Source organism: Schistocerca americana, chromosome X, assembly GCF_021461395.2.
Source record: "Schistocerca americana isolate TAMUIC-IGC-003095 chromosome X, iqSchAmer2.1, whole genome shotgun sequence".
Lineage (NCBI taxonomy): Eukaryota > Metazoa > Arthropoda > Insecta > Orthoptera > Acrididae > Schistocerca > Schistocerca americana.
In genome coordinates this window covers 177,901,291-178,045,469 of record NC_060130.1, presented here as the reverse complement: position 1 = coordinate 178,045,469, position 144,179 = coordinate 177,901,291, and the positions used below count along the sequence as shown (strand labels likewise).

General features: G+C 41.9%; 1 protein-coding gene across 1 annotated transcript; it reads right to left on the bottom strand.

Annotated features, from left to right (window-relative positions):
* Window positions 1–43,619: 43,619 nt before the first annotated feature.
* LOC124555894 (glutamate receptor U1-like) lies at window positions 43,620–123,881 on the bottom strand. Its single transcript, XM_047129953.1, has 6 exons — window positions 123,694–123,881; window positions 114,696–114,872; window positions 106,614–106,849; window positions 85,489–85,706; window positions 74,067–74,332; window positions 43,620–43,839 (listed from the first exon to the last, which is right to left on the bottom strand). Exons 1-6 carry the CDS (start codon window positions 123,879–123,881, stop codon window positions 43,620–43,622), a joined length of 1,305 nt encoding a protein of 434 aa, XP_046985909.1.
* Between the last annotated feature and the right edge of the window lie 20,298 nt (window positions 123,882–144,179).

The following is a 144,179-nucleotide window of genomic DNA, read 5'->3' as shown; positions in this document are numbered from 1 at the left end:
GGGAATCGAACCCGGGACCCCGTGCTCGGAAAGCGAGAACGCTACCGCAAGAGCACGAGCTGCGGACTTTCATGCCATAATGAGGCAATTTAAATTTGCTCATTATACTTTACACTTTTGTGCGATCATAAGTACAATGTATCCGCTTCTATATTTATTCATACCACATTGAGGCAGTTTTACTTTAGGCGCTATACTTTATGTTTATTACATTAATGATCTCAGTGTGTCCACTGCCACATATATTCATGCCAAATGGGGGCAGTATTAACTTAGTAATTATGTTTCATACTTACAGTAGGTTATAAATCAATAATGTACTTAATTTTGTAGATAGGAGCTCAGACGATTATTTTGGATGCCTTCTGCTAGTCAACCTGCAAAAAAAATTCTAAATCTATTTTAAAATGAAGGGTTCACGGGAAAAAAGGGGGTAAGTCAGTTATTCTTAATTTTTCAGGAAATAAGATTTTAACACCAAACCTTGTGTGCCAAATGCAATTTTTAGCTAATCCTCTTGAAATTTATGTTTAGTGTAGCTTTACTTATAGTCGTTCGATATCTCTACAAGGTTTTTGTGTAAACGTACTGTAACAACCTAAAGAAAATATTATATCGAATAACTTCAATTTTTTGTAGGGAAAAGGGGGGTAAGTCGTTATAAAAGGGGGAATGTCAGTAAATCTCGCTAATTCGTTAACTTTGTTAAACCTAGTACAATTAGAACTAACTACCAGTATTATTTAAGATGTTATTAAAAAGTAGCAAATGAATGTGCAAAACTTTATTAGTTACGAAAAAACCATAAAAGTCATAAGATAGAAAATTATAGACTAGAATTGATTCTTTATAAACAGAACGAAACTCTGTAGGCCCAAACAATTTCTTTGTAAACTATGTTCATTCATTGTTTATTCATTTCCGCTCTAGGTCTGCTTCTTAGCACTTGCAGTTATTGGTTTTGGAAAAACAGTGTCATCTTGATGACACAGTTTCTTGTTACGCTTTTGTCCTCTTTCCAGTTTTGTCAGCTGCCTACACTCTTCTCCACAAAACGTCTGTAACTGTTTTAGGTCTGCATACTTGTCGTAAGTAATAGGTTGTGCACCTACAACAAAAACACCTTCTTGTAGGTTTTTTAAAAAAGTAAATGTAGGTGTAGTTGTATACAAAATTTACAATAAAAACTGTTTTAAGTAATTAACGCAGTAAAAATGACGATAAAAATAAGGATGAAACAAAAAACACTCACCTTTATATGCATAGTCAGGTAGAAAGAACTCTACTTGAGGCTGAGGTTGTTCTGTTGGAACTGTAAGTGGCTTGTTGATAACATGGCGATCCCAATGGCCATGAAATGTACTTCTGTGTTTCAAGAATCAGGGATGCTCTTTTGCAGCCACTAATTCCCATATTGGTCTAGAAGGAAGTGGGCATTTCTTGAAATATAACTGATCGAGGTGTATAGACCAATCTCTTACACATTTCCTGTCTACTTCGACAACATGAAAAGGTGAGGGTTTTGCTCTTGCACTATCTTATTTCCTCTGTCTAATCTTTGGGCATTACAACCCCCCCCCCCCTTTTTTTTTAGTTGATACTGGCCATGTTACGATCACATTCGAGATACGAGTGGCCACGGATTGAAAAAGTCATTTTCGCGTGCTCAAGTCTCCTGACGTGATGAACGATGTAATGCACCAGGCGGAAAATAACTCAATTCTTGTTCTGCCACCCCCCCCCCCTCCCCCCGCAAGAGTCTGAAAATACATCTACATTTCTAACAGAGTGATTAAGAGTTGTCGTCACAAAATAAAACAAAAAGGAAGACACCCCGTTAGGTCCTTTGTAGGCTACTGTTTTATCATACACGAAGAAATATGATTCATCGGTTGACTATATACGAATATTAAACATGCACAACGTTAACTGTCTCTTTTAGTACATGTTGTTAGTTGTGATATTAGGGATAGGTAAGTTCTTCTGGAAATGTATAGTAATACTTTCACATTCTTTTGATGCCCTGTTAGCCCGCATCTCGTGGTCGTGCGGTAGCGTTCTCGGTTCCCACGCCCGGGTTCCCGGGTTCGATTCCCGGCGGGGTCAGGGATTTTCTCTGCCTCGTGATGGCTGGGTGTTGTGTGCTGTCCTTAGGTTAGTTAGGTTTAAGTAGTTCTAAGTTCTAGGGGACTGATGACCATAGATGTTAAGTCCCATAGTGCTCAGAGCCATTTTTTGATGCCCTGTTGTTTGCTTTAGAACTTCTTTTACGAATATAAAACATGTCAGATTTTAATAAGTGAAGTTTTTTCACCGTTGACAGGTGGTTGATTTTTTTCTGCACTCGCCCTTTCTGAGCTATTTTCTGGGTACGATTTCAAAGCATGTTTAACAAATCGAATTTCGGCAGCATGCCTATCGCAGTAACTACAAGTGTCCATTCTAGGGTACCCGAAACCGACATTAAATTCTGTATTGAAAACAAGTCTATATTTTTCATACCACACAGATTGAGTAGGGTATGATTTCTTAAATAACTCTTACATCTACATTTATACTCCGCAAGCCACCCAACGGTTCTATTCTCTTTTGTCGACGTTTCATTTCCCTACAAGGCTACACTCCGAACAAAAACCTTCAGAAGAGACTTCTTAACACAAATTTGTAACGATATTAACAAATTTTCTTGCCATTGCCAGTCTAAAATTTATAGGCCCACTCTCTCTACTTCGCTCATCATCTTACTGATGTTTAGATCTGGTGGGATATACACTTTCTTAGAGGTTTTCGAGCTGTAATGGTTTCGTTCACCTTTAAATGAACTAACGTGTTGGTGAAGTGCATCAAGTGCCTCTGATGTTGCACGATGTTTCTGATTAGAGTGTTGGCCTTGACCATCCTTAGGACTTACACCTTTTTTCAGATAACGTTGTATTACTTCTAATTTTTTTTAGATATTCCATGAAAAGACGTAAAGACTTTAGAACAAACTCTTACTTCAGTGACACAGTTCTCCCTCTCCACTCTTACACATTGTGAAAAACTGTTGTCACGAAATTTAGCTTCATTCTCTGGTTGCCTAGGTCGTCTTTGCGATATACTATTTACATTAATTAGGCCTGACAAATAAGCATTCTGCTCATTCACAGTCATTTTGTTATAATTATATATAATATACATACGTTCTGCGGCAGTGGTACTCTGCAAACAGTTCAGTCTGGAACATTTACAATCTGGCCCTAATACATGGGTTGACGATAAAAGTTTCTTTCTCTCGCCGGAAAGTCGACCTGTTCTCTTCCTTTTCTTCGTTGGATATGACAGTTGGCTAAAGGTGATACTTTCCTCATCTTCATTTCCCATGTCCACTTCCACGGTTCAGTTAAAATGTAAAACAAACTAAACAATTCACACTACACACAAAGCACTAACTTAACCTCTCCAACAGCACATACTGAACGCCTGATAATCATAGACAATGGAACAGTAACAATAGCTGCGATCACTGCTGCCAACTGGCTAACTCCCTTTTTTCCTAGTTGCACAATGACTTACCTCTTTTTCCCTGTGGACGCTATATTTTTAAACCGCTGTAACTTTGAGACTATCCCTCTTCTTTCCATGAAATAAAAACTGATGAAAGCAGCTTGTTGAAAGCTTTCTGAAACTATAATAACCTAAAATTTCGTTTTTTGACTTAATACCTTTTTCCCGTGGACCCTTCAAATGTAAGAGAAGTGTGGTGAAAGTTGCCTGTCACAGTGCCCACTTTCAAAACCGTCCTTTCTCCTGCATATTCTTGATCGCAAGCATATCGCAAAGATGTCCTGTACCAAGTGATCGATTACTGAAAGTACCACTTTCTTTGACTAGTCGAGAAGGTTTGTCTACCGAGGGTTATTCTGGCCAGTCAATGCGGGAATCAGAGGAAAGGAAACACGGCAGCATGTAATTGGTGTGTGTGCCCATTTAAACCATGCAAATACAATACTGTCTAGTCTAGAGGTTTCTTATTTGTATTTTTGGGTGGTCTTGTCGTTGCTTCATCCTTTTGAACCTGCTTACAGCAGTCATCTCTCGGTCTCCCTCTACGGTTTTTCCCTTCAATACTGAATTGGCGAATCCTTCATTCCTTAGAGTGTGGCCAACCAACTTATTCCTTCCTATAGTCAAGTTGTGCCACAAATTTGTTTCCTCCTCAGTTCTACTCATTACAACCTCATTAGTTACATGATCTACCCATCCAAACTTCAGCATTATTGTGTAGCTCCACATTTCAAAGGCTACTATTCTCTTTTGTCGACGTTTCATTTCCCTACAAGGCTACACTCCGAACAAATACCTTCAGAAGAGACTTCTCAACACAAATCTGTAACGATATTAACAAATTTTCGTGCCATTGCCACTCTAAAATTTATACTCTCTCTACTTCGCCCATCACCAGTTATTTTTCTGCCCGAATAGCAAAATTCATTTACAACTTTTAGTGTCTCGTTTCATAATCTAATTCTCACAACATTGCCTGATTATAATTCGATAATATTCCATTGCCTTTATTTGGCTTTAGTTGAAGTGCATCTTATATCTTCGTTTGAAGACAGCCTCCATTCCATTCAACTTCTCTTCCAAGACCTTTGCTATGTGTGACAGAATTACGTCATGTGCGAACCTCAAAGTTTTTATTTCTTCTCCCTGAACTTTAATTCCTTCTCCAAATTTTTTCTTTGGTTTCCTATACTGCTTGCTTCAATATACAGGTTTAATAACATCGGGGACAGGCTACAACTCTGTCTCACCCCCTTCTCAATCACTGTTTCCCTTTCATGCTCCACGACTCTTATAAGTGCTGTCTGCTTTCTGTACAAGTTGAATATAACCTTTAGCTCTCTGTATTTTACCTCTACTACCTTCAGAATATCAAAGAGTGTATTCCAGTTGACATTGTAAAAATCTTTCTCCAAATCCAGAAAATTAGGAAACATAGGTTTGCGTTTCCTTATCCTTTAAGGTATGTTGTATGGTAGTGTGTTCCTGCATTTCTTTGGAATCCAAACTGATCTTCCCCAATACCGCCTTCTACCAGTTTTTTCATTCATCTGGTAAGAATTCGTCTTAGTATTATGGAACTATGTGTTATTAAACTGACAAGTCGGTAATATTCAAATCTGTCAGAACCTGCTTTCTTAGGAACAGGAATTGTTACATTATTCTTGAATTCTGAGGGTATTTTGCCTTTTCCATACATCTTGCATACCAGGTAAAAGTTTTGTCACAGCTGGCTTTTCCAAGGATATCAGTGGTGGTGGTAGGTTGCTATGGGACCAAACTGCTGAGGTCATCGGTCCCTAGGCTTACACACTACTTAATGGGAGCCGGAACGATCTATCTCCTCTATGTTAATTTTAGCAAATAGAAACAACATTTTTTTCTAATACCGTTAAACATGTTGCTCTGAAATTTGGACTACATGTTCAGTGAATATTTCTCTACAATGTTATAATGCCATGTTAAGAAATATTTATTGGTTTTTGTTTTACAATTTTTTAAAACAGATGCTTATTTTTTTCTCTAAAATTTCGCACTTTTTCTTCTATAACTCTTGAATTATACAATATTTTTACAATTTGTTATAAAAATAAAGGAAAAGAAGTGAAAAATATTGTGTATAAATTTCATTGATATACTGTTGGCAGTTTTTGAAAAAATGCTCCTCAAAGATGAAAATTTTAAAGTTACGGGAAATGGCTTCCAAAGCTTTTTAATACATTCCTGCCCCATATGATGAATTATCAGCATCCTCTTCTTTTTCCACTGTTAGTTTGCTTTTCACTTGTCTTTTCTTCCCTTTTGTTGCATGATGTAGGCTTTTGACTCTTCTTCCTGCACCTCTTAGCCTTTCTTCATCAATTAGGCGCATTGTGGAAATGGTGTTGTGTCCTGGTTGGAAACCTAAACGTTTCAGCACATCACATTTGATAATGTTTCCTTCAATGTATGTTGCCACTGCATCATACACTTCAAAATGCAATGTTTTTACATGTACAAACACTCTTTTGGGAATCATATTCCAAATTAAATTATTTACACTGTCATTTGGATTTTGTGTTTTCCCATGTAAACACTTTTCCAATAAACTTGGCTGTGATAAATCTCTGAATATGGGCTTAATTACATCAATTGCAGCACTTCGCAAACTGTTTTTATGGGCATATAATCCTTTCCTGATTGGTACTTACACCATGCGTCATCACGTGTGGGGCACAGTGCATGTTGTGGGTGGCCATTTGTTTATGCAGTATGAAAAAATAATACCCATACTGCTCTTCTCATATGCTATATGCTTCTTGCATTTTGCCTAACTGCACACCCAGAATACCTCTGCAATCTATGAATTGCTTCATCTGTCAATCTTCCTCTTCCTCCAAGGGTCTTACCATCACTAAACTTCTGGGATCCTAATGTTTGCTTTAGTTTGCGCAAGCGAGCCCCCATGCGCTTCTGCACATGTCCAATGCACTCCTGTTTTTTAATGTGAATTTCATTGTCGTAAGGTTTGAGTTCCTCTACAGCTTTATATCCCTTGGAATCACCATCTCCTAGATAGTTAGTGTATTGTACATTACACCACTCATGTGATCTGGAAAAAATTGCTTTCACTCCCTCTACTTCCATCCCTCCACTCGTGCCGTGAAAATTTGCTTCACAACTTTCACCATGCTCGTCCTTGGTATTGCCCTTACATCTGCAGTGTTTTGAGAGAATAGCAACATCAATTACGTTGCAACTGTCTCCACTGGTAGCTGTCACAACTCCATTTAGAGATTTATGACCTCTACGTTGCTATGATCCATCTAAAGTAACAGTTTCAATCTCTACAATTCTCATTATCTGTCACAGCTTCTTCAACTGCTTTCTTCATTGTTGCTTGAGCAACATCTTCAGCAGAATATCCTACCAATTCATTACAAAATCCAAACTTGGTTGGTAGTTTTGGCAAGTTCATAATTTCACATAACATTGTTCCTGCAACACTGTGCTTGCCAATGCAACGCAAGCCATACACTAGCCTAACATTTATATCATACACCTTCTTTCCACTATTACCACTATGAGGAATACTGTTAGAATTAGAAAAGGAAACTTCTGCAGCACATTTGTTACACTTTAATAACATTTTACATGACAAATCAATGTGTGAAGTTATGTTCAATTCCAGTCCACTTTCTTTGCGAACTTGGCATAATACGTTATGTTTCAAAATATTAGAGATCAAGGAAATGTTATTTATTTCACTCACATCATTACTGTCACTTTCACAGTTTTCAAATTTTTCTTTGCTGTCACAGAGTTTCTTGCTGGAAGAAGTTCTATCACATTCGTCTGGAGTAGTCGATGAAGCAGTCTGAGCAGCATCTCCCTTCGAAACAACAAAAGATATCTTCTTCCATTCATTGTGCGTTTTCTGAAACACTCGATTGCTGGAACGGGGCATATTGATATCCACAAACCAAATACGTAAAACAGGTACGAGCAAAATTCGTCAAATACGCAAAATTGAACATCTAGACAACATAAAGGAAACTCCAAAAGCCAACACACACGGTATAGCGTTTATGTTTACCGATATGAACAGGCACTAGTTACAGAGATAAGCCATACAACGTTGGAAACAAAACAACGTCTAATTCCACAAAGATACCCTGCTTGCAGCCAGCGAGCGGCTCCGTCAGAGGTGACACACCAAGTCGCTACAACCGTTTACGCGGAGCGTCAACTTTGCAGCGATAAAAAACACACTTAGAATTCACTTATAAGGGTGAAACTTGATTTGTTTTATTCAGAAAACTCCAAATAATTTTATAGTAAAAAAACAAAAAACTTTAATTTTGTCATTTTCATCGTTGCTGCTCCCCTTAATCTAACTTAAAGTTTGCAAAAACAGACATAATGTCTTATGAGATAACAGCAATCAGTGATTTTATAATGTTACTTAAAATCCGCCTTGATTGCAATTTTTTTTTGTTCATATGACCGGTTTCGGTTCATTCAGAACCATCTTCAGATCTGTAAAAATAATGATACTAATCTACTATTTCACGGAAGCAAATCTTTTTCATCCTATCTAATCAACATCAAATGTACCAGAACGTACCTGATATTTCAGTTACAGGAGTAACCCGTCCAAATCCAGCAACTTTCACATGCAACGTCACATAAAATTGGTTGGCACAGTGCACGTCATTTATATTAATTATAACACTATTACCGACAGGTGGCGTCTCGTACATTTGTTGCATTCCATTTGCACATACTGTGTTCAGTAGATCTTTTTTTATATTAAAAATACTTAATTAAAATATGTAGATGTCAAGGTTAAAATCTGTACTTGTCAGAATTAAAAAACAGTAAAATTATCATTTTTATACGATCTAAAAAACGCAGGGCGATTTATATATCTATGGTGCTGGTGTGAACTTGTTTTCCTCTACGGTCTGCTTCCGTGGTTCCCGCCATTTCGGTGTTGTGCCGCGGTCTGCTCAGTCGTCTGATGTCCATCGCCGCGGGCAAGAGGGCCGCGCAGGAGGGCCCCGTCAACGACGCCAGGCGCTGCACGCGTCTTCCGGCTTCTCCACCGCGCACCATCTCTCATCCCTCGCCCTGGATCTCCACACGCAACAGTTTTCATCTTAGTAGGTCGTCATAAATGCTAAAATAGGCGTTATGATTGAATTCGCTTTGCTCGTTGAGGATTAAATCCGGATCTTTATTTTTGTAGGTGTATATTTCAATTTCTTCCAAAATGTTAAGAAACCGTCCCTTATGAGCTCTATGCAGGATGTCTAAATTATGTTCAATGTTCGTGACTGAGTGCTTTGTCGCAGCCATATGCGCCCCAAAAGTTGTTTTGTTTTGAGAGTAGGTGTGCTCCCTGAATCTGGTTTCAAAGTTCCTACCAGTCTGCCCTATATATTGTTTACAGCAGTCATTACATTTGATCTTATATACACCTGAATCCTGAAATTTATTCCTACTATTACATATTCTATGCCGGAGCTTCAATTTTAACGTGTTATTTGTTCGGAACCCTATTTTAACGTCGGATTTACGAAAGCATCTTTCAACTTTATCTGTAATTCTTCCATTGTAAGTGAGAGCTACATATTTTTTCTTGTTGTTCCTCTTAACTGCTACTTGACTTCCTTCTATTTGTTCCATTTGCCTCTTCTTTATCTTCCTATAAATATTCATCACCTGCTTACACGTATATCCGTTCGCTACGGCCACTTGTTTTAAAATACTTAACTCCTTTTCTACTTCCTGTTGGCTTAGTGGCAATCTTAGTAGCCTGTATACCATCGAAGTAAAATATGCCCATTTGTATCGCGGTGGGTGACAAGAGCGCTCATTGATAACTAGATCTGTACACGTAGGTTTTCTGAATATGCTAAATTCATGCTTCCCATCTTTCTTTATTAGTGTTAAATCTAAGTAATCTATACGGTTGTTTTCTTCAAACTCCATGGTGAATCTAATTTTCGGGTGTTGAGAGCACCGAAATGGCGGGAACCACGGAAGCAGACCGTAGAGGAAAAAAAGTTCACACCAGCACCATAGATACATAAATCTCCTTATGTTTTTTAGATCGTATAAAAATGATAATTTTACTGTTTTTTAATTCTGACAAGTACAGATTTTAACCTTGACATCTACATATTTTAATTAGGTATATTTAATATAAAAAAAAGATCTACTGAATACAGTATGTGCAAATGGAATGTAACAAATGTACCAGACGCCACCTGTCGGTAATAGTGTTATAATTAATATAAACGTGCACTCTGGCAACCAATTTTATGTGACGTAGCATGTGAAAGTTGTTGGATTTGGACGGGTTACTCCTGTAACTGAAATATCAGGCACGTTCTGGTACATTTGATGTTGATTAGATAGGATGAAAAAGATTTGCTTCCGTGAAATAGTAAATTAGTATCATTATTTTTACAGATCTGAAGATGGTTCTGAATGAACCGAAACCGGTCATATGAACAAACAAAAAAAATTGCAATCAAGACGGATTTTAAGTAACATTCTAACTTAAAGTAACTTACGCTAACGATAACACGGACACCCATGGCCGAGGGAGGACTCGAACCTCTTATGGGCAGGGGGGGGGGGGGGGGAGCCGCGTGTACAGTGGCAAGGCGCGCCATAGACCAGACCACACGGCTACTCCGCGCGGCTAAGGATATCAGTAGTTCTGACCGAATTTCGTGTACTCCAGAGTCTTGTTTCGATTTAAATCTTTCAGTACCCTAACAAATAGTTCTCGCAGTATAATATCTCCTAGCTCATCTTCATTTACGTCCTCTTCCCTTTTTATAATATTGACTTGAAGTTCATTTACCTCATATAGCCCCTCTATATACTCCTTCCAGGTTTCAGCTTTCCCTTCGGTGTTTGCTAATTGTTTCCCATTTTAGCTTTTGATGTTCATACAGTTGCTTCTCATTTCTCCAAAGATGTCTTTAATTCTTCTATAGGCGGTCTCTATCTTTCTCCTAGTATATATTCTCCTATATCTTTATGTTGTGGATTGGCAGGAGAGCCAACACCTTAATAATAGAGGAAGCCGAAATGCCCGCGTTTTAGCTCACGCAGGGTGGCGTGAGGTCTGGAACAGGACAAGGAAGTTAGAATTTAGAAAAACGGACGTAACTGGTGGAATACTTAACTTTAATCCATTAATGGTGAACGTCGGTCTGACGGTACATGAATCACAAGATCAATAGCAACTGATACTGGCGCCTTGCTAGGTCGTAGCAAATGACGTAGCTGAAGGCTATGCTAACTGTGGTGTCACCGCCAGACACCACACTTGCTAGGTGGTAGCTTTAAATCGGCCGCGGTCCATTAGTACATGTCGGACCCGCGTGTCGCCACTGTGTGATCGCAGACCGAGCGCCACCACAAGGCAGGTCTCGAGATACGGGATAGCACTCGCCCCAGTTGTACGGACGACTTTGCTAGCGACCACACTGACGAAGCCTCGCTCATTTGCAGAGCAGATAGTTAGAATAGCCTTCAGCTAAGTCAATGGCTACGACCTAGCAAGGCGCCATTAGTAACATTGCATGTATCTATGGAGTCTCACTTATATCGTCAATAGCGATGTATACAACAAGGATGGATTAAAGTTAAGTATTCCAGAAGCTACGTACTTTTCTTTATACCATTCATTACGTATCCTGTTTCAGACCTCACGCCCATCTGCTTTAGCTTAGCGCGTGCCTTTCGGCTTCCTCTCATTGTGTCTAGGCTGTCTTGTCTAGACACAACACTAACTATCGTCTCGGCAAATGAGAGCGTATTTTGTCAGTGAACCATCGCTAGCAAAGTCGGTTGTACAACTGGGGCGAGTGCTAGGAAGTCTCTCTAGACCTGCCGTGTGGCGGCGGTCGGTCTGCAATCACTGATAGTAGCGACACGCGGGTCCGACGTATACTAACGGACCGCGGCCGATTTAAAGGCTACCACCTAGCAAGTGTGGTGTCTGGCGGTGACACCACACTTTACATTTGTCCTTTAGTCATTCCTCCTTAACTGTTTTGGACTTCCTGTCACTCTCATTTTTTAGACTTGTGGATTCCCTGTCAACTGCTTCATTTGCTGCATGTTTACATTTTCTCCTTTTATCAATTAAATTCAGTATCACTGGTGATATCCATGAATTTCTGTTAGGCCTCACCTTTTTATCTAATTGATCCTCTGCTGCCTTCACTATTTCATCTCTCAAAGCTACCCATTCGTCTTCTTTAGTATTCATTTAATTAGTCAATCGTTGCCTAATACTTCCTTTGAAGCTCTCAAGAACCTCTGATTCCTTCAACTTATCCAGGTCCCATATCCTCAACTTCATATCTTTTTGCAATTTCGTCAGTTCCTAAATCTTATTCTTACCTTTATACATTACAATCAGTCTGAAATCTTACGTGTCTCTAGGTCTCTTCCACACAAATAATCTTGTTTCACGATTCTTAAACCAAGTGATAGCGATGATTAAATTACACTCTTTGCAAAGTCTACAAGGTGGCTTCCTCTTTCATTCCTTTCCCCCAGTCCATGTTGTTGTGGTCTTCAGTCCTGAGACTGGTTTGATGCAGCTCTCCATGCTACTCTATCCTGTGCAAGCTTCTTCATCTCCCAGTACCTACTGCAACCTACATCCTTCTGAATCTGCTTAGCGTATTGATCTCTTGGTCTCCCTCTACGATTTTTACCCTCCACGCTGCCCTCCAATGCTAAATTTGTGATCCCTTGATGTCTCAAAACATGTCCTACCAACCGATCCCTTCTTCTAGTCAAGTTGTGCCACAAACTTCTCTTCTCCCCAATCCTATTCAATACCACCTCATTAGTTGCGTGATCTACCCACCTTATCTTCAGCATTCTTCTGTAGCACCACATTTCGAAAGCTTCTATTCTCTTCTTGTCCAAACTATTTATCGTCCATGTTTCACTTCCATACATGGCTACACTCCATACAAATACTTTCAGAAACGACTTCCTGACACTTAAATCTATACTCGATGTTAACAAATTTCTCTTCTTCAGAAATGATTTCCTTGCCATTGCCAGTCTACATTTTATATCCTCTCTACTTCGACCATCATCAGTTATTTTACTCCCTAAATAGCAAAACTCCTTTACTACTTTAAGTGTCTCATTTCCTAATCTAATCCCCTCAGCATCACCCGATTTAATTTGACTACATTCCATTATCCTCGTTTTGCTTTTGTTGATGTTCATCTTATATCCTCCTTTCAAGACACTGTCCATTCCGTTCAACTGCTCTTCCAAGTCCTTTGCTGTCTCTGACAGAATTACAATGTCATCGGCGAACCTCAAAGTTTTTATTTCTTCTCCATGGATTTTAATACCTACTCCAAGTTTTTCTTTTGTTTCCTTTACTGCTTGCTCAATATACAGATTGAATAACATCGGGGAGAGGCTACAACCCTGTCTCACTCCTTTCCCAACCACTGCTTCCCTTTCATGCCTCTCGACTCTTATAACTGCCATCTGGTTTCTGTACAAATTGTAAATAGCCTTTCGCTCCCTGTATTTTACCCCTGCCACCTTCAGAATTTGAAAGAGAGTATTCCAGTTAACGTTGTCAAAAGCTTTCTCTAAGTCTACAAATGCTAGAAACGTAGGTTTGCCTTTTCTTAATCTTTCTTCTAAGATAAGTCGTAAGGTTAGTATTGGCTCACGTGTTCCAACATTTCTACGGAATCGAAACTGATCTTCCCCGAGGTCCGCTTCTACCAGTTTTTCCACTCGTCTGTAAAGAATTCGCGTTAGTATTTTGCAGCTGTGACTTATTAAACTGATAGTTCGGTAATTTTCACATCTGTCAACACCTGCTTTCTTTGGGATTGGTATTATTATATTCTTCTTGAAGTCTGAGGGTATTTCGCCTGTCTCATACATCTTACTCACCAGATGGTAGAGTTTTGTCAGGACTGGCTCTCCCAAGGCCATCAGTAGTTCTAATGGAATGTTGTCTATTCCCGGGGCCTTGTTTCGACTCAGGTCTTTCAGTGCTCTGTCAAACTCTTCACGCAGTATCTTATCTCCCATTTCGTCTTCATCTACATCGTCTTCCATTTCCATAATACTGTCCTCAAGTACATCGCCCTTGTATAAACCCTCTATATACTCCTTCCACCTTTCTGCTTTCCCTTCTTTGCTTAGAACTGGGTTGCCATCTGAGCTCTTGATATTCATACAAGTGGTTCTCTTCTCTCCAAAGGTCTCTTTAATTTTCCTGTAGGCAGTATCTATCTTACCCCTAGTGAGACAAGCCTCTACATCCTTACATTTGTCCTCTAGCCATCCCTGCTTAGCCATTTTGCACTTCCTGTCGATCTCATTTTTGAGACGTTTGTATTCCTTTTTGCCTGCTTCATTTACTGCATTTTTATATTTTCTCCTTTCATCAATTAAATTCAATATTTCTTCTGTTACCCAAGGATTTCTATTAGCCCTCGTCTTTTTACCTACTTGATCCTCTGCTGCCTTCACTACTTCATCCCTCAGAGCTACCCATTCTTCTTCTACTGTATTTCTTTCCCCCATTCCTGTCAATTGTTCCCTTATGCTCTCCCTGAAACTCTGTACAACCTGTGGTTCTTTCAGTTTATCCAGGTCCCATCTCCTTAAATTCCCGCCTTTTTGCAGTTTCTTCAGTTTCAATCTGCAGTTCATAACCAATAGATTGTGGTCAGAATCCACATCTGCCCCTGGAAATGTTTTACAATTTAAAACCTGGTTCCTAAATCTCTGTCTTACCATTGTGTAATCTATCTGATACCTTTTAGTATCTCCAAGATTCTTCCAGGTATACAACCTTCTTTCATGATTCTTGAACCAAGTGTTAGCTATGATTAAGTTATGCTCTGTGCAAAATTCTACAAGGCGGCTTCCTCTTTCATTCCCCCCCCCCCCCCAATCCATATTCACCTACTATGTTTCCTTCTCTCCCTTTTCCTACTGACGAATTCCAGTCACCCATGACTATTAAATTTTCGTCTCCCTTCACTACCTGAATAATTTCTTTTATCTCGTCATACATTTCATCAATTTCTTCATCATCTGCAGAGCTAATTGGCATATAAACTTGTACTACTGTAGTAGGCATGGGCTTTGTGTCTATCTTGGCCACAATAATGCGTTCACTATGCTGTTTGTAGAAGCTAACCCGCACTCCTTTTTTTTATTCATTATTAAACCTACTCCTGCATTACCCCTACTTGTTTTTGTATTTATAACCCTGTAATCACCTGACCAAAAGTCTTGTTCCTCCTGCCACCGAACTTCACTAATTCCCAGTCCATATTCACCTACTATTTTTCCTTCTCTTCCTCTTCCTACTACAGAATTCCAGTTCCCCATCACAATTAAATTTTCGTCTCCTTTAACTATCTGAATAACTTCTTTATTTCATTATACCTTTCTTCAATTTCTTAGCATTTGCGAAGCAGTTGGCATAAAAACCTGTACTACTGTGATGGGTTTTAGGTCTGTTTTTATCTTGGCTGTGGTAATGCATTCACTATGCTGTTCATAGTAGCTTATATGCATTTATATTTTTTAATTCAGTGCTAGACTTACTCCTGTATTACCCCTGTTCCATTTTATATTTATAACCTTTTAGTCACCTGCCACCGAACTTGGCTAATTCCCACTGTACCTAAATTCAACCTATCCATTTCCCTTTTTATATTTCCTTAACTACCTGCCCAATTAAGGGACCTAACACGCCACTCATCGACCCGTAGAACATCAGTTTTGTTTTTCCTGATGATGACATACTCTTGAGTAGTCCCTGCCCAGAAATCCGTGCTGTCGACTATTTTCACTCAGGAATATTTTATCCAAGAGGATGCCATCTTCATTTAACCATACAGTAGAGCTTCATGCCCTCGAGAAAAATTAAGGCTATAGTTTTACCTACCTTTCAGTCGTTTGCAGTACCAGCACAGCAAGGCCATGTTGCCTGATGTTACACGTCGAGATCAGTCAATCATCCAGAGTTTCGCCTCTGCAACTACCTAAAAGGCAGCTGTCCTTCTTTAGAAATTACACTTTTGTCTGGCCCTCAACTGATTAAGCCCCCCGCAGTTGTGGTTGCACCAATGGTGTGGCTATATGTGTCTTTGGGCACGCAAACCACTCCACCATGGTGAAGACCATGGCTATAAGGTATGGTATATTCTCATACCGCTTATAAATTCACATTTAATGATTCTGTTTACTTTCGTGGTGTTGGGTGCTCTCTACAACTTGCATTTAATTTAAATCATGGACCATTATGCGGTCTCTGCCTTCAGTAGGAATTCTATAGTCGAGAAGGGGTAAGATGATTCCCGTCAGTTCGTAGCGCTGTAGCCAGCTTGCAACTGCGAAGGGCGAACGGCTGCAGGTGTAAACAGTAGCCATCTACAGAGCTGTGACAACACTGAGGCGTTGCCATAGAGGCGATTACGAAATCGTGTTACGTTATTGGTTGAGGTAGCCCCATGAAGCTACTGCGACCAGCCCTCCCAGGGATCAGCTTAGGCTAACTCAACCATAGTGAAGGCCAGGCGCTATTATAGTCAGTACAAACATTTTAAGGGCTGCAGTCACCAGAATGCTTTTTCCATTATTTGCATGCCTTACAGATTTGGAGGTAAGTCATGGCGTGGATATTCGTGGAGTACTGGCTGCTAATCGTGTCATGTTCGACGTGACTACTGTGGATCTGTATGTTTCACGTTTTTAGATGGGAAGGTATTAGGATTCCAGACTGAGAAATGTCTGCTCGTTTCACATGACTAAACTACAAGATAAACGTATACACGTTTTCGGAATCTGATTCGAACTGGCAGAAGTATGTATAAATAAAAAATTTAAGTAAATATTCGTTTATACCCTAATTTCTTTCCTTTTAACAAAGTGTGCAGTGACTACTCTTTAACATATCCTTTTTGAAACATAGTCAAATTGCGTTGTAAATCATTTCTTTGGTCTAAACTTTATGCAGAACGGAGTACTTCTTCAGGGCATGTTTCTGAATACATATTTTCGTGTGCCCAGACCCAGAGACAAAAAGCAGTCACATTACACAGTTTATAGACATTTGTAGAAATAATGGGGCACAACACATGTTTTCTACTCCTTTTCATACCACTGCTACCGATGAAGCTGACGTAATTGAAGAAAGCCATGATTACTGCCAATAAGGAAGACGTGTTTTTTTTTAAGAAAAAGCCTTCAGGAACACCCTAGTCCAGTGCCGACCACCAATTGAAATTCTGCATGGCCATCGACAGCGCACGCTGCTGGACCTTGAAACACGTTCATCTTCGAAATTATTCATTTTACGTGAGTTCTGAGTCGCTAAGCTGTTGCAAAGACATTCCATACCCAGGTTAACGATTGCTAAGCGCACTGCAGTCTTTGGCTGGTGAGGTGGAGGTAGGCCTCTAAGCGGTACTGTGGAGATAGTGAGCTGGCCAATAGGAGGCCTGCATAGACAGAGTCGTGTGCTAGCGTGTCCCGTTCAATGGAAGACAAAGCTTTCGTCATTGTTTCTTAACTTGTGTTTCCTGCCTCTCGGACTTGTTGGACCTGAATTATGGCCGGTGAGTTGATGTCGTGTTCCGATTGATATTCTCATGCTACAACCCACGAGGATTACGGTGAGACCATGGCATGCTCGATCTGATTGGCGTAATACTTTGTTTGCAATGATTTCTCTGGTGGCCATGTTAAGGTATGCTTCTATCGCCAAAAAACAGCGGAGTTTGCACAGTCTCACCTCACTAACGTGTTGTGCAAACGCAGCTGCAAAAGAAATCTGAAAAAGCGGTTTATTAAGAGAGGAACTAAGGAAAAGTAAGGTCAGTAGCTAGTGGAAAACACATTCTCGGTACAAAATAAACGTGTAACGTCTTCACTTATGTTGCTCCAAAACCCATAGCATTTCTCGTTTCACCTGCTATCGATGACCCTTAAAAATTGCATTGTTTCATCGAAAAAGTCTGTTGTTAGTGGTATAACATGGTAGATAATGAAGTTTTGCATAATAGTCATAAGGCAAAATATTCTCCTCTCTGCATGCTGTTATTTGCCAAAATCTCATTTCGATATCTCAAACCGTTTATGAAATATGAGGAATGTTGTGGATGTTTCACTCTGGCCTTATCGCTGGCGCGGCGCTATCGCAAATCAGTGTGCTACGTCAATCAATTTTTTCGAGATTGGTGACAGATAGAGATCCCAGCCAAGACTAAAGAAAAATTCAATATGTTAGCTAAATTTCATACGCTGCAACATATTATGTATTAGGCACCAAACGCAAAATCATAGCGACCTCTATTTTTCATTACAAACTTTTTCGAATTTCGCGTAGTGTGTTACCCCCACGTAAATATCACAATAACTATGACGATTAACGAAATGATGGCCATGGCATTATGAATCTGACTTATAAAGCTGTAAGTAAAACAAAAAAGATCTTTTCCTTTACCAAATAGTTTCTGTAAAATCGTTTGAGAAAGACTGCATGGCGTGCGCCATGATTCTGTGATCACCGACCGGCCGAAATGGCTCTAAGCACTATGGGCCTTAACATCTGAGGTCTTCAGTCCCCTAGACTTAGAACTACTTAAACCTAACTAACCTAAGGACATCACACACATCCATGCCCGAGGCAGGATTCGAACCTGCGACCGCAGCAGCAGCGCGGTTCCAGACTGAAGTGCCCAGAACCGCTTGGCCAGAGCGGCCGAAAGGTTTCAGACACTGTCGCCCTCGCCTTCCGAACAAACGAATGAACTCGCTCAGCGCTTTGGACGAAAATTGGTCACTGCGCATCGCGCACCGTATCCTGTGGAGGGTATGCCTTCAGTCCTGTTCATACTCCCGCGGTTAGAAGAGACTGATATTGTGCCATGCTCTTGTTACATGATTGTATTTCACTTGTCCATCTGTGAGGTCAGTGTTCTGATTTTCTGCTTAGAGTTTTCTTTTCTCTGATTTTCCTATATCGTAGACTTGCATACCACGTGCTCCATCATGGGACAAGGGTAATTTAATTGTTTGCCAATGGTCACTGATTTTTGCATTAATAATCAGCTATTTCACAAAAGCATCTTTGGTTTATTTTCCTTCCCCACTCATTTATAAAATCAGCACAATATTTCAGTTGCACACGTGCTCGTATATTCATTCTTGCGACTGCACTTGATTTAGGCAAGAATTTTACGGTGAATTTTGCCTTTAGCGGAGTTACTCGTGAAAGTGAAAGCAGCTGCTATCAGCAGGAATATTTCGAATTCTTTGCATACGTTTACAGCTTGTAAGGTAACTCAGCACTACCGAGGCTACGAGACTTCATACTGTTGAGGATTGTTATGTTTGTTGTGACTGTTATCTTTTATGTTTTTGTGGATAGTCGTTGGGCTTACAGTGGGTGGTTGTACATCCTCATTCCACATGATATGCCTGTTAGGGAAATGTAGACGTGACCTTTCTAAAGCTGGACCAACAGATGGTCATAACGTTTTGGCTCATCAATGTACTAGTATGGCATCCAGCATGAACAGAAAACAGCATTTGGTTCCAATTCAACGGAAAGTATTATATAAATCGCAATATTATGTGCTCAGTCAGTAGAAAGAATTCAGATTAGTGTGTTGCAATGCAGTTCAAGTTAATTTTTCGGATGACCTCTAATGTAGTCTACAGATCCGATTAGTTGTGGAATTATTAAACATACAGCTCGAGTATTTTTTGAATTAATTTTGCGTCAGTCATCATGTGTTTTTGACTTAGTCTCATCAGTGATAAGCAAAGTGGAAATCTATACCGGATTCTCTCAAACAGATGACAGACGTTCAGTGACATTCATGTCGGGTGATAGCTAAGGGTAGTGATTGGGCTGAAGTTCTTGTGTGTGTTTGTCAAATCTCACCTGAACAAAGCTATCGCTACGTATTGGGGCGTTGCCATTCTAGAAGGGATGACGTTGTAAGGTAACAAGATTTGTACCATAGGAAGTACGTTGTTACCTAAAATGGCCACATTATCGTTGACTGGAATTTGATCTTGCACTGTAACAAAAGAACCAACGAAGTACCATGAAGCTAAGAAAGGAAGGATTGAAGCAATCAACTACTAATAGTGGAATTCGTCTGAAGTGATCTAAGGAAACCATGGAAACCAAAATGAGGCTGATCGGACAGATATTTGAATACTGATTCCAACTCCTACTTGGAATACGAGATCTGTGTCTTAAGCGCTGTGAAGTCTTGATCGATTCTACGAAATGATGCCTTCAAAATATCATCTACTTTTTTATTGGTAGAAGCTAATCAGTGTCATGAATAAGTTTCTTTTGGCATAGCTGTACGTAATCATGACCTGTAGTTGGGAACAATGAAAGGTGAGTGGTGGGACAATATTATAGTCATCAAATCCTCTTTGTCTCTAGTTTTATGATGACGACACCACTTATGTCACGGTAAAGTGTACTTGGGGGTGGGGAACGGTTTGAAACTTGTCATCCATTCAGAGATGATCAGTTTGTGCAACTTGTACAGGGCAGTAAACACGGCCTTTGGGATGGTGGTTAAGTAATTAGATCAGATGAGTGGCATGATCTCTGTATTTATTTGTTTCAATGACCGCCCAAGTTTTATGATAATGATGACTGAAGTGCATCTTTCGTCTAGTATTGGTCATTGCTAATGATATTTTGGCACCAGGTATCTATGCTCTCTTCGCCTGTGGTACTCTTGTTCTTAATTTGTTTAACACACTTTCAGTTATAAACTTGAACCCGATTGCTACATCTCTGGCATCTAACAGAGCGATTTATGATAATGATGACTGAAGTGCATCTTTCGTCTAGTATTGGTCATTGCTAATGATATTTTGGCACCAGGTATCTATGCTCTCTTCGCCTGTGGTACTCTTGTTCTTAATTTGTTTAACACACTTTCAGTTATAAACTTGAACCCGATTGCTACATCTCTGGCATCTAACAGAGCGATCGATAGCGTATAATGTCAACTAAAGGACTCCTCCGGAGACAGGACTTTCTCAACAGGATACTAGCATGTTTAGGGAAGAAAACTGAGGCTGTTGGGAAAGAACAAAATGAGGAACTAGATGGTAGCGTAAAGAAACAACAGACTAGTGCCAGAGAACGAAAGACTCTTATTTAGCAACAGAAGGTTAGTACACAGAGATCAAATGAACAAGCGGAGGCAACTTAGAGAAAACAGCAAGCTAATGTTAGTGCATTAAAAGCCCTAATACAATATCTGGAGCAGAAATTTGAGTCCACTGAGGCAGATAATTCCGCTAGATTTCATGTAATCACCACTCAGATGAAAGGACAGGTGCAGTCACAATATGATGAAGGGATCTCTACTGTAGAGCACAGGTTTGTTGCGATATAGAAGAACCAGGTTAGATTAAAAGAGGTTATGCATGAACAGAATAAATCATTACAAGGGTATTTACATGGTTTAAGAGAGGAATGTGTGAACGATAAGGCAAATTTGTCAGAGAGGTTGGATATTATCCCAAGTCAAGAAGTTGTGAGTCAAATACAGGAGCAGGTGTCAAATCATACTATAATGTTACAAAGCCCTGAGCAACTGTAGTTCAGGAAAGGAGATTTCAGAGAACGAGAGGAGGCGCTCAAGGCTGTTTAGAAAGTTAGTGAACTTGGTACTGCTGTAGCCCAGTTAGCTGTTAATGCTTAACGAAGTTCAAATGGCGCAGTACCAGTAGATGTTGATGATTTAGGATACGTGAGTTCACAGCTACGGAAATTAAAAGGAGAAGGAGAGATGTGTGTCAGGAACAGGTGGAGAATACGTCTAAAATGGAAGAGAAAATACGTGAAGGTGTGTCTGTTAGTCAGTGCTATGGTAGAAGTCATGTGCCTTATGAAGAAGTTGATTCGGTTCATGAAGATGAGCCAGATCCGAAACCTCATTATGAGAGGAGACAGACTCATCAGAGTGTTGTTCAATATGAAGACATGTGCGGAAAAACGGGCTAACCCTCAAATGTAAAAACTTAGAGATAAGTGTTCAAAAATGATTCAAATGGCTCTGAGCACTATGGGACTTGACATCTGAGGCCATCAGTCCCCTAGAACTTAGAACTACTTAAACCTAATTAACCTAAGGGCATCACACACATCTATGCCCGAGTCAGGATTCGAACCTGAGACCGTAGCGTTCGCGCGGTTCCAGACTGAAGCGCCTAGAACCGCTCAGCCACACAAGCCGGCAGAGATAAGTGTTGTCATCTGTTTCTGGATATAGGGACTATCAACATAAAACATTGGTCTCACCCCTAAATATCACTGAGGGGTTCATCCTCGAGCTTGGTTAGAGCAACTTGATTTTTCACTTCCTCCTGCTTGGCCAGTTACAAGACTGAATTTATATGCGGTTACTTGGAAACCGAATCTGAAATGAGTGTGCATATATTGACTCCGAATTGTGAGTCATACAAAGGCTTTTGCCATCTGTTCTTACCTGATCTGAGGCGACTCAAGATAGAAGAAATCATGGAAAGTCAATGACGCAAAATTTTAAAAATTTTAATCAATCTGTGTTCACAAATCCTGCTTGTTTCTTTGAAAGAATGTTGTTGAAAAATCATTTTAGCGCAGTCTGCACAGTCCTGTGAGTTAATTCGTATTTTATTAATGAAACTTCCTGCTCTTTAAAGGGAAATTATTCTTGCTAGACATTGTAAAGATCTCGAAATTATATTTGATGGGTGTTGTAAAGCTCTTAAAAGTTCTCAAAGTGTACTTCAAGAATTGGAGTATGACAGTAGGAAGAGAATAATCGTAGTAGAGGGAATAATCAATTTCTGTATTCTGGTCTCAGGCAATGGAAAAACAAAAACTGTGATCATGGGCGGCATGATTTGCGTGTTGATATTTATGGAAATGACACATGGAATGACCAGAAATGAAGTGAAAGTAGTAATTTCAGGAGAGGAAGAAGTAATTGGAACAATTCTAGTAGCTGAAGAAATGGAGATAATGGTAGATAGGAAGGTAGAGATTCAGGCCTGTGACTCGTTGAGGTGTGATCAGCTGATCCACAGGACAATGTGTGTGGGTGTGTGGAGAGCCCACCGCTAATAGAATGTCGACTGCTGTGAGCCGTCTGTAGTAGGGTAGATGAGAGCACTGAACAATTGAGTTTGTTGGATTTTGATGCTATGGAGGTGTTGCTACTTAAAAAGGGTAGTGTAAAGCCGTTAGTGAGTCCAGTACCGAGGATGTATGTAAGTGGAGTTGTTCTGTATGCAGAAAGTTAGGTGTCTGTATTGGATGAGTCGACACTTCAGAAGTGTGAAGGGGTAGGTTGATTTTTCCTTTACTATGGACCAAAGTAAAAGAGGCAATTATTGGAAAAATTGTTGAGGTAGAGAGAGAATAGGCTATTCAGTTTCTATGTCAAGAATATAAATTTTAAATGAATTTTGTCATTGTGCGGAGGTTGACTGTTGTTGAAGTTTTGGTGGCATATTTTTCGCTGCTGCACGAAGCAGCGATGGACTTGTGTTGCAGCCAAGTGAGTTTGAGGAAAACTGAGTCTATAGTGAAGTTGATATTTCATGAATGTGCAGTTAGGAAGAAGGGTTCAAGCCCTTGTCTTAAATTCCTCACCAGGCTTGAGTTGTCTTTTGAGCCAAAGCTTGTTATGAGTAAGAGTAGTTTTCATGCAGTGCTATCGTTAGATTATCAGAAGGTATTTGTGTTTTACGAGAGATACAGAATCGGATTAACTGTGTTGAGGAGGCAGGTGAAGCAATGAAAGGAGATTTGTTCCAGGTACTGTGACTTCATTAGTTAGTATTTTCAGAGCATCCAGTGGCGACCAGAGGTCTTTCTTATCACTTTAATGTCAAGGGACATGGGAAGTTTTTTGTCAAGTGCAATCCTATGTAACTGATTTACATAGATTCATGATAGATTAATATAATTATTCCACCTGAGACTGACAGGCCATTGACATTGTATTTACAAGAAATTTCATGGAGTCAGACTTCTGTTGCCCCTTGAATTAACACCGAGTTATTGGCAGCTTGTGTTGTGTCCCTCATGTAAGAAATATACAGCAATTTTGTGTTACGGTCCTTGTTATCAATTCTGAGAGATGCTTTTCGGACTTAATGTAAGTTTTGCTGCTTTAATGAAAGGTTTTGAAAATATATTCGCAGCTGACTCGAAAAGAGGTTAACTGTTTACGTTGGTGATGTTTTGATTGGTTAAAATAGTTGGAAGGAGCATAATGAGACAGATTAGCGCGTGTGTTTCAAGATTTTGGCGTAATAATTAACTTAGAGAAGTCAGATTTCAGTAAGAGACAAGTGAAATTTCTTGGACATATTGTGACTGCATCATTAATCCAGATAAGACTGAAGCGATTCGTGACTTTCGTGTTCTCTCAACAAGGAAACAAATTTGTTCGTTTCTTTTCTATGAATTTTTTGTAGATGTCTCGCTGACAAATTCGACGTTGCCCTGTATTCATTTTGCCAGTTTTCTGTTAGAAACAAAAACAGACAAAAATGTGTTTGTAGCGCAGTATTTAAAAATTACATTCCCATGTATTCATGACAACATCTTTGAAATTACAAAACAGTCGTCTAAAGAAATATGCATAACGCAAAAATATATGAGTGTAGTATTCAAATTAAGAAACATATTATTTCTGTGCGCAGGGCGCAGCGGATCGCGTGTCTACAACGTAAAACTCGATTTGTAAACGGCTCTATGGCAACGTCTCTTCATATCTCCATAGACGGCTATTGTTTTCGCCCACAGCCGTTTGAGCTTCACCGTTGAAAGCCGTCAAATGAACCGTCACTTGTTGGTTGATTTGGGGGGAAGGTACCAAACAGCGAGGGCATCGGTCCCATCGGATTAGGGGAAGGATGGGGAAGGACGTCGGCCGTGCCCTTTCAAAGGAACCATCCCGGAATTCGCCTGAAACGATTTAGGGAAATCACGGAAAACCTAAATCATGGTGGCCGGACGGGGATTTGAACCGTCGTCGTCCCGAATACGAGTTCAGCGCGCTAACCGCTGCTCCATCTCGCTCGGTCCGCCAGGTGTCAAGGATTTCCTTAATTCGACTCGACTGTAGAAGTGTCTTACCGGTAACGAATAAATGTATTAAAACTTCATGCTTGATGTGATAGTTTCTCTCACATCTCACTGTTTATGACGCCATATCTAGTGAACTGTGTGTTGTACAACATTATACACTCCTGGAAATGGAAAAAAGAACACATTGACACCGGTGTGTCAGACCCACCATACTTGGTCCGGACACTGCGAGAGAGCTGTACAAGCAATGATCACACGCACGGCACAGTGGACACACCAGGAACCGCGGTGTTGGCCGTCGAATGGCGCTAGCTGCGCAGCATTTGTGCACCGCCGCCGTCAGTGTCAGCCAGTTTGCCGTGGCATACGGAGCTCCATCGCAGTCTTTAACACTGGTAGCATGCCGCGACAGCGTGGACGTGAACCGTATGTGCAGTTGACGGACTTTGAGCGAGGGCATATAGTGGGCATGCGGGAGGCCGGGTGGACGTACCGCCGAATTGCTCAACGTGTGGGGCGTGAGGTCTCCACAGTACATCGATGTTGTCGCCAGTGGTCGGCGGAAGGTGCACGTGCCCGTCGACCTGGGACCGGACCGCAGCGACGCACGGATGCACGCCAAGACCGTAGGATCCTACGCAGTGCCGTAGGGAACCGCACCGCCACTTCCCAGCAAATTAGGGACACTGTTGCTCCTGGGGTATCGGCGAGGACCATTCGCAACCGTCTCCATGAAGCTGGGCTACGGTCCCGCACACCGTTAGGCCGTCTTCCGCTCATGCCCCAACATCGTGCAGCCCGCCTCCAGTGGTGTCGCGACAGGCGTGAATGGAGGGACGAATGGAGACGTGTCGTCTTCAGCGATGAGAGTCGCTTCTGCCTTGGTGCCAATGATGGTGGTATTCGTGTTTGGCGCCGTGCAGGTGAGCGCCACAATCAGGACTGCATACGACCGAGGCACACATGGCCAACACCCGGCATCATGGTGTGGGGAGCGATCTCCTACACTGGCCGTACACCACTGGTGATCGTCGAGGGGACACTGAATAGTGCACGGTACATCCAAACCGTCATCGAACCCATCGTTCTACCATTCGTAGACCGGCAAGGGAACTTGCTGTTCCAACAGGACAATGCATGTCCGCATGTATCCCGTGCCACCCAACGTGCTCTAGAAGGTGTAAGTCAACTACCCTGGCCAGCAAGATCTCCGGATCTGTCCCCCATTGAGCATGTTTGGGACTGGATGAAGCATCGTCTCACGCGGTCTGCACGTCCAGCATGAACGCTGGTCCAGCTGAGGCGCCAGGTGGAAATGGCATGGCAAGCCGTCCCACAGGACTACATCCAGCATCTCTACGATCGTCTCCATGGGAGAATAGCAGCCTGCATTGCTGCGAAAGGTGGATATACACTGTACTAGTGCCGACATTGTGCATTCTCTGTTGCCTGTGTCTATGTGCCTGTGGTTCTGTCAGTGTGATCATGTGATGTATCTGACCCTAGGAATGTGTCAATAAAGTTTCCCCTTCCTGGGACAATGAATTCACGGTGTTCTTATTTCAATTTCCAGGAGTGTATTTATGTAGGTACATTCAGCGGCATATGTGGATACTGTCTGAAAATGTGTTGCGAATAGAGTTAGTACCAGAGAAGTAATACACTACTGGCCATTAAAATTGCTACACCACGAAGATGACGTGCTACAGACGCGAAATTTAACCGGCAGGAAGAAGATGCTGTGATATGCAAATGATTAGCTTTTCAGAGCACTCACACAAGGTTGGCGCCGGTGGCGACGCCTACAACGTGCTGATATGAGGAAAGTTTCCAACCGATTTCTCATACACAAACAGCAGTTTACTAGCGTTGCCTGGTGAAACGTTGTTGTGATGCCTCGTGTAAGGAGGAGAAATGCGTACCGCCACGTTTCCAACTCTGATGAAGGTCAGATTGTAGCCTGTCGCGATTGCGGTTTATCGTATCGCGACATTGCTGATCGCGTTGGTCGAGATCCAATGACTGCTAGCAGAATATGGAATCGGTGGTTTCAGGAGGGTAATACGGAACGCCGTGCTGGATCCCAACGGCCTCGTATCACTAGCAGTCGAGATGACAGGCATGTTATCAGCATGGCTGTAACGGATCGTGCAGCCACGTCTCGATCCCTGTGTCAACAGATGGGGACGTTTGCAAGACAGCAACCATCTGCACGAACAGTTCGACGACGTTTGCAGCAGCATGGAATGTCAGCTCGGAAACCATGGCTGCGGTTACCTTTGACGCTGCATCACAGACATGAGCGCCTGCGATGGTGTACTCAACGACGAACCTGGGTGCACGAATGGCAAAACGTCATTTTTTCGGATGAATCCAGGTTCTGTTTACAGCATCTTGATGGTCGCATCCGTGTTTGGTGACATCGCGATGAACGCACATTGGATGCGTGTATTCGTCGCCATACTGTCGTATCACCCGACGTAATGGTATGGGGTGCCATTGGTTACACGTCTCTGTCACCTCTTGTTCGCATTGACAGCACTTTGAACAGTGGACGTCACATTTCAGACGTTTTACGAGCCGTGGCTCTACCCTTCATTCGATCCCTGCGAAACCCTACGTTTCAGCAGGATAATGCACGACCGCATGTTGTATGTCCTGTACGGGCCTTTCTGGATACAGAAAATGTTCGACTGCTGCCCTGGAAAGCACATTCTCCAGATCTCTCACCAACTGAAAACGTCTGGTTAATGGTGGTCGAGCAACTGGCTCGTCACAATACGCCAGTCACTACTCTTGAAGAACTGTGGTATCGTGTTGAAGCTGCATGGGCAGCTGTACCTGCACACGCCATCCAAGCTCTGTTTGACTCAATGCCCAGGCGTATCAAGGCCGTTATTACGGCCAGAGGTGGTTGCTCTGGGTACTGATTTCTCAGGATCTATGCACCCAAATTGCGTGAAAATGTAATCACATGTCGGTTCTAGTATAATATATTTGTCCAATGAATACCCGTTTATCATCTGCATTCTTCTTGGTGTAGCAATTTGAATGGCCAGTAGTCTAAATTCAAACGTCACCCATGATGCGGCTGTTTTACAAACGTTTCATTGTTTACAACGGCGTATCTCCTGAACTGTGGTAGGTAGGTGGTTCTTACCCCAACAGCGATTGTTGCCTGACAGTAAGGGATATGTGTACCAAGTTTGGTTCAATTTGGTCCAGTGGTTTAGGAGGAGATGTGGAACATACACATGCCCATACCCGCCCCCATACACACAAACAGGTATGTATGGATTTATAAGGTTGAATAAATTAGCTATGACATGCTTTTGTGCATGAATGGGAGAGAATATTTCATGGAACTGGGATGCCCAGACACAAGCTGAGTTTATCTGAAGGTGTGAAGCAGGCACTCCTGCTCCACTCCTGTCACATTTTGATTTAACATTTTACCTTAGAACGTACAGTTATACTAACTGATCTTGGAGCAGAGTTTTTTCAGGAGTCTGAAGCAGATGGTGGTATGAGTCGTCTAACCACTGTTTTAGCACGCCTGGTGCTCGCAATGTGTGGACGTCACTATTTTGTTACTACGATTTGACTGTTGTTATAGGATCTGTAAAATTTCATTGTTATTTGTGTGGTCAGGCGGCCTAGATGTACACAGACCGCCGAACTTCAGAATTTTTGATGAGTGCAGACTTAACTCGTGGACATTTAGTAAGATGGGAGCTGTATTTACAAAAATTTCATTGCTGTTTATATTTCTGGTCGTGGTCGTGCGGTAGCGTTCTCGCTTCCCACGCCCCGGTTCCCGGGTTCGATTCCCGGCGGGGTCAGGGATTTTCTTTGAGTCGTGATGACTGGGTGTTGTGTGATGTCCTTAGGTTAGTTAGGTTTAAGTAGTTCTAAGTTCTAGGGGACTGATGACCATAGATGTTAAGTCCCATAGTGCTCAGAGCCACTTGAACCATTTTTTTTTATATTTCTGGTAAAGACAATGTTATTGCTGATGCTGTTTCAAAATCAATTCTAAGGTTGAATAATGGGCCTGAGGTGGATCATAAAGAGAATAATTTCAGTAACTTGTATTTGAAATGCTTGCCTTTGAGAATTTCATATATTCACAGGGCTCAGGATAAAGATACTGCATGGAAGAGAGTGTAGTTGAAGTGGAAAGCCCATTCCAATGTTGCAGTTTTTTTCATCACACGTAGTTAAAAACTGTGCTTTGTTTGAGGGAGGGATGCTGATAGTTCGGATTGGTTTACATCCATGCCAAAGGAGTTGGTGAGAAAAGTGATCTGGCATACTCATTCGAGTTACGCAAATTTCGGACCAGAGAAATGTTATTACAAGCTTTGCGGTATGTGTTAATTCGTTAAAATGGAGATAAGAATCCATAAAATATTAGTTTCATGCAAAGTTTGTCAGAAGGCGAAGCTGCTGTCTGTGTCTCGTCATGCTTCATGGTTGTCTATTATTCCTTCAAAGTGTTGCATTGTCACTAATTTCCGGAGTTAATGTGAGAAATGCAGCTCGATTGCAGCAGTGTGTGAGGAAAGCAAGCAGTTCATAAACGAGCCTCTTTGCCTACCACAAGTTGGCAAGATCAAGCCACGCCATTTTGGCAACGTTGCAGAAAAGCATTAGAACAAGGTACAGCCTTGGTGGGAGTTTCCATACCACTGGGCCATGAAGGTGTTGATCCACATGTGCCTGGAAGCAACGTGCCAGCACAACGAATGTGGCAGTAACCACTTTGATTATACACTACTAGCCATTAAAATTGCTACACCAAGAAGAAATGCAGATGATGAACGGGTATTCATTGGACAAATATATTATACTAGAACTGACATGTGATTACATTTTCACGCAATTTGGGTGCATAGATCCTGAGAAATCAGTACCCAGAACAACCACCTCTATCCGTAATAACGGCCTTGATACGCCTGGGCATTGAGTCAAACAGAGCTTGGATGGCGTGTACAGGTACAGCTGCCCATGCAGCTTCAACACGATACCAAAGTTCATCAAGAGTAGTGACTGGCGTATTGTGACGAGCCAGTTGCTCGGCCACCATTGACAAGATGTTTTCAATTGGTGAGAGATCTGGAGAATGTGCTGACCAGGACAGCAGTGGAACATTTTATGTATCCAGAAAGGCCCGTACAGGACCTGCAACATGCGGTCGTGCATTATGCTGCTGAAATGTAGGGTTTCGCGGGGATCGAATGAAGGGTAGAGCCACGGGTCGGAACACATCTGAAATGTAACGTTCACTGTTGAAAGTGTCGCCAATGCGAACAAGAGGTGACCGAGACGTGTAACCAATGGCACCCCATACGATGACGCCGGGTGATACGCCAGTATGGCGGACGAATACACGCTTCCAATGTGCGTTCACCGCGATGTCGCCAAACACGGATGCGACCATCATGATTCTGTAAACAGAACCTGGATTTATCCGAAAAAATGACGTTTTACCATTCGTGCACCCAGGTTCGTCGTTGAGTACACCATCACAGGCGCTTCCGTCTGTGATGCAGCGTCAAGGGTAACCGTAACCATAGTCTCCGAGCTGATAGTCCATGCTGCTGCAAACGTCGTCGAACTGTTCGTGCAGGTGTTTGTTGTCTTGCAAACGTCCCTATCTGCTGACTCAGGGATCGAGGTGGCTGCACATTCCGTTACAGCCATGCGGATAAGATGCCTGTCATCTCGACTGCTAGTGATACGATGCCATTGGGATCCAGCATGGCGCTCCGTATTACCCTCCTGAACCGACAGATTCCATATTCTGCTCACAGTCATTGGATTTCGACCAACGGGATCAGCAATGTCGCGATACGATGAACCGCAATCGCGACAGGCTACAATCCGACCTGTATCAAAGTCGGAAACGTGATGGTACGCATTTCTCCTCCTTACACGAGGCATCACAACAACGTTTCACCAGGCAACGCCGGTCAATTGCTGTTTGTGTATGAGAAATCGGTTGGAAACTTTCCTCATGTCAGCACGTTGTTGGTGTCGCCACCGGCGCCAACCTTGTGTGAATGCTCTGAAAAGCTAATCATTTGCATATCACAGCATCTTCTTCCTGTCGGTTAAATTTCGCGTCTGTAGCACGTCATCTTCGTGGTGTAGCAATTTTAATGGCCAATAGTGTAGTATAGTTATGTGCAGTTTGACAGCACAGGGCCGTGCAAGTCAACCACATTGTGAGCCATCGAGCACCTGACGCTGGTCTGGGCAATCATCTGCACCTGATCAGCTCGCAGGGTTACGTCTGCACCTGTGGACATGCAGGATTGCAACAGATAAGCCGTCTTCAGGCTCTACAGCAGCAGCCGAATTTTTGCCTTGGAGGGCAGCAGTTCGCTTTGAGGTTAGAACGACTGCTGTCCACCCATACTGAAGCGATCTTCTCTTCTGGTAGCAGCGGACCTCTGTGGGAATCTGGACAGTCGTTCGCATCACTGGCATTTCTCGTTTACAGCCACAAAGTCCTAACTCAGGCATGCACTGCTCCGTGAAGCTAATAGTGCCACCAAAGAGGATGCTGGTGACTTAAGTCCAGCACCCTGCCATGGGCTTCCAAAGCAGACGGCACAGCCGGCAGTCCACATGCCTGCAGGGGACGTGTCCATGCCATGACGGCACATCGACTGTTATAGCGCGAGACTGAATAAAGATGTTTCCCCTTGCATCTGAGCGTTCGTACTCACCCCTGTCCAGCACCAACCCCTCAACAACCTGCCACTCTACCACTTCTACACCATAGTAAGCCCCACTCACCCCAGATCGCTACAGACTGGTGTTGGAGGCATTTTGGTATCGGTAGACCGCGTATGGCAGCTGGTGGCAGCACAATCGATCTCTATACAGCGCAAGTTTGCAACCATAGCTAGCAGTTTCGTTACACAGTGAGGTAAGTAAGCAGACTACTGATTTTTGTGGTTGTTTTGATTGTTTTGTTCAAAAATGGTTCAAATGGCTCTGAGTACTATGGGACTTAACATCTGGGGTCATCAGTCCCCTAGAACTTAGAACTACTTTAACCTAACTAACCTAAGGACACCACGCACATCCATTCCCGAGGCAGGATTCGAACCTGCGACCGTAGCGGTGGCGCGGTTCTATACTGAAGCGCCTAGAACCGTTCGACCACTCCGGCCGGCCATTGTTTTGTGAGTAGAGATTCACAGAAATTTGAGGGTATACTTATACAGCCAGTGGAAGTGGATGAAGTTCCACAGGTTGTCAACCGAAAGACAGTCACTGACTCGCAAGTTTTTGTGAGCTCTTCTTCTCTGTATGAGACCATTCTGGGTAAAGTGGTGGTGAATCAGAATGCTATAGAAGTGGAAACATTCAGAGCCGAGATGCCTGGAGGCATGCATCTCATTACAAAGTTAGGGCTTTTTGTAAGTGGAAAAAGTAAACTGCATCATAAGATAATTTGAGATGTGGTTGATCGAAATTTGGAAACTCGTGTAATTCTCATGTTGTACTATGTAATACGATATAAAGTTACTTATGGCTCCAGGTGCATTGCTTGAATGGATCTATTTTTTTTGAATTTTTGAATGATTATGGAATGCAATGGGAAAATTTTGTTATCAAGAGGATTTAGTGAAAAGTTTGGAATGGATGGATGCCAGAAAGAAAATGGTAGCAGTTATCAAAGTAGTGGGATCATGGTAAGTTGTCGGTCATTAAGGCAGTTTGAGACAAAGAGTAAATGAAATGTGGTCTTGTGCATGATAGACTTAACCATATAATATGTATTTTTGTGTCACTTTTTTCTTTGATTTAAGTGTTGTATAACAGTGGAATGTATAATGTTTTGAGTGAAATAATCTCATTTTCCTTATCTGGGTGGTATGAAGGATGACGATGATGATGATGATATTTGTTTTGTAGGGCATTCAGCGACGCAGTTATCAGCGCGCGTACAAATTTCCAATCTTGTCACAGTCCAGTTTCGCAATTATCCCGAATGATGATCAAATCATGAGGACAACACAAACACGCAGTCCCGGGGCAGTGGAAATCCCTGACCTGGCCGGGAATCGAACTTGGGACCCCGTGATCCAGAGGCAGCAACAGCAGCTACTAGACCACGAGTTGCGGACTAGTATGAAGGGAATAATGGTTGGGAGAGATATGCATAAAATAATGTCACAGTATTTTTCATCTTTTTCCTGATAATATACAGGAGAATTTGGCGTGGCAAAGGTTATGAGGTAATATGATGTTTTTTAGATTAGATTTCTCTGCTAACTGAAGCGCATTTATTCCTGATGTTACTACAGTGATATGTGTATGTATATTTGTACTTTTTGTGTGTTGTGTCTTATGAAGTAAAATTTACATGATCTAAAACGTTAGGAGTTGTGTCTACGAGAAACTGACTTTGAAGTGAGGTGTGTGTAATTTGTAGGTTTGAGTTCGCCATACTGTAGTGTTGTAAGTAGTGAAGTGTAATATTTTGGACTAATCAGTAGCTAGTAGGTTAGTGTTGTATTGTAGTGTTTTGAGAGAAAAGAGATCTTGTGACACGAAATTAAGTCAGTTTCATGGAATGTTCATGGAGGATTACGTGGAATTAAGTGCAGTTAGACTTGTATTTTATGAAAGATTGGAACCTATTTTCTTGTTATTGTAAATGTTAGGTAAATATGTTACTTAATTAATTATTATAAGGTGGACCACTTGAAGTGGATTCACATTTCTGAGCCACTGTAAAAAAACGATATTAGAATAATGATTATGTTCTTCAAGAGGTGGTTGTGAATCACTCTCTTTATACATGAGGAAAAAATTTATCCTTTAAGACGTTATGGTTGGACACGGTCCATGTGTGATCATTATATGAAGGGCTTATTTCAATAGTGGTACAAGTCCATTTTTGTTCATTTTGAGGTACAGAGTCCTAAAGTTAAAGGAGGGCTGAAAAATCTGCAGTTGAGATACTAGAAATATTCAAGCATATGGCTCCTTGCTAGAGAGGAGCCTTTCTTTCCGTTTGTTTGGATCATTAATTTCAGAAGCATTATAGGCAGAAAAGTGGAGGTAATGGACTTGCACCACTATTGAAATAAGCCCTTCATATTCACCCGTCGCTTGCATATGTTGTCATATCAAAATGAGAGGTGAAGTAGGTCGCGAGAAAGCTGCCGTGAGGATGCATGACAGAATGGGCATTACTATCAGCTGATTATGATGTCCACACTGGACGATGGGCATCCCTACTGGAGGAGCACTTGGCACATATCACAGCAGAGTAGAATGAGACTCACTAGGAGCAGACTGTTGAGTGAAGTGCCAGGGTGAAGTGCTAACTACAAGTAAGGCTGAATGATCTGCACAAAGGGGGGTAGCACCTATGGGTCCATCCACCACAGCCAAAATTCTATCGTCTGGAGGGGGATTGTACTGAACTATCATCACAGCCAAGACTTAGACTACTCACGGTACCAACAAGACTTTTCTGTAAAGTGCCAGGATGGCTCTGCCATGAGGGTAACAAAACAGGGCGTAGAATATCGTCGACGGATCACTGTGCTGTAAGGTGCCACGGATGACACCCAACGGGATCCCCTTGTAAAATGAAATGACGCCCCAGAACGTCACTTGTCGTTGTGTGGCCGTACGGCAGGCGACAGACAGGTTGGTATCTCATTACGTCCGGAGTGTATCCAGATACGTCTTTGCTGGTCATCACGACTCAGTCCGAAGCGAAACTCAACACTGAAGGTAACTCTACTCCACTCTTTGAGATTCCAGGCTGAAGGCGAATCAGGAGATGCCCCAGACAGAGGTCGGATACCAACCAGACTGTGGCCCGCCATATGGCCGGACAAGCAAGGGTGCCATATCATTTCATAGCAGGATGCCATTGTTTGTAATACTCAGAACCAGTACAGCACAGCGATACGTCGACGCTATTCTACTCCCAGTTTTGTTGCCTTCATGGAAATCCATCTTGGGCTTATACACTACTGGCCATTCAAATCGCTATACCAAGAAGAAATGCAGATAATAAACGAGTATTCATTGGACAAATATATTATACTAGAACTGACATGTGATTACATTTTCACACAATTTGGGTGCATAGATCCTGAGAAATCAGTACCCAGAACAACCACCTCTGGCCGTAATAACGGCCTTGATACGCCTGGGCATTGAGTCAAACAGAGCTTGGATGGCGTGTACAGGTACAGCTGCCCATCCAGCTTCAACACGATACCACAATTCATCAAGAGTAGTGACTGGCGTATTGTGACGAGCCAGTTGCTCGCCCACCATTGACCAGACGTTTTCAGTTGGTGAGAGATCTGGAGAATGTGCTGGCCAGGCAGCAGTCGAACATTTTCTGTATCTAGAAAGGCCCATACAGGACCTGCAATATTCGGTCGTGCATTATCCTGCTGAAATGTAGGGTTTCGCAGGGATCGAGTGAAGAGTAGAGCCACAGGTCGTAACACATCTGAAATGTAACGTCCACTGTTCCAAGTGCCGTCAGTGCGAACAAGAGGTGACCGAGACGTGTAACCAATGGCACCCCATACCATCACGCAGGGTGATACGCCAGTATGGCGATGACGAATACACACTTCCAATGTGCGTTCACCGCGATGTCGCCAAACACGGATGCGACCATCATGATTCTGTAAACAGAACCTGGATTCATCCGAAAAAATGACGTTACCATTCGTGCACCCAGATTCGTCGTTGAGTACACCATCGCAGGCGCTCATGTCTGTGATGCAGCGTCAAGGGTAACCGCAGCCATGGTCTCCGAGCTGATAGTCCATGCTGCTGCAAACGTCGTCGAACTGTTCGTGCAGATGGTTGTTGTCTTGCAAACGTCACCATCTGTTGACTCAGGGATCGAGACATGGCCCCACGATCCGTTACAGCCTTGCGGATAAGATGCCTGTCATCTCGACTGCTAGTGATACGAGGCCGTTGGGATCCAGCACGACGTTCCGTATTACCCTCCTGAACCCACCGATTCGATACTCTCCTAACAGTCATTGGATCTCGACCAACGGAAGCAGCAATGTCGCGATACGATAAACCGCAATCGCGATAGGCTACAATCCGACCCTCATCTAAGTCGGAAACGTGATGGTACGCATTTCTCCTCCTTACACGAGGCATCACAGCAACGTTTCACCAGGCAACTCCGGTCAACTGCTGTTCGTGTATGAGAACTCGGTTGGACACTTTCCTCATGTCAGCACATTGTAGGTTTCACCACCGGCGCCAACCTTGTGTGAATGCTCTGAAAAGCTAATCATTTGCATATCACAGCATCTTCTTCCTGTCGGTTAAATTTCGCGTCTGTAGCACGTCATCTTCGTGGTGTAGTAATTTTATTGGCCAGTAGTGTATTTCAGCAAGATAATGCTCACCTGCATATGACAAGCGTTTCTACTGCTTGTCTCTGTGCTCGCTAAATCCTACCTTTGGCGGCAAGCTCACCGGATCTGTCCCCAACGTTTAGAGCATTGTGGGCAGAGTCCCAGAAGCACCTCGGGATTTTGACCATCTAACGCGCCAAAAGGACAGAACTTGGCACGATATACGTCAGGAGGAGATCCGTCAAACCTATCAATCAATGCCAAGACGAATAACTGCTTGCATATGAATCAGAGGTGGGCCAACGCGTTACTCACTTCCTTAATTTGTGAAGCACTTTCTCTTGAATGGAAATGGAGACCCGCATCGCCGTACTAGGCAAGGTCCTAATGGAGGTGGTTTGCCGTTGCCTTCCGCCTACCGTAATGGGGATGAATGATGATGATGAAGACGACACAACAACACCCAGTCATCTCGGGGCAGATGAAAATCCCTGACTTCTCTCGAATAAATCATCTTTTTTTCTGAGATTGTAATCATTTGTTTGTCTGTACGTACGTATCACATCAACCATTTTCCATCTCATTCGGATAATTTCTACGGGGGGGGCGACCTTTTTTTGTCTTACGGAGAACCCATTGAGTGCGAGATCGCAAGTTCAGTCTTTACTAAGGTTCATTTCAAAGTGTTGTGCTAACAATAATGACAGGGTAAATATTAGTACGAATGTCTCACCATGCGCATTAGGAGGGCGACAGAAAATTAGCGTCCGCGAATTGCAGAGATCAACCTTCTATTGGACGCATGTCTTACACTTCACAAAATGAACATCGTCGACGTTCGAGAAATGTTACGAGGCGTGTTTTTTTAAGTAAGTACCGCTTTGAAATTAAAAAAATACGTGCTAAGATATCTTAATAATTTTATTTTTATATGAAAGCCTGTACCTTAATCTACTTTTCTACATAATTGCCGTCAATATTGAGGCACTTGTGATAACGTTGTACCAGTTTTTGAATACCCTCCTCATAGAAGTCTGCCACCTGACTTGTTAACCAATGCATCACCACTGTTCAGACTTTCTCATGAAGATGCTGACCGCCCAGGTGTTTCCTCAAGTGCAGGAACAGATGGTAGTCACTGGCCGCAAGATTGGGACTGTGCGGAGAATGATCTAGAGTTTCCTATCGAAAAGATGTGATGAGATCTTTGGTCTGATTCACCACATGCGGACGGGCATTGTCTTGCAGCAAAACGATGCCCTTGCTCAACTTGCCACGTCTTTTGTTCTTTGTTCTGAATTGAACGGCGCAGATTGTGCAATGTCTTACAGTAAGCTGCTGCAGTGATTGTCTCATTACGAGGCAGAAATTCCACAAGCAATACTCCTTTTCTGTCCCAGAAAACTGTGCACATGATTTTTCGGGCAGAAATTGTTTGCTTAAACTGCACTTTTCTGGGTGAATCTGAATGCCGCCATTCCATGGACTGTTGCTTTGATTCTGGTGTGACGTACGCCACCCATGTTTCATCTTGAAGAAACACCTGGGAGGTCAGCGCCTTCAAGACGATGACGAAGTCAAAACGGTGGTGATGCAGTGGTTAACAAGTCAGGCGGCAGACTTGTATGAGGAGGGTATTCAAACACTGGTACAACGTTATCACAAGTGCCTCAATATTGACGGAAATTATGTAGAAAAGTAGATTAAGGTACAGGCTTTCATGTAAAAATAAAATTATTGAGATATCTTAGCACGTCTTTTTTTAATTTCAAAGCGGTACTTACTTAAAAAACGTGCCTCGTAGAAACAAACCACTAATTTGCACATGAACATGGAATAAGAAATGGCACGTCACAGCGATCACAAGGGTTCACACCATCAAGATCGAAGACGAACTCCTTGGAAGTTACAAAGCGTTCAGGACGTTCAACTAGGTATCCACTCCTAAAGAATGCATATAGAATCATGTTGGTGTAACTGAGTGATGAGAACTGATGGAATGTGATGGCATGCAGCCGAATGTGAAACAGTCTGTCATAGAGCTTATCGTGAAACTGGCTATCCCTTAAGGTGTAGCTGCAGACAGTGCGATAGTTATGTTTTATAGGCACGGGAAGAACAAACATCCAGAGGCTGAATTTGCCCTGTGGTTCCTGGTGGCATGAATTACAGTCACACACATCTCAACACGGATTGGTGTATGATTTTTTATGCACAGACCAGGAATCAAGCAAAAGAAAGTTATTTTGAGCAGCTATTGGCCAAAATCAATGCTCATACCGTAGTTGTAGTTCTCTTACACCCCTTTTCCCGATCGTGCTTGCTGTGACTTAAATATTCCCTACTGCCCTTCCTAGATCACGCACACGAGAAAGAATCGTAGAGGACAGAGCACCTCCAATTTCTTGCAGCACAATAAATAATTTTCCAGTCAATTTTCCATCCAGATAGAAGTTACCTCTAATTCCCAGGGTTCCTTTCGTAAGTATTTCATCTTCAAATCCCGATTTTCCGGAGCTGAAAACAAATTCCTTACTGAACGATGGGATGAATTTGTTTGTCTCGTCTACAAATTTTCGGGCCGACTCTGCAGTTTGTTGTGCATCGTCAAGTTGACGCTTTGTTTGAAATATTCGTTTCTTACGAATTTCAATTCTGTAACACTGTTTGAAGTCATGCAGCCATCCGCTGCTTCCCTCGAAATAACTGTAATCTATGTCGCGTGCAGTCTGATGTGCATAACGCAGTAGCTCACTATCATGCACATCCTGTAAATTGTATCGGCCACCCTTGAAACGCGCAGAACCCAGTTTTTGTAACAAGTGTGCCTTGTCCTCTCTTGAATATCCGTAGTTTTTCTTATGCACTATGCAGTCATATCGCTGCGGACTTACTCGAGATCAGTTCATAAGTCTTTTGTTACTACTTTGCGGATGATCTTCCATGTATGTAATTATGTTTAGCACCTGCTCCTTGGACGACGATTGTCCTTGACCACGTTTCACTGTAGTCAGGATTTGTAGCTCTTTGTCCGACAAGGGTAATTAACTACATGGTTCGTCGCCTGTTTACGTATCATTTTCACTTGTTAAACACGTACCGTCGTCATTGTACTCCTCACCTATATTGTCCACACTGTCGAACGTATACGACACCACACATTCCACTGAGTCATCTAGCAGAAACGCTGTTTCACATGCCACTTCGTTCTCACTCTGCTCAATTCTTAGGGTCCTTTCTGACGGAATGTCAACGTCGGCAACTGTTATTGTCAATATAATACAATGTTTGCTTTGTTTATCGTTGCCATTGCCCTGCTTTGTATCAACACCACTAGCATTCTAGCACTGTTGTGAGTTACTTGTCGACTAAGCAGTTCAGATACGCTCCATAGCCTCATGGCGTGCTCAACACTGGCTACCTCCTGTTGCCATTACCATTAAATATTGTGGTTGCATGGTAGCCAATATGTGGGGCATCGAATGCCGTAAACATCATTGGTGTTTTTCGATCTCGCAGTCAATGGGATTCCTTCTTAGAGCGTATATTCTAAGAATCTGGCTCTTAATTTTTGTGGTTCGTGTTATATCATTACAGTAAAGGTAATAGAAGCCATAGAATTAATTAACACTCTTCCTTGATAATAAGAACGGCAATCACTTTTATGTCACTTTCCTTCGATGTACCAGACCGGTTTACACCTTATATCTCTACAAGAAAACTGGTTGTTTTCTCTTAGTGATTCGTATACATAAAATTAGCAGATATACAAAAGTTCATTTTAGTCATCAATGTAAAGAAGCAATGTATCTTCATGAAATAAATGAAAAATAAAAAATGAGTAATGCAATAAAGTACCCCATGGAATTGTGAGAACATTACTCTAATTGTGCTATATGAGCTACCTCTGAGGAAAATGATTTTAGCTGCTGGACTGCACAGCCTAAAGAGAAATAGGCCAAGTAAATGTGCAGGCATGAAACAAAGGCGATATTTAGAATTGGACGCGTGCATATGCTCAGCAGAAGTTCAGCTTCCAATCTTTTGTACGTTTTAAGAAAGAAAAACAGACAAACATGTAAATTTGTCTATTCTTTATGCAGGCTATGGTAGGTACATTTATCAACAGCATATCTTATTATGGGGAAATTTTTGGTGCCAGACATTGTAGATATTGTTTTCTGTCTCCTGCACTTAAATTCTTGATGGTCTCAAGACATGTCAAATCATTAGGAGTAGAACTGATTGAACATCAAAGTAAAACGGTAAACAAATCAAATTCCTTGCAGTATAAAATGTAAAAAATTTGTAAAAAAATTTCTTTAGCATCAGGCTCTGTAACTTAAATGCAATGCTGTTGTATGTATGTTTAGGAAAGGCTATTCTGTGCTATGCAGGTCAATAGCTGGCGAATTTTAGCTTTCAATAATGAAGCGCAACATTTTGGATAGTTTTAGCTATGTACTGTGTTCTGTATCCAGAAAATAATTTAACAATTTGTGGCTAAAGTGTGTAAATTATATAGTAGAAACTACAATTTATATTTGTCATTCTCAAATATGAACTGCTTCTGCCATGCAACGCTGTAATAAACAATTATCCTCTTATTACCTTCAACATCTTTCTATTATATATTCGGATTTATTATGCGATATTTTGTATGTTCAACATGTGAGTATTCGCTGTCAATCAGTTCTTTACTTTTTAGATCAGTTTAGAAATTTTACAACAAATACTTTCGTTACACACTACTGACCAAGCGAGTTCATAAAAACTAATAGTATTAACTTATAAGGGAATTCACGTTAAATTAACTTATTAGACACTTACTGGCCACATCTCGTTCAAAAAAACAATAGTATTTGATTGTAATGCTTAAAACTGAAATGATCACTTGCACATATTAACAGGAAACAAGCTATTCTAAGAGAAACCGTGTTCTGCATTATAATGTGGTTATATTAAAGCCAATAAGCAGCTCCAAACGAATTTACTGTTAAGTAAACAAGTATGGCTAAATACAGTTGATACTAACTCATAAATCTGAAAGTAACATTTCATAAAGCATACTGTATTATCGTCCCAAAGGTGGTGCTGCAATGCCCACTTTACAATCAGATGTATATGTACGCCACTGAGAAGAGTGATGAAAAGTTACATTTGATTACCATGAGCAAGTAGCTGCTTATAAATTACGAGTCTTATGGACATTTTCAAGGTAACGTCACAGGATTATCTAATAGAGGACCACTTCTTTTGCTATGGGGAGCTGCAATATGACATGTGGCATTTCAATGAAGACATGATGGTTTGCAGTGTGTCTTGTAAATGATAGTGTCCTTAATGAAATTTATTAGTGGATGAGACAGAGTACTGTCATATTTTGGGCGAATAGATATAGACAGAAGGCTAGGAAAAATATGCTGATCAATGCTCGTTTTAAATTGTTAAAGAACGTGAGAAAACACTCAGTCATACAGATAGGACCTTCTATTACTTGGGACTTTGTGAGATGCACTCTTCAGAAAACGTCAGCTGGATGACCAAACACTATCTGTCAGATAGCATAGATGTCAGTTAACTCTAGACTGGGGAGCATCTGTTCCATGTTTGTGCAATAGATTGGATAGCACTGCGTTTTCCCCATCACAACTGCCTGTGTGGGGTACTTATACATCTGACTCATAGTCAATAACTAAATGGGACACCAAACCAGCTATATCGTTGTTGAGAATAGTAGCGGGGGCAATGTAGCAGTTGTCCCAATGCAACACATGAGGCAGGATAGCACTGAATCTACACCTTAATGGCATGCTACATGGGCAGTGATGCATCTGTCCAAAGGCAATGCAATTAAATTTCTTATGTTGAGCAAGCAGTAAAGGAAACAAAAGAAACATTTGGAGTAGGAATTAAAATCCATGGAGAAGAAATAAAAACTTTGACGTTCGCCAATGACATTGTAATTCTGTCAGAGACAGCAAAGGACCTGGAAGAGCAACTGAACAGAATGGACAGTGTGTTGAAAGGTGGATATAAGATGAACACCAACAAAAGCAAACCGAAGATAATGGAATGTAGTCGATTTAAATCGGGTGATGCTGCGGGAGTTAGATGAGGAAATAAGACGCTTAGAGCAGTAAATGAGTTTTGCTATTTGGGGAGCAAAATAACTGATGATGGTCGGAGTAGAGAGGATATAAAATGTAGGCTGGCAATGGCGAGGAAAGCGTTTCTGAAGAAGAGAAATTTGTTAACATCGAGTATAGATTTAAGTGTCAGGAAGTCGTTTCTGAAAGTATTTGTATGGAGTGTAGCCATGTATGGAAGTGAATCGTGGGCGATAAATAGTTTAGACAAGAAGAGAATAGAAGCTTTCGAAATGTGGTGCTACAGAAGAATGCTGAAGATTAGATGGGTAGATCACACAACTAATAAGGAGGTATTGAATAGAATTGGAGAGAAGAGAAATTTGTGGCACAACTTGACTAGAAGAAGGGATCGGTTGGTAGGGCGTATTCTGAGGCATCAAGGGATCACCAATTTAGTATTGGAGGGCAACGTGGAGGGTAAAAGTCGTAGAGGGAGACCAAGAGATGAATACACTAAACAGATTCAGAAGGATGTAGGTTGCAGTAGGTACTGGGAGATGAAGAATCTTACACAGGATAGAGTAGCATGGAGAGCTGCATTAAACCAGTCTCTGGACTGAAGACCACAACAACAACAACAGAAACATGTTGACACACTACATGTTGCGATGCTGCACCTGTCGATGACGAATCAATGGGTGGAGCAGTGTGGTGTCGTCTCACGGTGACATATTCGGTAGGACAGTATGCCAGGTCTCCCACAGGAATACACTCGACGGGGCAGCACGCTAGCTGTCCCACTGCGACACACTAGACAGAACAGCGAGGCAGGTGTCCTATGATGACACATTAGATTTGACAACGAGTCAGCTGTTTCACTGTGACACATTAGACAGCACAGCTTAGCAACTGTCCCATCGTGACACTCGAGACAGTACAGCATTGCAGCTGTCCTGCAGCAACAATCTACATTTGACAGCGTGGCAGCTGTCCCACAGCGACACACTAGACAAGAGAGAGCGGCAGTTGATCCGTAGTGACACACCAGATGCGACAGCGTGGCAGCTGTCCTGTAGCTACACACTAGAGGGGGTAGAGTGTGAGCTGCCCCGCGGTGACACTCTAGGTGGGACAGCGTGGCAGCTGTCCCACAGCGACACACTAGACAGGAGAGTGCGGCAGTTGATCCGTAGTGACACTGCAGATGCGACAGCGTGGCAGCTGTCCTGTGGCTACACACTAGAGGGGGTAGCGTGTGAGCTGCCCCGCGGTGACACACTAGGTGGGACAGCGTGGCAGCTGTCCCACAGCGACACACTAGACAGGAGAGTGCGGCAGTTGATCCGTAGTGACACTGCAGATGCGACAGCGTGGCAGCTGTCCTGTGGGTACACACTAGAGGGGGTAGCGTGTGAGCTGTCCCGCGGTGACACTCTAGATGGGACAGCGTGGCAGCTGTCGCGCAGCGACACAGCGCTCGACCAGCAGCGTCCCTACGGCGACGACGGCGCTGGAGGCGAGCAGCAGGAGCACCGGCGTAACGCTGCGCAGTGACACGCTCGTCAGCGAGCTCTTCACGGTGCTCGTGTCTTCCTTGGGCCATTCGTACATGCGCAGTCGCTGCAGCACGCCAGCGTCTCGAAGAAGGCCCAGGCTGTAAAACCACAACACTCGAGCTAATTATTCACACAGCGCGAAATGAAAATCTCAAGGAGACTATTGGCTCTTAGTGCAGTGCCTGTTCGCGCTGGAAAAAAAAAGCAAAAGATGGAAAAAACCTTAAAATATTTTGTGAAATTATTTGTATAAAACTAAGCAACAGATTAGGGAAACATTTGACCTGCCTTTAAATGATGCTCGGAATAATATACAGAATATGTGGCGTGTCAAATGTGTCTATGATATGTTTTATTGCTTACTTTTAGACAAATCATTTCACAAAACATTGGACCAGTTTTTGTGATTTTTTTTTAAGTTTTGTTGAGAGAGTATAAAATATAATATATTTAAATATCGATCGGTATTCTATTATTATTAAGAGTATACAAATCAAGAGAAAACAGAGAAGTTTCTATTTATGCTGTAACTTGATACGTACTTTGTTTATTCTTCGTGAAAGAATTTGACACTTAAATTACGTAGCTAGCTACAGCAGTTCGTGATATATTTCAGTTGTCCCTCAAATCAGTAACTATGTTCTTATTAAATATGCTGATTAGCAATTACATATTTTTTGCAAAACTAGACCTCACGTTTGTCAACTTGACACCCCATTTGTCCATTTCCCACTCTTCGTATGGCTACGTAAGTTCGGACAAAAATTCATTGTGTAAATTCTAGGGAGTCTTGTTTTTCGCTTCGCTCAAAAATTTGAACAGAAAGGGAAAAAGTGCACATGGTATAATTCAATGCTAGATTGTGGAACTAATCGGCCAAGTTGTTAAGGGTATCTGTCTAATGTGCATGACTTGGGCAGTACATACTTTTGGAGAAAGGAGGGTGTTAAACGAAGTGGCAGAACAAAGACAGCCTTTCCAATGTGTGACCTATGAGCCTATCGATCTCAAAAAGTCCACATCTAAAGATTAGTCACCAACAAGTCTCTCACGCTCTCACTCCATGAACGATTATGGTCGGTTTCTTGAATCTTTCCTGGTGAACATGTGATTCCAACATCATTCAGGAGAGCGACTGGGACATCATTATTTCTTTTGGAGAAGGGATGGGCTTATACGAAAAGGCAGCACAAAGAGTGCCTTTCCCATGTGTCACCCATGAGCCTATCGATCTCAAAATCCACATCTAAAGATTACCCACCACCAAGTCTCTCATGCTCTCACTCCATGAACGACTGTTTTAGGTTTCTTGAACCTTTCCTGACGAACATGTGATTCCAACATCTTTCATGAGAGCGACTGGGACATTATTGTTTATTTTTCCGTTATTTCGGCTACAATCCGTGTTGTCAAGGAATATCACTAACTAATTTTTGAGTGCGATGCTGTTGCTGCTTACTCCTTGAGAAGCGAATGTGCTTAAACAAAGGAGTCATAATTAACGTGTAGTAATCATCATTTACAAACAAAACCACTAAGTGAGAGATGCAAATCCAGAATGATTATAGGTCATATACCTGCTGATTTCAACCGGCAGTCGATGCGGAAAGAATACGCCACTGAGAGCGTATTACACACTATGTGATCAAAAGTATGCGGACACCTCCAAAACATACGTGTTTCATATTAGGTGCATTGTCCTTCCACCTACTGCCAGGTACTCCATATCAGCGACTTCAGTAGTCATTAGACATCGTGAGAGAGCAGAATGGGGCACTCCGCGGAACTCATGGACTTCGAATGTCGTCAAATGACTGGGTGTCACTTGTGTCATACGTCTATACGCGAGATTTCCACACTCCTAAACATCCCTAAGTCCACTGTTACCGATGTGATAATGAAGTGGAAACGTGAAGGGGCACGTACAGCACAAAAGCGTACAGGCCGAAGTCATCTGTTGACTGACAGAGACCGCCGATAGTTGAAGAACGTCGTAATGTGTAATAGGCAGACATCTATCCGAACCATCACACAGGAATTCCAAACTCATCAGGATCCAATGCAAGTACTATGAAAGTTAGGGGGGGGGGGGGAGAGAAAACGTGGATTTCATGGTCCAGTGCCGGCCGGGGTGGCCGAGCGGTTCTAGGCGCTACAGTCTGGAACCGCGCGACCGCTACGGTCGCAGGTTCGAATCCTGCCTCGGACATGGGTGTGTGTGATGTCCTTAGGTTAGTTAGGTTTAAGTAGTTCTAAGTTCTAGGGGACTGATGACATCAGAAGTTAAGTCCCATAGTGCTCAGAGCCATTTGAACCATCTGAACCATGGTCCAGCGGCTGCTCATCAGCCATGGGAAATGCCAAACGACGCCTCGCTTGTTGTAAGGAGCGTAAACATTGGACGATTGAACGGTGGAGAAACGTTGTGTGGCGTGACAAATCACAGTATACAATGTGGTTATCCGATGGCAGGGTGTGGGTATGGCGAATGCCCGGTGAACGTCATCTGCCTGTGTTTGTAGTGCCAACAGTAAAATTCGGAGGCGGTGGTGTTATGGTGTGGTCATGTTTTTCATGGAGGGGGCTTGCACCCCTTGTTGTTTTGCGTGGCTCTATCACAGCACAGGCCTACATTGATCTTGCAACACGACCGAGCACCTGTTTATAATGTAGCACTGTCGAAAATAACGTACAAGTGGTTGAAATCCAGACTTCGCGATTGGTAATATGCGTGTAGAGCCCCTATGTGTATGTGTGTTGAGCTGTCAGTGGTGGATGCTTGCGGTTTGGATGCGTAACTTGCTAACTCGTCGTCTATAATTTTTGATTTTGTGTAGTGAAGATGCGTATTTATGGAATACAATTTTTATCTGCGCAGTCTGTCTCGGTGGCTCCAAGAGTCACACACTAAATCAATTCCGTGAACAAAACCTGTATGGACACAAATCCTCTTTGAGGGTTGGTGGCAGCTACAGAAATAAATAGCAAACAGTCATCCTTGCACCGAATAAACACGTCCTAACATGGGAGACAGCAGTTTCTATGATGGCAGGTATTGGCTCAAACCAACTTCAGAATTGTAATGTTACATACAGGGTGAGCACGTAGTACCGTAAACTGGCCTATGTGTCATCTTCTACCTAAGTAGTCATTGAACTGTAGTGTAGCAGGGAGATGTTGCTAACAAACTCTGTTCTAGTTATTGATGTCATCTGCCGAAACTGGAACTGATATTTCACCTTTAGGGATATCATCAGCTGTCCTCATGAGATTGACCAGATCAGCTGCAAGTCCTTCTACCAAGGAAAAAAAACCTTGATAATTTCGAGGATTCAATCCAGGTCATCCTTATCGCTCAACTACGGAAGCTGCCAGACTTATAATGAAGCCCTTGTCATATTAATAGTCTACGGAAGACTAAGGTACATGAATTCATATCAGATGCAGGTAGAATAATGGTAAATACCAGAAGCATGTAATAATGATAACAAAAATTTACTTGGGCTATACTGTAAGTGATTTTTCCAGTTTTTCTACCGAGTAGAAGATATTTTATTTCTCTGTAACATGTTACGTCTGTTTGCTGTATGGCACATCATTCATGTTAGGAACTGCCATATATATTGTCAGACACTGGGGATGCCTCTATTCCTGGATTTTGTAAGCGTCAACGTCGAGAATAAACTTTGGAAAATTAATATGGGGTTCATATGCTGAGAAAACTTTAGTGGCCTTGTGTTGTGGTATCTGGTACTCTTGTTAAATGGTTGGTTATATAACTCTGTAAGGTACCTCTGCAATTCTTCTTCATCTATCCGTAGGCAGTTCCATTACAATACTCCATCATCTTTCAGGCGTGCATCCGGGGCAATAATGATTCTTCTTCCGATATTTCAGTTGATAATTTTACAGCCCCCTTCAAGGTGAGCCGCTGACAGAATTTAAATCACTTGCACAATACCGCGGAGTAAACGCGCGTGCGTCAGAGATAACACTGTCGGCAACATGAGTGGCAGTCATAGAAAAACTTTATGCATCCAAGAGTTAAACAAGGCAAGTGTACAGTCAGCAAATCCACAATATTATCTCTGACACACGCGTGTTTGCTCTACAGTACTGATAACTCTCACAAAAATATACGAGAAAGGAGCTAAAATTGAAAGGGAAAGTGACAGGATTTGACTATTGCGGTGTAAACACTGCCAAGTGAAGCTCTTGTGCGAGGCTCCTACGTTGTATCAAGCCTTTCATTGTTTAGTTGCTTCCACAAAAAATGTTCATTTAAGAAAGAGTACATTGAAACATTTGAAATACTTTCTCGAAGCCAGTTCTGGTGTGCTTGAAGTTAGCGTATATTGGCAAAAAAGGAAGTAGTGCATCTGGAATGGCGACGTCGATTTCGATCTGATGACGGCATATGCCATCTGAGAAGCAGAGTGAAGGGGGCTCTGGCGCAATTTTGGTACCAAATTGATATCAAATTAATTATGAAACTTAATTAACTGATCAAGTAACTACCCCCAACCGCTGATGACACCATGGGTTTTCCCCAGCCAGCACGTGGGTTCCACACAGGGAATTCCCTGCCGATGCCCCTACCCCTCCCAGCCCCCGACGTAATCGAAAATGGCGACCCGGAAAATATGACGGGAAATTCAAATTTATTGCGTTTTGCTTCTTGGTTGCCTTGTCATGTTGGTGGAAGTAAGTAACTTCTGGATATAATGCATGGCGGATCCACACTCATACTAACTCGGATCTACTCTGGGTCATGGGAGCCATACACAACACCGACACACAGAAAACAGAGCAGATGGAATGAATCAGTAAAACACTATGTGACTAAAAGTATCTGGACACCCCCAAAAACATATGTTTTTCGTATTAGGTGCATTGTGCTGCCATCTACTGCCAGGTACTCCATATCAGCGTCTTCAGTAGTCATTTGACATCGTGAGAGAGCAGAATGGGGCGCTCCGCGTAACTCACAGACTTCTTTACATTGTCAGGGGATTGGGTGTCACTGGTGTTATACGCCTATACGAGAGATTTCCACACTCCTAAACATCCCTAGTTCCACTGTTTCCGATATGATGGTGAAGTGGAAACGTGAGGGGACACTTATAGAAAAAAAAGCATGAAGGCCGATATCAGCTGCTGACTGACAGAGACTGCCGACAGTTGAAGAGGGTCGTAATGTGTAATACGCAGACATATATCCAAACCATCACACAGGAATTCTCTCGCTTCCCACGCCCGGGTTCCCGGGTTCGATTCCCGGCGGGGTCAGGGATTTTCTCTGCCTCGTGATGACTGGGTGTTGTGTGCTGTCCTTAGGTTAGTTAGGTTTAAAAGTGGTTCTAAGTTCTAGGGGACTGATGACCATAGATGTTAAGTCCCATAGTGCTCAGAACCATTTGAACCACACAGGAATTCTAAACTGGATCAGGGTCCAATGCAAGTACTTCGACAGTTAGGCGGGAGGTGAGAAAACTTTGATTTCATGGTCGAGCGGCTGCTCATAAGCCACACATCATGCCAGTAAATGCCAAACGACGGTTCGTTTGGTGTAAGGAGCGTAAAAATTGGACGATTGAACAATGGAAAAACGTTGTGAGGAGTGACGAATCACAGTACCCAATGTGACGATCCGATAGCAGGCTGTCGGTATGGCGAATGCCCGGTGAACATCATATACCAGCGTTTGTAGTGCCAACAGTAAAATTCAGAGGCGGTGGTGTTATGGTGTGGTCATGTTTTTCACGGAGGGCGCTTGCACCTCTTGTTGTTTTGTGTGACACTATCACAGCACAGGGCTACATTGATATTTTAAGTGCCTTCTTGCTTCCCACTGTTGAAGAGCAATTCGGGTACGGCAATTGCATCTTTCATCACGATCGAGCACATGTTTATAATGTTGCACTGTTGAAAATAACGTACAAGTGGTTGAAATCGAGAGTTCGCGATTGGTAATGTGCATGCAGAGTCCCTATGTGTATGTGTGCAGAGCTGTCAGTGGTGGATGGTTGCAATTTGGATGGGTAACTTGCTAACTCGTCGTCTATAGATGACACTTCCGGGGGAGACGCACTCTGTACGTAGAGAAAGGAAACTCTTATGGGCAAGATGTTACTCGCAGTCGACAAACTGTCAAACACAAATAACATATTACTGGAGTAATAAAAACAAATACTAAAAAGTTATAGTTTGTAGATGGCCTGACAGTTGTGGGTACATTTCAGAGTTGGAAGGTATAGACTGAAACAACGAAGCATGTCTGATAAGCAATAAGAGCATATACTTATGGAAAAAGAAAGTGCGTAGCAACAGAAATCAACTCTGTACACATGTCAAATCCCTGTTGCAGACCCCTACATGTTGGAGTGGAAATCAAATGACAATGTAGTACTGTTTCCAGGCTTTAAGTTTCCATCTAGGGCAGTGCTATGGGTCTGCAGACAGGCTCTCTGATGGTTTGCAACAGTACATGTAATTGCTTCCAGACTTACAATTCTCAACACACCCATCATCTGCACCACTCGTTGAGTCTCATATAGGTACAAAAAGACTTTTACTATGCATTTCATGATCGTCCTGTCCAAAATGAATGCTTGTGGATCATTGGGTAAAGAGGAAGTCTCAGGATTTTTTAATAGGTTGGAGTATAAGATGCACAAATATTCTCGCAGAAAATCGAACAAAACATGGGTATGTCAGCAATATGACCATCCTCTTGCTAGTGTTTATTTCTTCGTAAAATATCACTGTTTTTTCGTATGCATTTTCAGCTGCCGACGATCATTTTATGGGACTGTTGTGAAAATATCGTAATTTCCGAATTGTAATTGGGTGTGAACTTCGTAAACAGCCGGCGTCATACACCTCCAGAAACCTAAGTTGTGTTTTTGTTACAAAGAATCGATGTTTTCTTTGGTGTATAAGGTAATTGTTTTATTACCTTACAGTTTGTCACCATATTTTATCGGAGAGACAGTTGTAGGAAGGTTGTGTGTCATGCATTGGAAAATATATTTCTTACATTGAAATATTAACAGAGTTGCGTTGCGAGTAATAGGTCGGAAACCGCACAGCTCAAGCATTATTGCGTCTGTAAGTGCAGAATCATGTAGCCCTTGGAATATGTTTATATTCCATGATCATTTATCTCTTTCCAATATCTTCTTGGTATGGACACCAAACACCGGAACAATACTTCAGAATTGTTGGCACAAGTGATTTACGTAAAATGTTTCAAACTCATTTCCGAAGTCATTGACAGAGGTTTGTGAGGTACTGCGAACCTTGTGTGTGTGTACATTGCTTAACAGTTCTCCTGTTTATGGAGTTAGTACAGCATGGTGTGTAATTTCACATGTCAAACACGCTGCTATGCATTTGCCTGTCTCCTCATAAGGTGCATTTTCCTCTGCTGGCGATCGTTTTATACTTCTTTAAATTAAAATACAGAACGTAGGTACGTTTCAACTTTCCCCACAGAAAGAAACCCGGGGACGTCAGATCCGGTGAACGTTGGCCATGGTATGGTGCTTCGACGACCAATCTACCTGTCATGAAATATGCTATTTAATACCGCTTCAACCGCACGCGAGCTATGTGCCGGACATCCATCATGTTGGAAGTACATCGCCATTCTGTCATGCAGTGAAACATGTTGTAGTAACATCGGTAGAACATTACGTACGAAATCAGCATACATTGCACCATTTAGATTGCCATCGTTAAAATGTGGGCCAATTATCCATCCTCCCATAATGCCGCACCATACATTAACCCGCCAATGTCGCTGATGTTCTACGTGTCGCAGCCATTGTGGATTTTCCGTTGCCCAATAGTGCATATTATTGCCGGTTTACGTAACCGCTGTTGGTGAATGACGCTTCGCCGCTAAATAGAACACGTGCAAAAAATCTGTTATCGTCCCATAATTTCTCTTGTGCCCAGTGGCAGAACTGTACACAACGTTCAAAGTCGTCGCCATGCAATTCCTGGTGCGTAGAAATATGGTACGTGTGCAATCGGTGTTGATGTAGCATTCTCAACACCGGCGTTTTTGAGATTCCCGATTCTCGCTCAGTTTGTCTGCTACTGATGTGCGGATTAGCTGCGACAGCATCTAAAACACCTACTTGGGCATCATCATTTGTTGCAGGTCGTGGTTGACGTTTCACATGTGGCTGAACGCTTCCTGTTTCCTTAAATAACGTAACTATCCGGCGAACAGTCCGGACACTTGGATGATGTCGTCCAAGATACCGAGCAACATACATATCACATGCCCGTTGCGCATTTTGATCACAATAGTCATACATCATCACGTTGAAATGGTTCAAATGGTTCTGAGCACTATGGGGCTTAACATCTGAGGTCATCAGTCCCCTAGAACTTAGAACTACTTAAACCTAACTAACCTAAGAACATCACACACATCAGTGCCCGAAGCAGGACTCGAACCTGCGACCGTAGCGGTCGCGCGGTTCCAGACTGAAGCGCCTAGAACCGCAATTGGTAAATGGTCCATTTTAACACGGGTAATGAATCACGAAGCAAATACCGTCCGCACTGGCGGAATGTTACGTGATACCACGTAATTATATGTTTGTGACTATTACAGCGTCATCTGTCACAAAGCGAAAAAAGTGGTCCAACTAAAACATTCATATTTCTTTACGTAATATACGAATATGTAATAAAAATGGGGGTCACTATTAAAAAAAAGACGCAGTTGATCTCCGTGTGACATATGGAAGCGCCATCTAGCAGGGCCGACCACGGCGCCATCTGGTTTCCCCCTTCAAGCTAGACGAGTTCCGTTCTTTGTAGTTTTTTCGTTTGATGCTTATTTCGTGAGATATTTGGCCCGGTCACTATCAATGGACCACCCTGTATAGTTTAGAGTAATAAGGATAAGTAGTTAATTTAGTGATGTTAATTGCTGTAGATAGCTTTGCGTTAGTCATTATTGTGAGGTTATCTCTGTAACCAGAGATGTGTGGCAATTAAAAAAAAAGTGGGTGCTCAATTCATCTGTCTACGTGCCAGAGCACGACAGAGGATAATGGGAATATTGACGACTAAGTACGAAGAGGAGCTGTCGTCTGGCTGTACTGGCTGTCGTCTGTTACCTTTACTGTGGCAGTTTAGCAGTTGTAAAATATGTAACATTGGGTTGGCTGTGATGGAGGGGTGAACCACCTGGTCCTGGGACAATACTGAAGAAGCGTTTGTGTCCATTTCTGTTAGCATGTTTCATTATCTGAAGTTTTTCTTTGTTTGTTTGTTGTTTCCTGTTGTTATTTGTTGTGGTTGCCTGCGCCGGTTGAGCGTTCTCAGGATGCCACTTTGATTTGGGACAAATCCACACCGCCGTTACACGGACCCATAACTGGAGAGTAGAGATTTTGTTTTGTTCTCTGTACTGTGATGCCGGGGAGGTTGGTTGGTTCAAATGGCTCTGAGCACTATGGGACTTAACATCTGTGGTCATCAGTCCCCTAGAACTTAGAACTACTTAAACCTAACTAACCTAAGGACATCACACACATCCATGCCCGAGGCACCGGTCGGCGATGCCAGGGAGAACTGTCATTTATCACATATAATGTGTGTGTGTGTGTGTGTGTGTGTGTGTGTGTGTGTGTGTGTGTGTGTGTGTTCTTAGCCGGCCGCGGTGGCCGAGCGGTTCTAGGCGCTACAGTCTGGAACCGCGCGACCGCTATGGTTGCAGGTTCGAATCCTGCCTCGGACATGGATGTGTGTGATGTCCTTAGGTTAGTTAGGTTTAAGTAGTTCTAAGTTCTAGGGGGCTGATGACCTCAGAAGTTCAGTCCCATAGTGCTCAGAGACATTTTTTTTTTTTTTTTTTTTTTTTTTGTGAGTTCTTAAAGGACCAAACTGCAGAGGTCATCGGTCCCTAAACTTACACACTACTTAAACTAACCTATGCTAAGAACAACACACACACCCATGCCCAAGGTAGGATTCGAAGCTCCGGCGGGAGGCACATATAATGGAAATGACTTTTATTTCTCTCGTAGGTGGACAGAGTATGCAGGATTATAAGTGAAGAGCCGGGGTCTACTAGAAGAAACGATGCATCAATGTTTACATCTGCTTTAATTCCAGGAACGTATACCCTTTTGCACAATAGCTTAGGTTAAGACATTTACTAATGAAATTTTAACACATTTTCTATTTACATTCCTCCGCAGTAAGTACGAACTAATGACAAGGCGCCAACAAGGTAGAAGAAGACGTGCATTTTTTTCTGTCTTTTACCACATAACTTTCATTTACAGGGCCAAGTTACAATTTTAATTTCACTGGTAAACAGACAGACAGACAGACTTAAATTTGCTAATGATGTGATTGTGCTGAATATGTGGACATGTACATAGTAGTCCTCTATACAATCTCTTCCTGAGGCAAATCAGACTGGACTGTAGAACCTAGTCATTCACATCACTCTGCGTTTTATCTGTGTATGTCTCCGACTACACTTTGGATTTCCGGTAAATGTAATTTGTAAGTAGGCTGTTTAGGTTTTTTTATTGGTAACGCCACGTAGTGCTCTGTATGAAAATCACTGGCTGTGCTGTGTGCAGTCTGTGGCTAGTTTCCATTGTTGTCTGCCATTGTAGTGTTGGGCAGCTGGATGTGAACAGCACGTAGCGTTGCGCAGTTGGAGGTGAGCCGCCAGCTGTGGTGGATGTGGGGAAGTGAGATGGCGGATTTTTGAGAGCGGATGATCTGGACGCGTGTCCATCAGAAATAGTACATTTGTAAGAATGGATGTCATGAACTGCTATATATATTATGACTCTTGAACACTATTAAGGTAAATACATTGTTGGTTCTCTATCAAAATCTTTCATTTGCTAACTATGCCTACCAGTAGTTAGTGCCTTCAGTAGTTTGAATCTTTTATTTAGCTGGCAGTAGTGGCGCTCGCTGTATTGCAGTAGCTTGAGTAACGAAGATTTTTGTGAGGTAAGTGATTTGTGAAAGGTATAGGTTAATGTTAGTCAGGGCCATTCTTTTGTAGGGCTTATTGAAAGTCAGATTCCGTTGCGCTAAAAATATTGTGTGTCAGTTTAGTGTTGATCAGAATAGGTAAAGAGAGAAGTGTCTGAGTACGTTCAGTTTTGCTCGGCTGTTTGAAAATCAAATAATGTAAGATGTTTATCAGCACAGTAATTCATTAATTTTTCTAAGGGGACGTTTCAAATTTTACTCGTATTATTCCAATTAAATCGTGGAGTTTCATCTTTGAAAGAGACATTCATCATTCAACAGCCACCTTATACATCCGTACGACTGCAGGGATATTGGGAAAAAATGTACAACGCTCATGAAACGGTCTTGCTATCCAGGTTTGAGGATTTGTAAAGTATGTATGGTTCAACACCTTGTCGGTCTCAGGATGCAGATGGAACGCATCGAGAAATTTGTACCGTCTATGGGGTGCTCAGTTTCGCTTAAGTGGAAGACTATCCGAGAGACAATATTTTTGTCATGACTAATTGATTTTAAGTTCTTGAGGACTAGTGCTCAACCACGTTTCCATATAGATTCTCCAACAGTGTAGAACTGCGTCACAAAAACAAATTAACATGTATTAAGCAATATATCACCATCGTTATTCGTCACTGTAAGCAGAACACTACAAAGACTAAATAACGTTAGTATAAAATAACTCACATCGCTTATTCGATACACGCTTTTGCAATAAGACGTGGTAGGCGGAAGAATGAGTGAATGCAAACATAAACATAAGTCGTGAGCACGACCGGCCCCGTCATGTTATTGATCTGGTTAATGGTGCCAGATTCAGAGGCGTTGATACGTGTCAGCACGTGAGTCGCTAGCGAACACATTATTTGCAAGCAGCAGTAGCAACCAAGTTTCGCTGAAATTACTACGTGTTAATATGAAGGGAAATAGTATAATTTACTCTTTAGAATGAAAGCTAAAATTCAGAAGGAAAAATAAATATACGCAAGAGCACAAAATATTGACTGTGCCTTCTTCTATCGTTCCTTGTTATAGTAATAGGAAATAAAACACAAATTTACTCCTTGCGTCGTTGAATTTTGTGACGCGTTATTCCCTGCAAAAGACACAAACTTAAAAAAACAGCATTATCTACTTTGTAACAAACAAATATTAGAGTAACAATATCTTTAAAAAATAGATACAGCACTTCTGATGAATCATTTTCGTGCTATAAGGTGTACCTTGGCCTATGCTGAAGCAGCTATTCGCCAGTGGGCTGACCTTCAAAAGGTTTTTGGCAAATCAACTGAATGGGCGAAAGTCAGGAATGTACACTCCTGGAAATTGAAATAAGAACACCGTGAATTCATTGTCCCAGGAAGGGGAAACTTTATTGACACATTCCTGGGGTCAGATACATCACATGATCACACTGACAGAACCACAGGCACATAGACACAGGCAACAGAGCATGCACAATGTCGGCACTAGTACAGTGTATATCCACCTTTCGCAGCAAGGCAAGCTGCTATTCTCCCATGGAGACGATCGTAGAGATGCTGGATGTAGTCCTGTGGAACGGCTTGCCATGCCATTTCCACCTGGCGCCTCAGTTGGACCAGCGTTCGTGCTGGACGTGCAGACCGCGTGAGACGACGCTTCATCCAGTCCCAAACATGCTCAATGGGGGACAGATCCTGAGATCTTGCTGGCCAGGGTAGTTGACTTACACCTTCTAGAGCACGTTGGGTGGCATGGGATACATGCGGACGTGCATTGTCCTGTTGGAACAGCAAGTTCCCTTGCCGGTCTAGGAATGGTAGAACGATGGGTTCGATGACGGTTTGGATGTACCGTGCACTATTCAGTGTCCCCTCGACGATCACCAGTGGTGTACGGCCAGTGTAGGAGATCGCTCCCCACACCATGATGCCGGGTGTTGGCCCTGTGTGCCTCGGTCGTATGCAGTCCTGATTGTGGCGCTCACCTGCACGGCGCCAAACACGCATACGACCATCATTGGCACCAAGGCAGAAGCGACTCTCATCGCTGAAGACGACACGTCTCCATTCGTCCCTCCATTCACGCCTGTCGCGACACCACTGGAGGCGGGCTGCACGATGTTGGGGCGTGAGCGGAAGACGGCCTAACGGTGTGCGGGACCGTAGCCCAGCTTCATGGAGACGGTTGCGAATGGTCCTCGCCGATACCCCAGGAGCAACAGTGTCCCTAATTTGCTGGGAAGTGGCGGTGCGGTCCCCTACGGCACTGCGTAGGATCCTACGGTCTTGGCGTGCATCCGTGCGTCGCTGCGGTCCGGTCCCAGGTCGACGGGCACGTGCACCTTCCGCCGACCACTGGCGACAACATCGATGTACTGTGGAGACCTCACGCCCCACGTGTTGAGCAATTCGGCGGTACGTCCACCCGGCCTCCCGCATGCCCACTATACGCCCTCGCTCAAAGTCCGTCAACTGCACATACGGTTCACGTCCACGCTGTCGCGGCATGCTACCAGTGTTAAAGACTGCGATGGAGCTCCGTAAGCCACGGCAAACTGGCTGACACTGACGGCGGCGGTGCACAAATGCTGCGCAGCTAGCGCCATTCGACGGCCAACACCGCGGTTCCTGGTGTGTCCGCTGTGCCGTGCGTGTGATCATTGCTTGTACAGCCCTCTCGCAGTGTCCGGAGCAAGTATGGTGGGTCTGACAAATCGGTGTCAATGTGTTCTTTTTTTCCATTTCCAGGAGTGTATTTTGAGTTACATGCAAGACAAACGGCAACAAAATTTTCTGCGATACTTAAGTCCGAAAACAAACAATCTTCAAGATATTTCAGAGATTAGTACTCGATTATGCAGTCAAATTATGTAGTACAATATAAAAACCTTAAATCAGGTAAGTGCGTCCGATAACTGACGGTTTTAATTACATCCTGAGGACGAACATAGTTTTATCGACTTAGAGAGAATGCTTCCTACAGCGCCGGATAATGGGAGCTATATGGTATGAGACACACTTACATGGAATGAAATCGGACTTCTCGTGGCCGCAGAAGCACGTATGACTGAATTCCGCCGGCCGGTGTGGACGAGCGGTTCTAGGCGCTTCTGTCTGGAACCGCGTGACCGCTACGGTCGCAGGTTCGAATCCTGCCTCGGGCATGGATGTGTGTGACGTCCTTAGATTAGTTAGGTTTAAGTAGTTCTAAGTTCTAGGGGACTGATGACCACAGATGTTAAGTCCCATAGTGCTCAGAGCCATTTGAACCATTTTTTTCTTTGTACTTTGAGACAGCCTTTGATACATGGGCGGATAAGAAGCGTACATATTTTTCAAATTTGTGTATACGGTTGCTGAAAACGTCAGCCATGTTCAAAGTTGTACGCTTCTTACCGGTCCATGTATCAAAGGCTGTCTCAAAGTACAAAGACATCAGAAAGAAGATCCTAAACACAGGTAATTACCTTACCTTCTGATGAAGTCACCCTTAGAGGTGACGAAACCTGGTCACGGTACATAGAAAACATATGCAACCGGTTGGCAGATTTTTACATATTTTTCTAATTTGTGTATACGGTTGCGGCAAACGTCAGCCATGTTCAAAGTTGTAAACTATGTTATCAATATACAAACATTAAAACACCTTTAATTAAAATGTTAAGCAAAACTTTTGTTCTGTGAGTTATTTATTTAAATGTCGACTATATCAATGATCACTATCAATAATGTTATTTATTTCACATTTAAATCTGAAACAGTGATATGAAAAGTAGAATTCAAGGTATACTTTGAGAAGTTTTGTAAATGTAACTTCGTTAACCGTATTCCCGTCTTTGGACTTGCGTGTATTGCAGCTCTTTGTGTATCTGGGTGAAGAGTCACATAGCCCATTCTGTTGTGTGTTAGGATGAAAGGTGGATGTACCGAGTTCTTTGTTAAAGTGTTTTGTTGTTAACGAATGTGAATATAGCAACTAGCTGATAGTAACAGAAGAATAAAATGAAGTTTAAAAACACAATTTACATGTGAAACTATTTTTTGTGTGATTAGCATCGTACAAGAACGTAAACCCATCAGCTGTTTGCAGCCAAGCAAGAATTAACATGCTCTTAGAAAAAACGAAGACAATATACCACATGGAGATGATCTGCAAGATTCGACCAGAAACCAGTTAAATGAACTGATTACTTAAGGTGCAAATACAGTTACCGTGGTCAACATTCGTGTACTACTAGGTTTCGTATGAATGTGTTTAATCAACAAACTCACTGTAGTGGTGAATGTTGAACTATCGTGAACATGACTAGATTTCATCCATCATTACCAAACCAAATAAAGACATCGGGGAAAGAAGAATGTGTACGGGGCAAGGGGTGCTGCTGCTTCATGATAACGCAAATCTCGTAACGCAGAAGTTACACCAACTGAAGTGGGAGACACTCGAGCACCCACCCTCATAATGATGATGATGATGATGTTTGGTTTGTGGGGCGCTCAACTGCACGGCCATCAGCGCCCGTACAAAGTCTCAATTTTTACAGAGTCCAATGTTTTTTTACCCAACCCAATCTAGCCACTGCCACGACTGATTATGATGATGGTGAGGACAACACAAACACCCAGTCAGCGGGCAGAGAAAATACCCCACCTGGCCGCGAATCGAACCTGGGACCCCGTGATCCAGAGGCAGCAACGCTCGCCACTACAACTAGCACTCACGGACTTCTTCAAGCAGCAGAACGCGGTGTTTTGCGAAACGGGTATCTTCAACTTGGTGTGGCGGTAGGGTGACTACCACAATGCTCACGGCGATTTTGCCTGATTGCCATACCGATTCTGGACTGTACGGCCTTAGAAAGGAAAATTTTTGATCGCTTCTTGTAAGCATGCTGGACAAAAAAATTACACTACTGGCCATTAAAATTGCTACACCACGAAGATGACGTGCTACAGACGCGAAATTTAACCGACAGGAAGAAGATGCCGTGATATGCAAATGATTAGCTTTTCAGAGCATTCACACGAGGTTGGCGCCGGTGGCGACACCTACAACGTGCTGAAATGAGGACAGTTTCCAACCGATTTCTAATACACAAACATAAGTTGACCGGCTTTGCCTGGTGAAACGTTGTTGTGATGCCTCGTGTAAGAAGGAGAAATGCGTACCATCACGTTTCCGACTTTGATAAAGGTCGGATTGTAACCTATTGCGATTGGGGTTTACCGTATCGCGTCATTGCTGCTCGCGTTGGTCGAGATCCAACGTCTGTTAGCAGAATATGGAATCGGTGGTTTCAGGAGGGTAATACGGAACGTCGTGCTGGATCCCAACGGCCTCGTATCACTAGCAGTCGAGATGACAGGCATCTTATCCGCATGGCAGTAACGGATCGTGCAGCCTCGTCTCAATTCCTGAGTCAACAGATGGGGATGTTTGCAAGACAACAACCATCTACACGAACAGTTCGACGACGTTTGCAACAGCATAGACTACCAGCTCGGAGACCATGGCTGCGGTTACCCTTGACGCTGCATTACAGACAGGAGCGCCTGCGATGGTGTACTCAACGACGAACCTGGGTGCACGAATGGCAAAACGTCATTTTTTCGGATGAATCCATGTTCTGTTTACAGCATCATGATGGTCGCATCCGTGTTTGGCGACATCGCGGTGAACGCACATTGGAAGTGTGTATTCGTCATCGCCATACTGGCGTATCACCCGGCGTGATGGTATGGGGTGCCATTGGTTATACGTCTCGGCCACCTCTTGTTCGCACTGACGGCACTTTGAACAGTGGACGTTACATTTGAGATGTGTTACGACCCGTGGCTCTACCCTTCATTCGATCCCTATGAAACCCTATGTTTCAGCAGGATAATACACGACCGCATGTTGCAGGTACTGTACGGGCCTTTCTGGATATTGAAAATGTTCGACTGCTGCCCTGGCCAGCACATTCTCCAGATCTCTGACCACTTGGAAACGTCTGGTCAATGGTGGCCGAGCAACTGGCTCGTCACAGTATGCCAGTCACTACTCATGATGAACTGTGGTATCGTGTTGAAGCTGCATGGACAGCTGTACCTGTACACACCATCCGAGCTCTGTTTGACTCAATGCCCAGGCGTATCAAGGCCGTTATTACAGCCAGAGGTGGTTGTTCTGGGTACTGATTTCTCAGGCTCTATGCACCCAAATTGCGTGAAAATGTAATCACATGTTAGTTCTAGTATAACATTTTTGTCCAATGAATACCCGTTTATGATCTGCATTTCTTCTTCGTGTAGCAATTTTAATGGCCAGTAGTGGAGTAGTCAGTCTCGAGAGGCATCACGCTAATAATGATAATGGCCTCAGTTCTGCGAAGAAGAAAATCCACAAATTTCATCAGGTACGCCACATCCAGCTGAAGTCATGCATCGATAACCAGATCCCGTTGAGGTGCAATATAGCAGGGATATTTCAACAGTATTTTACAAATAGTCCCAGACATATTCTAAGGGATTGTGATCGTATAATTTACCGGGACAATCGAGGTTCGATAGATGGTGGGTGTTCGTCAAAACAAGAAACTATACAGGCAGGACTGTGACGTGGCTGTTGTCATCCTGGAAGACGGGACCATCTGCAGTACAGTAAAATACAACACTTGGTCACCGAGAATTTTGAAATAAACATCACAATGCTTCTTCACGGTGACATGAATGAGTGGGCGTAAGTAGTGGTACACCCCCGAAACATGACAGAACCACCTCCGGCTTTAGATACACCTTCCTCAAACTACAGGTTAAGGGTCTCGTTGGGCAGTCAGTACAATCGACGCCTTTCGTCGTTTGAAACGAGGTAAAATCAAGGCTTGTCGGGCTACACCTCCCCTCCTGGTAGCTACTGCTACACTCCAGTTTCTGTGTCGTTTGGACCATTTGAGATGTGCAGCTTCATGGGCAGCTCTGAGCAAAGGACTTTAGCGAGGTACCCAACTCCACATGTCCGTTGGATGCAGTTAACCTCCACAATGTTCGCTCGGAAAACTGGTTGGCAGCATTTTCTGTCGGATTTGAGACCAATTATCACTGACGAAGAATGACGCTCGTCTCCTGTCCCATTCGGTTAGTTAGCTTTACTAACGATGTGGTCACGGGCATTCCAAACACGGTAGCTCCTGTCTGCAATTCTGTCACGTCTCCAGGACGACGTATCTTACTGCTCTGATTTCATACTGCTGACTGGTACGGACACACTACTTCACTGCTATGACTTGCGTATCCGGTGGAGGGTCATATGGCCACCTGGCACCAACTTGCTGTCATCTTCAGCGTTCCAAAGTGACCAACGTACACTTTTAAAGGGGAGACGAATATTTTCTCCAATGAGCATATTATCGCTGGGACAAATTAATGATCTGTGTAAAAGCAGATCCCGTCAGGGGCTTACACCTTTGAGGTTGAGTAAGATTCAAACTGATGACAGTAATAATGTTAAATAGGTTCCATAACATTCTGTAGAACACTTTGGGAAGGTATATTTCCAATTTACTAATGATATACAAGCTATTCAATCCATGTTGGAAATAAATTACGTTTATAGCAGTTTCGGCTCAACTACTGATTGTAGGGTAACCGGATATACACTGTCTGAAAAAAAGGTTCAAATGGTTCAAATGGCTCTGAGCACTATGGGACTTAACATCTATGGTCATCAGTCCCCTAGAACTTAGAACTACTTAAACCTAACTAACCTAAGGACATCACACAACACCCAGTCATCACGAGGCAGAGAAAATCCCCGACCCTGCCGGGAATCGAACCCTGGAACCCGGGCTTGAGAAGCGAGAACGCTACCGCACGACCACGTCTGAAAAAAAATGAAGCACACAAAAGAGAAGGAGGAAACAAAATGAAACTTAGCGGTTTCAGAGGGTATGTGATTTTATTTCAGTGATTGTAAGGCCAAATAAAACTCACAAATAGCCGGCCGCGGTGGCCGAGCGGTTCTAGGCGCTACAGTCTGGAACGGCGCGACCGCTAAGGTCGCAGGTTCGAATCCTGCCTCGGGCATGGATGTATGTGATGTCCTTAGGTTAGTTAGGTTTAAGTAGTTCTAAGTTCTAGGGGACTTATGACCTCAGCAGTTAAGTCCCATTGTGCTCAGAGCAATTTGAACCATTTTTTGAAAACTTACAAATAACTTTGCAGTATGCGCCTACTTACCAGTATGGCGTTGCAGCCTGTCTGGCCTGGATTTATGCACTGATTTCGTGGGGAAGGGTGTCATAAAATCACTGTATCCTCCCCTGATGCAAGCTGACCAACATCTATTGTAACTGGTCCTTGACTTTCTGTATATTGTGTAAATTCACCGTGTGTTTTAGCCCCTTGCCTAACGTGTGGGTGGAATAGTTTAATTAGAGTAAAAGATAAAAGAATTCAGTTGGCTACGAAATTAAATAATGATCTCAGTGAACTCAATTTATTATACAGGCTGATTTTTTCCACAGTGTATAAACTCTACAGTTTGATCGATGAGAGGATACGGAACAAAAAAGCTCTAATGAACTTAAGTCCGGAAAGGCATGGTTTCTGTAGTGACTTGGCAAGACAGCCAAGCCACTCGGAGGTAGCCGAAAGGCACGCGTTTAAGCTCACGCAAACTGGCGTGAGGTCTGGAACAGTTAAGGGAATTAATAGTAGCAAATAAAGTACGTAGTTGATGTAATATTTAACTTTAATCCATACTTGGAGAACATCGCTCTTGTTGATACATGAATGATAATCTCAATATAAACTGGTAATGGCGCCTTGCTAGGTCGTAGCAAATGACGTAGCTGAATGCTATGCTAACTATCGTCTCGGCAAATGAGAGCGTATTTGTCAGTGAACCCTCTCTGGCAAAGTCTGCTGTACAACTGGTGTGAGTGCTAGGACGTCTCTCTAGACCTGCCGTGTGGTGGCGCTCGGTCTGCAATCACTGACAGTGGCGACACGCGGGTCCGGCGTATACTAATGGACCGCGGCCGATTTAAAGGCTACCACCTAGCAAGTGTGGTCTCTAGCGGTGACACCACAGTTTCCATGCTAGAGACCATTTATTCAATCACACTTTGTTACAGAGACTGCTGTCTAACATGCGCTGTACCATGCAGCCACTACACTGGACGACGGTTCAATCCCGCGTCCGGCCATCCTCATTTAGGTTTTCCGTGATTTCTCTAAATAGCTCCAGGCAAATGCCGGGATGGTTCCTTTGAAAGGGCACGGCCTACTTCCTTCATCGTCCTTCTCTAATCCGATGAGACTGATGACTTCGCAGTTTGGTCTCTTCCCTCAAATAACCCAAACTATGTAGCCACTGTTACAAAATGCGTGGTTTCCTCCTAGAGGGTGGTACTGTTCCTCATAAGTTCTGCCCTAGCGCCCTCTCCTGCCACAGTAATGGGTAATGTTGTGTCCGATTCACTTCTCTTGCTGACTCACCTTGTAGTGGATGTGATGTACCGTTGTACTCAATGGTTCCGTATTCGAATCGAGAGCTTGCCGACACTCTGTTTACTTACCGAAAGGCAAATGGCAACGAGCACCGGGCAGGAAGGTTCTATGAGGAGACCTATCCCCGTCGACAACAACCACAGTATTCAGTATGAAACTTCCTGGCAGATTAAAACTGTGTGCCGGACCGAGACTCGAGCTCGGGACCTTTGCCTTTCGTGGGCAAGTGCTCTACCATCTGAACTACCCAAGCACGACTCACGCCCCGTGCTCACAGCTGTACTTCTGCCAGTACCTCGTCTGCAAAGGTCCCGAGTTCGAGTTTCGGTCCGGCACACAGTTTTAATCTTCCAGGAAGTTTCATATCAGCGCACACTCCGCTGTAGAGTGAAAATCTCATTCTGGCACAGTATTCAGTGTTTACAACAGTGTTTCGCCGTTTGTATGTTACAGAGTCGTTTCAGGAGGCAGAAAATCATAAAGGGCGTACCCGAAATGTTCGGACACCAGACTTGGAGGCAAATGTGATTAACACTGTGGAAGGCGACCGTCGTGTCAGTACCAGGCAGTTGGCCCGCCCATACAGGATGAGCCAGACGCCCGCGTGGAACATTCTCCATGACAATTGTACTGTCGTTATCACTTGCAACGTGTGCAGGTCTTACTAGCGACTGACTTTCCACATCGCGAGAACATTTGTCACTGGTTTATCCACCAGGCAACCACAATTCCGGGATTTGTGCCATCCATCCTATTCAGAAAAGAGGCCGCCTTTCAACGGCGTGGTATCTTCAACCTACATAACAGTCATCTGTGGGATAGTATGCAGAATCCGCGTGGTATGGTGACAGCGAATAATGAGCGTCGGTGCAGCCTGAATGTGTGGGCTGGGATAATTGGCGACCGTATTTTGGGATCAGTCTTCCTTCCACGTCGCCTAGCAGGCTGGAATTATTGGCGTTTCTTGCTGCTAACTTTGCCTCACCTGCTGGAAGAGGTGCCATTGATGATTCGAAGGATTATGTGCTTGTTACATGACGGTGCTCCAGCCCACTTCGTCGTTAACGTCCGGACGCGTGTCAATCTTGTCTTCCTTGGTATGGATCGGCCGAGGGGATCCAGTTGAGTAGCCTGCTCGTTCACCGGATCTCAATCCGGGCAATTTTTGGTTATGGCGCTATCTTAAATGTATCGTGTCTGCAGACCAAATTCCAGACAATGGAGCAGGGTATTCATGCTGCCTTTGACACTGTTCGGATGCAGCGTGGCCGAGGTGAACTTGCGAGACAGAACATACTACGGTATGTACACGCATGCGTTGAGGCTCATGGAAATCATTTTGAACACATACTGTAACTGTGGCTGCATGGTACAGTCTCTGTAAAAATGTATGGTTGAATAAATAATCTCTAGCACGGAAACCATGCACTTCTGAACATAAGATCATTAGAACTTTTTTGTTCCATATCCTCTCATCGATCAATCCCTAGAGTTTTTACATGGTGGAAAAAATAACCGCGTACATACGTAATTAAATTCGCAGTAAACAAATTGAACGCTCATTGAAGAGAGTTACTAATGCCTTGCAAACTTGCCTAGGAGATCTGAAATATGATTCAAGTGGACGTGTAGCTGGACAAAACACATACACTCGCGGGAGTCGTACCGTCACTGCCAGTGGTTAGCGCATAGAGATAGAAAATACTACAGAAGGATGGGTGTGTGCCAGCCGCGGTGGCTTAGCGGTTCTAGGTGCTTAAGTCCGGAACCGCCCGACTGTTACGGTCGCAGGTTCGAATCCTGCCTCGGGCATGGATGTGTGTGTGATGTATTTAGGTTAGTTAGGTCCAAATGGCTCTGAGCACTATGGGACTGAACTGCTGAGGTCATTAGTCCCCTAGAACTTTGAACTAGTTAAACCTAACTAACCTAAGGACATCACAAACATCCATGCCCGAGGCAGGATTCGAACCTGCGACCGTAGCGGTCTTGCGGTTCCAGACTACAGAGCCTTTAACCGCACGGCCACTTCGGCCGGCGGTTAGTTAGGTTTAAGTAGTTCTAAGTTCTAGGGGACTGATGACCTCAGATGTTAAGTCCCATAGTGCTCAGAGCCATTTGAACCATTTGATGGGTGTGTGCATCTATTTCCGTACATGAAAGCACCTTCAGTCTCTAACTGCAAACAAGTCTTCGAAATGAAGATTGAAATTACTAAACACCATTGATAATGATTCGCATTTCCCAACAGTTCGCCTCGCTGTGGCGGCTGGACCTCACCATTCTCATAATTTGCAAATAGTGTCTGTAGCGGCTGCAAAATCAGTTACTGGATCTGAACCACAAATTTCTGTCTGTCTGTGTCTAAGTTCAACCCAGCTGGATGACAGCATTTCATTCCAGACGAGCCTGGAAGTAGAGAAGTCGTCTAGAAGAGAAGTCTACCTGTGGAGAATCCTACCCGTCAAATAATTATCTACAGGATATTTCCCACAAGGGAAACTGTGTGCTCTGCATTTTTCGGCATCGTGTAATTTTGACTGGCTGAATACTAATCCTTGTGAATGCCGACCTGTAAGACGTCTTACAAAATGACGGTCTCTCTTCGTTACTCGTATTTAAGGTTGTTAACCAGCTAAAGTATTTGTTAGTTCAAAAATGGTTCAAGTGGCTCTGAGAACTATGAGACTTATCTTCCGAGGTCATCAGTACCCTAGAAAGTACAACTACTTAAACCTAACTAATCTAAGCCGGCCGGTGTGGCCGAGCGGTTCTAGGCGCTTCAGCCTGGAACCGCGCGACCGCTACGGTCGCAGGTTCGAATCCTGCCTCGGGCATGAATGTGAGTGATGTCCTTAGGTTAGTTAGGTTTAAGTAGTTCTAAGTTCTAGGGGACTGATGACCTCAGATGTTAAGTCCCATAGTGCTCAGAGCCACTTGAACTAACGTAAAGACATCACACACATCCATGCCCGAGGCAGGATTCGAACCTGCGACCGCAGCGGTCGCGCGGTTCCAGACTATAGACGCCTAGAACCGCGCGGCCACCCCGGCCGGCGTATTTGTTAATATTGGCAGCTCAAAATGTGCTAGACTTACTTCCTCTCCCTGCCTACTTTCACGCACTGGCCAAAAAATCCCTCAATCTGCAAAGAAACCCCAAACTTTCTGTTACCATTCCGCTTCATAAGATATTACAGCTCGTGTTTTTCGGCGAAGTTCGACCGCCCACTGTTTCCCTTGACAACGAAAGTCATTCTAGAACTCTGCCATCAAGTTACACACAACCTACAGCCGCACAGCTCGTGAAGAACAAGCTGGAGATGCAATCTGCATTTTCTGATTTCGAGCTGTCGGTGCCGGAGCGGATTTCTTTCTAGCTCTCGGCCCACAAAACACAAAATGGTTCAAATGGCTCTGAGCACTATGGGACTTAACTTCTAAGGTCATCAGTCCCCTAGAACTTAGAACTACTTAAACCTAACTAACCTGAGGACATCACACAAAACTCAGCCCAGCCCGACATTATACCTGCTTGGCGTTTCCTGTTGCACAGGGAGCGAGCAGAGATTCTATGAATAAGGCTGGGGAATAACTCCCTTTCATTTTATGGCCCTACAGAGCATCCCCTCGTCCATAGTGGAGTCCAAGCTGCTTTCACAGTGGCTTGTCATTTAGCTATGCATGCAGTTTAACATAGAAAATTATAATCTAAGTAGTTAAGTACTGGAAATAACAAGTACTATTAACATTTCGTTATCTACTGGAGATTAATTTATTCCAATGCGATCTGACTCTTTCTTCTGGGTTTTACATAATTGATGGGACAGGATGGAAAAATGGTCACGTAACAACAGGCAGTGGGGCAGAGTTGACGTCTGAGGTGATCCCACAAGTGTTCTACCGGGGAAAGATCTAGGGTCTTGCTAGCCACTGCAGTACCTCAACATCAAGGAGACACTTCATAGAGACATGTGCCACGTGTGGACGATCACTGTCCTATCGAAAAATGATACCACGAGACTGTCATGATGCCATGAGGATTCAGGAGGGGCATGATGTACTGTTGTGCAACGAGAGTTCCTGCAGTCACACAATTACACCATCTGGTAAGTCACAATGTGGGCGAAAGTGCGTACCGCGTGATCTTGACAAACGGTCACTGAAGAGGATTGTAACGAAAAGTAAGAGGATGACAGCTATGACAGTCGTTGCAGAATTCAATGTCGCACTGGTGAATTCTGACAGTACTAAAACAAGACGAGGGGAGCTCCAAAGCTGGAGCTGGAATTCCAAAACCACTCATCAGGGGTGCAACTTCCTGTAACATGAAAGCGTGGCACCGAGGCCAGAAAACCTGGACTATGGAGAAATGGAAGAATGTCATTTGGTCGGATCAGTCTTGTTTCACATTGTTTCTAACTTCAGGCCGAGATTACGTCCAAAGAGTGAAACGTGATGGGAGTTCGGTGATCCTTTGGGCAGCCATATCGTGTTATTCCATGAACCCCATGCTTAATCTTCAAGGGTGCATTACTGCCAAGGATTATGCGACCACTTTGGCTGATCAGGTCCATTTTTGGCGCAATGTTCCTTTCTCAACAATGATGCTGTGTTGCAAGAGGACATCGCCACTTTTCACACAGCTCGCGTAGTCCATGACTGATTTTGTGAGCAAGGGGATGAATTGTTACATTTCCTCTGGTCACCACAGTCAGCATATCTCAATATTATTGAGCCTTTGTGGTCCCGTTTGGAGAGAGATGCGCGTGATCGCTGTCCACCTCAATCATAGTTACCGGAACTTGCCATTATTTCCCGGGAAGGATGGTACAAGATGCCCTCAGAAACCATACAGGACCTGAATAAATAGTTCTCGGGTTTCGAACCAGGTCAATTGCTTGAAACTACACGAGCTTTCGGCCAAGCACTCCTTGGCCGTTGTCAAGTGTTAAGACTGCCAGTGGGCTGTTGGTGCGTCCTTATATACGCTAGCTGCCGGCTGTGACGTCACTGGTGCCCTTGACATTGCCATATATTGGCATGTTTTGAGCCGTTCGATGTGCCCTCTTCAACCGCGCGATCGCTGGATCCCATGCAGCGCTGAGATGCAAGCCACCGTCTCTATTCAGGGTGTTTGCCGTAATTTTTATTTCAATAGCTTCCTTTATTAAACTGACCCAGAGACCGTTAGTGCGAGCTACGACAGAGGTATCGTCAAATTTTATGTGGTGACCGTTTTCTAACGCATGCTCAGCTAACGCTGATTTCTCTGTATATCGTAGGCGAAATACCTCTCATGTTCTTTCCTGCGTTGTTCCACAGTGCGCAGTTTGTCCAATGTACTTCTGGCCACACTCACAAGGTATTTCGTAGACTCCAGGTGTTCTGAGACATACTGCGTCTTTAACTGGTCTCAGTAATTGACGGATTTTCGTTGGAGGCCTGAAGATTGATTTGATCTCGTGTCTTTTCAACAGGCGGCTTATCTTGCCCGACACAGAACCACAGAATGGCAGCAAAGCAAGTTTCGTTTCCTGCTCTTCGTCGGTGGTCTTATTCTGATATTTCCCAGAAATCACTTCTTTCACTTGATGGGCGTTGTAGCCGTTATTCCCGAAAACCTTGTGTAGGTGGCTCAGTTCATGGGGCAGGTTATCGTCGTCTGATATTACTCTTGCACGATGCACCAATGCTTGTAAAACTGTGCGCTTCTGTGCTGGATGATGATGGCTGGTGGCGTGCAGGTACAGGTCTGTGTGGGTGGGTTTTCTGTAGACGCTGTGGCCAAGGCACCCATTTCGTTTACGGTGGACAAGGACGTCGAGGAAGTGCAATGCATTATGTTTTTCCACCTCCATGGTGAACTGGATATTACTGTTGATGCCACTGAGGTGTTCCGAAAACTCGTCTAGTTTTTCGCGTCCGTGTGGCGTAATGACGAACGTGTCGTCAACGTATCGAAAGAAACACTTCGGCTGCAATGGCGCAGTATCTATGGCAATATCCTCAAAATTCTCCATGAAGAGCTTTGCAACAGCTGGAGCCAACGGGCTACCCATTGCTACGCCGTCTGTCTGATCGTAATACTGGCCGTTGTACACGAAATAGGAGGACGTACGAGTGTGTCTAAATAGCTCGACCACTCTTGACGCGGTTGGAAACCCGAGAACATTTTATTCAATGTTATCGCCGCGAGACTCTGCATTCATACATACAGGACCTGTATTTATCCATTCCGAGACGCCTAGAAGGTGTTTTGAACCAGTGGGTTTCCTACACCGGCTTGGTAATGTGTTGTGTTTTTTATGTTTCCCTATTTTGTCCACCCCCTGTTTGTTAGGTAACGTTCAATGGAACGTTTGAACGATTCTTTTATCGAAATGATGTGGAAGAAGTCAGTTTGTAGGATACGAGTATGTATACGTGATTAGTGTTAACATTAAGGAGCCCGTTATTATCTTAGTCCTACATATGCAACTACACTTATAAACAAGACTTTTTTTTAGAGGCTACCAGTTTTCAAATAGCAATCGGCCACTGGAAGAGAAGAAGTTGACCAGGAGAAACGATTTTAAGTTGGATTTGCATTGCTACTTCTCAGACATTCTATGTTATTGGACAAATAATCAAACATTTTTATTGCTGCACTTTGAACTCCTCTCTGAGCCGCTGACGGATTTAACAAGGGGTGATAAAGGTCATCTAGCTCCTTGTAAAGGTACCTACATGACGTCCGTCAGTGAACACTACATATCGTTCTTACAACTCGCTTTTTTACAGTCAGTGCTTTCCTTCTAAGCGATGAGCTACCCCATAAAATTATTCCATACTATATTATTGAGTGGAAATGAGTGTAATATGTCAGGATGCTAACCATTTGTCTCGAAGATTAGCAATTATACGAAGAACAAAGTTAGTAGAACTTAATTGTTTGAGAGTTTTAGTAATACGCTTCTTCCAGTTCAAGTTTTCATCAATATGTACACCCAAAAATTTTGAGCATTCCACCTGACTTACTCACTCCTGACCATGTACTACGTCAGTTGTTGGTATGACTCTAATTGTTGCAGAGAACTGAATGTACTGTTTTTTTTTTTTTTTTCAAAACTTAGGGAGAGTTTATTTTCGGAGAACCACTTAATAATTCTTTGGAAAATATCATTTATTAACTCTTCTGTTGCTTTCTCTCTGAGGGATTTATTATACCGTCTGCAAAAAGTACCAATTTTGCTTGCTGAACATTATGTGGAAGGTCATTCATATACATAAGAATTAGGAGTGGGCCGAAAGTTGAGCCCTGTGGGACTCCCTTAGTGATTTTTTTTTTTTTTTTTTTTTTTTTTTTTTTTTTTTTTTTTTTTTTTTACGCCAGTCAAGTATGATTCAAAAAAGCTATGTGAAAAGCCACCAATTCTATAAAACTTTTGTTTTTCTAAGAGAGTATCAAAGGTCTTGGAGAGATTACAAAAAATACCATATAGCGATACATTATCATTTAAGACTTGTAAAATTTGGTAAGTGAATGTATAAACAGCATTCTCAGTCGACCAACCTTTCTGGAATCCGAACTGTGACATGCTAAGTAAATTGTTTCCACCTAAGTGTGCGACTGTTCTTGAGTAAATTACTTTTTTGAATATTTTGTGAAACAGAGTATAGGGAAGGGTTGGTGAGAGAAGATGTCTGCTGAAGGTTGTAAGAGAAAGGAAAAAGAACTGGTTGGGGCATCCATTGAGAAGGGAGTGCTTGCTAGTAGATGCTTTGGAAGGATTGGTTTGTGAGAGAAGACTGAGAGGAAGAAGAAGATACAAGGTGATAGACGACATAAAGGGAAGAGGAAAATATGCAGACCTGAAGAGGATGGCAGAAGACCGGACAGCCTGGAGAACTACCATGTGAAAACCTGCCTTTAGGCAGAACACTGATGATGATGATGATATCAGTAAGGAAATTATGCAGTAACTGTTTAAGTCTGTCTTGTCACCTTTCTTATGAAATGGTTTAATAATTGGATGTTTTAATTTGTCAGGAAAAAATCCCTGTGCCAATGATGCATTGCGTATTTATTAAGTTAGAACAACTTTTCACAGTTCTGCTTGAAATTCCATGAACTCAACAAGAGCTTTTGTTTTTTAGAATTCTTACTTCTAATACGTCGCACATTGAAATCGACCGCCCGTAAAATACTAAGTGACTGAAAAATTCAGTGTGTGTCCTTTAAGATAATCCTCTCGCGATGAAATGTGCTCAAATGTTGCGATTTCCCCATGAGTCACTAGGACGACCGGTACAAGTAAGGTTTGTCACATTCACGGTAATATACCCCAACGAACATTTTACTCTGGCGCCAGGAGCACTTGTCTGATAAAGCTACTTGTCAGTGTATTAACGCATACAGAAATACACTACTGGCCATTAAAATTGCTACATCACGAAGATGACGTGCTACAGGCTCGAAATTAAACCGACAGGAAGAAGATGCTGTGATGTGCATATGATTAGCTTTTCAGAGCATTCACACAAGGTTGGCGCCGGTTGCAACACCTACAACGTGCTGACATGAGGAAAGTTTCCAACCGATTTCTCATATACAAACAGCAGTTGACCGGCGTTCCCTGGTGAAACGTTGTTGTGATGCCTCGTGTAACGAGGAGAAATGCGTATCATCACGTTCCCGACTTTGATAAAGGTCGGATTGTAGCCTATCGCGATTGCGGTTTATCGTATCCCGACATTGGTGCTCGCGTTGGTCGAGATCCAATGACTGTTAGCAGAATATGGAATCGGTGGGTTCAGGAGGGTAATACGGAACGCCGTGCTGGATCCCAACGGCATCGTATCACTAGCAGTCGAGGTGACAGGCATCTTATCCGCATGGCTGTAAAGGATCGTGCAGCCACGTCTCGATCCCTGAGTCAACAGATGGGGACGTTTGCAAGACAACAACCATCTACACGAACAGTTCGACGACGTTTGCAGCAGCATGGACTATCAGCTCGGAGACCATGGCTGCGGTTACCCTTGACGCTGCATCAGAGACAGGAGTGCCTGCGACGGTGTACTCAACGACGAACCTGGGTGCACGAATGGCAAGACGTCATTTTTTCGGATGAATCCAGGTTCTGTATACAGCATCGTGATGGTTGCATCCGTGTTTGGCGACATCGCGGTGAACGCACATTGGAAGCGTGTATTCGTCATCGCTATACTGGCGTATCACCCGATGGTATGGGGTGCTACTGGTTACACGTCTCGGTCACCTCTTGTTCGCATTGACGGCACTTTGAGCAGTGGACGTTTCATTTCAGATGTGTTACGACCCGTGGATCTACCCTTCATTCGATCCCTGCGAAACCCTACATTCCAGCAGGATAATGCACGACCGCATGTTGAAGGTCCTGTACGGGCCTTTTTGGATACAGAAAATGTTCGACTGCTGCCCTGGCCAGCACATTCTCCAGATCTCTCACCAATTGAAAACGTCTGGCCGAGCAACTGGCTCGTCACAATACGCCAGTCACTACTCTTGATGAACTGTGGTATCGTGTTGAAGCTGCATGGGCAGCTGTACCTGTACAAGCCATCCAAGCTCTGTTTGACTCATTGCCCAGGCGTATCAAGGCCGTTATTACGGCCAGAGGTGGTTGTTCTGGGTACTGACTTCTCAGGATCTATGCATCCAAATTGCGTGAAAATGTAATCACATGTCAGTTCTAGTATAATATATTTGTCCAATGAATACCCGTTTATTATCTGCAATTCTTCTTGGTGTAGCAATCTTAATGGCCAGTAGTGTAAATTGAATGTGGACTTACTTGTAGTTAATAATGCCCTGGTAAGGACTTCGCTGTGAGAAGGCGAAGACGACGCTGTGCGGGTAGGTAGAGTAGGGCAGCGCGGCGACGGAGCAGTTGGCGTGGCGCAGCAGCGCCTTGACGGCGTCTTCCAGCCCGTAGAACGCGTAGCGCTGCTGTCCGCACACACGCCGCAGCGCCACGTCTATCGTCCGCGGGAAGCTGTCCTCGAACGGCGCCATCTGCCGCTCGAACAGCAGCCGGTTCAAGCTGCCAGGCTCTGCCTTCTGCCGACCCACACGTTCTGCGCTATCATACTTGTCAATGTCGAGACTAAAATTTTACAATCTACATCTACATCTACATCATTACTCTGCAATTCACATTTAAGTGCTTGGCAGAGGGTTCATCGAACCACAATCATACTGTCTCTCTACCATTCCACTCCCGAATAGCGCGCGGGAAAAACGAACACCTAAACCTTTCTGTTCGAGCTCTGATTTCTCTCATTTTATTTTGATGATCATTCCTACCTATGTAGGTTGGGCTCAACAAAAATACTTTTTCGTTCGGAAGAGAAAGTTAGTGACTGAAATTTCTTAAATAGATCCCGCCGCAACGAAAAACGTCTTTGCTTTAATGACTTGCATCTCAACTCGCCTATCATATCTGCCACACTCTCTCCCCTATTACGTGATAATATAAAACGAGCTGCCCTTTTTTGCACCCTTTCGATGTCCTCCGTCAATTCCACCTGGTAAGGATCCCACATCGCGCAGCAATATTCTAACAGAGGACGAACGAGTGTAGTGTAAGCCGTCTCTTTAGTGGACTTGTTGCATCTAATGAAGCTTTTGCGCAGATGGGTTGGGCACTGACTTTAGTACGCCCGTCGACTGCGTCACGTGGCAGTTTCACTTCCCTTTAGTTCAAATGGTTCAAATGGCTCTGAGTACTATAGGATTTAACATCTGAGGTCATCAGTCCCCTAGAACTTAGAACTACTTAAACCTAACCTAAGTACATCACACACATCCATGCCCGATGCCGGATTCGAACCTGCGACCGTAGCAGCGCGCGGTTCCGGACAGAAGCGCCTAGAACCGCTCGGCCACCGCGGCCGGCATCCCTTTAGTGCGGGATCTCAAAAGGACAATGATGTTTACAGCATCTGATATTATCTACCATGAAACCACAATATTGGCTGCTAATGGCAACAGGGAGCGGAACTGGAAATATCCCAGCACAGGCAGGGCGCCGGCCGGTGTGGCCGGCGGCTCTAGGTGCTTCAGTCTGGAGCCGAGTGACCGCTACGGTCGCAAGTTCGAATCCTGCCTCGGGCATGGTTGTGTGTGGTGTTCTTAGGTTAGTTAGGTTTATGTAGTTCTAAGTTCTAGGGGACTGATGACCACAGATGTTAAGTCCCATAGTGCTCAGAGCCTTTTTTTTTTGAGCAGGCAGGGCCGGCGCAAGCCCAAGTGCCGCCCCGTGCGAGCTGCTAAACAGCCGCCCCCCCCCCCCCCCCCCCCCCGGTTCTTTTTAATAAAACGTTTGTGGAATTTTATTTAACCCTGTGGTGCATAGCGTCAAGCGAAACCTAGTAGTACACGAATGTTGACCACTATAATTGTATTTGTACAGTAAGTAATAAAAAAAAATGTTCAAATGTGTGTGAAATCTTATGGGACTTAACTGCTAAGGTCATCAGTCCCTAAGCTTACACACTACTTAACCTAAATTATCCTAAGGGCAAACACACCCACCCATGCCCGAGGGAGGACTCGAACTTCCGCCGGGACCAGCAGCACAGTCCAAGACTGCAGCGGCTAATACCGCGCGGCTTCAATCAGTCCTGAGGCTGCAAATGCACACAGTTTACTGCAGCGGGCACTCCCTACTGGTGTTGTATCCTGCATGCATTTGCAGCCTCATGACTGATTGAAACAGCCAGAGAATTAACCATTAAAAGTTGTCCACTGCAGTGATACTCATGCACCACAGGGTTAAACAAATCTGTAGGAAATGTCAGCAATCAACCACAATTTTTCTTACGAAACGCAGTGAAAGTTCTTCTGATCAATCTTGACTCCCTCGGCCAACTACCGAAACGAATTCTGTAGTTTTCGTTGTAGAGAGCGCAACAATGCTTATTGCCTGGAAAGGCGAAGTGATGACGCGGCAGTGCCAGGAACTACGTCACGTGACGAGGTACAGCGAGGCTACGGTTAAACAAGCACCCAAGAAGAAGCAAATAAATAAATAAATAAATAAATAAAACAAAAATAATGGCTCTGAGCACTATGGGACTTAACTTCTGAGGTCATCAGTCCCCTAGAACTTAGAACTACTTAAACCTAACTAATCTAAGGACATCACACACATCCATGCCCGAGGCAGGATTCGAACTCCCTGGTACAGTCATGCGTATGCAAATACAGAGATATGTGAACAGGCAGAATACAGCGCTGCGGTCGGAAAAGCCTATGTAAGACAACAAGAGTCTGGCGCAGTTGTTAGATCGGCTACTGCTGATACAATGATAGGTTATCAACATTTAAGTGAGTTAGAACGTGGTGTTATAGTCGACGCACGAGCGACACAGCACCTCCGAGGTAGCGATGAAGTGGGGATTTCCCCGTACGACCATTTCACTAGAGTACAGTGAACATTAGGAATCCGGAGAAAAATCAAATCTCCGACATCGCTACGCCTGGAAAAAGTTCCTGCAAGAACAGGACCAACGACGACTGAAGAGAATCGTTCAGTGTGGCAGAAGTGCAACCCTTCCGCAAACTGCTGCAGATTTCAATGCTGGGCCGTCAACAAGTGTCAGCGTGCGAGCCACTCAATGAAACATCATCGATATGGGCTTTCGGTGACGAAGGCCCACTCGCGTACTCTTGATGACTGCACGACACAAAGCTTTACGCCTCGCCTGGGCCCGTCAACACCGACATTGGACTGTTGTTGGCTGGAAACATGTTGCCTCGTCGAACGAGTTTCGTTTCAAATGGTATCGAGCAGACGGACGTGTACGGGTATGAAACCACCTCATGAATCCATGGACCCTGCATGTCAGCAGGGGACTGTTCAAGCTGCTGAGGGCTCTGTAATGGTGTGGGGCGTGTGCAGCTGGAGTGATATGGGACCCCTGATTCGTCTAGATACGACTTTGACAATTGACACGTACGTAAGCATCCTGTCTGATCACTTGCTCCCATTCATGTTCACTGTGCATTCCGACAGACTTGGGCAATTCCAGTGCGACAATGCGACATCAAATACGACCAGAATTGCTACACAGCGGCTCCAGGAACACTGTTCTGATAGCCGGCCGAAGTGGCCGTGCGGTTAACGGCGCTGCAGTCTGGAACCGCAAGACTGCTACGGTCGCAGGTTCGAATCCTGCCTCCAGCATGGATGTTTGTGATGTCCTTAGGTTAGTTAGGTTTAACTAGTTCTAAGTTCTAGGGGACTAATGACCTCAGCAGTTGAGTCCCATAGTGCTTAGAGCCACTGTTCTGATTTTAAACACTTCCGCTGGTCACCAAAGTCCCCAGACATAAACATTATTGAACATATCTGGGATGCCTACAAACTCGCTGTTCAGAAGAGATATCCTCCCCCTCGTACTCTTACGGATTTACAGAGAGCCCTGCAGGATTCGTGGTGTCAGTTCCTACCAGCACTACTTCAGACATTATTCGAGTCCATGCCAAGTCGTGTTGCGGCACTTCTACGTGCTGGTAGGGGCCCTATATGATATTAGGCAAGTGTAACAGTTTCTTTGGCTCTTCAGTGTGTCATGAACGTCAGTACTCCCTGGCCGGCCGTTGTAGCCGAGCGGTTCTAGTCGCTTCAGTCTGGAAACGCGCGTCCTTAGGTTAATTCGGTTTAAGCAGTTCTAAGTTCTAGGGGACTGATGATCTCAGATGCTAAGTCTCAAGCATGTTGCCTGATCGGACGAGTCTCGTTTTAAATTGTATCGAGCAGATAGACGTGTACGGGTAGGGAACAGCCTCATGAATCCATGGAACCTGGATGTCAGCAGGCGACTTTTCAAGAGCGGGGCGTGTGCAGTTGGAGTGATACGGAACCGCTGATACCTCTACACTCCTGGAAATGGAAAAAAGAACACATTGACACCGGTGTGTCAGACCCACTATACTTGCTCCGGACACTGCGAGAGGGCTGTACAAGCAATGATCACACGCACGGCACAGCGGACACACCAGGAACCGCGGTGTTGGCCGTCTAATGGCGCTAGCTGCGCAGCATTTGTGCACCGCCGCCGTCAGTGTCAGCCAGTTTGCCGTGGCATACGGAGCTCCATCGCTGTCTTTAACACTGGTAGCATGCCGCGACAGCGTGGACGTGAACCGTATGTGCAGTTGACGGACTTTGAGCGAGGGCTTATAGTGGGCATGCGGGAGGCCGGTGGACGTACCGCCGAATTGCTCAACACGTGGGGCGTGAGGTCTCCACAGTACATCGATGTTGTCGCCAGTGGTCGGCAGAAGGTGCACGTGCCCGTCGACCTGGAACCGGACCGCAGCGACGCACGGATGCACGCCAAGACCGTAGGATCCTACGCAGTGCCGTAGGGGACCGCACCGCCACTTCCCAGCAAATTAGGGACACTGTTGCTCCTGGGGTATCGGCGAGGACCATTCGCAACCGTCTCCAGGAAGCTGGGCTACGGTCCCGCACACCGTTAGGCCGTCTTCCGCTCACGCCCCAACATCGTGCAGCCCGCCTCCAGTGGTGTCGCGACAGGCGTGAATGGAGGGACGAATGGAGACGTGTCGTCTTCAGCGATGAGAGTCGCTTCTGCCTTGGTGCCAATGATGGTCGTATGCGTGTTTGGCGCCGTGCAGGTGAGCGCCACAATCAGGACTGCATACGACCGAGGCACACAGGGCCAACACCCAGCATCATGGTGTGGGGAGCGATCTCCTACACTGGCCGTACACCACTGGTGATCGTCGAGGGGACACTGAATAGTGCACGGTACATCCAAACCGTCATCGAACCCATCGTTCTACCATTCCTAGACCGGCAAGGGAACTTGCTGTTCCAACAGGACAATGCACGTCCGCATGTATCCCGTGCCACCCAACGTGCTCTAGAAGGTGTAAGTCAACTACCCTGGCCAGCAAGATCTCCGGATCTGTCCCCCATTGAGCATGTTTGGGACTGGATGAAGCGTCGTCTCACGCGGTCTGCACGTCCAGCACGAACGCTGGTCCAACTGAGGCGCCAGGTGGAAATGGCATGGCAAGCCGTTCCACAGGACTACATCCAGCATCTCTACGATCGTCTCCATGGGAGAATAGCAGCCTGCATTGCTGCGAAAGGTGGATATACACTGTACTAGTGCCGACATTGTGCATGCTCTGTTGCCTGTGTCTATGTGCCTGTGGTTCTGTCAGTGTGATCATGAGATGTATCTGACTCCAGGAATGTGTCAATAAAGTTTCCCCTTCCTGGGACAATGAATTCACGGTGTTCTTATTTCAATTTCCAGGAGTGTAGAAAATAATTTGGTATTCGCAACGCATTCTGTCTCGAGACCATATCAGAGGTTCCACCATATATCCGTCGAGGTATAGGCGATGAGTGATTGAGAAGGAGCACAAACAGTAGTAGTAGCAGTAGTAGAAGATGATGTGCCGATTGAGAGAAAATGTACACTAGCAATCAGCCCAACATGCTATCATCGTTATTCTCTACCCTCCCAACATAGAAAAATTACGCATTATAAAAGCTCATACGATTTACAAGTCATCTAGGCATCGATGACACATAACTGCGGCGGACCTCCAGCGCAGAGAAACAGATTTCACAATACTTCCCCAGAATAACGCAGAGTGCAGCTTTCCAAGCATTCCTATCGGCGCTCCCAGTCCCTCACCTCAAACTGCTACTGCTACTGCCGGTGCCTATGTGGACACGATCCTATTAAATATATACAGGCAATGCAGAGGCCACTTTAAAGTCTAATCACATATACTGCAAGCGAATGATTGTACGAGACGCTCCCTCTTGTCCTGTTTAGCTGTTTCAAACACTGTTTTCTAACACGCTTTTGTACAACGCCAAACATTTCCTATTTTTTCTGCCACGACTTCCAAGTCTGTGTCAGGTTCTAAACTGACATTAAGACGCTCTGATCCTCGGCCTCTCACAGAAAACTAGACATCGTACGGTGTAAATTATATTCTTACGGCGGGTAGCATAACACTCAATAATTTTAAATAAAAGATAGTTACAAGATAAGGGAACTAGAAGAGTTTGGCTGCGTTGTGGTGAGTTTCCAAACTACCGTCCAAAAGGGATTCACGACTTCTACATTTAAACTCATGTGTCACAGTGACGGAATAGATGATGGTTCTGCGTTCCATTTCGAGTGATTCCTCATTTTGCACTCATGTACGCGATCACTGTTTCACTGCTAGCGACTCCTTGTCATCCGTCCACAAAGCTTTTTCCCCAACTCAAACAACCGTTGTCAGTCAGTCATTATGTCGTAACCAACAGCGCACCAATGCAGGGATGGGATGGAAAAGACACCGCCGATGTACTGTAATATTAAGCAACACACTTGATAGCGCGAAGAATTTTACAGTGACTCAAACACCGGTCAGTCATGTGACAGCATGTTTCCCCAAGTTCAGTATCATAGCTAAACCATTCCTTCTCTACTTTGCGAGTATCATTACGAACATGGATAGATGACTACTCAGTACGACCGTTCACAGTTAATTCTCGAACACATAAATAATCAAAGTATACCAGAGAGTGCTCTACATATTCCTAAGACCTCGAGCATAGTACTTAATTTACAATCCATCTCTCTGCGTATGGGAGTTACAGAGCATTCTCCCTGTCTTAGGGTAAAAGACTATCTTCACACAGTCATTGACAAACCCGCCCTGCAGCACCATTAGAGAATTAATCTCCATCCAATCAGAAGAAGACCACTACACTCCTCGTCTTGTTAATGAATAGAGCTTTCCTAGTCCTAACCCGTCCAAGAGCGCGAGATTTCTCGAGATGTGACAATGTCGAGGAGCTTAGCACTCCTTATCGATTTATATTAACAGATTTCAAAATGCTGTAATGTAATAGCATACAGTTAAGAAGAACAAGAAAAGGCTTATTTTTATACACGATGGAGTTCGAGACGAATTGAAAAAATGGTTCAAATGGCTCTGAGCACTATGGGACTTAACATCTATGGTCATCAGTCCCCTAGAACTTAGAACTACTTAAACCTAACTAACCTAAGGACAGCACACAATACCCAGCCATCACGAGGCAGAGAAAATCCCTGACCCCGCCGGGAATCGAACCCGGGAACCGGGGCGTGGGAAGCGAGAACGCTACCGCACGACCACGAGATGCGGGCGAGACGAATTGAGTTCGACACATTTTTACCTAAACCAACGAAGCTATCAACTCTAAATTATTGTTCTAGGCTCTAAGTTCTGTACCTGGGAGGTATTGGTAAGAGAGAGGACATAAACACACGCACTCCTAAGACTACAACGTTCTGCACTTAAAAACGGGCTATAATGTTAGATCGAATACGTTTCCGGCCTATCAGACATTCATCTTTCTTCACAGTTTCTCCCGTAAAATATTTACTTTGCATCATACGAGCACAATACAGCTTTGCGGAGATGTATACTGTCCACTGTTCACATCTGATCATAGTTCAGAAATTATACGATGCCTGCATCAGGCCTACATAAAATGATAGTAGCGAGGGATACATCCTACAAGGAAACAGATAAACGCATAGCAGCAGCGTCCGACATGTGAAAATTACAAGTCATTCCGCCACTAACTGTATAAACAGCGCATCAGTCGGACAAATGTGTACACAGCAATTGCAGCGCATCACAAGCTCTTACCACTAAGTTAGTTATGACACCGAAGTCTCGATTTTACACCCAAGATGCGACAGGGGCGATCGCATAATTCAAAGCTCGTTTGGATGAGTGTGTCAAATTTCTTCACACACGAGATGGAAGTCCTCTGATGACCGACAGGTTTACCGTTAACGATCAGAAGTAGACAGTGCTTTAAAGCACATACAGAACACATAGCTGTATATGAGTGGAACACAGGCTATGTCACGTGACTGATGCATGCGGACAGAACACTGGAAATAAAAATTGACCTCCATTAGCTTTGGCGTGAGGCTGAACGTCGGCTTCGCTCCAGATACCATCCTCCAATATCACTACTTTCTCTGGTTTCGGCTCATGAAGAAGAATGGGCTGCCATTTCTCCACAGATATTCAGACACCTAATTGAAAGTATCTCCATCAGATTTCAAGCCACCATAAAGGTGAAGGGTGCACACACCCCATATTGATGTCCACTATTAAGTGTCTGAATAGTTTCGATCAGATAGTGTATATTAACTCTGTGCATACGCCAGTGATCGAAAGTGCACATTCATAATATTTATCGAACATTAGTACAAGAAAATTCCGACCGGTCCACTCGTCTGTTGTAATTTAGATATTAATATTCAGTTCAAAACACAGGGCGGAAATTTTCATTTTGCAAAGACACCTGCCGAATTCAAATCCAAATCAACCAAACTACTAGATATATGTAAGAGAGTTGAGACAACCATTATTTTTAAAATTATACCTCGAGAATTCAAAATACAGCGGCAAAACTAAGATAAATGTGTAAGTGCGTCAAGTCGATTGAAGGTGCATGATGTTCGAAAACGAGTGCTAGCATAGTTAAAGTTTAAAAACTGACGGTTTTATTCGTTTTATCAACTGACGTACGAGGGTTGCCCAGAAAGTAAGGCACCGCATTTTTTTTTCTCAGCCGAAAACAATGTAATGAATGCGAATCGTTACGTATGTAGACCTATTATTTGAAGTTTTCTGAGTGAGCGTGCCAAGTCTCCGTCATTTGCGACGGATAGCGTAGTTGCAGGACAGTTTCAAAATGGCGTCTGTAGGTGATGTACATTACAAGCAACGTGCCGACATTGAATTTCCCACTGCAGAGAAAGAAACTGTGGGGAATATTCACAAACGCTTGTACAAAGACTATGGAGGATCTGCTGTCGATAGAAGTACAGTTAGTCGCTGGGCACGGAGGGTGAGGTCATCATAAGGCGGTTCGGCGGAGCTCCACGATTTGCAGCGGTCGAGGAGACTGTCCAAGGCTGTCACACCTGACACACCTGACCTAGCCGGCCGGTGTGGTTGAGCGGTTCTAGGCGCTACAGTCTGGAACTGCTCGACCGCTACGGTCGCAGGTTCGAGTCCTGCCTCGGACATGGATGTGTGTGATATCCTTAGGTTAGTTAGGTTTAAGTAGTTCTAAGTTCTAGGCGACTGATGACCTTAGAAGTTAAGTCCCATAGTGCTCAGAGCCATTTGAACCATTTTTGAACACCTGACCTAGCCCCATCGGACTTACATTTGTTTGGGCGATTAAAGGATGCCATTCGTGGAAGACATTTTGAGGACGATGAGGAGGTGATTCACACAATGAAACACTGGCTCCGCCACCAGGACAAAGATTGGTACCGACAGGGCATACACGCCATTGTTTTGGGCTGGAGGAAGGCCGTAGAACGGGATGGAGATTACGTGGAAAAATAGGGTGTGTAAATAAAACACCATTCTTTCGTGTGTGTAATTCTCATTAAGTCCAATAAAGAATTGTTGAAGAAAAAAAAAATGCGGTGCATTACTTTCTGGTCAACCCTCGTATGTCGCAGTCAGCTTTATTATTTGTTTATAAGTCCTGATGGACAGACAAACCGAAGAACACTTCGATTTCACGTCCTGTCGATGACAGGGTCATTAGAGTCTGACTTCAGGATTGGATTGTATAATGATGGGGAGGGAGAAGGAAATGCGTCGTCGCCTATAAAAAAGAAACATTCTGTCATTTGCATTAAGTAATTTTTGGAAATCTACGTAAAATAAAATCTGTGTGGCCGAACGGGGATTTGAATCCTCAGTCCAACTGCGAGTCCAGTGGATTAACGACGGCACCACCTCTATCGGTTTGAAAGACGAAACAAATTAAGTTTCTATGATATTCGTCAGATTTGCGCTCCATTTCAAGTGGTCAGACAGGAAAGGTACGAGGTGCATTCAAGTTCTAAGGCCTCCGATTTTTTTTCTCCGGACTGGAAAGAGATAGAAACATGCGCATTGTTTTAAAACGAGGCCGCGTTCATTGTCAATACGTCCCAGAGATGGCAGCACCATACGGCAGATGAGAACTGTTTTAAATACTTAAAATGGCGACGTTTTCCTTACTTGAAAAGCGTGTAATCATTCGTTTTCTGAATTTCCGTGGTGTGAAACCAATTGAGATTCATCGACAGTTGAAGGAGACATGTGGTGATGGAGTTACGGATGTGTCGAAAGTGCGTTCGTGGGTGCGACAGTTTAATGAAGGTAGAACATCGTGTGACAACAAACCGAAACAACCTCGGGCTCGCACAAGCCGATCTGACGACACGATCGAGAAAGTGGAGAGAATTGTTTTAGGGGATCGCCGAATGACTGTTGAACAGATCGCCTCCAGAGTTGGCATTTCTGTGGGTTCTGTGCACACAATCCTGCATGACGACCTGAAAATGCGAAAAGTGTCATCCAGGTGGGTGCCACGAATGCTGACGGACGACCACACGGCTGCCTGTGTGACATGTTGCCAAGCAATGTTGACGCGCAATGACAGCACGAATGGGACTTTCTTTTCGTCGGTTGTGACAATGGATGAGACGTGGATGCCATTTTTCAATCCAGAAACAAAGCGCCAGTCAGTTCAATGGAAGCACACAGATTCACCGCCACCAAAAAAATTTCGGGTAACCGCCAGTGGTGAAAAAATGATGGTGTCCATGTTCTGGGACAGTGAGGGCGTAATCCTTACCCATTGCGTTCCAAAGGGCACTACGGTAACAGGTGCATCCTACGAAAATGTTTTGAAGAACAAATTTCTTCCTGCACTGCAACAAAAACGGCCGGGAAGGGCTGCGCGTGTGCTGTTTCACCAAGACAACGCACCCGCACATCTAGCTAACATTACGCAACAGTTTCTTCGTGATAACAACTTTGAAGTGATTCCTCATGCTCCCTACTCGCCTGACCTGGCTCCTAGTGACTTTTGGCTTTTTCCAACAATGAAAGACACTCTCCGTGGCCGCACATTCACCAGCCGCGCTGCTATTGCCTCAGCGATTTTCCAGTGGTCAAAACAGACTCCTAAAGAAGCCTTCGCCGCTGCCATGGAATCATGGCGTCAGCGTTGTGAAAAATGTGTACGTTTGCAGGGCGATTACGTCGAGAAGTAACGCCAGTTTCATCGATTTCGGGTGAGTAGTTAATTAGAAAAAACATCGGAGGGCTTAGAACTTGAATGCACTTCGTAGATAACTAACCGTGAGTCCTTGGTAGGTCTCGGTGCGATTGAGGACCCCAACAGTGTAGGTGCCGTCCCTGAGCAGGCCCTCGATGTCGCTGAAGGGCAGGTCATCCGACACGACCGTCAGCGAAGATATGAGCGCCGCAGAGTAGGCGGCGAACGTGATTATGGCTGTGATGTACGCCGTGATGTACACGATGCGGCAGGCGTTCGACTGTGGGGTGATGTCGTGTCCTACGTGGGCGTTAGAGATAATCATAACAACAATTATAATGTCGCATAAACATAACAACATCATTAATAACAGTCGAGCATTACAGTATTTCGTACGTCCATCAGGTACCTAATCATCGGACTGTAGCAGCTAACAAGCATCACATTGTAATACGGTAGGCAGGGAAAAAGCTCGCACCTATAAACTACTATGTAATTTACATGTGATTCCATCGTCAATCATAAACTGGCTCAAAGAAACTGAAGCGCCCGAACCTGAGCTTCGAGATCAGTCATATGTCGCAAGTGGTAAATGAGGCCAGTCTGTTGTAAGTGATTCAATGGAATCAGTCCCTCTAACTGTCAACAGATCTCTCTCTCCAGTTTCAATACGTAGCAAAGACAGCGAAATATAGGATATTTTTTTAATACTATCATGAAGTCAGCAGCTCGAATTCAAAAAAATGGTTCAAATGGCTCTGAGCACTATGGGACTTGACATCTGAGGTCATCAGTCCCCTAGAACTTAGAACTACTTAAACCTAACTAACCTAAGGACATCTCACACATCCATGCCCAAGGCAGGATTCGAACCTGCGACCGTAGCGGTCGCGCGGTTCCAGACTGATGCCCCTAGAACCGCTCGGCCACACCGTCCGGCTGAACGAATTCGTTCGACAGCTGCAGCACACGGTAATATTACAGTGCAAATGACCAGTTTCCTCATCGATCGACTACTGCCCAAATAATGGACATTTTTAACCATTCTTTGTTTTCTAGTATCCTCACGAAAAAAAAGGTTCAAATGGCTCTGAGCACTATGGGACTTAACATCTGAGGTCATCAGTCCCCTAGAACTTAGAACTAGCTAAACCTAACTAACCTAAGGACATCACACACATCCATGCCCGAGGCAGGATTCGAACCTGCAACCGTAGCGGTCGCGCGGTTTCAGACTGAAGCGCCTAGAACCGCTCGGCCACACGGGCCGGCCATCCTCACGAGAACCTGGAAATTGGGACTCATAAAACCATTACCCAGAAAGTTATCTGTCGAAGAACACTCCAAGTACAGGTACATTTGCATTCTGTCAGCATCATCTAAGGCTTTAGAATACATAGTTCACGTTCAGCTCACTAATTACATAACGTTTAGGTTGAATACCGGTCGACCGTTTTTATAAAACTGAGTGGCAAACCGAAATAAGATACGGAAAAACAAAAGGTGACTACTATGTGCTTTTTCGCTTAAAGCAAAGGTTTCGACACTATCGTCTTTGACGTTCTGCTTGCTAAACCCACAAGCCAATATTTTTCTTCGAGATCTGTGCAATGGTTCCATTCGTATCTTACATCCCACTAAACGAATGTAGTGATCCGAACAAAAAGTCACAATGGAGGAATGTGGTACCAAGGGTCCTACAATGATCAGTATTCAGTCCGTTACTTTTCTCTTTATGTGTTCATGATGTGTTGACTATCCTCTCCCACAGAAAATGTCTTTTATACAGTGACGACATTCAGTTATACCTAAGTGCAAGTCCAATAAACTTGTGCACTGCCATCAGATGCGTAAATGCTCACTTACTTGCCTTACCTGAGTGGTTGCAGAACACGAGATTGAAACTTAATCCTTCTAAAACACAAGCAATCTTAGCCGCTCACGAAAGAATTATTACTACTCAGTTCAGACAATCTCTTTCAAGTTTCATCCCAAAGTGCATAGAAATGACCTTTTCTTTTTCTGCAAAGATCTTGGGGATAGTTCTGGATCATCGTTGAGACTGGACTGAACACACAACTGCAGTGTGTAAGAAGTTTCAGCATCACATCGTCCACTATATAAATATTAAAAAAGTGTTTCCTCTCCATCTTAAAAAGAAACTCGTAGAATCACTAATAGTCCCTGCACTTGATTATGGTGATGTTATTGTCTAAGGACTTTCTAATGACAGCTCGCACCGGCTGGAATTGACGATGAATGCTTGTGAGCAATATATTGGAGATGTAAGCTGTTTCGACCATATCAATCCTGCCTACGAAAAATTCTGATAGCTACGGGTCGATAAGAGTAAATACTATCATACCCTGTGTTTTTTCTATCGTCTTCTCTATCATTGAATTCCCTCTAATTTCACTCCAACTTTTACACGCTGTCTGGACAGCACGATAGAAATATCCGCCCGTGCGGCTGGTCCCGGCGGAGGTTCGAGTCCTCCCTCGGGCATGGGTGTGTGTTTTTGTTCTTAGGATAATTTAGTTTAAGTAGTGTGTAAGCTTAGGGACTGATGACATTAGCAGTTAAGTCCCATAAGATTTCACACACATTTGAACATTTTGCGAAATATTCGTTCTCAACAAAGTAAAATCCTCTATGTGCCGTTACATAATATCTTCTCATCTTCTTCAGGATGAGGTTAAAACAAAAATGAACAATTTAGTGGACATTGGGGTCACAGGGACCATCCTTGCTACCGCTTGGACGACGCCGTTAGCAGTTATACGTAAAAGTAATGAAAAATTACGCCTGCTGGATGTTTTCAAAACTACTAAAAATCATAGTCACTAATGAATGCCTACCCGTTTTGACGGTGAAGGAATAATTTATGTGAGTAAAAGGGGGTGGGAGTTTTTCATGTTGCGAATTTGCAGACGCCTATTTGCAACTGACACATGACGCCGAATCGTAGGAAGTGCCAGTAATTAACATGGACTTAAATCGATCAAGTATTGAACTTTGGGGCCCCTTATTGACCTCATCCAGTGCTTATTGGAGTAGTTACACTACTGGCCATTAAAATTGCTACACCAGGAAAATGACGTGCTACAGACGCGAAATTTAACCGACGGGAAGAAGATGCTGTGAGATGCAAATGATTAGCTTTTCAGAGCATTCAAACAAGGTTGGCCCCGATGGCGACATCTACAACATGCTGACGAGGAAAGTTTCCAACCGATTTCTCATACACAAGCAGCAGTTGACGACGTTACCCGGTGAAACGTTGTTGTGATGCCTCGTGTAAGGAGGAGAAATGCGTACCATCACGTTCCCGACTTTGATAAAGGTCAGATTGTAGCCTATCGCGATTATGGCTGCTCGTGTTGGTCGAGATCCAATTACTGTTAGCTGAATATGAAATCGGTGGGTTCAGGAGGGTAATACGGAACGCCGTGCTGGATCCCAACGGCTTCGTATAACTAGCAGTCGAGATGACAGGCATCTTACCCACATGGCTGTAACGGATGGTGCAGCCACGTCTCGATCCCTGAGTCAACAGATGGGGACGTTTGCAAGGCAACAACCACCTGCACGAACAGTTCGACGACGTTTGCAGCAGCATGGACTATCAGCTGCGGTTACCCTCGACGCTGCACCACAGACAGGAGCGCCTGCGATGGTGTACTCAATGACGAACCTAGGTGCACGAATGGCAAAACATTTTTTCGAATGAATCCATGTTCTGTTTACAGCATCATGATGGTCGAGTCCGTGTTTGGCGACATCGCGGTGAACGCACATTGGAAGCGTGTATTCGTCATCGCCATACTGGCGTATCACCTGGCGTGATGGTATGGGGTGCCATTGGTTACACGTCTCGGTCACCTCTTGTTCGTATTGACGGCACTTTGAACAGTGGACGTTACATTTCAGATGTGTTACGACCCATGGCTCTACCCTTCATTCGATCCCTGATAAACCCTACATTTCAGCAGGATAATGCACGGCCGCATGTTGCAGGTCCTGTACGGGCCTTTCTAGATACAGAAAATGTTCGACTGCTGCCCTGGCCAGCACATTCTCCAGATCTCTCACCAATTGAAAACGTCTGGTCAATGGTGGCCGAGCAACTGGCTCATCACAATACGCCAGTCACTACTCTTGATGACCTGTGGTATCGTGTTGAAGCTGCCTGGGCAGCTGTACCTGTACACGTCATCCAAGCTCTGTTTGACTCAATGCCCAGGCGTATCAAGGCCATTATTACGGCAAGAGGTGTTTGTTCTGGGTACTGATTTCTCAGGATCTATGCACCCAAATTGCGTGAAAATGTAATCACATGTCAGTTCTAGTATAATATATTTGTCCAATTAATACCCGTTTATCATCAGCATTTCTTCTTGGTGTAGCAATTTCAATGGCCAGTAGTGTAATTCAGCCAAAGCCCTTTCGTGCATTACGTCGACTATGGTATTTGAATTGGCGTTAACATCAACAAAATGTATATTTTTTATTCATTATACTGCAAGCGGTAGGTTTAAATTCAGTCTGCAAAAGCGTAATTTTTTAATGGAATGTTCAGTATCTAGGCTTAAGCTTAAGAAAAATTGGATAAATCCTACCGAGAAGCATGGAAAGACCGTAGATAAGTAGTCACGGTTCACATCTTTGAAACAGTTAATCCTTTTTAGACAAAGTGAACCACTGAGCGCGATTTATTTCAAATGTAGCTGACATTATCTACCAGCTCAGTGTAAGAAAGTAGCAACATTTGTTTGTTGTCTACGCAATGAAATCGTGCATTTCGTTATAGCGTAGTGTTAAAAGTAGCAGCATGCCTAGTCAACTACATTTCTTTGTAGTTACGACGCTTTCCAGTACGGGAATGAAGCAGCCACTTTACATACAAATTAAAGTGGGACGAATATCCCCGCGGATTTCGAGTAAAGCACTCTCACAAGAGGGAGGAAGTAAATACAACGTCACATTTGCTAAGGAAGCATTACCGTTTTTCCTTAATTAATTTTCGGAAATATCGGAAAAATAAATGTGGATGATCATACTGATGTTTGAATCCTACTCCTCTGTAATAAACTTTTCCGCAGGCGGTTGTTTTGCACGATTTGAATTGGAGCCTCCAAGTTGCTCCAGTTGAGTATCACACGCTTGGGCTCCGAAGTACTTGAGCAAGGCTAAATGTGGTCAGGTCCACAGTTAGCGATGCTGTGGAGTGGAACTTTCGGGGAAGCACCAGCACCACTGTCGCGATGGTCGGCCAATGAATAGACTCATAGCGACCATCAAAATCGAAATATTACACAATGAAGTAATCAAACGTTACTGTTAAAGGAACCCATTGTGGCTCACGTATAGCCAGAACGGCAATGTAGTTCTAATTTCATGATGACGCTTATGGCAAGGAGACTCTGATTGTAAGAATGAATGCGTGACGTCGCTTCGAATGGAGCAAATAACGTCGTTGTTGTTATGTCGAAGCTGCCTGACTTTGCTATTTTCTAATTTTTATGGGAGTTATTAATTTAGCTTTCATGTTCGTCCGACCAAATAAGCATCACATCAGTATTGTAGTGTACTTAACTCTGAATCTATTTACCAAGCTCCGTGCGTACTATATTTGTACTTCCTCACTTTTCATCTCAGTTTCTAAGTCGGTATACTACATAAAAAGCAACACGGCATTTAAATAGCAAACCATGTGTATACCTGAGGCGGTATCTGAATCAGTGTCTTCCACTTTATGAAGCTGAATGCAGCTCCAAGATTGCAGATGCCATTGTGATGAGTGCTTCGTGGATAATATTGAGCTAAGTGAGTTGCAATGAAACTTAAATTAGGTGAGGTAATGAGATGGTCTGGGACTCTTTTTTACGGTTTTGGAATGGACTCTTACACTTAGACATAGTCAAAATAAACGCATATACTAATGAAACCGTTTTAGACAAAACTAAATTTCCCTCCTTTTGCAATAGGTTGGAATCAAACCTTGGCAATATATGCATAAGAAAGCTTGCGTCCACAAAACAAGGAACTAAGTATCATGCTGGACAATCCAGCTCAAAGCACCAACCTCAACGTCGTCGGACGTCTGGCACACATGCAGTGAGACTTACCCATACCGTCGCAACAACTATTCGGTAAGATTCAGAAGGAGTTGATACGTAAAAGAGGCTTTAATTTTCACCTCAACAAAATGAATTTTAATAATTCATTAATTTTTTGTTTACAGGCATATATTATCAGTCCTGATAAATACTGATATTCACATCCCACAGTACCGTACCACACTGCTGGAGGATAAAAAACTAAATGGTGAAGTACTCTAACTTGCTAGCGCAATGCACCAAAGACGTAGAGCAGGGGGTCATAGAAGGAGGGCCGGCCGGTGTGGCCGAGCGGTTGTAGGCGCTACAGTCTGGAACCGCGCGACCGCTACGGCCGCAGGTTCGAATCCTACCTCGGGCATGGATGTGTGTGCTGTCCTTAGGTTAGTTAGGTTTAAGTAGTTCTAAGTTCTAGGGGACTGATGACCTCAGATGTTAAGTCCCATACTTCTCAGAGCCATTTGAACCATAGAAGGAGTAGTAGTAGTAGGGTCCATTGGCATCTGCCACATCGTAGTGCCTGCCTAGGCGATACAGGGTGTAGAGTGTAGAGCTCCACTGGTACTGACATTGTGAGCAGAATACACCAAAGACGTAAAGCAGTACCAGTAGATGCACTAATAGTAGGATCCGCTGGAATTTGCGCTGCCGAAGTGCCTGCCCAGGCCGCACGGGCTGTAGAGCGTCAAGACATACACTAGTGACCAATAAAATTGCTACACCAAGAAGAAAGACAGATGATAAACGGGTATTCATTGGACAAACATATTATACTAGAACTGACACGTGCTCACATTTTCACGCAATTTGGGTGCATAGATCCTGAGAAATCTGTACCCAAAACAACCACCTTTGGCCGCAATAACGGCCTTGATACGCCTAGGCATTGAGTCAAACAGAGCTTGGATGGCGTGTACAGGTACAGTTGTACATGCAGCTTCAACACGATACCACAGTTCATCAAGAGTAGTGACTGGCGTATTGTGACGAGCCAGTTGCTCGGCCACCATTGAACAGACTTTTCAGTTGGTGAGAGATCTTGAGAATGTGCTGGCCAGGGCAGCAGTCGAACATTTTCTGTATCCAGAAAGGCCCGTACAGGACCTGCAACATGCGGTCGTGCATTATCCTGCTGAAATGTTGGGTTTCACAGGGATCGAATGAAGGGTAGAGCCACGGGTCGTAACACATCTGAAATGTAACGTCCACTGTTCAAAGTGCCGTCAATGCGAACAAGAGGTGACCAAGACGTGTAACCAATGGCACCCCATACCATACGCCAGTATGGCGGTGGCGAATACACGCTTCCAATGTGCGTTCACCGCGATGTCGCCAAACACGCATGCGACCATCATGATGCTGTAAACAGAACGTGGATTTATTCGAAAAAATGCCGCTTTGCCATTCGTGCACCTAGGTTCGTCGTTGAGTACACCATCGTAGGCGCTCCTGTCTGTGATGCAGCGTCGAGTGTAACCGCAGCCATGGTCTCCGAGCTGATAGCCCATGCTGCTGCAAACGTCGCCGAACTGTTCGTGCAGATGGTTGTTGTCTTGCAAACGTCCCTATCTGTTGACTTAGGGATCGAGACGTGGCTGCACGATGCGTTATAGCCATGCGGATAAGATACCTGTCATCTCGACTGCTAGTTATACGAGGCCGTTGGGATCCAGCACGGCGTTCCGTATTACCCTCCTGAATCCACCGATTCCATATTCTGCTAACAGTCATTGGATCTCGACCAACGCGAGCAGCAATGTCGCGATACGATAAACCGCAATCGCGATAGGCTAAAATCCGACCTTTATCAAAGTCGGAAACGTGATGGTATGCATTTCTCCTCCTTACACGAGGCATCACAACAACGTTTCACGAGGCAACGCCGGTCAACTGCTGTTTGTGTATGACAAATCGGTTGGAATCTTCCCTCATGTCAGCAGGTTGTAGGTGTCGCCACCGGCGGCAACCTTGTGTGAATGCTCTGAAAAGCTAATGATTTGCATATCACAGCACCTTCTTCCTGCCGGTTAAATTTTGCGTCTGTTGCACGTCATCTTCGTTGTATAGTAATTTTAATGGCCAGTAGTGTAGAACAAGGAGTGATTGAAGTGTTAGTAATCGGGCCCGCTGGCATCTGCAGTACCGAAATGCCTGCTGGGGCAGCATGGGGAAGAGAGCAGCAGAGGTACCTACTTAACCACGCTGGCACAATGTGCCAAAGACAGAGCAGGAAGTCGTCGAAGGAGTAATAATAGGGTTTGTTGGCATATACAGAGCTGAAGTGACTGACTGGACACTATAGAGTGTAGACATCACAAGTACTCACATTGTTAGCAGAATACTTTAAAGAAATAGAGCAGGGAGTTGTAGAAGGAGTAGTAGTAGGGTTTGTTGGCATGTTGAAGGAGTGGTAGTAAGGTGAGCTGGCATCCGCATTGTTGAAGTGCCTGCTCTGGTGGTACAGGGAGTAGAGCAGCACCAGTACTCAACCATGCTAGCACAGATGTAGAGCAAGGACTTGTAGAAATAGTAGTAGTAGGACCTGCTGGCATCTGCGGTTCTGAAGTGCCTGCCAAAGCAATAAAGGTGTATTGTAGAAGAAGTAGTAGTAGTGCCAACTGGCATCTACAGTGCCATAGTGCTCACTTTGTTGACGGGATGTGTCAAAGACATAGAGAAGGGCGTCATCGAAGGAGCAGTAGTAGGTTCCATTCGCATCCGCAGTCCAAACTGTCTTCCCTGGCAGTATGGGGTGTAGAGTGCCACACGTACTCAACTTGTTTGCAGAAGGTGCCAAAGATGTAGAGCAGGGAGTTGTAGGGAGTGTAGTAGTAGAGTACACTGGCGTCTGCTGTGCCGAAGTGTCTGCATGGTACTCACCTTAATGGGAGAATGCACCAGAGACATAGATCACGGATTCATAGAATCAATAGTAGCAGAGTAGGTTGTATGGAGTAGCTAGCCTATTCAAAGGTCAGCCTCACCCATATGTGGTGCACCCTATTCTAGACTGACAAGGCTGTAGTGACCGGATGACTCCAGGGTTGAATGACATGCTACAATGCCAAAGGCTTTGCAGTGAGATGGATGAACTGCTAGTGAGTAGGACACTCTTTAATCCATAGGGTGTAACACTTCCAACAAAGTCAGATGAACCAATTGTTGTCAGTGGCTTAGAAAGTCTGTCAGGTATTAGGACAGTAGGTGCTGTTTCAGCTGTAATGAAGGATGAAAGCTGCAGTGACTAGGCATCCTTCAGCTGTCTTATATCAACATACCACTGAACATAGTTGCTACGTAATCAAGAAAGATGCGTTTGTTGAAGTGTAGCAACACTCTCTCTCTGGAAGAAGTCAGAACAGCAGTCTCCCAACAACATATTGAGTCTCTTCCAAAAAGTCTTGCAGCGATCAGGCAGTGGCAATATGAACAGGATTGTGACGTCTGGAAGGCGTAGGCAGTAGGTGTATGTTCAGTTGTCTTGTTTAGGGCTGTAGCTGAACAGCAGTTCGGCTCCTGCATCTATGACAGGATAGCTCTATTTAGGATTCACTCTGCCCTCATCCTATGGGAAGGGACTAGTAAAGATGTTCTAAAATATAGTCAGAACTTTTTTCTACCGACGTGAAAGCTGCTCCCAGTTTTATCACTTCTGTGTGGTCGAAAAAAATAAGAAATTACATTTGGTAACATGGAATGTAAGAGCACTCACTGATGATCCAAAGGGAGAACAGCTACTGTAGGGAAATAGTTGAGAAGATATAACGTCGGAATGGCAGCACTTCAGGAAACCTGCCTTGCTGATGAATGTTAACTGAATGAACTGGATGCAGGATACAGCTGCCTCTAAAAGGCGCAAACTACCAATGAGGATGGAATACAAGGAGTGGGCTTTGTTTTAAATAAGACATGTCAGAGTTTCCAGTTGGGTGTAATAAACGTCTCATTATATTAAGACTTCAACTGAATGGGAACCAGTATTCCACAGTGATCAGCACATATTAACCCAACTCTAGATTCTGATGCTGATATCAAAGAAACATTCTATTCAGATCTGGACGACATCCTATCAATATCAGTCACCAAGACAGAATAATCTTTTTGGGCGATTTTAGTGCTAGACTCCGTAAGACCCAAAAAGTGTACAGTAGTGTCACAGGCAAGGAGGGAGTTGACAGTGAAAAATCCGGTGGTACTAGACCCATCTCAAACTGTGTTCAACATGAATTGATTATTAACACTATCCTTCATCAAAAGGAACGCTTCAAAATGTCATGGCAGCTCGTTAGATCGAAGCACTGGGTTTTCACTGACTATGTAATTCTCCACAAGGAAGATCTAGACGTTGTTTTCATCAGTAAAACGATGACATGAGCCGCTGACTTTTGAACATATCACCTACTTATTAGATCTGTTAAGCATTTATCAAATGGTTCAAATGGTTCAAATGGTTCAAATGGCTCTGAGCACTATGTGACTCAACTTCTGAGGTCATTAGTCCCCTAGAACTTAGAACTAGTTAAACCTAACTAACCTAAGGACATCACAAACATCCATGCCCGAGGCAGGATTCGAACCTGCGACCACAGCGGTCTTGCGGTTCCAGACTGCAGCGCCTTTAACCGCACGGCCACTTCGGCCGGCAAGCATTTATCATCAACTACCCACGGAACGAAACAAAAGAAGAACTGTAGACACACATTTGATACTGAGAAGCTTGATGAGTCAGAATACATCCCACTGTGAAGATAGCAGTTTCATCAGACAGGAGGACGGAATGTCATCACCACCTTTAGAAGTCCACTTTGCATCAGTGATAATAGTACACTTCTAAAAGATCAATGCTCCATTTTGAATAGTTGGAAAGAAAATTTTGAAAATCTGAATCAGAAATTAGATATTGATGAACAGGAATACGGCATAATAGAACAACCACTCTTTAAAGAAGAACGTGGCTCCAGACCAACACTACATGAAGTTAAATGTGATGTCGATCAACCAAAGCAACACAGGGCCACAGGTCACGATCGTACACCAGCGCAACTTCTCAAACAAGGTGGAGAGGATCTCATAAGATGCATGCATGAACTGACTGTTAAAATATAATCACTGAAGAAATGCTTGCTGATTTCAGAAATAGTCTGACGGTTCTCATGTTTAAAACAAGGAGATCATACAGACTGCAATAACCACTGTGGAATATAATTGTAATTTAATGCTATGTCCCTAGTTGAAGAGTTACTACCAGATTGCCAGTGTCGCTTTAGGCCTTCTAGAGAAACCAAGGATATGATATTCTCAGCTTGCCAGCTTCAGCGAAAATCAAGAGAATAAAATAGATCTCATTATATTGTCTTTATTGGCCTCACATGGTAAAACAAGAAGCTTTTTGGAAGTTTTTAGCTCTGTACAGTTTTGCATTATTGTTGTTTTGGAACTGTTCTGCATGAATATGACAGCAGCTCTCACTCGTAATGGCTCTGTTGCTGAGCTACTCTATTTCAACTCCAGCGCTAGGCAAGGATGCATGATCGTCCCACCTTATTTTTCTTTTATGTTGCCACTGTAATTCAGAGACGATCTTTTTCCAGGAATACAATTAACTTGAAGGAAAGATGGGAAACTAATTAATGTGAGTTATATGAAAGTAATAACTTTTCCGCTTTATACAGCATTAGTTGAAATACAGCATGCTGATGGTAATGCATTTGTAGCTCAGTCCAGACAACAACTTGGTTTAATCCTGAATACCAGTAGAACATAGAAGGACAAAGAAATATCAGTATCACAAATGACAGAAAGAGAATTAAATTAGTTAACACCTTATCATAACTAGGTAGCACCCTCTTATCAATTGCATATATAGATTGGGAATTCAGTGTAGATTCAACATCAAATTGGCAGATTAAGAGCTCGAATATTTGACACTCATGATGACAATGTTGTGAAATAGGTCCTATGATGAAATTTAAGTGTAATTCCCAACCTGCTTTATGGATTTGAATCTTGGACATGTTATGGATGGCATGTTTAAACGTTATAACAATATCAACAGCAATGTCTGAGGTTGATTTTGCATACAGGGTGATTGTGTGATGATGTTACAAATGTTCAGGGACAATGAAGAAGGTTGTTTGTACCAATTTCAGGTAAGGGAGCCTGCACTGGAAACGAGTCAGAAGTCATAAGCGACAATCGTTTTAACATCTCTGCCAGTGGAATACATAAACAAGCACCATTATTGCTAAGACTATAGAAAAGAGGACTTTCGGAGGTCTGTAGATATATATGTATGTAAGTCCTAGCACAAATTTAACAATCAGTGTATTTTCATAAAATAGAGCTAAATTGCCGTGCATACCCTTAAAGAATGTATTTTCATCATCATTAAATTTTCATTTGTATTTTCATATTTCATACAGTAAAATGCCATTTAGAATGATACTGATAAATCACAGATCGGAATAAAACTGTACAGCAAATGCAAATTTTCGATCCAAAAATATGTAGTATTCCCCCAAAAATTAACACATATTACTTGCTTTGTAGACTATAAGGATACCTACAAGTCAGAAAATAATCTACATGAGAGAAAAAAATGAAATAACTAATGAACACCTAAATATCAGAAAAACAGTAGCAGCACAAAATTCCACCAACCCAAAATGGAATAACAGTAATTTAGAGAATGGAGTATCATGCATTTTATTTCCACTTTAGATTGATATTAATCCTTCATATGTTATATAAACAGGTTAATAATTCATCATTTTGAGGTCACTTTTATCTGCTTCCTTAACATATGTATCAGGTAAGCTAATTTTGTATTTATCATCTGAAATATAGTTCATTTTTTACCAAAGTTAGTGTGAGCTAATTCAAAGTAAGTGGCATGGAATTTATTGATTTCCAATTCAGACAATTTTGCTAGCTCATATGAGTTATTTAATTTTGTGACTATACAATCCATTTATATACATAAAGCCACTGAAGGATAAATGGAAAATAATATTATATACTAGATATTTTCGAAGTGTAATGAAGAAAAATGTATTGATGAATTTCATACACAAAAGGAAACAAAATACAATAAGTCACCATGGTGCAAAATCTGTCTTTCTGAAAACAGACTTAATATTAATAAAATGATAGAAATTGTATTTGACAACAACACTAAATTATTTATGAAAATAAACTTGTGATAAATGTGTCAAATATACATGTAAACATATTTAGCTCAACATAAACAAAATAAATCTCATGTTGTTGTTGTTGTGGTCTTCAGTCCTAAGACTGGTTTGATGCAGCTCTCCAAGCTACTCTATCCTGTGCAAGCTTCTTCATCTCCCAGTACCTACCGCAACCTACATCCTTCTGAATCTGCTTAGTGTATTCATCTCTTGGTCTCCCTCTACGATTTTTACCCTCCACGATGCCCTCCAATGCTAAATTTGTGATCCCTTGATGCCTCAAAACATGCCCTACCAACCGATCCCTTCTTCCAGTCAAGTTGTGCCACAAACTTCTCTTCCCCCCAATCCTATTCAATACCTCCTCATTAGTTACGTGATCTACCCACCTTATCTTCAGCATTCTTCTGTAGCACCACATTTCGAAAGCTTCTATTCTCTTCTTGTCCAAACTAGTTATCGTCCATGTTTCACTTCCATACATGGCTACACTCCATACAAACACTTTCAGAAACGACTTCCTGACACTTAAATCTATACTCGATGTTAACAAATTTCTCTTCTTCAGAAACGATTTCCTTGCCATTGCCAGTCTACATTTTATATCCTCTCTACTTCGACCATCATCAATTATTTTACTCCCTAAATAGCAAAACTCCTTTACTACTTTAAGTGTCTCATTTCCTAATCTAATTCCCTCAGCATCACCCAATTTAATTTGACTACATTCCATTATCCTCGTTTTGCTTTTGTTGATATTCCTCTTATATCCTCCTTTCAAGACACTGTCCATTCCGTTCAACTGCTCTTCCAAGTCCTTTGCTGTCTCTGACAGAATTACAATGTCATCGGCGAACCTCAAAGTTTTTACTTCTTCTCCATGGATTTTAATACCTACTCCGAATTTTTCTTTTGTTTCCTTTACTGCTTGCTCAATATACAGATTGAATAACATCGGGGAGAGGCTACAACCCTGTCTCACTCCTTTCCCAACCACTGCTTCCCTTTCATGCCCCTCGACTCTTATAACTGCCATCTGATTTCTGTACAAATTGTAAATAGCCTTTTGCTCCTGTAATAAATCTCATAAGAATATCAAAATTCTATTGAGAGCAATATATGACAACAATTTTATAATGCTGATTACATATGATTCTATGTATTATATTCCTACTCAGATACTATAATGATAATAAATAGAATACATTTATAAAGATATGTTTACAAAGATAAGATATTTTGTAAATTATAATATTATTGAAACAATAACTACATAGATAGTAATATATATACAAGTTTTCCCTTAAGCATTCAGTATACAAAATTTCATCTCTGGATGGAATTATTCCTAATGAATGACACCACAAATGACTAACTTCAATACAAAGAGAATTACTGAATTAAGAAATGTAGCTAAGTCACTTAACCTAATAAGTTATTACAACTTAGAAAAAGATGACTTAAATAAAAATACCTAGTTATGAGTATAATGAGTGGCTGACATTTAAAGAATTATCACTTGCAAATATAGCTGCAAACGAAATATTTTAACCACACACATCTGAGTTAAGAAATATTTTTTGTCACTCTAATGGAATATATGAATCACCAAGGAATAGATCAAAATTTAATAGAAATTATTTAGTTGAAAAGGCATTTGTGAACAGAGGGCAAATATTTAATACTGAAAACAATAAAAGTTCTTGTAGAAATACGATAATTAAAAATGCAGGATAATCTGAATGTTCACCTTGGATTAAAAATTAATTCAAAGTTAGGTTACGATTTTAAGAAAAAATAATATTATAATATAACTAATAATGGTGATATTTATACATTTTATGAAAATGCAAAGAACATTATTCACAAAATTTTCAATGAAAAAGATAATGGTGGTCATTAGACACAGTAACTGGATAACAGATACAATCCACTTACAGGTGCATCATACATTGATATACCAAAGAATGTTAAAAGTAAAATGGCTTGTATAACTGTTAGAATGAAAATGGTCAAACGGCTTCTGGTGGTCTATAAAATCAGCATTATTTTATGATAAAATACAAAAGTACCATCAAAGAGTTGGAAAATATAACAAAAATTACATTTCGATGAAATAGATAAGTTTCAGTATCCAATTAAGATTGGTGTATACCTAAAATTAAGCAAAAAATAAACATACCAATGAATGTGTATTAACTTAATGACAGGTGTGTTGTATGTCCCCTAATAGTTTCAAAAGATTTAGAAATACACATAGTGATCTTGTATACTTTAAAAGTGGGGCAAATACACTTTATTGTTGGACAGAAAATTTATCTTCATTGGTAACAGAGCACATGTCTAAAAGTGAAAGAAACAATATATTTGTGGGAGATGTTTAACACATTTCCATTTGAAAGATAAATTTATTACTCTTGGAACTGACCGCTCAGAAAAGACACCAGTTAGAATAAATTTACCTATGAAAAGAGAAAATATATTTTAAAAATTATAACCATAAAATGAAAGTGTATGCTGTTATTATTGCTGATTTCTAATGTATTCTTAAAAAGTTGCATACTTATCATCCTGCTCCGTAAACAATAAAAAAAATTAGAATTAATTCAAAGATATGAAGTTTTAACAGAGGTTGATATTCATAATGGTTTATGTAAGAAGATATTAAAAGATGATCAGGCATATACAATAAAATATCAAAAGTATGAAATATTTTGGTTTTGGTGTTATACAAAATATAGAAATGATTATTACAAACAACCAGTTGTTTGTAGAATTAGTGTTGCACATAAAAATTTGTACAATTAATGATATGAAGTTGAAATCTTATGTGAAAATTATGACAGAATAGTACTGTCAATAAATCTGTCTAAGTAACAACAAAAATCATATGATCAAATTGCAATATGTCATATTTCTAAACTTGAATTTAAAACAAATTACCTGCTAAGTTGAAGAGATTGAAAGATTATTCAGAAAATGAAGATAGATATTGTTACATATCATTATATACAATATAAGAAGAAATTGCACATATAAGTGATGAAGCAATTAGAAAATTAAGTGAACAGAAAGACTATGGGAGATTATTAGAAATACATGAATCGAAATTACAAATTTCAATAACAGTGTATAAAATAAGTTAAAAAACTGGATTCATGCAATTATTGCAGCCTAAATTACCAATTAACAAATTTTGGACCTATATATTTTATAATTTATTTGGTTATGATTGCCATTTATTTATAAAAGGAATAGAGTACTATAGTAAAAAGATTGATTATATCCAAGAACTGAGTAGAAGCCTACATGCTTTACTAAGCAAACAGTCACTTAAAAATGAGATTTATTGATACATTTAGATTCATGTTATCATCATTAGACAAATTAGCATCAAATTTATCAAAAGAGCAAATGATTAATGTTAAAAAAGCCGTTACTAATCATCAAGTGAACTAGATTTTTAAAGAGGTGTATATCCATATGATATCATGGAAAACTTTGATAGATAAGGCAAAAATAAACAACCAAACACAAAACGTATTTAAAGCATGTTATATGATACTGATATAAGTGATGAAAATTATGAGTATGTCAAATTAATATAGAGTAAATTCAATATAAAAATGTTCGTAATTATCATGATTCCTGTAATATCTGAAAATTTTAAACACAGATGTATAAAATCATATGGGTTAGATCCTGCTTGGTATTATACTGCAATAGGATTATCATGGGATGCAATGTCATAAATGACCAATCAGCCACTTGAAGTGTTAAGTGATTATGATATGATTTTAATGATGGAAAAAAGGATAAGAGGTGGCATATCAAGGTGAAGGAACAGATATATTAAGGATACAAGGTACTTTTATGGCTCAATATTATGTAAAAATCAAGACCTATTTCTTTCAGGCACTGTTTATAATGTACATATATTACAGATTTTTTGTTGATATCAGGTAATGCAGCACACTTTCTAAACAAATTAGAAGTACTTTGAATTTTTTTTACCTGCTTAGGGTCATTAAAAATTGCAAAGAAACTGATGCAACTTTTTCCCAAAATGCTTCCTCAAATTGAGGTACCATTTAATCCAATGTTATACATTTGAAGGAGACCAAATTTTTATCAGATATGCATAACATGATGGCTGCGGTTCTAGACCTATTTAATTCCACCTATTATGTATATTACAAGGATAAAAAAATGACATCTTACATTTAAATTTTTATAATTTTTCCTAATAAAAATGTTATTTTTTCTATAATTTAGATGATTCTGCACTAAAGCTTAGGTCTAATACGTAAGTATGGATTCTTGCAAGTTGCAGAAAAATTTAGAGCAATGCTTTATAAACTTTAGGAAATATTTGTACCTCAATTCTGAAAAATACAACTTGTGGGAAATTGCAAATGAAGATACGAGTCCAATTAAACTGCACCTCAGAACATTCCTGAACATTGTCATCATCTTGCAGCATTTCTTCATCTTCCAGCTTCCTCTTGGCATTCATTTTAGCACTTCTTACTTCTTTGGTAACTTGAAGAGCGAATCTTTCAGCTTCATGCACGCGTTGTCTGTCACATGCAAGCAGTTGCACTTCCATATTACAGCCACATTGTATGCCTAAATTTTTCAAGACTTCCAACCTTCCTTACATTCCATCATTGAAACATATCACTGCATCCGGTACACCAAATTTTAATGAATGTAGTTGTGTAAAAACATTCGTAGGTAATCTTTCCCATATGCAATGGTTGAAACTTTCATTTGTATTCTGAGTGCCCCCACGAAGACATTATTAAGCAAAACAGGGTCACTCAGGTCTCTAAAAATTGATTTCATTTAATTCATAACAGGCTCAGGAAGAGAATGCTTATGATGGTATATTTGGCCACTTTATGTTGCTTTTTGGTAACCACACCAAGAATCTGCTTATTTAGGGAGAAGTCTGTGAACAGGGTGTTCAACTGTGGACAACTTATGAAAGTGGTTGGCCCATACAGCTTTTCTCATTCTTGTGACATCATTCAGAGGTGCAGTTTGTCTATCGGCCAGTTCATAATAACTCTGAAGAAGGTCTATCTCAGTTTCTGTCAATCTGCCTCAGCCAGACAGAGAGTTTCCATCAGATAACAACTTTCCTTTTATTTCTCTTTGTAGCTTCCTCAATCCAGCACCCATCCTGTTTTGCACATGTCCACTACACTACAGTTTTGTTACCAAGATATCACCATAAACATTAAAGTCATTAATTTTATTGAAACCTTTAGAGTTCACCGGCCAGAGTGGCAAAGCTCTTCTGGCTGCTACAGTCTGGAGCCGCGCTACCACTACGGTAGCAGGTTCGAATCCTGCCTCGGGCATGGATGTGTGTGATGTCCTTAGGTTAGTTATGTTTAAGTAGGTCTAAGTTCTAGGGGACTGATGACTTCAGAAGTTAAGTCCCATAGTGCTCAGAGCCGTTTGAACCATATTTAGAGTTCCTATCGCCTTGGTATTTCATATATCTAATGTTATAGACGGGCAGAGACCTCTGATATATTTTTAGAGCTCCATTATACTCCATACCTCCACTGTAACAATCATAATTCTTAGAACAGTGATGGTCAATATGTCCTTCAATGTTACCATGGGAGGTGTGGCAGTACTTAGATAAGCACTCGACATCAACAACTTTTCCATTCTCCAGAGAAGCAACACTTACAACACTATTCACGGAACGATGTCCTCGACGTTGTCATGTCTCATCAAGTGCAATATCAGTGTCCCCAGTTCTACTAATATTAGCAGTTTCTTCTACTGCACATTTAATAGATTCTTTACACACAACCATCAAGGCACCTATAAGTATTTTTATGTACTTTCTGAGCCTACTGGAAGGAGGAGGTAGATCCATTAAATGTCAAAACCTTTAAGTAGTTCTTTTCCTATTGCACGCATTGCATACACTAACTTCAAATTCTCATGATATGAATTATGCCCAATGTTTGAGTCATTTTCGAGGTTGATTTATTGCAGGATCTACACAGAACAACTAATTTTGATGCTAAGCCCTTCCTGCTACTTTATTGTCCACTTATTTCCAGACAGCCTACACCATTACATTGTTTACATTTCGCCACTTTCTTTACCAAAGAAGATAAGATGCACACATCAACAACAACAAATCTGCTACAAACAGCGTTATTGTTAACACAAAAATTTGAATCCCCAGGAGGTGTGCCATGTGGGAGTTTCTTCCCTCAAGAACTCTTACATAGGTGACTTTCCACATTGTGGTTTGGTTTGTTCATGAACTGGTAACCACAGAACTTCCTTTTATTGAATTTCTTGATGTGTGCCATAGTCCGTATTTATTGCACACCAAAGGGTATGTTCTTCCACAAATATATGTATCAACAAACATTCAGTAAACAAAAGTAAATATTAGCAAAGATAATCATTTACAGACACTAGAAACGTGTACTGTTACCAACATATCCAATACATCATACGTACAATCGCTGTAAACAGAAAGTTCACAGTTCATTTCGAAATAATACTGGTTTCTGTAACAGATATAAAGGGGGTGTGGTGGCATACATGACCATAACTTTAAAATTTGGTATATATAGGTCATTTTTCATATGAAACCCTATAATGTATATATCAATATAATCACGAAAGACTACAGAATTTAATAAAGTCACAGAAAAATTTAGATTTTTCCAGCATTTATAAGTACCCTGTATCCTTAAAGCATATAACACTTGAAAATTGTGGTCCTAAGAATAAAGTGCTTTAAAATAAAGCCAAACACATCCGGTGTAAATAATACTTTTATTACAGTCGCGAAAGACGGAATATTTCTCAATATTACATACGACACCTATGCCGTACTTAAATTAAATGAGATATTGTTATACAGTAAATTTTATATGAAATTTAGGTATCTTGTCCACATTTCATTCTGAACATTGTGGCAACTAAAATCGACCATACGGAAAGTATACGCTATGGACTTCTACCTCTGCAACCTCTTCAAAATTTCGTGCAATGGTTTACTACATTTAATGTTGCATAATAACTGCGTTGAACATCGAAACACAATTAAGTCATTTATGGGGGGAAGGTATCAGTCAAGAAGACGTGTAAAAATCAAATTTTTGGACCAAATAGTTTTTGTGAAATCGAATGATAAGTGTGTCAAAGCAGTGGGAACACCATGTGTCTGCACAGGCGAGCAGTGCAATGATGACAAAATCGCGCACAGCACGGAATGCGGGGAGCACGTGTCTGCAGCAGCGAAAGGGTTAATGAAGAGACAAAGCACTAGAAATTTCAAAAAATTGCACTCAAACGAATATAATTCGTGAAGTAAGGACTATAACACGTCACGCAATATAATGACAAACACTGTTGGTATGACTATGAATTACTCATGCTTCGTCGAAGTACAATAGGAAATAAACAATCACCGCTGTTCTTTATTGCGAAAAAGCGGTTCGTGAGAGTGATACAAACACCTTTCCTTGCTATCACCTGAATTAGGAGTCTTATTGCTTGTTTGGTTTAATTAATTAATGGAATATGAAGCAATTGGTATAAAGAATGCTTTTTCCAAACTTTCTATAAAAGGATGTCTGCTATCAAGACATTGCTTTTGTTCTATTACTTTATTTATGACTGAACGTTTCTAAAACTGAAGACACTCGTCTGTGCTCTGCACTGCTGTCGAGATCTGGCAACGTCGTTCTCTGTTCATTGGCTGACTGTGTTTTGTGACGTCAGATGCGCTGAACGAACCTAAACTCGGCCGCCAACATAAATGACGCGCACTTTAGTTTCATTGTCTACTAGTACAAGGGCGCATGCCAAGTCGGTACAAGTCGGAGAGTGCCACGGGTTCTCACCTTGCTGGCAGAATGCGCCAAAAACGTAAAGCAGGGAGTCGTAGAAGGAGTAGTAGTAGGGTCCGCTGCCGTCTGCAGTGCCGAAGTGCCTGCCCAGTCGGTACAGGGTGGAGAGAGCGGCCGCCAGCGTGGGCACACTCAGTGCCACGGCGGCCCACAGCCGGCGCTCGAACGGCGCCACGTAGTCGCCCCACGACGACCGCGGAGAACCCATGCGCTTCACGAACAGGCGGTCCCTGCCAACATTACACATCCTCATAACGCCATTCTGAGTCACTTTACAGTATTCATTTATTTATTCAGCTTTTCATACTTCTGCACAATTCCACGTAACTGTCAATGAACATTTACAATCAAAGATATTAGAAACAACCAGTTATTTAAAAAAATGCAAAAGAAAATTCCGTGTGAGCAGTTCGCCCTGCTCCATAGATTATTCGTGAAAACGTCTTACTAAAATCATGAGTATTTTGTATTAATATCTAATTCAATTATCAAGTTCTTAAATGTAGGGGGCGATCAAACAGTTACCTTTCGGACGCCGTAAAGTCCAGAATAGGTGTGCCACTCAGACAAAATTGCCGTGATGACTGGGCCAGTCATCCCACTGACACACGATGTTGAAGCCACCCATTTGGTAAAACGCTGTGTCTTGCTGGGTGAAGAAGTCCGTAAATGCGTACTGCACAGCCTAGTCCACAGAAATCGTTGACCCTTCAAGGTCTTTTTAAGGGTCCGAAAGCTTGACAATCACATGGTTAGAAATGAGGACTACAACGCGGTAGCTCGAGTGTCTCCCACTTGAGTTCGACTGTAATGGAGCCACTGGCGTTTTGTGGTGAATCGCGACTAGCATAGAACTTGGTACATCATTCTTAAACGATGGTTTTCTACGGACGTGCCCGCTCATATACAAAGGGCGTTCAAAAAGTTTTAACAGTCGTCTCTGATTTTTTTATTTTTTGCAGGAGGAGAATGAAATTTCTTGTGAACATACTTGGAACATTTAGCTATAAGTTGGTATATAAAAGTATTTTATTTTATTGACATGTGAGCCATAATGAGCCGTGAAGTAGACTTCAGGTTGCGAGAACGGTCGGCGATGGAGTTCATCTTCAAGACCAGCGATGACTCTGCCACTTCGATTCACAGGAAGTTGCTCCCTGTTTATGGGGAGGACACAGTGGATCGCAGCAGTATTCAGCGATCGTAGCAGAGGTTTAAAGAAGGTGATTTCTCTCTAATGGACAGTCCACAATGCGGTAGACCATTGACGGCAGTGAGGGATGTGAATAAGGAGACCATTGATCAAATCATCCAAAATGACATATTTGTGACGAAACGACAGCTTGCTGAAATGACTCGTTTGTCATTGGGTAGTGTGGTATCACTGGTACAGTCACTAGGTGTACAGAAAAGTCTGTGCACGTTGGGTGCCTATATTATTGACAACGATGAGGAAGAACGTGTGCGAGGGTCTCATGGAGACCTTTACTGAAGTTAGGAAACAGTTTTTTGATGACGTCATTACCCAGGATGAAACAGAATTGTTTTAGTCCTAACCTGAGAGCAAAACCCAACTCATGGAGTGGCGTCATCTGGGTTCCCTTGAAAGAAGAAACCAAGACTTTCAAGAACAGCAGACTGAAATGTGATGGCCTCCTTCTTCTGGGATCAGTGTGGTGTCATTTTCATTGGCTGTTTGGAACCTGGATCCACAATTAACCTGGAGCATTACTGTTTGTCAGTGGACAAGCTGCAACATGTCATCTACACCCACAGACCACAGCTTCAGGGTCAGCTCATCAGACTACACCATGACAACGCCAAACCCCATACAGCCCTTATGACGCAGGAGAAAATCAGGAAAATGGGTTGGAAAATTGTTCCTCATCCTCCCTGCAGTCCTGACTTGGCTCCGTGTGATTTTTAACTATTTGGTCGTCTGAAGGCCCACCTGCGTGGTAAAACATTTGGTAGTGAGAAAGACCTTATTTCCTGTGTCAAGCGATGGTGTAAAAGTCAATTAGCAAAATTTTACCTAAGTGCATTTACATCATGGAAAGAACGTTGAGCCAGATGCGTCACAGCTGATGGAGGCTGCATTGAGTAGGCTCAATGTATAGCTAAATGTTCCAAGTATGTTCACAAAAAATGTCGTTCTCCTCCTGCAAAAAATAACAAAAATTAGAGACGCATGTGGGAAACTTTTTGAACTCTCTTTGTACATTCTTTATTATCCGATGGGTATCTACTGTTCTTAGGAATCCAAGAAGAGAATAACAGCACTTTTGTCCTGTTTGGACGCTTTTGGTAACGACTTGGCCATAGTTCGCGTTTCCGCATTTACCGCACACACATGGGAAAGACACGAATGGGACACTGATCTCTTTCCTACATGTCAGTGCTTATATGCCAGCATCGGAGTCGGGGCACGTTTCATATATGCTGCAGCAACGTTCTCCAACAGAAATTTTTTGATCGCGCCTTATACAGTGGTTACACAAGTACTATAACGGTTACAAAATACGTAGTTAAAGTAGAAGTTTGTACTATCACTGACCGATTTATGCCCAAGCTACGTTATCGGTTTGCACTGTTTCATTTCCTTTTCGACGCTGCAATAGCTCTCGCATTCGCTCGACACAGGACTTCTTAGTCTTTTTGGATTCTTATCGATAAGAGCTTTTCTTCGACTTGCGTTTTCCGTAACTCTCAGCATATTTACAAATCATGAGAGATCTTCCACTCTTTCGTAATTTTCAATGTAATACCGATATTCACTTATATTATGGAAAATATTTTTCTTGTCTCACTTTGGGTTCTAGTAGTGTTCCGCAAACTCTTCCCAAGACACGTAAATCAATGTCGTAGCTACACCAATCTTTATCTGTACACAAAGCTAATTCGTAACACACCGAGCGAGGTGGCGCAGTGGTTAGACACTGGACTCGCATTCGGGAGGACGACGGTTCAATCCCGCGTCCGGCCATCCTGATTTAGGTTTTCCGTGATTTCCCTAAATCGCTCCAGGTAAATGCCAGGATGGTTCCTTTCAAAGGGCACGGCCGACTTCCTTCCCCATCGTTCCCTAATCCGATGAGACCAATGACCTCGCTGTCTGGTCTCCTTCCCCACAACAACCAACCAACTAAAAAATCCGTAACAATAATGCGCATGTAGCTACAGTGGTACGATGAGGTCATAGGAAAAACAAATACTGTGCGACAAACATGAACAGATGTGATCTATCTGTTGTGGGTCAATCGTTATTTAGGCATTATTAGTCCCATACTTATTAGCAATTCAGATCTAACGTTATATCGTCACATAAGAAAGTTCAATCGACGAGCGAATAAGTGTTGTCGCGTCAATAAAAGGTCAGCATCTAGTTTATCCACCACTTAATTGATTTAGACCCACCATGAAGTAGTTCTTTCAGCGATCTGGCGAAAGCACATAACTGAATGGTATGTGACACTGTCTGCACCTCCTCTCTGCAGTCACAGCTTGCAGTCTCTCGCCATCCCCAGCTGTAGAGAACAGCAGCTTTTATGCCTTCCCCACATCTTATTCGATTCGGTTCGCGCTACACGAAACGCGAGATTTTTGTCCAAGAGTTTGCTACATAGATTTCCGATTTGAAAGAAGTCTTTCTGGGGTGATCACTCTGATATCCAAGCATCTACAGAGTTGGAAGCTCTAACAAGTATGATCATGGCGGTTCAGGAGGCTGGTTGACGAGATTTCAATCGAATTATAGAATCTTGCTGAATGATATCACGTATGAGAAGAGATTGATTGATCTATGTTCTTGTCCATAGCTGAGTAAGAGCTGGTTGTTTTCTTACGCCATGTGGACTGACGTTGCACAGTACTGATAGTCACAGACATAGGCAGAGGAGTACCAGATACAATTCGCATGACATTTTGTAGCCGAACATTCACTAAGTCAGTGTGGGAAATATTGAACCATGCAGCTGAACGGTAAACAACTGATCAATAAACTAAAACCACTGATATTGTTCTCAAAGTGTTTTTGTTGGCTTCCCCAATAAGTTCCACACAGAGTTTTAAGTAAACAGTACTGAAAAAATTACGTAAAAGTTGTGAGAATGTGTGTTTTATTTACTGCAACATGTTTCGCGACAACATCGTCACGTTACCAAGATATGTAAGACAATTAAACAAAAATCATTACTTTTTATACTACACACGTAAATCTATCTACACTGAAGAGCCAAAGAAACTGGTACGGCTGCCTAACATCATGTAGGGCCCACGTGAGCACGCAGAAGTGTCGCAACACGACGTGGCATGGACTCGGCTAATGTCTGATGTAGTGCTGGAGGGAACTGACGCACCGAATCCTACAGGGCTGTCAATAAGTCCGTAAGAGTGCGATGGGGTGGAGATCTCTTCTCAAAAGCACGTCGCAAGACATCCCAGATATGCTCAATAATATTCATGTCTGGGGAGTCTGATGGCCATTGGAAGTGTTTAAACTCAGAAGGGTGTTCCTGGAGCCACTCTGTAGCAATTATGGACGTGTGTGGTGCGGCATTGTCCTGTCGGAATTGCCCAAATCCGTCGGCATCCACAAGGGACATGAATGGATGCTGGTGATCAGGCAGGATCCTTACGTACGTGTCACCTTTCAGAATCGTATCTAGAGGTATCATAGATTCCATATCACTCCACTTACACAAGCCCCACACCATTGCGTAGCCTCCAGTAGCTTTAACAGTCCCCTGCTGACATAAAGGGTCCATGGATTCACGAGGTTATCTCCGTACAGGTCCATTCCCTCAATACAATTTGAAACGACACTTGACCGACCAGGCGACATGTTTCCAGTCATCAACAGTCCAATGTAGGCGTTGACAGCCCCAGGCGAGGCGTAAAGCTTTGTGTCGTGTAGTCATCGAGGGTACAATAGTGAGCTTTCGGTTCCCAAAGCTCATATCGATGTTTCTTTGAATGGTTCGCACGCTGACACTTGTTCATGGCCCAGCATTGAAATCTCCAGCAATTTGCAGAAGGGTTGGACTTCTGTCACGTTGAACGATTCTCTTCAGTCGTCGTTGGTTCCGTTCTTGTAGGATCATTTCCGGCCGCAACGATGTCGGAGATTTGATGTTTTACCGGATTTCTGATATTCACGGTACACTCGTGAAGTGGTTATACGGGAAAATCCCCCACTTCATCGCTACCTCGGAGATGCTGTGTCCCATCGTTCGTGCGCCTACTGTATCACCACATTCAAACTCACTTAAATCTTGTTAACCTGCCATTGTATCAGCAGTAACCGATCTAACAACTGCGCCGGACAGTTGTTGTCTTCTATAGGCATTATCGACCGCTGCGCCGTATTCTATCTGTTTACATATCTCTGTATGTGAATATGTGTGCCTACACCGGTTTTTTTGGTGGTTCAGTGTATATTGCCATTTAGTATTACATACCTGAATATTGATTTTGTTCAAATGGCTCTGAGCACTATGGGACTTAACATCTGAGGTCATCAGTCCCCTACAACTTAGAACTACTTAAACCTAACTAACCAAAGGACATCACACACATCCATGCCCGAGGCAGGATTCGAACCTGCGACCGTAGCAGTCGCGCGGTTCCGGACTGAAGCGGCTGAATATTGATTTTTTAAAGATAACTGCTAAGTATAGTGATAAACTGTGTAATTACAAATTTACGTTGAAGATATTCTTATAGTATCTGAAGGGTCCGAGGAAGAAATAAGCGAATTGGGGTGTGATCTTAACAAGAGGCATTAAGAATATAGTATTTACAGCAGATGATGAATAGCTGGGATTCTTAAATTATCTTGATTTGATGATCGAGATATAGAATTATAAGCTACACATAGGATTATATAGTAAATCCACGTTGTCAGGTCCAGTAATTGATATGTTAATGACAGTCCCATAAAATAGTGTTCCTTAACGAAACTTTACCGTAGACTTTTTGGAGTCGGCTGCCTGATGTCAGGCAGTGGATGACCTCCCAGAGTAGATCGTCTGGTTGGGCTTCCGTAAACATATGAAAGATAGAACTTCCATCAGCCTGGAGGTAGGTTTGAACAGCAGTGCCTTACTGGGCATGGTCCTACTCGACCTCATGCATTGTTAGACAGGGACCGTCGAGAATTGCAGGTGGTTATAAAAACTCGCATGAGATTAACAGAACGAATCACCCTTGAGTTCCAAAGTGCTACCAGCAGTGAAGCCAGCACAGTGAAAGAGTTACAAAGAAGGGATATAATCGTCGAGCAGTTCCCTACAAACCACACATTTCTGTAGTGAGTGCTAAGCGACGCTTGAGAAGGTGAGAAAGCGACGCCACTGGATGGTGGATGGCTGGCAACGAGTGATGAATAACGCTATACCTTCTGGCAATACAATGGAATGGTATAGATTTGGCGAGTTCTAAGAGAACGTTTCCTGTGATTATGTATAGTGCAACAGTGAAGTACAGAGGAGGTTATGTTAGAGTATGGGGGTGTTTTTCATAGTTATGGTGTGGCCCCTTTGATGCGCTTAAGATAACACTAAATGCGGAGGGGTCTGAATACATTTTACATTATTGTGTACTGCATACAGCAAAGAAGAACAGTTCAGAAATGATGACTGTTCGTATTATCATGATGGTGCACGCTGTCATAAAGCAGCATCTGGGAGCCAACGGTTTGCAGTCAATAACATTCCTGAAGTAGACTGGCTTGTCCATAATCCCTACCTGAGCATAATGGAAAACTTTTGGGGTAAGGTAGAGGGTCGAATTGGCTCCAAACCCTAGCGTTCAACATCACTACATTTCCTGATTTCGGCTCTTGAGGAAGAATGGGTTTCCATTCCCCAGCTAACTGAAGCTGTCATAAAAGCAAAGGACGGACAAACCCCGTATTAACGTCCACTAACAAGTATGCAAAAACTTCTGATGAGATAGTGTACATCTCCTCAACTTACCACACAGCTGTAGGACTGAAGGTTTGTGCATTATGAAGAACTATTGATCAATATGAGGAATGTGTTACCATAAGAAAAAATTTGAATAGTACTTATGCCAGGAGTTGAAGAAAGCTAGATTTGAGTGCTCGCTAGAGCATTTGCATAGATGTATCAACCCAAATGGTTAAATGTTTTGTAGCTGATAGGAATCACCTTATCTAGACCAGATGTGGGCGTAAACTGGTAGTAAGGTAAAAGAGTTTATAGCAAAGCAGTATCTATTTCTGCCACTGATAACAGCACTCCCAGTGGGTCTGGAGTCTCGTGATGACAATACTTTGAGTAAAAATACTGGGGAAAAAATCAAAAATGATGAAACGGTTAGGGCCCCTTGGTATTGACGATGAGAGACTTGCACTAATGTGCTGTACTGGATTAAATAGGAGAAGGCTAGCAGGTCTACCCTGTTAGGATAATAGTTTGTGGAAAATGGACAGGAAACAGGTAGTGGCATGTAACTGTAGTAATGAGTGGTTGTCCTCCTGTATAGAGAAGAAGGGAGATGGCTATGCTTTTTTGGGGTTACGCGAGACTTTTATCTACCTGTTTTGGGAAAGCAGATAAAAGGAGTGTCATGTATTGGTGGAATCACAAGGTGCTCACCCGAGAAACATTATAGTACTTGTCCGTTATAGCAGAGTGAATAGGGAAAGGCTACTGACGTACCTTAGTAGGATCACATGTTGGTAGTCACCAGTGCCTTGTATTTGCCCCTTTAACATAACAGACAGACGATGACTAATGGCATATACTGGTAGTGCAACGTAGCAGAGGTCATGAGAGACTTACACCTGCCTGTTGTAGCAGTGTGGATATGAGAAAACTAGTGTTGTGTCTTGATAGTGTCACATCATAGTGGTGACTAAAGCGTTGTACTTGCCTGCTGTAGTAGAGCGGATAGGATACTAGGACAAGGTCAATGCCGCGCTATTTTGGGGGCCCATGGTGGTGGTGACGAGAATATTGTACTTGTAAGTTGTAGCAGAGCAGATAGGCGAAGGCTAATTGTGTGCTGTCGTAGGACTACATGGTGGCAGTGATGAGAACCTGTACTTGCCTGCTGTAGTAGAGTGGATAGGAGAAGGCTATCGACGTGCCCTGGTATGGCCGCATAGTTGTGGGTATGAGTGCCACATCTGCCTTGCCTTCCAGAAGGGCTTCCGCTGCACCATCCCAGGTGCCGTCCTCTTTGTGGTAGCCAGGGTTTGGTCGCTTCTGCACAATCCAACGCGTCCTGCAAACCACAACTAATGGCTGCATTAACAAGTGTCTGTTTCTCTTCCGACTATAAAGATTTAGTAACTATTCCTAGTTAGCCGTTTTTTATGGTATTAATAATTTCAGCTGGTGTTACTAACTTGCCAGTTACAGAGATTAGGGTAATAGAAACACACTTACTCACATTGGAGATCACGCAGCTCACACCAGGAAGAGGAAATCCGTTGTTACTTCCCTCTGGATGCCCTAGCCGTTTTTTTTATATATTTAGGACATACAAACTTTACATTTTCATCTGGTAAATGGAGGTCCTGTGATCGTTTATATACATGTCCATTAGGCTTATATTTTTCAATACTAATTTTTTGTGTGATAACAATACTTTGACTTCATTGTATAAAAAGAAGTAATTGTGTGATATTTGGGATCAGTAGGGAAAGGCAAATCATTTCCCCCTTGACAAAATTTGAAGAAAAAATAAAAAATCGTAAAAATCTTATTGTCTTTACCTTAAAAAATAGTGTTCAGAAACAGCTGATGGACCATTAATTTTAAAACTTCCAACTTAATTATTAAAATTTCTGTATTAACTATAGTAACAAAATCTAAAAAGATTCTATGAACATCGTCCATTAGTGAAGTACATATAACGAGATCTTCCCTCATTATTTCTTACTACCTGTTAAACTCTTTTTTATGACATGGAAACGTATTGCACTACTAAAATATAACCAGAAGAACGTAACTACTTCTGTTTTCCATTCGTTTTTAATTAATTACTATAGTTCTCTGTGAGTAAGACTTCTCTCTTAGCTGCATCATTAACCACTTTCAGTTTAGTAATTAGACATGGAGCATTGACAAACTCTTCATTTCCATGCGACTGTGAACAATCTTCCTGAAGTAACTTGAAGAACTCAGGGAATCAGGACAAATCAACTTGATTCACAGGCTCCTTGATTGAACTGTATTGAGTTCCTGTGACTCCAGATAAATTGTTTTGAAATTTATCAGGATTGAACAAAAGAATGTAATTGAATCAAAAATCATATGTTCAAAGTTGTACAATGCTTTGTGAAATGAATGAAGTAACTGGATTTTGATGTTATTCAAAATATAGTAATGGTGATTATAAACAACTATTTGTCTTTATAATATAATAAATTTATGTAATTTACAGGAGAAGAAATTAACATTAGAGCTGAAAAACATAGTGGTATAAAGTAACTGATAACATTAACGAAGAAGTAACAAAAATTACATTATCAAACTAAAATGTGAGACATATTTGAAGGTGAATTAAAAGAATTGCCTCCACATTGTTGAGTTTAAAAGATACTTTCGAACAGAAAAATAAATACCTTAATGATTATAAAAGGAAGTGACAATACAAATGACAATGTACTTAAAGAAGAAAAATAGAGGAAGTGTTAGGATGTTATACATTTTATAACTACGTAATTTACTCGAAATTAGAAGCTTTCAGCAACATTGCAAAAAAAATCATTGAAACTGTGCTTGAACATGATCATATAACTGGATTATTTAGGTATATTACCCATAACTATTGTAATATCATTTATAGACTACAAAATTCTGTATCTATATATTTCCATAGTTCACCTTGTCTAAATAGTCATTTATTTGTGGACTAACTGATAAGAGTAGAAATTAGATTTTTAGACACATTGTGGTTCATGGCACCATCATTAGACCAATTAAAATCAAATTTGTCAAAAGAGCAAATGATTAATATGAAACATTTCTTAGCTGCTAATGAAGTAGATCCAGTTATTAGGAATGATGTATGCGCTGAAGATAACAGATGTAAGGAAAATAAATGATCACATAAAAATTGTTTTTACAGCATATACAATGATACTCATATGATAGATGAAAATATGAGCATACAAAATCTATATGGAATTAATTCAGCATAAGAAATTTTGGTCAATATCATGATTTACATCATAAAACTGATGTGAATTATTGATAGGTATAACAAAAAATTTGTAGAGATACATGCATAAAATTACATCGATTAGGTCCTGCACAATATTATGCTGCACCAGCATTGTTGTATGATTGTGTTAAAAATCAGTAAACAAGCATATAAATTATTAAATGATTTAGCTATGTTTTAACAAGTGAATATGGAAAATGATGACATGTGACAGTGCTGTAAGGTATATGTTGAAGCAAATAAATACACAAAAGAAATGATCATGACAAAGACTCAAATTTTCAGATGTCTCATGATAATTTAAATGGTATGGCAATGTCACAATATTTACCATACGGTAATGGGGTGGTGAAATTATAAGAATTGCAGAACAGATTCATGGTGTAAAAAAACTTAATTTAAGTGATTAATCAAGTTATGAGTACTGTCCACTGGCACAAGAAAATAAAGTAGTAATAAATAAAAAAATAACTACAGTAAATAAAAAATAAAACTCAGTGGTAGATTATTGAAATTTTGAACACTTATTGAGTTATGAAAAAAATTAACTACAATACATATAACACTAAAATTTAGCCAATCTGGTTAGTTACAAAAATTCATAGATAAAAAATACTGAAATAAGAATGAGGGAAAAATGAATTAGGTTTATATAAACTAATGAATAATAATATATTTGGTAAGACTATGCACAATATACATAGTACAGTTGATATCTGGTGTTGAATACTATCATCAATTGAGGGCAAAACCTAATTTTAAAACAACAGGACCATATTAGATGAAAATTTAGTAGGTGGTCATATGAATAACACTGAAGTTAAATCCAATAAAACAAACTACTTTTAAATGCCTGTATTAGATATACAAATACAGTTAATGTATAAATGTCATTATGATATTAATGTATAATAATAACTCTGTAGTATGATATCAAAATACAGATTGTTCTCTCTCTCTTTCTCTTTCTCCCTCTCTCTCTCATATATATATATATATATATATATATATATATATATATATATAAAGAAGTTAGTAAAATTCAAAGATGTAATGGTCGTGCAGAAGACCAGGCAAGAACCACCTAAGCGTACTGTCATCAACCTTACAGGAAGAACGATCAATGATGCAGCAATGTCGATGCTCGAGAAAGGACTCAACTTCGACCCGACCCCGAAATCTCTACCGATTGTGGACATTATAAGCAGTGTCGAGCAGGCCACCTACGCTCTGCCAGCCAATGAAGTAGAAGAAATACGTCGTGAAACGTGACGTACGCTCACCAGGGCGGCACCACTGAAACAGAACATCTCGAAGGAGGAGAGAGCGGCCATCCGCGAGCTACGCAGCGATCCTGAGTTGATGGCCTTGCCTACTGACAATGGCAATGCTACAGTACTGCTCCTGCATTCAGAATATAAGAGAAAAATGTACGAATTTCTCGATGACGCAGCGTACAGAAGGATAAGAGGAGACCCGACAAGTCGCCTTCAAAGAAGAACCGTTGAACTTCTGCGCAGTGGCTTTGATGGAAAAAGTGTCAAGAAACTTCGACCACGAGCGACTGCACCGCCACGACTGTATGGGCTTCCAAAGGTCCACAAGGATGGGACACATATGCGTCCAATAGTCAGCAACATAGGAGCAGCAACCTATGAACTGGCCCAACACCTGACGGGTCTCCTTAGTCCATTTGTGGGAAAATGCGAACACCACATGCGCAATTCCACCCACTTTGTGCAGCGTATACAAGAACTTTGGCTCCAGGATAGCGACTTGTTAGTGAGCTTCGACGTAGTGTCCCTCTTCACTAGGGTACCACTGAAAGACTCCATCGATCTGATAAGCAAGAAATTCGACAACAACCTAACAAGGCTCTTCGAGTGCGTGCTCACCTCAACATACTTCCTGTTCGACGGAAATTATTATGAACAGACAGATGGCGTCGCCATGGGATGCCCGCTTTCACCAGTTGTAGCCAACTTTTTTATGGAGAATTTCGTGGAGAAGGCAGTAGAACAACCCAAACAAAAACCAACTTCTTTCTTCCGCTACGTTGATGACACGTTCATTGTTTGGCCACATGGACGGGACAGCTTAAATGAATTTCTCGAACGCCTCAACTTGCTGCACCCCAACATACAGTTCACGATGGAGGTGTATCAGGATGGTGCCCTACCGTTTCTTGACGTCCTGGTGAAATGGGAACCTGACGGCAAGATGGGTCACAGAAAACCTACACGCACCGATTTGTACCTAAATGCCTTCAGTTGCCACCACAACTTCCAGCGTAAAGGCGTTTTGCGCACACTTGTTCACAGGGCACGATCGATCTGCGATCAGGAGAGCCTTCCAACAGAACTGCAGCACCTCGAGCCAACATTTCGGAAAAATGGGTACAACCAGAAGCAAATAAGACACGCACTCAGACAGACTGCGCCAAAAGAACAAGAAGAAGAAACAGAAGAACACAAGTCATTGGCGTGCATTCCGTTTGTCTGAAACACCTCAAGAAAAATCGGTAGAATCCAGGGGAAACACAATATGAAATGTGTATTCCGACCCCCTGCAAAAACCTTGACTCTACTGGGTTCAGTGAAAGATGACCTAGGCCTTCGAAAACCAGGCGTTTATCAAATTCCCTGTCAGTGCGGAAAATCATACATTTGGGTGACAGTCCGCAATGTGGAAGAGAGGTGCCGCGAACACAAGCACCATACCAAATTACGCCAGGCCACTAAATCAGCCGTGGCTGACCATTGCATAAAGACTGGCCATACTATGGACTATGAAAAAACAAAAATACTATGTCAGTCCTCCTACTTCTGGGACTGCGTTACTAAAGAAGTCATCGAGATCCGACTACAGGACGATCTAATTAATAAAGACAGCGGTCTCCAACTTAGTCAGGCTTGGAACCCCGCAATCAGCCTGGAGAGAAAGATGCGTTCCCAGAGATCGAGGACCGCCCCCGACGGCGGCAGCAGGGAGACTGCAGACCTCAGTTCAGACCCAGGCGCCGCTCCCCCTCCACCGCCAGTAGCCGCCACGCCGCCTGCACCAAAGACACCAGGAGAGGAGCGGTGGAGGGGGGTAACGGCTAGTATATATAGAAGCTGAGAGGAACAGCACAGCATTCGTCAGGAACCACCTGAAGATGGCAGCGTGTACGTCTGCCGAAATACTGTGGAGAAATTACGACGCTAACCGGACGGATACCAGAGAACTGTTCAAATCAGACGTAATAACTTCATTAAATTGTCTTCTAAATGAGGCCACACTATTAAATTATAGTTCACATCCCTCCAAAAAACAATTGTTTTTAGTGCTGCTGATTTAAGTGCTCTCTCCTCAGCGTGCTCCATCAAAAGGTTGGCTATCAGGGGAGACAGAGGGCTACCCTCACCGACACTCTCCATCAAATATTTATGGTTGAACGTAAAATAGGTTGAGGAAAGAGCGTTTTGAAACAGAGCAGTGATATCTACCCGAAACTTATTACCAGTAAGTGCCAAAAAATCTGTGAGAGGGACTTTTGTAAAATGAGATACTATATGTCCACTCTCAGATTTCACACTGCAGAGCTCGCAAGGCAATGCAGAAGTTACAATTTCGTGCAAATCATGTTTTTAATGCGCAGCAACTGCAGGCACTCGATAAAGGAAAGCGCTTAGCTTGCTATATGTAGTTCTTTTCATTTGTTGAACACCATGGAATCGCAGATTTGGATCGTGTTTTCTTAACTGAAGAAGTGTGGGCAAACCTTAACTGATACGTGAATATTCACAACACAAGAAATTGGTCAACTGAAAACACACTTATCTTTCATGATAGCACCTTGCACTGTTAAAAAATTGGAGTGTGCTGTGCCGCATTACCACGTCAAATAGTTAGTCCTATATATACATGGTGGTCCATTGTTAGTGAACAAGTCAAATATCTCACGAAATAAGCGTCAAACGAAAAAACTACAAAGAACGAAACTTGTCTAGCTTGAAGGGGGAAACCAGATGGCGCTATGGTTCGCCCGCTAGATGGCGCTGCCATAGGTCAAACGGATATCAAATGCGTTTCTTTAAATAGGAACCCCCATTTTTATTACATATTCGTGTAGTATGTAAAGAAATATGAATGATTTAGTTGGACCACTTTCTTCGCTTCGTGATAGATGGCGCTGTAATAGTCACAAACGTGTAAGTACGTGGTATCACGTAACATTCCGCCAGTGCGGACAGTATTTGCTTCGTGATACATTACCCGTGTTAAAATGGACCATTTACCAATTGCTGAAAAGGTCGATATCTTGTTGATGTATGACTATTGTGATCAAAATGCCCAAATTGGCGTGTGCTATGTATGCTGCTCGGTATCCTGAACGACATCATCCAAGTGTCCGGCCCGTTCGCCGGATGGTTACGTTATTTAAAGAACAGGAAGCGTACAGCCACATGTGAAACGTCAACCACGATCTGCAACAAATGAGGATGCCCAAGTAGGTGTTTTAGCTGCTGTCGCGGCTAATCCACACTTCAATAGCAGACAAATTGCGCGATAGTTGGGAATCTCAAGAACGCCGGTCTTGAGAATGCTACATCAACATCGATTGCACCCGTACCATACTTCTATGCACCAGGAATTGCATGATGACGACTCTGAACGTCGTATACAATTCTGTCACTGGACCCAAGAGAAATTACGGGACGATGACAGATTTTTTGCACGCGTTCTATTTAGCGACGAAGCGTCATTCACCAACAGCGGTAACGTAAACCGGCATAATATGCACTATTGGGCAACAGAAAATCCACGATGGCTGCAACAAGTGGAACATCAGCAACCTTGGCGGGTTAATGTATGGTGCAGCATTATGGGAGGAAGGATAATTGGCCCCCATTTAATCGATGGCAATCTAAATTGTGCAATGTATGCTGATAACCTACGTAATGTTCTACCGATGTTACTACAAGATGTTTCAGTGCATGACAGAATGGCGATGTACTTCCAACATGATGGATGTCCGGCACATAGCTCGCCCGCAGTTGAAGCGGTATTGAATAGTATATTTCATGACAGGTGGATTGGTCGTCGAAGCACCATACCATGGCCAGCACGTTCACCGGATATGACGTCCCCGGATTTCTTTCTGTGGGGAAAGTTGAAGTATATTTGCTATCGTGATCCACCGACAACGCCTGACAACGTGCGTCAGCGCATTGTCAATGAATGTGCGAACATTACGGAAGGTGAACTACTCGCTGTTGAGAGGAAAGTCGTTACATGTATTGCCAAATGCATTGAGGTTGACGGACATCATTTTGAGCATTTATTGCATTAATGTGGTATTTACAGGTAATCACGCTGTAACAGCATGCGTCCTCAGAAATGTTAAGTTCACGAAGGTACACGTATCACATTGGAACAACCGAAATCAAATGTTCAAACGTAGCTACGTTCTGTATTCCAATTTAAGAAACCTACCTATTACCAATTGTTCGTCTAAAATTGTGAGCTGTATGTTTGTGACTATTACAGCGCCGTCTATCACAAAGCGAAAAAAGTGGTCCAACTAAAACATTCATATTTATTTATGTACTACACGAATATGTAATAAAAATGGGGGTTGATATTTTAAAAAAACGCAGTTGCTATACGTTTGACCTATGGCAGCGCCATCTAGCGGACCGACCATAGCGCCATCTGGTTTCCACCTTCAAGCTAGACAAGTTTCATTCTTTGTTGTTTTTTCGTTTCACGCTTATTTCGTGAGATATTTGGACCGGTCATGATCAATGGACCACCCTGTAGATATATTGTACTGCAGGGAACAGTGTCGTGTACCAAGATATTATCACACAGTTTGAAATGCGTCAGGCAATTATGCGTGGCTTTTTCATTATTTTGAGATTGGTTGTGTAATTAGAGGATGATAACTGTGGGGATTGCATTGAGAGTGTTTTTTATCGATGATTTTGGACCACAGTGGCTGGTAGAATGTTGACGCATGTAGCTTCATTTACCTTCTTTAACATGGTGATGGACTCACTGGTTTGTGAATGCATTTTGCGTGCGTGAGAAGACACAGTGTGTTTGAGGTGAGATGGGGTGAACAGAGAATGCTGCGGAAAACAGCACTTTTCTGGGACTGGAGGCCGGAGGCTTAGGTGGTCTTCGCAGGACTGTGGCAGCTGAGGCGTCCTAAGGGGCAGAAACTATTCCTCATGTTTTGTGTATTGCCTTTGTAGTTAGCCATCAACCACTTTAGAAAACACGATCTGCAGAAAATAATGTGTTAGCCTTGTGAGCAGTAATTCCTAATTTCACAGGCTCCCTGATGCGACGCTAGCCACATAGGCACGAAAACGCTCAATTGGTTATTAGAGTGTGACGTCACGAGCACAGAGATGAAACGGACGTTTTTTTATAGTAGTAGTGGATGCTTTTGTTAATTGACTGGCGTCTGATTCTCTATGCAGAAGTGAAACCTCACTGTTGGGCAACAGTGTTTCGTACCTTCACTACTGTTGATTGGCACTGTTTGGAAGAAAAAGGAGTGCAGGGCGTAAGGCGTAAGAGAGAGCCAAATGGTTCAAATGGCTCTGAGCACTATGGGACTTAACTTCTGAGGTCATCAGTCCCCTAGAACTTAGAACTTCTTAAACCTAACTAACCTAAGGACATCACACACATCCATGCCCGAGGCAGGATTCGAACCTGCGACCGTAGCGGTCACGCGGTTCCAGACTGTAGCGCCTAGAACCGCTCGGCCACCCCGGCCGGCAGAGAGCCAAAAATATGGTGCTTAGGTTGAGACGAAGTGGAGGGATCATCGACACTGGGCCAAGACGCTGTTGAGGCGGCAGCAGCTACGGCTGACAGTAACGATTCCGCATCAGGAGACGTCCAGGGAAAACTGTAGCAACGCTCTCTCGTCTTCTCGAAGGAGTCAGCACGACAGCTTCCTTGATCATGGCGCAGGGCATTTAAATTATGGTGAGCATTCATAGCAGCTTCCTGAACTAGGTCGTTCTTATCCTGCACTTCTGGAATTTTATATGACCGCATGTCTCAGGTTCAACATATATGTGTTCAATCAATCACAAAGCTTTCAGTCCTCAGCTCGTGGTCGTGCGGTAGCGTTCTCGCTTCCCGCGCCCGGGTTCCTGGGTTCGATTCCCGGCGGGGTCAGGGATTTTCTCTCCTTCGTGAAGACTGGGTGTTGTGTGACGTCCTTAGGTTAGTTAGTTTTAAGTAGTTCTAAGTTCTAGGGGACTGAGGACCATAGATGTTAAGTCCCATAGTGCTCAGAGCCATTTGAACTATTTTGAACGAAGCTTTCAGTCATTGTTTTCCATCAGCAGATAGTGAGTTTGAGACCGTCATTTTTGAATTACCAGGTGTAATTTTTCATGTAGTTGAGTAACACTCTTATCCTTATAAACACTAATCACAATATTCACACAGGTAACATTAGCCAACTGTTTGATTGTCTCCCTTTCATAAGTTGCATTCATCTATATTTTAATGAATAAACTGGAGTGTTTAAATGAAAGACTATTTTTGTGAGACATGTTCCTGTCACTCTGAATTACGTGTAAATCCCCCACTTCAGGATCTGTTCCTAACACCTAATATATCCCCCACTTCAGGATCTGTTCCCAACACCTAAAAAGATCGTGTTATCCAGTAGAAGTGTATATAGTATAGGTCCTAAAGGAGTGGCTGGACCACAGTTGACATTCTGGGTTAGGAAAATTTTCCAAGGAGAGGGATTTTGCAAGTTTATTTCTCTTCTTGAGGTTGACATGCCCGGGTTTTAGATTACCATGTAGTATTGGGGGCGGGGTTGGAGGGGGGGGCGGGATTTCTCTTTTCATCTTAGAAGGGGAGAATCATTTGGCTAAGGTGGGTGATAAGGCCAGCGATTTATATGATACTGTTCGAAATGGCTTATTACAAAATTAAATTGAATATTTAAGAGAGCTGATTCGTGACAGCAATGTCTTAAACCTTGTGGCTACAAACAGGCCTGAAATTCATGATTCAGTTAACAAACAGCAGGAAATCAGTGATCGTAAGGCCCTTATAGAATCACTGACTACATATGCCTGTAGAAATATTAAGAAAGGGAGGTAGATATTTCTGCTTAATAAGTGGAACAAGAAATAGTTGAATACCAGAGCAGCAATATCCAATATTCTTCTCTGAGACTTCCTGTCTCCAGCCATCCTGATTTAGGTTTTCCGTGATTTCCCTAAATCGCTTCAGGCAAATGCCGGGATGGTTCCTTTGAAAGGGCACGGCCGATTTCCTTCCCCATCCTTCCCTCACCCGAGCTTGTTCTCTGTCTCCAATGACCTCGTTGTCGACAGGATGTTAAACACTAATATCCTCCTCCTTCTCTGAGACAGGAAACTTTGTGTATAAAAAGAAAAAAGTGAAGTATTTTACAGTACACCTTACTACGGGTATGTACCGAGCTGTGTTTTGAGGTATGGGAAAGACCCATTGTGCTTCATCAGCCATGTTATGAAGTTGTACCCAAAGCCTAACTGATAAACAAAAACTAAAGGAGTCCAGGTTAAGCGAAAGAATAATGGTGTTTGAACGTTTCTATCACAATTTAGCGCAAAATGTAATTTTTGAAAAAAGGGAAATCACAAAAAAAATCACTAAATTTGAAACACGATTTTGCCAAAAAGTCGTTTTTATAACATAAAATGTCAAACTGACATACACTAAAAACAACTGTCGTTTTGTCAAGCATTTCAACCGTATTTTCACACTTTTTATACAGTTTCATCTTTTTTCAAGTAGTTTTGAAAGTTGGCATCATCTGTCCAAAGATTTTTCAAAGCAAAATCGAGAATTATCAAGTATAAAATATAAATAAAAAAACTTCAACTCATATCCTCATTTTCACCTCTTTTTCCTTTAAAATATAGATAAGACAACGGAAAAACGAAATTTTTTAAAAATACTCTCCACATTTATTCTATTAAAATTTTTATAGTTATTTTTCAGCATAAATGGGTATCTTCAATGTTTTGGAGGGTTAGAAAATTTTAACATTAAATATGTATTGAAAGATATGAAACGTATTAACTGATTAACTTATGAATACCGTAACTACCTTATACACATTCCATACTGAAAATTATGGTGAAAAAAGCTTTGCAAATTTTATTGATGTTACAAGCTTAAAAATAATAATGATGGTTCGGAATATAGGTTAGGAATCAAAGAACATATATTTGGTTTGTTTTTTAATAGTAAACATAAATATATTAAATGTGGATTTCATAAAAACTAAAAATAAATGAAATGTAAATCTTATGTCAATAAATAATTTTAAAATGTCTGTTGTGGTTCGCAGGAGAGCCAACACTGTGTTACCAGAGGAGGCCAAAATACACGCGTTTTAGCTCACGCAGGCTGGCGTGGAACAGGACAAGGAAATAAGAATTTAGAAAAACGGACGTAGCTAGTGGAATACTTAACTTTAATCCATTAATAATGAACGTCGCTCTTGACGGTACATGATTCACAATATCAATAGTAACTGAATACGGCGCCTTACTAGGTAGTAGCAAATGACGTAGCTGAAGGCTATGCTAAACTATCGTCTCGGCAAATGAGACCGTATTTTGTCAGTGAACCATCCCTAGCAAAGTCGGTTGTACAACTGGGGCGAGTGCTAGGAAGTCTCTCTAGACCTGCCGTGTGGCGGCGCTCGGTCTGCAATCACTGATAGTGGCGACACACGGGGCCGACGTATACTACCGGACCACGGCCGATTTAAAGGCTACCACCTAGCAAGTGTGGTGTCTGGCGGTGACACCACAATGTCCATATCATAATGTATCTACTTTATTAACCAAAATATATCTTTTATCATCATGTGGACTGATGCCTTTTACGAACCTCAGCATAATAAATTACATGTTTATTACTTTGAATTTAATTCATAATACTATATTGTTGAATATTATTGATAAACTATCTATATAATCTTGTAAGCTTACTTTTTTACAACATATTTCTTAACTCTTTTTGATTTCATTTTATTTACATTCTTTAATCCTTCCCTTGTTTTTCCATTACATTAATCTTTCTTAATACTTTTTTCTTTACTTGAGGAATGTTGTAAATATTATGTTCTGGATAATCGCTTTCTTGAATTCATCATCATAAAAATGTTCTGTTTCTATATTATAAATGTACCTGCCAGTATCTTAACAGCAAAATTCAATTTTTCCATACTTTCGTTTCATTACATTATAGTGAAAACCATACAGAAAATCTTTCAACATATCAGTTATGCTCATTCCAATGAAAATCAGCTTGTTCAATATAGTTTTTATCTTATTCATGAGTATTTCAGCAAGATTTTATTGATTATTATTCTTCCTTCAAAATTTGGTTACTTCACATTTTTTGTCACCGAAACTAATTTTATATCCACTCTGTTTCTAATATTTTCTATCTTTTTCCTAGTACTTAATTAATCATCAACTTGTGGAAATTTTTTCTAAGTAATTTTGTGCTTTAATCCTCAGTTCTGTATATAAATCTATGTACTTCTTCAACCAATCACATTGTTTAAGTTTTAAAACTTTATGGATTTTTGTTATCTTTATTCCTAAAGATAAATGTTGTTTACAGTTTCTGTAGTCGATTACAAACTTTGTTTGCCATTCGAAGTTGGTTGTAATTCTTTCAAGATATTCCAGGTACAGTTTTATTATTGGGAGCTACTGGTAGATCTTTACGTTCATTATGCAAACTTTTTGTATATTCTAAATCTACTTCAAAACATATCCATATTCTTAATTATTTGAAATTTGACTTATTTTTTAGAATTATTTGGATTATCCCATTCAAATCTATCATATGGCAAACATTGACTCATAATCCAGACATATAAATTATTTCCATCTAAATATGTTAAATAATTTTTTTTCTTACTTGAAACACAATTCATCAAACATTTATTATTTGCTTCCACATATACTTTACAACATTGAATTATACTGCCTCTAACTCCTTTTTCATCCATTAGAATCATGTTATAATTGTCTGATATTTGTAATTTAAAATTTGTCATTTCTGACCATCAAATTCCGACTTATTCCTGGCACAATAAAGTACCAAGATGGATCTAAATAATAAAATTTTATACAATCTTTTCTTCAAGGTTCAGAATCATCAGATAACAACAAAACATCAGTTTTTAGATGTAAATCATGATATTCACCAAAATTTTTGTGTTAAATTATTCTCAAACTATTATAGCATGTTTACAATTATCATCACTAATATCACATTCATTTGATTTATTACAGAGATATTCTTTTGATAGATGCTCTGTTATTCATAATTTAACCACAGACCCTTAAATGTATCAATAAATCTCACTTTCAAGTTTCCTATTTTTTTGTTACCATGATTAATACATCTATATTTATTACTTGGTATTAAATAAATTACTTTTTTTCATAGCTGAGTTCTATAATGACAAAATGAGAATCATATCCTGATCAATCATGTAAATAAATAGGTACATTTCTAGGACATTATAGTTGTAAATTAAAATTAATTCACAAAGGATTTATGTATTTTGCAGCTGGATGACCATGATGAGAACTTTTTCGTCTCTTGTGAATTCTGACATTTACATAGTGAACATGATTTTTATTGATTATGTCTTAAGTACTGTTCATTTTTTAGTGGTTTCATTATTCCAGTTTCAGAATATATTTTTCCAATTACTTCAACTTCTTTTTTCATAATTTCAATAAATGTTTAGGACAATTATATCACCAATATAAAACTGTATTTTATTTTGTGTATTGGTATATTTAATGTAGTAACAAAAACCACTTGGTTAATGTTTTGGATGTTTCATTGTACATGATTTTTTTGGATCTGGTTGACTATTAATCATTTTTAAATACAAGCTTTCAAAATCAACATATATAAAAATAGATTTATATGTTGAAAATTTTGGAAACATATATATGAAAGTTTAATTGGTAGTTTAAAATTCAATGGTTCATTAAATGAACAATTTGGAATGTGATTATCTAATTTGTCATTATTATAATGTACACCCCACATAACACAATTAACTTTGAATGCTAGTTTGTTGCAATTTAATTTGAAACAAATCGACATAAATCTTTAATCCAACAATAATCTATAAAATCTAATATATTAATATGCTTATTTTGGTTAGACTTAGTTATTTTCAATGGATATATTTGGTACTTTTCATAAAATGAATAAAAATCAGTAAATACATTAATTTTAGCGCCAATTTTTGGAATACTGTCAATCGCAGTTTTCAAGTTTTTCACCTACTTTGAGTCCAACATCTTTATATTTACTAAGTCATTGTGGATCTTTACTTAAGGTATGTAATGCTGATTTTATTAAATGTAAAAACAGTTTTGTTCGATATTTTTAACATTAAAACATGCTTTATTTTTTTATTATTTTTTTGTGGTAAACTGATGTAAGGTGAACATCTCCAAGGCTAATATTTATTAACTGCTAATTGTAATTAAATAATTCCAGCTAGACTCCAACCACATACTCAAGCTTGAAGTTCAGAAATTCGTGATATAATCTTTTTTTGCAATTTTTATAACATTTAATCAAACTTCCTTCATCTATATTTGTTTACTTATGTATATCAAATTGAAATTCCATCGTTTTTTTGAGAATCTGATAATTTCATCTTACAGTCACAAAGAGTATAAAATTTATTTTCTATGTAATTTTAAATTTCGTTTCACTATTTCTATAATTTTTGGTTTTCATGCATTCAAAAAGAAATTTGGATCATGCAAGTTAAGACTGTTCTCCAAATTTATTGTGTGTAATCTATTGTCAATGCTTTATTAATTAGACATTAACTGAATATATTTATATTTTTTTGCCAAATACGTTAGTTGAGAATGGAAATATTTCTTTCAATTGTGGGTTTTCATCATTTTCAAAAATGTCATGGGAAATTTCAATTTCAAAAGGGGTAAATGTTTCCAAATATTTGTCTTCATATTATGATATTTAATTATAAAATTAATTAAGTCATCATTTCCCAATCTAATATACCCCATTAACTTTTTAGGAGAACACAAGCTTCTTAGCCAAAATCGCTGTAAAACTCTGTATTGTGGATGACCAGTTTTGGTAAAACCATGTTACCATCATAGATCTGTAATAACATTAAAAAAGATGCTACAACCTGTTGAACAAATAATGCCAAATTAACCCATAGAGGAAACAGTAACAACACACCTTTGTACAAATTATTATAAAGATCTTTTGCCAGATGCACACAACATCTTTCCATTAAATCTACAGATGCACAACATATGACATGAATGATGTGTTGGCACATCGAAAGTAAAAGTTAAGATTACTATGTACACAAAAATTACAACATTGCAGCCATATGATCACAGACCAGGACTACTAGGGCACCTCAAGACTAACCTTCAACAGCCAGTGCATAAGATGAACCGACAACAAGTATGACAGGTGTCGCTGTAGTGCACAGTTTCTATCATTAAAAGTCAAATACATTATTTAATAACAAAGATGATCCAAAGTATAAAAAATTATGAAATGCTAAAAAACTTCTTGATGATTTTTTCCTGACATAACTTAGTTATTGCAGCCTATACATTATATTTACAATTAATGCATTATGTTATCATGAAACTGGAAGTACTTTGATGACAGCATAGTTAAGCAAATGCCACCATTCATACTAAAAAATTAAACATTTTTACTGAACATCATAAAAAAAGTTAGACAGAAAGGCCAAAAACTTTTAGGAAATTATTAAAATGCGGCGCTGTCCAACAAAAAGTCTGGAGCTAGTGCAATAATCTTAGAATTGTAGTATTATAGTGCAGCCACACCATAGGTAGAGTCTGGACAATTAGATGATCTAATTGCCTATATGAGGGCCATAATTACTATGTGGCAAGCCAACAGAAAGCAGTCAAAAGTAGATACAGCCTGCTTCTTAGACTGGGCACGCGGATATCTGTAACCAAATAATACCGAACAAAAAACAAAATGTGATCCTGATGTACAACCCTATGAAAGCTCGTTCATTTATTTCCTTGAACATAACATACAAATTAATACATAAAGGTGCCTAGGAATATTGTCATGTGGCCAACTATCTGTTTTCATTCATGAACCTACACAAAGGCAATGCAATATGGATGTAACTCTGAATAACACAGGATACTCCAGAGACCTAGGATGGGCGCAGATAGTTAATACTAAAGTAATATGCGGCTACGCTTGATAAACCGTTCCCTTACACCATTGTAACTCGAAGTCCATGTGCAGCAGCATATAGTTGCAGGTACTAAAGTCCTAACCGTACCAGATATTCGACACCTGCTTGCAGCAAGGCAAAACTACCTTCTACCTGAAGAGTAGAAGGCTATAAATTTGCTAGATATCTAGCTGTGAAGTATACCTAATGGAATTCGATAGGCAATAATTAGTCAAAGCAGGTGTGGGAAAATACTTTGACAATAATTGTAGTTTAAGTCCAGAATGGTTAAACTGACGTAAAATCAATCATTTACATAAGAACTTATAAACATTTGTAAAAAAGCTCAAGATAATATTGCTACTTTTATTGAAAATAATGAGGAAATAATACCACTGGATAAATGGAAATATAACAGAGTTGTTTTATTTGATTTTATTCTTGAAAATCAAGGTACAGGTAGAGAATACTTTACTGAAGGTAGATATAAACGAATAGATCGTTTTTATTTAGCACAGGCAGATTCAAATATACCTAAATTGTTAACCAGAAATATTCAATTTTTTACATTTATTTAGACAAGATAACACAAATTTAAATCATATTTACCATCAATTTGATGATGAAGATTTAAGATGATTTTAATGAAAAGTGTAGTAAATGTTGGAATGATAGTTTGGATTTTTGACAGTAGATGTGACTAGCAAAATTAATGATGGAAAATATTGACATAAGATTAGAACATTTTTAACAAATGCAGGATTTCCTATATGAACATAAACACTAGATATAAACATAAACATTAAACCTAGAGGCAAGCATAAACATGAACATAAACATTAAACATAAACACAAATGTTGAACACAAACACAAACGACTTTGTTTTTGAATTTTTTCCTTTTGAATTGAATTTTTGGATTTGCTGCTCATTTAATTAGCAAAAATTTATTAGTAATAAATGAGTCACTTATTTCAATTAAGTGGTAATTCATCAGCCTTCCCCTCCATGAATCATGGACCTTGCCATTGGGGGGGAGGCTTGCATGCCTCAGCGATACAGAGAGCCGTACCGTAGGTGCAACCACAACAGAGGGGTATCTGATCTGTTGAGAGGCCAAACAAACGTGTGGTTCCTGAAGAGGGGCAGCAGCCTTTTCAGTAGTTGCAGGGGCAACAGTCTGGATGATTGGCTGATGTGGCTTTGTAACACTAACCAAAACGACCTTGTTGTGCTGGTACTGTGAATGACTGAAAGCAAGGGGGAACTACAACCATAATTTTCCCCGAGGGCATGCAGTTTTACTGTATGGTTAAATGATGATGGCGTCCTCTTGGGTAAAATATTCTGAAGGTAAAATAGTCCCCCATTCGGATCTATGGGTGGGGGCTACTCAAGAGGATGTTGTTGTCAGGAGAAAGAAAACTGGCATTCTACAGATCGGAGTGTGGAATGTCAGATCCCTTAATCGGGCAGGTAGGTTAGAAAATTTAAAAAGGGAAATGGATAGATTAAAGTTAGATATAGTGGGAATTAGTGAAGTTCGGTGGCAGGAGGAACAAGACTTCTGGTCAGGTAACTACAGGGTTATAACAACAAAATAAAAAAGGGGTAATGCAGGAGTAGGTTTAATAATGAGTAGGAAAATATGAATGCCGGTAAGCTACTCCAAACAGCATAGTGGACGCATTATTGTGGCCAAGATACATACGAAGCCCACGCCTACCGCAGTAGTACAAGTTTATATGCTAACTAGCTCCACGGATGACGAAGAGATTGATGAAATGTATGACGAGATAAAAGAAATTATTCAGATAGTGAAGGGGGACGAAAATTTAATAGTCATGGGTGACTGGAACTCTATAGTAGGAAAAGGAAGAGAAGGAAACGTAGTAGGTGTATATGGAATGGGATTAAGGAATGAAAGAGGAAGCCGCCAGGAGCAGATGTGGACTCTGATCACAATAATTAATATTATGAAGCATGTATCATCAAGAGCGATGTTCTACAATTATGGATTAAAGTTAAGTATTCCAGAAGCTACGTACTTTTCTTTATAGCATTCATTACGTATCCTGTTTCAGACCTCACACCAGCCTGCGTGAGTTTAAGCGTGTGCCTTTCGGCTTCCCCTCATTGTGTCTAGGCTGTCTTGCCTAGACACAACACCATGCAAGCTTCTTCATCTTCGAATAACTGTTGCGACCTAAATCGTTTCAAATCCGCTTAGTGTATTCATCTTGTAGTCTCCCTCTCACCCACATTTCACTGAGATACTATACCGATGTCCCCTTTATGTCTCAGAATGTGTCCTATAACTGATCCTTTCTTTTAGTCAAGTTGTGCAACAATTTTTTTGTCTCCCACTTCTCTTCAGTACCTCCTCATTAGTTGTATGATCTACCAGTCCAGTATTCAGTATCCTACAGTAGGGCTACATTTCAAAAGATTCTATTCTCTTCTTGTTTAAACTGTTTATCGTCCACATTTCACTTCTATACTAGGCTACACTCCAAAAAAAGACGTTCAGAAAAGACGTCCTAACACTTAAAACTATATTCGTCGTTAGCAAATTTCTTAACCTTAGAAACGCCATTCTGCCATTGCCAATCTACACTTTACGTCTTCTCTACTTCGGCCAGCACCAGCTGATTTACTGATAAATGCAAAAATCGTATAATCTAATTATTTAGAGCCACTTCATTTAATTCGACTACATTCCATTGCCCTCGCGTTGCTTTTGCTGATGGCCATCTTATATCCTCCTTTCAAAACAGTCTATTCCATGCAGAAGCTCTTCCAAGTCCTTTTACATTACAATGTCATCGGCAAAACCTCAAAGTGTATTTTTCTTCTACCTGAACTTTAATTCCTTCACCTAATTTTCCTTTGGTTTCCTTTACTGCTTGCTGAATGTACAGATTGAATAACACCAGGGATAGGCTACAACTCTGTCTCACTTCTTTCTCAACCAGTGCTTTTCTTTCATGCTACTTGGTTCTTATAACTACTGTCTGGTTTCAGGAAAAGTTGTAAATAGTCATTTGCTCCCTGTATTTTACACCTGCTACCTTTAAAATTTTAAAAATTGTATTTCAATCAATGTTTAAAAAAAATTTCTCTAGTCTGCAAATGCTATCAACATAGTTTTCCATTTTCTTTAATCTATCTTCTATGATAAATTTCAGGGTCACTATTGCCTTTTGTGTTCCTACATTTCTGCAGAATCCAAACTAATCTTCCTTGAGGTCGGCTTCTACCAGGTTTTCCATTCTTTCACAGAGAGTTCACATTAGTATTTTGCAAACATCATTTATTAAACAGATAGTTCGGTAATTTTCACAACCTGTCAGCAACTGTGTTCTTTGGAATTAGAATTATTACATTCTTATACAGTCTGAGGGTATTTCGCATGTCTCAGACATCTTGAACACCACATGGAATAGTTTCGTCATGGCTGGCTCTCACAAGGATATCAGTTGTTCTGATCTCGTCTACTCCAGGACCCTATAAGAAGTAATTGAAAAACGAAAGAAAGAAGTACTAAAATCCTTTTACTAACTTGCTAGTACGTTACATCCAAGATTCAGTGGGAGCCGATTAACTGCTGAATAAGAAGAGAGTACAGAACAATGACTGGTGGATCCAGAGCGGATTGCCAGTATTATATTTTTTGAGATTGCTGATTCTGATTATGTTCTTGTCACTACGTTTTCTGATGCAATTGTAGCACACTTCCATCCAAACAAATGATGGAAGATAGTGGAGCTACTGTTGAAAGTCTAATTTCTTGTCCTGCCAGCACTGAATCCACTGAGATAATGTATTCTGCATATGGGTTTGTTTGGTCGAAGTTAAGAAATAATTTAGGGGAGGAAAAAGCCAAAAAAATTTCTGCATGCAATACTTCCAAAAATAAGTAAATTGTATTTTATATTCATTATGATTCTACATCAAGTTAGAATTTTTTCTTTAAGTTCAACATTATCTAAATGTGATTCTTACACTGCAAGAAAAGTTAAAGCACAATAACAATAAAATAAATACTTGCAAAAGTAAATCGTTGCCTTCCATAAATGTTGTGGATCTTTTTAATTTGTAAGGCTAACAATGTAACATTCTATATGTTAACGGAATTGTCATAATTAAATATAGTTGGGTTTTATTGGTTTTTTTGACAGTGTGTTAAATTTTTGTAAAATATCTCATGATTCTTTTGGCCGAGTTAAATTACAACATCCTCTGGTCTGATGGTGATGCAGGTGGCAGAGTCACTGTGCTTTGTTCTACATAAATGTATAATTTAGGTACATGATATTTGAATGTTATTAGTACCATACGGGGCTCACATTACCATTGCAAGGTATATGGCTACAAACCATGTTCCTCAAGCACTTTTATATTTGCTGAGGCACAAGAGATGATTTCTTCGTTTCACATAGATTGAGTTTTCTCTTGCTAAGCTCCCTATTAATTGTTGCGCTCCTAAAGTAAGTATTAACTGTTCAGTTAAGTTTCTTTTACCCTGTTTTAGTCATACTGCATTCCTTAATTAGAAGCATAAGTCAAAACCTTGGGTATTAAATGGTATAGCTTTTCCAAGTCAGGGCATGTTAGTCCTTATTTTCACTAATAATCCAGCAATTAACTGAGCAGTACTCTTATAAGGTCATTCAGATTTTTAAGAAGGATTGTCGAGCTGTACCCATATATTGTTGACCACAATCTTTTGTAGAATTTTGGAACATGTTTTCTGTTCATGTATCCTTATGTACAAACCAAACAAAGGGAAGCCCACAGTAGACTAAAACTACTAACCTGCTGAACATGGAGACTAAATTCTATGATCATCATCCATACATACAAAATCCTCATCCATCCAAACTTTACCTATGCTATGTAGTATTGACTTTCACTCCTCCCAAGTATTGTCACTTACTTCAAATTCCTGAACAGCATGCACTCTGCCTAGCTTTCTGTAACCAACTACTTTCACATACCTATATCCAGTACGAACTCTCCTCAAACACAGAACATCTTCGCCTGTCCTACATCTCCCACAGACTTTATTCCCAACCCCTATAGTCTCCCCCATCCTTTGTAACTCTGGTCTGCTGCTGCTTTTCCATCGACGCTCCTCACCTTCTATTCATCTCTAAACGCTCCATGTCCTCTCCAGCATAGTGACAAGGCCTTCCTCTCCAAGACCATGAATTCATTCTTGAAATCTACCCTTTGCACTATAAATGATGGCTCTAACTCACCATTTCCTTGCCCAGCTGTCATCACACTCCTCTTCTAACACCTACATACCACCCATTAGTTCTTTCCCATATAGACGTACAAACATCCTCTTACATATTAAATTCTTTCCTGTGATTCCTACACCCCAGTCCCTACTCACAGTTACCTGGAACTTCCATCATATCATCCTCATAATGAAGAGAATGTACATCACACCACCATTAATTTACCAAAAACATGATCACCTATTTCAACTTTTTAAAATCTTAGTCTACATCTGAACATTACACTATCCAGTGGCTGAAGAGTGGCAATCCGACCTCAGTAGAGGAAATCTTAATTATTTAAATAAAACTGGATAAGTAGTTGATGTTTTCTTATTTAAGCCTCAGCAAGTCAGTCTGCAAATACTGTTAACTCACCTTCTTGACCTGTACTTTGAATCTGCCTTCTGATTGTGGATGTGGTTGTTTAAGACGATTCTGGATTTGCTCATTTGTACTGACTTAAGCTTACAGTTTCTGCAGTTGTAGCCTTCCCTCCCAACTAAGTTTTGGCCACTGACATAGCATCGATTTTTGTCTCCACACTCTACATGGGTCGCCACAGAGACCTCTGTAGTTTGTTGGGTTACAACACAAAAATTTGAAGGCGATTGTTTGCATTTGTGTGAATTTTTTGTCTAATTCTGGGGTAATTGTTTTATTTGCCGTTTTCTATGCTGTAAAATGTGCAATAATGTATTTGAGTAATGCACTTTTCCTATACATATTAAAAATGAAACACCCCGCCTGATTTTTAACAGAATCACAAAGACTGTTTGTATACATAATTCGGAATTATAGTAATGAGTGTGTAATGTATGTATTTTTATCAGTATTGTACTTAATTTGTGTTCTGGGTGACATCTCGTGGTGAGCTACGAGCTGGTCAATAACAGAAGGGCAGTCTGGCAGGACAACTTGTAACCAGGTACCATTACTCCAACGAGCACTGAACTTTGACCAGAATCTATACTTTCTTATATATGTTATAAATTAAAGTTCTTGCTGCTTTTTTCTGCCTTCATGCGGTTTCTAATCTCAGGAACTAACGTAGGGATTCTGAAGCAGTTTTCATTGATAGATAGACTGATTCACGAGGAAGGTTTATGCATATAATTTATTACTGCAATGTAAAATCATCCCACCATGGATACTTAGTGTCACCCATGCAAAACTGGGGCACGTTGCTAGTCCTCTATCTATGTATAAAACAGAGGGTAAGTATGCATGTCCTGGACCTTGTTCCAAATCTCTGGATCGATTTCAGCCAAAATAAGCACAAAAACAGCATACTTCATGAGTATCAGCACTTTGGGATTTATAACTTTCCAGATACATTAGGAGCAGAGATTTGCCCCTGACATATGGTTGCACAGCACAACACATGTGTTCTTTGGTAACAGTATCGGCCTGCCTTACTGGACTGCTTTGTAAGGCAGCCTACATGTCACGGACAAGAAAGAATTTACCAGTCCCATATGTGTAGGGTGCCCTGCAAGACAGGAAGTGTTAGTGGCCTGCTTCAAAAACCTATTTTGTAGGGGCTACACACGCAGTTGGACATGAATGGGGAAGCTTGAGAAGAATAGACGAGGGCTGGGCAGAGACTGGGGCAGGATGGGATGTAGAGAGAGAAAGTGGGGCAGGAGGGGATAGACAGAGAGGCAAGCAGGAGTGGAGGGACAGAGAGGGTCCAAGAGGGGGTAAAGAGAGGGCGAGGGGGAGCTGGATGGGGAGATAGGGAGGAGGGGATCGATAGGGAGAGGGGGAAGCCTGGAGGGACAAAGAGAGGAGAGAAGCAGATGAATAGTGACAGGGGGTGGTGGAGATCGGTAAAGAGAGAGGGGCAAGAGGAGGTGAATAGAAGAAGTTATTGGAGAAGATGAATAGGGTGAGGTAGGGAGGAGGAGGTGTAGGGCAAGGGGGGCAGAAGTAAATGGGTAGGGAGTAGGGGGCAGTACGTGAGAGTGTGTGGAGGGGGTGGCCAGAGAGAGTGACTGTGTAAGGGAGGAGAGTATGGACAGGGAGAAGGGGAGGATGAGATGGGCAGAGAGAGTTGGGGAAGGAGCAGCAAATGGACAGAGATGGGAGGGAAGAGAAGATAGACAGAAACAGAGCGGTGGAGGAGGATGAGATGGACAGAATGAGGATCACAAGTGAGACAGAGCAGCAGAAGTAGAAGATCAAGGAGAGGGGGAGTGAGGGGAGGTGCAGGAGACAAGCAGAAGGTGTACATGTGTAATGGGCAGTTGGAAAAGGAAGAGGGGGATAGGAAGATGGAAAGAGACCAGAGTATAAAGATATGGTCAGAGACAGGATGTAGGGTATATGAGAGGGGTGATGAGAAGGTGAAGAGACACACCGAGTGGGGAAGAGAGATGTAGAGACAGAGGTGGGAGGATAAGATGAACAGATAGCTGGGGTGAGGAAGGGATGGATACAGAGTGTGGGGAAGAGGAGACGTGTAAGGCATATGTGCCGAACGTATATACAAGTGAAGCCATGGAGAAAAGGCTAATAATGACTACATGTGATTACAGTTTTCCTGACATCTATTTTTATTAAAACAGACATCCCACCGAATATCATGGAATACTGCACGTCACTATTTCCCTGCCTTCGTTTCTTCAGCAGTAAATTGTAATTTACTGTATTACCCTCAGGACACACATAATTCCAAGCGTATGTATCCAACTATGAAAATTAAAGGAAGGATAATTACATACCTAAAAGCCAGATGTGTCTCCAGGGTTTTCCACACTTCACCGAAATAACCTCTGACACGGAAGATTGGTCCTTTCCTTGTCAGGATTACACTCGGGGGATCCTGGAACATTTATTAACTTCCTGTACATTGCTAAATAATTTCTCTTCTGGCTCACTATACAGATTATTTTGCACTCTATTGCCGGTTACATAACAATAGTTTATGGGATAGAAAAGAAATTTATTATTGACGTGTTTTCTATTTGGCAAATTATTGAGAGTAAAACAGATACTTGAAGAGATAATGAAGTACCAAATCGTCGAAAGGATGATGAATTGTGTTTGTAGCATTTGTAGCAACGTGTACACTCTGGTGGCTGAAAGAGATAGCGTCTGGCGCAAGGCCAGTGCCATAGCACTGACGGATGGCTGCCGAGATGTTGAAACGTCCCCTTGGAAAATTATGTATTACTGTGCTGGTAAACCTCTTACGTTATTTGTTTTTCAAACAGCCGAGAAAAACTGAACGTAATTAGACATTTCTCTCTTTACTTATTCTGATCATCACTAAACTGACACAAAATACTTTTAGCGCAATGCAATCTGACTTTCAATAATCCCCACAAAGGAATGGCCCTGACTAACAGTAACCTATACCTTTCATGAATCACTTACCTCACAAAAATCTTCGTTACTCGAACTACTGCAATAGAGCGAGCGTCAATACTGCCAGCTATAGAAAAGATTCTACCTACCGAAGGCACTAACTACTGATAGGCATAGTTAGCAAATGAAAGATTTTGATGAAGAACAAACAATGTATTTAACTTAATAGTATTCAAACATCATTATATATATATCATTACCGAACTATCAGTTTAATAAGTCACGGCTGCAAAATACTAACGAGAATTCTTTACAGACGAATGGAAAAACTAGTAGAAGCCGACCTCGGGAAAGATCAGTTTGGATTCCGTAGAAATACCGGAACACGTGAGGCAATACTGACCCTACGACTTATCTTAGAAGCTAGATTAAGGAAAGGCAAACCTACGTTTCAAGCATTTGTAGACTTAGAGAAAGCTTTTGACAATGTTGACTGGAATACTCTCTTTCAAATTCTGAAGGTGGCAGGGGTAAAATACAGGGAGCGAAAGGCTATTTACAATTTGTACAGAAACCAAATTGCAGTTATAAGAGTCGAGGGACATCAAAGGGAAGCAGTGGTTGGGAAGGGAGTGAGACAGGGTTGTAGCCTCTCCCCGATGTTATTCAATCTGTATATTGAGCAAGCAGTGAAGGAAACAAAAGAAAAATTCGGAGTAGGTATTGAAATCCATGGAGAAGAAATAAAAACTTTAAGGTTCGCTGATGACATTGTAATTCTGTCAGAGACAGCAAAGGACTTGGAAGAGCAGCTGAACGGAATGGATAGTGACTTGAAAGGAGGATATAAGATGAACATCAACAAAAGCAAAACTAGGATAATCGAATGTAGTCGAATTAAGTCGGGTGATGCTGAGGGAATTAGATTAGGAAATGAGACACTTAAAGTAGTAAAGGAGTTTTGCTAAAAAATGGTTCAAATGGCTCTGAGCACTACGCGACTTAACTTCTGAGGTCATCAGTCGCCTAGAACTTAGAACTACTTAAACCTAACTAACCTAAGGACATCACACACATCCATGACCGAGGCAGGATTCGAACCTGCGACCGTAGCGGTCACGCGGTTAAAGACTGAAGCGTCTTTAACCGCACGGCCACACTGGCCGGCGAGTTTCGCTATTTGGGGAGCAAAATAACTGATGATGGTCGAAGTAGAGAGGATATAAAATGTAGACTGGCAATGGGAAGGAAAGCATTTCTGAAGAAGAGAAATTTGTTAACATCGAGTATAGATTTAAATTTCAGGAAGTCGTTTCTGAAAGTGTTTGTATGGATTGTAGCCATGTATGGAAGTGAAACATGGACGATAAATATTTTGGACAAGAAGAGAATAGAATCTTTTTAAATGTGGTGCTACAGAAGAATGCTGAACTTTAGACGGGTAGATCACATAACTAATGAGGAAGTGTTGAATAGGATTGGGGAGAAGAGAAGTTTGTGGCACAACTTGACTAGAGGAAGGGATCGGTTGGTAGGACATGTTCTGAGGCATCAAGGGATCAGCAGTTTAGTATTGGAGGGCAGCGTGGAGGGTAAAAATCGTAGAGGGAGACCAAGAGACGAATACACTAAGCAGATTCAGAAGGATGTAGGTTGCAGTAGGTACTGGGAGATGAAGAAGCTTGCACAGGATAGAGTAGCATGGAGAGCAGCATCAAACCAGTCTCAGGACTGAAGACCACAACAACAATATATATATATCAATTCATGACATCCATCTTTACAAATTTCCTTCTTCTGGCGGACACACGTCCATGTCGTCCGCTTATAGCAACCTCTCAAAACTCTGGCATATCTCCACATCCACCACTGCTGGCGGCTCACCTCCAACTGCACAACGCTACGCGCGGTTCACATCCAACTGCCCAACACTACAATAGCGAATATTCCAACAATGCCAACCAGCCACAGACTGCACACAGTACAGTCAGTGATTTTCATACAGAGCGCTACGTGGCGTTACAAACATAAAAACCTAAACAGCCTACTTACATTGATTACCATTTGCACTTCGTTCACGGACTTTCAGCATTTCCATACGTTCTCTGACGGCACGTATTTTTCGATTGCTACAGGCCTTCCACTTGCAAACAGGGTAAACGTGTTAAGTGGATAAAAAGGGATTCACATGGCATAAAAATCAAAGAAAAGTGAAACATTGTGAACAAATAAGCTGAACAACAGCTTCGAGAATACATAGGAAACAGGAGACGGGAAGTATCACCCAAGAAGAAATACAATTAAAGATGGCGGCTCCGTCGTGTTTCATGACCAAGAAAAATAGCGGAGGTACCAGCAACAGCGTCGTCTCCGATATCTTTACAATCGGAGTGGCGTTATGCATTAAAAGTGTAACAACTATTAAACGTTATTTGACCCTTTGCTTGTTCTCCTCGCATACTCATCTTGGTATCTCATAGTACAATGTTTGCCTAAATAAAACGGCCTTTTCAATTCTGGCGTTTAATTTTTTTGGAGAAAATAAAACCTAGTACCCTCATTTCACAACGATATTTTGCCGTTTCCACATCGTCACTCTTTAAATCTGGTGCTTTTAAAACCGCATCCTCTAGATGGAATAATTTTTCTGGATGTTCTTTTCCTAACTCGGAAGTCTAATACATTGTAACAAAGTCGCGAAGCTTTCGGTGAGTTAGTGTCTCCTTATTTTCATCAAAGTGTTGTACAAATTGCTGCCTAATGTCACGTTTATGTGCATGGTCAATGGAACGCTTATTATGCGTACGTTGCTTCTTCTCTCCGGACTCGCACTCAGGGGTGCGGTGATTCAGATTCCTGTCCACCTATATAGACTTAAGTTTTATTTGGTTACCTTAAATCGCTTAAGGCAAATTCCTTGGTGGTTTCGACGTAAAACACACAGCCAATTTCATGCCCTATCCTTCTCCAGTCCGAGCTTGTGCTCCTTTTCTCGACCCGGTAGTCGATGGGACGTTAAGCACTAATCTTCTTTCCTTCCTTCCATTCTTATTTTCCTCTGGAGTAGATACTTCAATCCCGTTCCTCTCAGTATCGAGTTCCTTCTTCCATAATTTGCACTCTTCCGACATTTCTTTAACATTTTCTACACTACTGGCCATTAAAATCGATACACCAAGAAGACATGCAGATGATAAAAGGGTATTCATTGGACAAATATATTATACTAAAACTGACATGTGATTACATTTTCACGCAATTTGGGTGCATACATCCTGAGGAATCAGTACCCAGAACAACCACGACTGGCCGTAATAGCGGTCTTGATACGGCTGGGTATTGAGTCAAACAGAGCTTGGATGGCGTGTACAGATACAGCTGCCCATGCAGCTTCAACACGATACCACAGTTCATCAAGAGTAGTGACTGGCGTATTGTGACGAGCCAGTTGCTCGGCCACCATTGACCAGACGTTTTCAATTGGTGAGAGATCTGGAGAATGTGCTGGCCAGGGCAGCAGTCGAACATTTTCTGTATCCAGAAAGGCCCGTACAGGACCTACAACTTGCGGTCGTGCATTATCCAGCTGAAATGCAGGTTTCGCAGGAATCGAATGAAGGGTAGAGTCACGGGTCGTAACACATCTGAAGTGTTACGTCTACTGTTCAAAGTGCCGTCAATGCGAACAAGAGGTGACCGAGACGTGTAACCAATGGCACCCCTTACCATCACGCCCGTTTATACGCAAGTATGACGATGACAAATGCACGCTTCCAATGTGCGTTCACCGCGATGTCGCCAAACACGGATGCGACCATCGTGATGCTGTACACAGAACCTGGATTCATCCGAAAAAATGACGTTTTGCCATTCATGCACCCAGGTTCGTCGTTGAGTACACAATCGCAAGCGCTCCTGTCTGTGATGCAGCGTCAAGGGTAACCGCAGCCATGGTCTCCGAGCTCATAGTCCATGCTGCTGCAAATGTCGTCGGAACTGTTCGTGCAGATGGTTGTTGTCTTGCAAACGTCCCCATCTGTTGACTCAGGGATCGAGACGCGGCTGCACGATCCGTTACAGCCATGCGGATAAGATGCCTGTCATATCGACTGCTGGTGATACGAGGCCGTCGGGATCCAGCACGGCATTCCGTATTACCCTCCTGACCCCACTGATTCAATATTCTGCAGTCATTGGATCTCGAACAACGCGACCAGCAATATCGCCATACGATAAACCGCAATCGCGATAGGCTACAATCCGACCTTTATCAAAGTCGGAAACGTGATGGTACGCATTTCTCCTCCTTACACGAGGCATCACAACAACGTTTCACCAGGCAACGCCGGTCAGGTGCTGTTTGTGTATGAGAAATCGGTTCGAAAGTTTCCTCATGTCAGCACGTTGTAGGTGTCGCCACCGGCGCCAACCTTGTGTGAATGCTCTGAAAAGCTAATCA

Coding starts and splice junctions, on each gene's coding strand:
- LOC124555894 (XM_047129953.1), bottom strand. CDS start 123,881: ATGCGGTCATATAAAATTCCAGAAGTGCAGGATAAGAACGACCTAGTT. Junction 85,707..106,613: donor TGGCGCATTCTGCCAGCAAG/GTGAGAACCCGT, acceptor ACGCCCACGTAG/GACACGACATCACCCCACAG. Junction 43,840..74,066: donor CAGGGCATTATTAACTACAA/GTAAGTCCACAT, acceptor GTGGTTTTACAG/CCTGGGCCTTCTTCGAGACG.